The sequence below is a fragment of the Neltuma alba genome, unplaced genomic scaffold (genome assembly GCF_004799145.2).
Source record: "Neltuma alba isolate B1F8T4 unplaced genomic scaffold, ASM479914v2 tig00013207_pilon, whole genome shotgun sequence".
Lineage (NCBI taxonomy): Eukaryota > Viridiplantae > Streptophyta > Magnoliopsida > Fabales > Fabaceae > Neltuma > Neltuma alba.
This window is the reverse complement of record NW_021637512.1, coordinates 1-142,646: the sequence shown is the minus strand read 5'-3', so window position 1 is coordinate 142,646 and position 142,646 is coordinate 1. Positions and strand designations below refer to the sequence as shown.

Genomic DNA, 142,646 nt, shown 5'->3' with positions numbered 1-142,646 from the left:
GAAATGGTCTTTGATAGTTCTACTCAAAATGTCCAAGTTAAAAATGACTTTCTTTGATAGTTTGAGCTTTGCAGATGGGATGGTCTTTGGCATGGTATTAGAGTTTGCTTGGCCAAGTAATGAAGAGTTTAATACATATTTGGGTGAGAGTGAAATGAGAAAAAAATTACTCCTACAGTCCTAAATATAAAACCCATTTTGTAATGTAAAATTATATTACAAAATAGGTCTTATATTTGACACTGGAGGACTATGACGATAATGAACAAGGGCAATACATAAAACCAATTAACTTATTCATATTGAACTCCTATAGCTCTATTCCTCCCACTTCTACTTGTCCTTAGCATGAAGTTAATATTCACGTCTCATGCACTTACAGGCTGCCAAAAGCAAGTCATCATGTACACGAATGGTCCCAGACATTATTAAACCCAGACCAAATCCAGGAAATATGTATGCATTATTGGCCTGAAGGAAAAAGAAAGAAAACACACAATTAGTCTTAATTCCAAATGACAATGTTTAACATGTAAAATTTCCTTGAAGCTGGGACCTGGCCGGGCACAAGTACTTCCCCCTCATATTCAACTGGGGCAAACGGGCTCCCACTAGCAAAAATGGCGCGTCCCTGATAGTAATGCATGAGGATAAGGGCCAGATACAAATAGATATAGTCAGTGATATGTTTCAGACACACACATATATTGAGGGAAAAAAGACCATAGGGAAGTACTTATATAAAGTATATGAACAGCCTTGGAAAGAAAGGGCCAAAGAAGCTTGGATTATGGCATACAGATGCTGGTTGCATGTTCCTATTACCTTGCTCCATGTATAAGCTTCTTCAGCAGTACATTCTGCCTTTGATGTTGGGTTGGAAAGGGCAAGAATCATAGGTCTCTGCAACCATTGTTACATGACACATCACTTTGTTTTTGTAAGTGGGAATGAAAGTCCACATTAAGAAGATGCATCAATTGCTTGAACGTAGTACCTCGTTAATTTCAGTCATAGCCTCAATCACCTCTTGAGTAAAAGTTTTGCCTCGACCTGATGTTCCAATCAACACTGTGGGCTTAATTTTCTGGGAAAACAAGATTGAAAATGTAAGCAATTTAAAAGTTCTGTTCTCTTGTGTATGGGTGCAAGCATGTGTGTCTGGATATGAAGGGGACAGTTCATACTTTAACCGCATCTACAAGTTCTGTGATCGGTTCATGTTCATGAGCCCAGGGCTTCTTAAAATGTTGAAGTGATTCTTTACGGGAGCTGACGATCAATCCCTACAAAAGCAGTAGTAAAAGATACGAAGATTAATCTGGTGTATAACAAACATCTATTTTATAAACGAGAGAACTAAACTAGGTTATATACAACCTTTGAGTCCACCAACCAAATGTTTTTGCGCACTTCTTCTAGTGATGCCCCTGTCTGCTTCAACAGTTATAGTTTCTCATTCAATATAAATTTGTTCCCCACAAATAAACAACAAAAAAGAATCAAGGAGAGGAAGAATAAACAAAGTCAAACTAGTGACTCTTATGTGGCCAAAAAAATGTATTGACTCCTAAAGCAGATGGCAACCTGTTTTGAAGTTTCAAGTGCTATGAGCTCTGCTATTCCAGTGCCAGCCTGCAAGCCCCATTATAATTTAGCCATAAGAACATAATCGCATGACAGTGGGAGTAATTTGTATGTTTACGATAAGGGACCAAGTGAAAGATTCACTGTGATTAGATAATATCTCTGTAATGTACTTAGTTCAGGAGATATCTTTCTACATTCCGTTCTTTTTTTTTTTTTTTAATTGTACCGGTTGAGAAAGAGACATAATTTCAGGTTGCATGGACTTGCCTCTCCGGCTCCAAGGAATAAGAATTTGTGATCAGATAACTTCCCCCCAACAAATTTCAGGCCTGCAACAAGTCCAGCAAGGACTACCGATGCTGTTCCCTGGAATGAAGTAGATAGAATATCAGAGATAGATAAATGGGTTTTGATTTATTGTACTGGAGTTGTATATTGAGTGATCTGGGTTCAGATCCAATCTCAGCCAAATTAACAAAAAGAAAAGAATACTAGATATGCTTAGGGACTAAAGCACATGAATTCATAACTTGAAACAAAAATATTTACCTGAATATCGTCATTGAACACAAGATGTGTTGATCTGTATCTTTCAAGTAGATCAAAAGCATTGTGGTTTGCAAAGTCTTCGAACTACAAATATGGTACAACAGGTTCAGAAAAAAACTGAAAACCAAAAATTAGTGATTTCTGTGTATTGCAGTCCATCAAATCAAGAAATGATCATTCCTTTACATGCAGCTCAATACCTGAACAAGGATTTTTTCCCCATAATTTTGCTTGACTGCTGTCATAAATTCATGGACAAGTTCGGTATATTCCTGCAATAAGAATAAATGAAAATATTACAGAATAGCTCAACAATTTTAATGATAGAGATTAAGAACACTTAGTTCAACACTATTGAAGAGAAGAAAACAGATCATGAACCTGGCCGGTTGCTCGCCTTTGCCTGAGCCCTATATATAATTCATCGTTCAACAGTCCCTCATTATTCGTGCCAACATCAATGGTTATGGGCAAGCACTGAAACAATCAAATAATAAGATAACATTATAATAGGAAGAAAAAGAAAATGGAAATGACATTATGCCAATCCCCACTGGACAACTTCACCATTATAATAAACAATATGAAACTATGATTTGCCAAAACAGGTGTTTTTGTACCTCGATTGAAAAACTCAAGTTTCAGTAACATCAATAAAGTCAAAACTATGTAATTAATCCTTTCGATGTTATATGGGCATAATATATGACTTAGCAATGTGGATTGCTAACACTTACAGCAGAAGGGCGTACTCCTCCTAGTGCAGTATATAAAGAAAGTTTCCCCACTGGTATTCCCATCCCCTAAGAAACACAGCATAATTAACAAAGAAGGAGAGATAACAGTATTAAATCTTATGCTTCAAATTACCAGAAAACTTGTTTCCATAACAGTAACAGAAATACCTGACAGCCAAGATCCCCAAGACCAAGGATCCGCTCTCCATCAGTCACAACAATGACCTGAATGTCCTTCTCAGGCCAATTTTTTAGTACTTCAAGAACCCTCCCCCTTTCAATCCCATCCAAAAGAAAAGTTACAAAATTATTTTAACTAAAAATTAGAGAAAACACTGAATGAAGTGGAAAAGGCAACTGGAACAAAACTCACTTCTCCTTCAAACTTATATAAAGACCCTGAGGACGCATATAGATGCTCCCATATTTCTGGCAAGCTTCTCCAACAGTAGGAGTGTAGACAACTGGGAGTAACTCCTCAACATGATCAATAAGAAGTTTGTAGAACAGCCTTTCATTTGTCTCCTGCAAACCATTATGTACTCTGAAAGCATTAGAGTTCAAGTCCAAATTTCAAAATCAATATGTACCCTCAAGGAATGATTTTGCTGTAAACAAATTACGGATAAAATCGCAAAAATATAGGGAGTTTTAAAAACTTGACTGTCTGTGCAAAAGTGAACAAACAAAAGGAAACATAAAATCTTAGTAATTTAAAAATTCATTCCCCGCAAATCCAACAAAAGTTTGCTGCAATACGTAAAATAAAGGCTAAATTGAAGGCGACCAAAAGCTTCATTCTCTTTCTGTTGTTATTTTGTTAAGATGTGTGTATCTATAGATAATTTGTTTATAAGATGACCTGAAGATTCATCATTGCCATGTATTTCTGTAATGGAAGTTGATATTGACGTATATGCTGGAGCATTTTCTTCACCTGAACAAGAAATAAGCAACCCCTTTTTACTCAATGTCGTACAGGCACATTCTTTGACCAAATAAAAAAAGCGCATTTCCAATTTATTCGGTCATTACACATAATAATAAGAAAAATATTCACAATATTATTAAGTCAGAGTTATCTGACCTGAGTTTCTTGTGGAATGCTTGTTGGGGGAAGAAGACCTCGCAAGAAGTGAGCATCCCTTTCTTTATCGGTGAAGGCAAGCCCTTTGTTAAAGTGGGGATCTCGCAACAAGGTATACCCACTAAAAACGAAGAAGTCAAAACATGAGAATTCTATTCTCTTGCTATACAGAAAACAGGAGGTATCCCATTGAATAAATTATTGCCGTCATTTGGATTTGAACAAAGAGCAAAACATTCTGTCAATACAACCATTGAAGAACATCAAATATTCAGAAACATGCATATCAGACAAATAAACCAATTTTACAACAATGAAGCTGTTCAATTTGAATCAATTATATAAGGCACTTAAAATATCTGCCAATGAACGTATTCAACATCCTCATTCACACAAGCTTTATATGAACCCCATATTAGAATCACAAACTCACAATGTGGGACTGAAGTCCCACATTTTGCACTCAAGTCATGACAAGGTAGCACATAGTCTTTAACTATAGAACATTACTACTCCCACCTAGCAACAGAAACACTCCATGGAGTAACATATTGATCTTCTGTGGCCTTATCCTCGCCATAAACATCCCGAACACCGCCGGCTACTGTTGGATTATTGTCCACGTCAGCTATAGTCTCCATCACAGGGCTGTGCTTTCTGTCACCACCTGAACTACCGCTAGAAGCCGAACATGCCACCCTGAAAGGAACAAAACGCCTCCTCTGTAGACTAGAGGAACTGAAACATCCAGCTAACCCTGTGTTGCTCTGTGCACAAATTCAGAGTAATAAAACTTTATACCCAGGTAAGCAAATCATGCAATCTCGGGAACATAAAAAAATAGTAGATTTTTTTTAAAAAATAAAACTCTGATAGAGAACTCATAAGCATAATTTCCAATGAAAGGGTCTACATTCTTGTCATATCAAATTGTGAATAAAAACAACCAGACAAAGCCATTGTTCTGATTTACCAGGAGAAAAGTACTAAAGTAGTGCCTGAGTTTGAATTTGGTTTTTTGTTGAGGCAGAACAAGGAATATGGTAAAAATTTTATGGATTTGAATTTACCAGGAAGCTGCATCCATTGGATGAGATCATGATGCCGAAAGAAATGTGAGACAGAGAGAGTCTTGCGGTTGTTGTATAATCGTATTTCGGGGGGGAGAGAGAGAGAAATAGAAAGAGATAGAGAGAGTCTTCAGGGAAGGTGCCCTTGCTTTTCTCTTCAATTCTCTTCTGCCTGACTCTCTCTGTCTCTCCTCTCCCTCTTCGCCTGAATGCGTCACAGAAGATAGGAAAGAGGAGAGAGAGTGAGAGAGAGCAGAAATTGGAACAATATAGGACTCGGTCCCAAGGCTCTGTTTGTTAGCTGGAGGCGGGTAGGTGACAGTTGTGACGCTCCCAGGAACGTTATGTGTTTTGTGCAGCTGATTTTTATTTTATTTTATTTTTAAATGTCTGGTGGTGAATTTAAAAAGCGAGGCAAAACTGCATTTGAGTATTGGTTAGAAAGATTTATATTAGAAAAAGTTTTGAACTTGAGTCTTGAATTTCTTAAGAAGAATTTTATAATTAAATTATTTATCTTCAATTACCTTATCATTTTTTTCTCTGTGAAATTTTTGAATCACCTTATTTAGACATCACAAATAATATCTGGACATCATTATATTTTTCAATTACCTAAAATTTCATTATTGAATGAGATTTAAGTATTGTTAAAATCAATGATAATGTTTCTATGTATTTCTTTTATTTATAAGGTTTGAATTTTTAACTTTATATAGGATAATCAAGTAATACTTCTGGTCTTTAATATAAGACTGCATTTGACTTTTATTTTGATCTTAAATATAAGACCCTAATTTACTTTATTTCTAATATTTATGCTTTTTTTTTAAGGTAGTCCTTCTAATAATGGTAGTTCTAGCCAACACACTCGATTAGCAAGGATATTTTAGGCAAGATAACACATATTTATTATAAATAACTAATTTAACTTATTTTCTTAATTTTTTCAAATTAGTCAATTAGTCTTATAATTAGGACCGGACGTAGTATATTTTTCGCTAAATTTAACTATCACGTATCGATGATAAAATCTCTAGCTTTTACAATGTGGATCATAATACTCCTCCGGTCCTTATTATAAGACCCCATTTGACTTTTTATTTGATCCTAATTATAAGACCCCAATCCATTTTGTCTCTTATATTTATGCATTTTTTTCCAAGATAATCCTTCTAATAATGATAGTTTCAGCCAATATACTTAATTAGCAAGGATATTTTAGGAATGACAACACTTATTTATTATAAATAACCAACTTAACTTACTTCCTTAATCTTCTCAAATAAGTCAATTGGGTCTTATAATTAGGACCGGAGGAGTAGTATAATATCCAAAAAGAATCCGATGTTCCAATCGTTCCACAAGTTTTCTAGTTATTAAAACTTTGTGCGAAAAGTCATGAAATGGAGGTAGGTGCACGCTTGAGTGGCCAAGAAAAGCCAAGACGTTTCATTCTCAAGCAACCATCTCCAGTTTGAACTATGTCCACAAAGCCAAATTGTTCAATCAAAATCTCATCAATAAACGAAAAATAGAATTACATTGTAGCCCACATAATGAAATATTCCTCCGGTCCTTAATATAGGATCCAATTATTAAGTTAGTTTTGGTTTTAATATACGACCCATTTCTCATATTTATCAGTTTTCTTTAAATTACCCCTATGGATACTCCCTCAACCATAATCAAGTAGAAGAGGAAGATGGGGTATTAAGAAAGATAATTATGGTATTTTAGAAAAAACGTACCACATTTCTTATAATTAACTAACTTACCTAACTTTCTTAATCTAATCAAATTAGTTAAATGAATCTTATATTAAGGATCGGAGGAGCATCAATTAGATTGTGTTTAGCATAGGAAAAAAATAAGTGGCATAGGCTAAAATTTATAAACAATAACGTCTTGCTACGTATGTTACATATATATATACTCCCCCCATCTCTTTTTAGAAGAAACTTTGGACTCTATTACATAGATCATAAAGTTAGTTAAAAACAATAAATAAGTAGAAATTGAAAATCCTTTCTCCAAAATACCCTTATTTATGAAAAAGAGAGAATATGGATGGAAAGAGATGATAACTTGAGAAATAAGATAATAAATATACTAGGTATTTAAATAAGTAATTAATGGGGGCAAAATAGAAAATTTGCTATAAAAATTTAAGATAATTTTGCAAATGTTACTTATATTTAAAGATAAGAGGAGGATGGTAGTTGTCACTTGTAGAAAAAGACGGGAGTATATTTTAAGAAATTGATATAATGTTGGGACCTTGTAACCTAATAACATTAAGCACTTCTTTTGTCTTTATATGACAATTTTCACTGTCTAGGTACTCCAATAATTCTTTACATGTCAGCCCCCCCGTCCAAAGCCAATAATAACATCATCTAGGCCATTAGCTGCTACCTCATAGTCCAAATCCACATTACTATTGAGTGCATCCATCACACCACTTCATACAATATTTCTTTCTAAACTTAGTTCTCTACTTATCTCTGAATGACTCTCATGATGCTGTTGATCTATCTGGTCTGGAAATTTAGGAATTGAATGCAAAAAGCAAACATGAAAGCAAAGAAGACAGTGAAGCCGACCAAAACTGCAGCAATAGGTCCCATGAAGTTTGGATCATACCCAAAATAGCTTTGAATGAACTCCTTGATCGGTTGACCATTATCCATCCCAGGAACTTCAATCCTGTCTTCTACATCTCCATACTGTGACACAATCAATCCATAAATTGTCCATGCCACTGGGCAAATCCAGCAATACCAAGACCACCACTTAGGAATCCTCTGAAATATGCAAGACGTTGTAAGAGTTGTAATGTTTTCAATATATATATATATATATATATATATCAAAGCAAATGGGAAGGGTACTACTACTCACTGGTCTTGGGATCATAAAACCAGAAAAGATATTGAAGAGTCCATAGAATGCTGATGAGAAAATTGCTGCAAGTTGGGTGGTGGGAGTGACTGCCACAGACATCATACCATAATATGTGAAGTACAGGAAGGAGAAGAAGCAGATGAAGTAGAACCAGAAGAACTTTGCTGCAGTCCATTCAAATGCAATCATAGAGTATACTATGATCGAGTAATATGTACATTGAATAAATATATAAGGAATTTCAATCACAACCTGCAAATTAATGAAACAGTACAATCGTTCATTATAAGCATCATATAACACTCCTTTCTTCTTATCTATCTTCTCTTTATCTTTTTTTTTTTTTGTTTGTCTCTTTAGATCTAAATGCTCTATATACAGTTAATTTTCTGACCGTGTCGAACCTGGGCTATGGCATAAGGCAAGCCTGCGTACATTCCAGCAGCCTTTTCTCGATAAAATACTGTTCTCTCAACGCCTACTACTGGTTGTATAGTTGAGCAGTTGTTGACTCCAACAAATTGGACAGCAGAAAACATGGCTCCTATAACGACTCTGAGGTCATTCCAGCTTTTCCTGTACGTACCAACATGATAAGAAAAGCAAATAGATGAAGGAAATCCTCCAATTCAACTCATAGAATTGAAGTTACTAGTACTGGTACCAACCTTCTTTTTCCAAACCCCCAAAATATTGTCCCCATAAGGAGGCCAGTTACCAAAGTGAAGAAGAATCTGACAAGGTTATAAGCTGGATTCCTCCAGTAACTCCACCATTTCTTCCACAAACAGTATTTGAATTGTCCCCATGTTGATTCTGCATACTGACTCTCAAAGTAGAGATCGTTTGCCCCACCTGGTGGTATGCTTAACTCCTTCACAAGTTCTTTGTTTCGCCTACTCATAGCCGTACATATATTCATGTTAGCTCAAAAATTAATTGCTATTGATATGTTTTCTGGTTCTCTGTCAACTTACTGGTACAAAGATGATGACTTGTACTGTTCAGCAAAATCAATTCCAAGTCGAACTTCTGCTGCAATGGAAGTTACTTCTAGCATCCACGCGGCTGGATTGTATTTGTCCCTGATTTTTGGGACACCTTCGATTGCCTGTGACAAAGGAATGAACATATATAGAATCAAATGTTTAATGTTTGTTTGAGTAAAAGAAAATGTTTATAAATATGTTGAAATACCTCAAAGAATTCTATGATTTTTTGAGAATGACGACCTAGTGGACCTGAGTAGATTACTTGCCCTCCTCTCTTCATCAGCAAGAGCTGGCGCAAAAAGAAACAATTCACTACGAAGTATATAAATGCTAGGGAGACAGAAACAAATAGAGTCACAAATTACTATGAGTTTTTTCAGTACCTCATCAAAGGCTTCAAAGATATCAATACTAGGTTGGTGAATTGTGCAAACAACTGTTCTTCCAGTGTCAACTGTATTTCTCACAGTTCTCATTACAATGGCGGCTGCTCTTGCATCTAGACCTGAAGTGGGCTCATCCATAAAAATGATTGAAGGATTGGCAACAAGCTCAACTGCAATTGTCAGTCTCTTTCTTTGCTCTGTTGACAATCCTGTTACACCTGGAATGCCTACTATAGCATCCTTGAGATTGTTCAGCTCCACCAAATCCATTACTTCTTCCACAAATTTCTTAGAAGATAACACAACGGTAAAAATTAGTTTCATGTTGTTAAAAAGGCACGTTTATTAAGGAACCAATCAAAAGAAATCACATGCTTAACGCTTTACCTTCTTTTCTTTCTGACTGACTTCTTTAGGTATTCGGAGGAAAGCAGAGAAAATCAAAGATTCGTAAACAGTAACTTGAGGTGAGTGGACATCAGTTTGTTCACAGTAACCAGAAATCCTTGCAAAGGTTTCTTGCTTCTTGGGGAACCCGGAGATTCTGATATCACCTTCAATGTAGCCACCAGTCTTCCTTCCTGCTAAAACATCCATTAAGGTTGTCTTTCCTGCTCCACTGACTCCCATTAAAGCAGTCAGAACACCAGGTCTAAACGCTCCAGTCACGTCCTTAAGTAGTTGTAGCCTATCATCTGTCACTCCTTGCTCTTTCATTTCCTATCAAAGTTAATTTCGTTAAATTTCCTTCACATGTATAATTTATGGAGCATGGCCACTTCTTAAAAAAGTTGAAGCCTTCATTTCTGTCTTCTGCCCTTTTAAGAAATAATAAATATCTAACAGTATGGCTAAGTCCAAAAATAATATAGGACTCTCTAAGTCCAAAAATAGTATAGGACTCTTACCCTTGGCATGTCCACATAGTAATTAACATTATCAAAGGACATTGCAAGCGGTGTGAAAGGTAGAACCATTCCTCTGCTGGGGCCAACTCCAGTGGACGACTCTAGTGCTGAGTTAGTATTATTTCTGCTACTCAACTGCTGCATTTGCACTTGTCTTTTGTTTATTCTAGTCTCCACTTCACTTGCTTCCTCTTCAGATATAGTAGCTTGTTTTTGTCCAAGAGCTAGAGCATCAAATTACTTTTTAGACTCAATGAGGAACTAAATTAGCTAACTAAAAGGACTGATCAAAATCTGAGATGCTTACGGTTTAGGTACACAAGTGAAAGGGTGAAGAGAACATGGTACACAACTGCTAATCCCACAATAGCTGCTGTAGATATCCAATACCATTTCGCTTCAGGGTATATACCACTGGCTTTTAATATAGCTAGACCTAATGAAGTAGAACCATCCGAAGACTGCACGCAAGGTAGGAAAGTTCGACTCAAAACTTGAAGCCAAGTATTCAGAATCTTCATTTGCTAATAGAAGCCAATGCTAATATCTTACACTTTTGTTCATCCACCTTGGGGCAGTCATTTCATTCAAAACAAGGCCAATGTAGGAATATGACATTGGTGAAATCCACATGGTCCACGCCCACCAACTTGGAATCTCATCTATTACCAATAAGCATTAGTGTGAGTCCATCAGAACATTCATTAAACAGGTCATAAGTATCTCTTTAAATCTAAGCTCTAACAATTTGATTGTGTAACGTTTGTATTTCTCACTCACTTTTGGGAAGTATGAAACCAGCTAGTAGGAAAATGAGAAGAATCAAGAGGGATCCCCCTGTATTAGCAATAATCACCGACCTACAGACCGCAGCAAGTGTCTTGTACAATCCAGATGCCATTATTTGAGTAAGAAAGAGCAACAATAGGTGCTTAAAGAACCTGAAAATGGATTAGAGCATAGCATGCTCAATTACTCCCCACTAAGTATCATGATGTATGTAATATCATTCCTGAAATTTCTTTCAATTACTGGTTTATTTTCTGAATTTTGATTCGGAATAACTCAGTCTTTGTAGTTTATTGAATTAAAAAAATTATAGGGAATGAGTTGTTCCCAGCCGAGAAAATATGGGGATTGGACTGTTTTGAGTAAAAAACTCACAAGGAATGGGTTGTTTTATGTCAGCATTTAGGACTAAATTGAAGAGAAGTTCAGGAACCAAAAGTTATATTTTCCTGCTATAACACTCCCCGACGGTTGCATGAACATGAGACATAATACACAAACATTTGAAAGACATAGAAGACAGAAGCAAGCAATGAATAAACAGGTTGCTATTAAATACCTGCTAACTTCAGGTGCATACCCTATAGTGTAATAGGTAATAGCCACCCAAAGAATGGTCTCTGACACCATTCGAGGGAATGCAAGCAGAAAATTGGGAAGAGTGTAAGTCCAAACAGGATGGAAAAGCATGTCTCGTTGCCTGTAAAACACGGGAAGCCTTTGCATGATAAGACCAATCTCTCCGAAACCATTGAACATGTTGTTAAGCATAGAGAACACAATGGCCCCAACATAGACTGCCCCATCATTCTCGTTATTCTGGTGCATGGTCGTCCTGAAGAACACCGTCGCAGTTGTAACTGCGAGAAAGACGTTCTGACATGATCTGAATATGTAGACGAAGGAGTTTCTTCTGATGAGTAGCCATTCCTTGTCCCAACATGCTTTAAGAAGTTGCATTTTCGCCACTGAATGCTTCTGAAATACCAAAGCTGCTCTGTGCCCCTTTGACTTATCGAATGGCACAGAAAGATCTCTCTTGAGCTGAACCCCGACATGAAATTCCTTGAACCTATTCACAAACTCTGTAACTGTCATGTATCTGTATGGCTTGCTTCTGTCTGCCCAATATTGTTCCTGGTCTTTTCTTGAATTAACCTGTAAGAAATGAATAATGCCTCTCATATACTCCAACTGACATTTGTACATACACACACACACATATCTTTTCTTGAGTAGTAATCAATTCAGACCTCTAGTAAGAAATCGGCGGTTCCCTTTCGTTCAGGACAACGGAAGCCGCAATATTCGAAGAATTGGAGGATGAGATCACGTGGGCCTTGGTAGACGATCTGGCCTTCCGACAAGAGGACAACATCGTCGAAGAGGTCGAAGGTTTCAGGAGCAGGTTGGAGGAGAGACATAAAGATGGTGGCTTCTGTAAGGTGACAGATCTGCTGCAAGCATTTCACTATCTGGTACGTGGTGGAGCTGTCCAGACCTGTCGATATCTCGTCCATGAAAAGTGTCTTTGTGGGCCCCACTATCATCTCCCCTGTCGTCAGCCTCTTCCTTTGTCCTCCTGATATGCCTCTTCGCATCGCATCACCCACAATGGTGTCTTTGCATATGTCCAGCCCCAATATCTATATTTCATACGTAATTAAATCATTAACTATGAATTATACGTTAATCACAAATGTTAAGGTGATGATCTTTCTTGTATTATTGAACTAACGAGGTTGACAAGAAATCTCTTACTTTGAGAGTGTAGTCAGTCATGAGACTGCTTTCTGTTTCTGGGACAGCAGAAGCCTAAGGATTCATCAAGATAATGACATGATTAAGGAGTTAATTAGTGTTTTGCAATAGATAATTAATTGGGAAGGTTGTTAAATAAATTACTTTCATGAAGAGATCAACTTCTGCCTCTGGATATATGCCTGCTTCCTTCTCTCTTCTAGCAAGCTCAGTTAATAGATCTATGACAGGATCAGTGTGGGAAAACTTGTTATTTGATCTATTTGATTTAATATAAGAATCTAACTGATTTTTCAAATTGTTTAAAGAATCTTGATGGAGATACCATATCTTGATCCAACTCCTTGGCATCTTGATGAGAAATCCAGAGTTTCTCTGACAGTCATTTCTGCAATATGCTCATCGTTTTGACTTATGTAGGCTGATGTCTTCCTAGGAACAAACTCATTCAGCTTGTACCCATTGTAAGTGATCTCTCCTTTTACCTTAAGTTTCAAAGATAATAAAACATTCTCTGATCATTTTAATGATAACTTCTGGAGAAAATGAGGCGAAAGAAACAGCAGAAAAATCTACCTTTAAACCATGTTCTAATTTTTGAGCCAATGCCAACAAAAGGGTTGTCTTCCCAGAAGAAGGCGGACCGAACAACAGAGTCATCCTGTACAAATCCCATACAAGTATCAACCTGATGTTAATTATTTTGTTAAAGCAAATTATGCACAATATAACTTTTAATCCTTGAGCTTTCTCTTAATTATCCATTCAATCCCTGAACTTTGACTCAAACAACTGAATCTTTGTTCTGAGTCAATCAACTATAGAATTGAAATATTCTGAGTCAAAGTTTTCAAACAAGGAGAGAGGCATATATGGGGACGTGCCTGGAAGGTTTAATAATGCCAGAGACGTCATTAAGGATGGTGATTTTTCTTCTCTGAGCCATGTTAATGCCAAGAAAACCAAAAGCTGATTCGATGACGTTCAAGGAGACATTTGGGAGTGTTGGTAAAGCTCTTTTGCCAACGTAGGCGTTTGCCTCCACTGTCAAATTCTCAAACCTCACTTCCACTGTTGGAAGTGTGATCCCAACCCTGCAATTTTTATCATTAAATCTATTCACATAGTTGGATGAAGTGAATGTAACTTTATCAATGTTTTCTTTACTCACAAGATTTAAATATCATCATTAAGTGAAGTTAAAAATAAATAAATATATTAAAAGAAGGGTTAGGTGGACATGTATGCATATACATAGGCTCATTGTCTTGTTTCTCTTTGTACAAGATGAGGGGGAAGTCACTATAAACTCAGTGAAGAAAGAATATAATCACCAATAAATCGCAATAACAAATTAGTAACATGAGTTTTGTTGTCATTTCTTTTACGAGAACTTATCATTTACTTGTTATAAAAAAAAAATTTTATAATTACATTCTTTTTTGAGATCACAGAGTGATTTTTTCTAGGATAATCTTTGCTCATGAGAGAAATCAACCCCATGTTTTTCTTCTTTTTTTCCCTCATTTAAAAGTTCACTTCGAAATATGTGCTCCAAGTCTCACTGTCAATATTTTAAAAAAATATTAGTAGGTGATAAAAAATTAAAAATTAAAATAATATTGGTAGGACAGGATGCAAAATAATTTTTTAATATGAAAAATGATTTTAAAATATTAAAAACAAAAAAAGAAAAGTAATGAGAGCCCTCCTGTTGCAACTAAATTTCGGCACCGCATGGATCTTTTCATTGGAGAGGATTCGTGTCCAAAAAGAAAAGCCCCTTAATTCTTGTAATATATATAGCATCAGCATCTTTCATGGAACAAGAAACATATCACAGAGTCAAAAATATTTACACTTATAGTAAGCCTTGAATCTGTTACCCTTTAATCTAATTAACCCTATGCGTATACCATATCACCACGCACACATATGTATATATTCTTTTAATATTTTGCTAATAAGAGTTAATTATCTGTAATGAGTAGTCAGTGTAAATTTGTAAATAAAGAAAATAAATCATTATTAAAAGATAATTATTAAAACATAGAATAATGTTATTATCTTATAATTATTTAAAACATTCACTTACTCAACAATTTATAATTATATAAGAATAAATCCATCTCTCAGAAAATAAATATTTTTTTTTGCCATAGCTCATGCATCTATTATATTTTTTATAAGGGTTTAAACTTGCAACCTCAAACTTAAAAAAGCTTTGAAAGAGGCAGTGTCATTTGCAACCTTAAACTTAAAAAAGTTTATAATCGGATCTACGGTATTATTACTAGCAAATCCTTTTTCTTTTTTTTATGTGAAGATATAGTATACACGTACAGCTAAAATAGCTAGCTATAGGTAAGTCTTGTTTTATACTCACCGATCAATTCTGGCTCTGAACTTTCTGAGGAACTTTTCATTATCTTCCTCGGCGACCTTGAAAATCCTGTCAATGATTTCTTGTCTCTCCTTCATATTTAGCTTCCGGACATCAACTTCCTTCGATCCACGAGGTTCCCCTTGTTCCACAAAATTCTGTAATATGCTTGTTCTTAACCTGTCATAGGTTGGTAACTTCTCTATCGCCGCCCACCTCAGAGCCTCCTCGTCCTCGTCGGAGTTTGAAGTCCGCCGAGATCCTTGCCCGCTGTTCACCACTTCTGTTACCCGACCCGTCTTGCTCGTGCTCCTCCTCATGCTTCCTTCCATTTCTTTTCCTCTTGTTCCTGCCAAACATATATATGTATCCAAATCAATATCATCCATATTCAACAAATTAGAACGAGATTGATCACAGCCATTTCGTTGTTTGTTTGTTTGTAATTTATTAACATCATGGTTAATAAAATTATATGAATGTGAATCCAATATATTGAGAACAAACCCTATATGCTATCTCTGTTTGGTTATCGGGGAAAACTCAGGAGGAGAAGAAAGCCCAGAGAACAAGAAAAGAGGGAAACTATTTCTGCACTAAGATCAAAGAGAAAAGGTGTCTTTAAAAGACAGAAAAAATCAGCCTGCAGGTAGAGAGGAAAGAAAAGGAAAGAAGCTCAAAAATATAATTGATGTGTTGGGTTATATGCATGCAAAAGAACAAAACTAAAAGAACTATGATTAAGAGATTACTGTAGGTTGATGAAGATGAAGGAGTTTTAGAATCCTGACCTTCGTCCTCTCCTGCCTGATCTTACACTTGTGTAGATTATTGAGTCTTTTCTCTTAGAAGGCGAAGGAGCGTTTTTATAGAAACCAGTTTGTGTGAGTGTTTGATAGGAAAACCGAAGAAAGTAAGAAACTGATCGCACTGACTACAAGAAGATACAATGGATCTCTTTTATGACTTCTAATCTTCTTTTTAATGGTCATAGATTTTTGAATATATGTATACCGTGTATATATATTTATATTTATAAAAAGACAAAAAATGTTCATTACAAAAACTTTATTTTACAGTTAAGATTTTCGGTTCTAGAATATAATGTTTCGATGTAAATTCACATTTTTGCAAATACTTAATCATTATTATTAAATATGAAAAAGTTGAATTGTTTTCTTTGAATTAAAAAATATATACTTAGTTGGATTAATTAATAATGTTATTTTATATATCTCACAACTACTAGGCCAACTGGAAAAAAGCTTCTTTATCACATTTTCTGTATCATTATTCTTCTTTTCGAAAATTACTATTAAATTCATCAACTAGCTTATTGGCAATTTATGTAAACCTCCTTTCCTACTTCCTAGAAGTCAATGTGTATGTGTAATTAAAATAAATAAAATTAATTGATTAATTAAGCCTGTCTCTGGACCCTAAATAGGACTATGTTAATCAGATGATACGTTAATTGAATTGGAAATTGTTGTGCATCATTAATGATTTTGATCATGCATGTTGACTGATATGGGAATGATATGGTTCATTCAACTTTAAGATGTTCTCGAGTCAAAGCATTCTTTTCATAAGAATCAGATATTCTGTATATAAACTTAATTATATGGGTCCAGGAAATTCTTTGTTCAAAATGATGATTAAAAAGTAAATGAGATCCTTCAGTCTAGTATTATAAGAGAAAATTTATAATCTCATTCATTTAATAAGTAATGATAAATAATTTCTCTTTTGGGGTTGGAACTCGGAAGTGAGCTAAAAAGGGGAAAAAGAAAAATAAATCATAACAATATATAAGATAAAGTTTTAAATATTCTAAAAAGATCCTACGAATGAGCACTTAACACACCTAAATTTTATTTCTCAAGCTAACTTTATATATGGTATTTGACTAAGTTTTTGCTTATAAACTCTCAGAGCAAATAGGAAAAAATTTCAGGTATTGGGTCTCTGGATATTTTATCTAAGCACTTTGTCCTTATATATATATTAATATCTCTTTTAAAGACTTCTCATAAATATTTGGGCTTTTTTTTTCCAGATAATGGGTAAACATTAAAGCAAATGTGATGGCAGGGTAAATTAAAAGTTGGCAAGGCATATGCATTTATGTTGGTATTAATTATTTTGATTTAAATCCTATTTCATATATATGTTATATTTGGACTTGAACTAAAAAAAAAAAAAAAAATTTGCCGACGATTTGAACTTGGAAGGATGCAGGTGCTAAATTCATTAAAAAAAATTATTCGAACGAGAAAATTAAAAATTTTATTTTAATGAAAATTTAGCTTATATTAGTCAAATGAGAAGAGCTCATTTTAAAACAAAGCATATACGACAGTAAAATATATTCTCTTTATTAATTACATAATCTGCCGAAATGATAAGCACCGTGTTTTTTCAAAACATTTAAAATAAAAAATTAGAATTAAAATGTGAAAGCAAACATAATAGATATTTACTTTCTTTTTTTTTGGTTGAGCATATCCACTGGCTGAAGCAGTGATTAATCCCCTCACACCCATAGATATTTATTTTATTCATTTAAATCAAAGCCAATTCTAGACCATAAAAAAATTCTAGTCGTTTAATGAATAGTTGATTTATAATTAACTCTTTTTAGGAATCATTCTTCAAAACTAAAAAGATAAATAATCTCATACACAGAACTCAGAAGCTGATTTGAAAATTAAAACAACGTATCAAAATCAATCCTTTTTTCACGAGTCACTGTTAAAAATCAAATCAAATCCTTGTGAGTAAGAGATTATGGATCTTTTTTTTTTTTTTTTATAATGTTCGCTTAAACAGACTTTTTTCATAAAATGTTTGGTGGTTTTTATGTATTTTAATTAACTTACAAAAATATTACTTGTCGGAGACTTTATATTTTACATTGAAACATTAATATTAACATTAATTCATAAATTTTTGGAGTTCTTTTTTTTTGCTGGTAATTCTTTTTCAATTCAATCATCCTTTTCCTGACATTACAAAAAATGATATAGACAAAATAATTTAAAAAAACAAAGCCAAAAGAAATGGCCAAGAATAGGGTGAAATATTGCAGGCATATTGTGAAAAGTGTTGAATGAAGGCAGCAAAACGGGAGCACATTAATTCCATGCTCATAATAAAAATAAGCATGGAGTCCGAGTATTCATCTTAATAGGCCGTTCTGCCCATTCATATATATTCATTTGAGTGGTTCTGATTTAATTTAAATTTTTGATATATTTTAAATGATTTTTATTTTAATAGATATAGAGTTTAAAATAAAAAAATCTATTAAAAAAATTATCATTAAAAAAATTGTAGATTAAAAAGTTTTAAATCTTAGCCGTTCATATCAAATTTAGATGATCTAGATTGCATTACAAAGTTGTCATTGTTGTGATATCAAAACCCGGTGTTTATGATCGGTACGTATGTTTTGAAAATTTGCGTGCTTTTAAAAGTCAAATACTCCCTCCGGTCCTAATTATAATTAGGACTGGAGATAGAAGTGGGATTCGCTTTATATTGAGAACTAGTGTGGGATATCACAGTTGTAGTTACACTGTTACAGGGATATTGCAGAAAGGTACTGTAGAACGTAAGAAGGGTACCTTGAACTGATGAATGAAGAGAAGTCCGAGGAAGATGCTGGCGGGGAGGATGTGGCAGTGGGAGGAGGAGGAGGAAGACGGCGGTGCAGCAATGGCAGAAGAGGCAGAGAAGCAGAGAATCACATCCCCATCCCTGTCATTTTCTCTGCTACCGCCGATCGAGGCCATAGCTCAGCACAGCATAATATTAAAGCAGCAGAGCCCGCCATTACTACTGATCGATCGCCAATAACATATAGCTGAGGCCTCCTCTGACCCTATAGAGAGATAGAGAGTGATGATATCGATACAGCTAGTGAGCTCAGATTATGTGGGACACAATAAGACTGATATTAATAGAGGAGGAGGAGGAGGAAGCAGAAGAAGAAGAAGAAGAAGAAACGTGGTGGTGGTGATTGGGGTCCATGTTCACTCGATTCCATCCCCGATCACCTGTTCGGTCCAATGCAATGCTAGAAAAATACCATATGTAATTTTTCAATTTTATCTATCGTTGAAATTAATAATATTGACCCTAAGTATTACTATATTTTTTTTCCTTTTACCTAGGCATAGGTATCTTTCTTTTAAAAGCAATCTTATTCTAAATATTGTTAGGTACTAAATATAACACCTTTTCTGATTCCAGTAGGGATTCGGTCTTGGTTTACTGCGTTATAAAAAATTTAACATCTTTTGCTAGACCCAACTCTTTTTTTATTACTATATGATCCTATTTACAAGAATACAAGGTAACAAGTGAGCATTTTGTTGCCATTAATATAAGCCATTTTATTAAATTTATTATATGAATGTAGCATAATTTTACTCCTAATTTATTGTTGTGTAGATTATAGTATTATTTTTTTAGAAAAAGTGTGTGTATACATTAAATAAAAATAAAATTAAAAATTTATTAATTTTAAAATAGGTTTAAAAAGGTTTATTAAGGTTTTTCTGAGCTGCTAAAACATGTTAGGAATATTTTATAAATAGGATAAAGATAGTATTATATTAGAATTAGAAGCATGCCAAGTGCCAACAACTTGGTGCAATAAAGGATTATTCCGGTGAATCGAAAAAACTGAGTGCAATAAAGGGAGAGGTAATATTGGAAAATATATAAATAATTAATATACTACGTCATCTTTGCCAAATATTTTGAATTAAATAGGTCCTTTTAACTTTGCCCTATAATTAATTAGTATTGGAGGAAGTATATTTAAATATTTGAAGAAGATTTTGTTATGACTTTAATTAAAGTATTTTCTGTTTTTTATAAATGTAATTTTTTTTTAATAATCAATCGCTTAAGGTCAAGTTTTATTGAGATTTGTTTTAATTAGAGTCAAAGATTAGTTAGAGGGTCTGTAGATCTCGCATAACACCTTTTTCATTTTTGCCCTTGCTATTCATGGAGAGTTAGAGTTATCTTCACTCCTCGTTTATATTCCATTTTACATCTCAGCAATTAGATTAAGCAATTTTTTCAAATTTGAAATACAGTTTAAAATAGAAAATATGAGTATGAAATATGGCACCGCACATCAAGAGCCACCGCCACTTTAATTAGCTATATATATTGAGTATTAACCACTAAATATGACTACGTAAATTAAAGTGCTATATTACAATACATCCACTATAAATATAGTGCTACACAAGCAATAATATTAATTAACCAAAGATGGTTAAAAAAGTTAGCAGTTTGCTATCTTGCTTGTAATGTCTTTGCAATCTCAATTTCTCACTCAATCCTCTAATATACTACATATATGAACCGAATTTTCTAATTATTTGGTGCTAAATAAAATAGTCCTTCAATTCTTATCGTAAAAACTACTTAATTAATTTAGATAGATTAATAAAGTTAAATAAATTACTTAATTTTGATAAATGTGACATGATCTTTCTAATTGTTATATAATATTAGATTAATATTAATTTATAAATTAAGAAAATTTAGTATAGAAAGATAATAATAAATACAAGAGATAAAATAATTAATAAGATCTTACATTGACTAAAATTAACTTTCTAATTAGCTCGTATATTTAGTATTGATAGAGTATAAGGTTAGTACTCCTTCCGGTTCAAAATATAAATTAAACTTTTTTAAAAGGTTTGTTTTTTTATAAGATAACATTCACTTTTATCCAAGCATTTAATGAGTTTTTTTTTTCAATTTTACTCATATATTTTCTTTCCTTTTTAATTCATTTATTACATCTTTTACTTATTCTATTTATTAATAAGGGTATATTAGAAAACAAATATATGCTTTATACATTTATTGTTTTAAATTGATTTTAATTAGTTTTTCTTGATAAATGTAATGGATAAAATTGGAAGGAAGTTTTCTGTGAACAGAAAAGTTTCTGCAAATTTGCAGATTCTCGACTGACAACGCAGGCTATCACTGCATCTTTCCCAAAATTAATGTCGAGGATTTCAAGAGAACAAAATTTCAGATGCATTTGGCCACGTACGCCATCGAAATCTCCATTCATTCATATCCATATCAATATCATCGTAGCAATGCTCCTTCCTCGTTTTCCGAAAGAAAAAATTACTATGATTCAAAATATACTCCTCTTATCTTATTTATAAAGCAAAAAGAGAAGGTATTTTTTAGTCTTATTTATAGGTACTGAGAGAAATTTTTTGTATGGATGTATAATTTTACCTCTTATTTATTATTGTGTTGACTTTGTTTATATGAGATATAATGTATATTAAATATGAATAAAATTAGAAAGTCATTAAATTTTAAATGAGAGTTAATGAAATTTAAGACTTTACTTGGTCTGTGTGAAACATACTGGAAGTGCCTTATAAATAGGATCAGAGGAGTAATTACTTACAAAAGTTATGATATCTTATAAATCACTCCCTCATCCCCTATTATAAGATTCATTTTTTTAATATGTTTGTCTCTTTTTTACTCGTAGTTTAATGTATTTAATACATTCTCTTTCTTCATTTATCACTATTACTATCTATTAAGAAAAATTTATTCAGAAGGGCCAATTAATTTAATTTATAAACTATTCTTCCCAAAGTTATTTGTAAAGAGTATATTACAATTATAAAAAGGAAAATTGCATGTATTTTTTTTTTTTCAGTAGAACATTGCATATAAATTTGTCAGCTATATAAAGTCAATTACGGAGGTTACAGGTGTTTCAGACTGGAAAGTCTTCCTCGGATTCAACAATGAATCTTCAAACTGAGTAATTAAATTCCATCGGTTCCCTTTGTTTTGCGTTTTGCAGGCTTCCTTCAAATTGTTAAAATATGGAAACACAGTACTGTGGCCCCAAAATTGTCCCCCCGTACGATCATTTCAAATAGACTACCTCGGCCTTAATATAAGGACCCGTTTGACTTTTGTTCGGTCTAATTATAAGACCCCAATCCATTGTCTCTCATATTTATACATTTTTCAAGATAGTCCTTTTAATAATGACAGTTTTAGCCAATACACTTAATTAGCAAGGATATTTTAGGAATAACAACACTTATTTTACAAATAAATAATTTAACTTACTTCCTTAATCTCCTCAAATAAGTCAACTGGGTCTTATAATTAGGACCGGAGGTTAGTATTATGATATCCTTTAATATAAACGAAATTATTTTAAAAAATATCAATTTTAAAAGATTGAGTTCTTTAAGAAAACAATTTGTGTTAATACAATTTTTAATCCTTAAAATTTGACTTCTTTCTAATTTTGATTCATGAAATTTAAAACTAGTGGTTTTGTTGGTTTTGAAATTTTAATTTTATTTTATTTTATTTGTTTTGGTTCATGAAATTTGAAATCAATGATTTTGGTTCTTGAAATTTGACTCTATTTTTGTCCATCTACAGATCTATTATTGTCCTTGAAATAATGTTTTTGTCCTTAAAACAATGGCTAAAACTAAAATGAAGTAAAATTTTAAGGATCAAAACCAATTTGAGGTTAAATTTCAATGATAAAAGATAATATTAAACATAACCCAAATAATTTTAATTATTAGTAAATATATAACTCTGTTAGTATTTTTTTAACCTTACTCTGACACATATGTTGAGAAATGAGACACAATGTGCTAACACTTTAAGGTGTGGCAAACAACGTCCCCATATTTTTTTTTTATAAGCTATGATGGTTACTTTGATGGATTTACTTTTAGAGTGTGGCTTTGTTGACTCTTTTATACTACCTCTGGTACTTAATATAAAAAATAATTTGATTTTTAATTTAGTCTTAAATATAATATCTTAATTTATTTTGTCTCGCATATTTATCATTTTTTTTAAAGTAGTCTTTGTAATAGCTACACATATTAAAAGTTCTATCAAATGGTAATTCTAATTAATATATATGATTAGTAAGAGTATTTTAGGAAAGATAACATTTATTTATTACAAATAGCTAACTTAATAAAATTTTTTAATCTACTCAAATTAGTTAATTAGCTTTTATATTAAAAATCAAAGGCAATACTTGTTTTATAAAAAATTTCGGTAATTAACGTAGAAAGAAATTAGCTGGAAAATCAAATTTGATCATAAATATAATATAATAAAACATGATGGAGTAATACGCAACTCATAGGTTTTCCCTTCTCTGCCAGCGACGTAACTCATAGTTAGAAATTTTTAATAAACATTGAATTTTAAGCAATAAGACATAACCGGTGCTTTTTGACTCGAATTCATGAATTTGGTGCATCGATATGATTTTCGAAACTTGCTTACTACTCCCTCTGTTGCTTATTATAAGAGACATTTGATGTTTATAGCATGTTCTCATATATAAGAGATACTTAAAAGTCTGTCTCTATTTTTTTATATTGATTTCATATTTACCCCTATTTATTTTGTCTCAACTTATACTCTCTCTTCCTCCACTTCTCTTTATTTTATAATTAATTGTTCTTTCTCATACTCTCTCTCCTTATTAATGGGGGCATTGTTGGAAAAGTATATACTTTTACACATTATTGTCCTCAACTAATTTTAACTGTTTTTTTTATCAACGTAAATTGGTTATTTGCCTCTTATAATAAGGAATGGAGGAGTATTACTTAAACTACTTGGAAACACAGAAGAAAGAGGACACAGGAACAGTCTCTTCAATTTTTTTCACCCTCCAATTCTTTACTTTTTATCATTAGATCATCTTTAAATGGTTAAAATATAATATTGGTTAAAAACTAAAAAGAATATAAAATATTTTAGTAGAATTGTAAAGATGTGAATTATTAGATATTTTAATAATTAAAATTTGTTTATTGTTATTTGATATCATAATAATATTTTTATAAGATATTAAATCTCAACCGTTTAAAGATAATCTAATAATAAGGATAAATAAGCAGAGGGGAGTGGAAGGTAGAGAGAAATGCAGAGGGTTTTATTTTCCAAGGCAGACATATTTCACAAAAAAATTATTGATTTATTAGATGATTAGATCTTTGCCTATTAAAATTTAAGAGTATCATATTATTTTTATATAAATATATAAGAGTCACTTTTTCCTGATATGTTATCTTTAAATGCCTTTTTGTTATTTAGGTGAATGCAACTTCCATCATTGACCATTTTAATATGCTGTATCCCACCCTAAATATAAAATCTAATTTGTACTATAACTTAAACTATATATTTAGAACAAGACGTAGTAATATTTTGTGTAAGCACCCTACACACTTTTCATTGCGGTTTCATTTAGAAAGAAGTTCTTTTTTTCTTTTTTTTTTTTACTCTCCTTTTTCGTGGTGTTTGAATGGTTTGTGGTTAAATATGTGCTTGAATGAATTTGGAAATGATAGGATGACACGAAATTTGAAAAAAATAAATAAAGTAATTGAGTCATAATTATGATTTTGGAGATCCATTGATCCCTGGCAGCATGCAAGTGTACTGAAAAATATTGCAAACTTCCGGATAATTTTTTGTTCGAAAATTATTTCATAAGAGATTAATCACAGATCATTCAATTTATTTTTTTTTCCAATTTCCTATTTCCTAATAACAGTAGTAAAATGACTATTTTTTTCAGTACACTCTTTATTCTATATTGTGTTAAAGCCAACTACAATTTGGGCGAAATTTTATCAAAGTACAAATAATCTAACGATAATTATCTTGAAATGAAAATTGTTAAAATTACAATTTAAGTGAAGTTTTAAAGTCAGTTACCTGCAGTCATCTCAAATTTTAAAATTCAGATAGTACTATGTTTTTTTTTGGCCAACAAATTCAGATACTTGGCATATCGTTTCCTTCGCAAACAAAAAATAATAAATTTGAATCTACACACATATAAAGAACACATAATTTGTAAGTCATGAATCATATAACTCATCGCAAATTTAAAACAAAATATAGGCCAGAGTCTAATTTTCACAACAAATGAGGAAGTAAAAATAATTATGAAATTTTAATTCGCAACAAATGACAAAGTAAAAGTAATTATGAAATTTTAAAGGAAGACAAAAAATTTTTCCGACACATAAGTATTTTTCTATTAAAGGCAGTCTCGTTTAAAGAATTATCACACACTAAATATGTGCATCTTTTTCCATAATAATTTAAACTCTAATTTGTTACGTTATAGAGACTAGTTTTTTCTGCTAATTTCTTTTTTTTTTTGACTTCGCATATTTATCTTCATATTAGAAATAATATTATTTAAGAAACTATCAAATACTAAATATAAGTATATCTTTAAAAAAAAAATTAAATTTTGATTCGTCGTATAATAAGAAATTTGTTGGATTCAACCCAATTGGTTGCTAAACTCAATCTTCTTAGGTGGAAGACAAATTGTGTATCGAATTTGAGGTCCAAGTTCAATACAACTCTTATGGCCCAAGAAGGAAGCTCAATTAGGCCTCACCAACGGGATCGCATGAAACCTGTGAAAGCCATCACGATGACTCAGAGAAAATGATATTCAACAAATTTATATTCATAATCATCAGTTTCCATATGGAAAAAATATATATATATATATATATAATTGATATGAAGTTAATTTGTCAGAATAATAATAAGTTAAACTATTGGTACGGTAAAACTTAATTTTTTTAAATATTAAGTGTAAAGTGTAATATAGGGGCACACTTTGCAGCTTTAAAATTCTTCAATGCAACTTCTTTCTCAATTTTAAATAAAAGTTTTTTATGTTGTATTTATTATAATTAACTAATTCAATGACTTTTTTTACTATAATTGAATTAGGTAAATAAATATTTGATTAAAATTCAATTATTTGAAGGAGGATCGTCTTATAAATAATAATGTATCTATATTTTCTATGGTTTCTCACAAATTTATTTTTAGAATATTTTGCGAGTAGTTGCTATGATTTTTCTCCTGGTAAAAAATATAGTCACAGCTTTAGTTATAAATTTATGAGGATTCTTTTTAATTTTTTATTTCCTCAATTCATTCATTATGACTTTAGTAGTCTCCATATAAGTTTTCTTCCCATTCTTTTTACTCCCTCGCATCGTACTAGTATTTATTTCCGTTATTGGTATTAAGAAAGTACGTTTTTTTTTTTATTTTTATGTTTGTGCAGTGAAAAATAATGACCTGATATAGAAAATGAATCTCCGAATGCCAATAAAATAGAAAAATAAAGATTCAGTCAACCTTACTCAAAATTTACGATGACGTTAACAGTAAAAGATGAAAGTAAATCTCGTTCGCCTAAGAAGAAGAAGAAGAAAAAAAAAAAGACTCTTTTGGGTAAAAAAAATTAAACTCACTTCTTCTCAGAAGTACTTTTTGGTCTTGTCGGATTCCCTCGGGAAGTACTTTGAAAGCCCAACATTCAGTTCAGTCATTCCTTCGTCATCAAGGTCTCCGTCCAGAATCAGGTGATCTAGCAACCATAATTGGTCACTTTCTCTCTCCTTCCTCCTCCAAAGATCTTCGCTTCAACCAAAAAAATATATTGTGGTCTCTTTGCAGCGACGATGGAGGACCTTGGCTCGAAACATTCTTCCCACACTGAATTTTTCTTAGCTGAGGTAATTTCTGTTCACAGAGGGTGAATCAGTAAATAAGGGTTATTCAGAAGACCCATATTATCATGAAAATACATGTTCTATATACGGTCATTTTCTCTCTTTTACATTCACTGTACATTCTGGGTTTTGCCCTGCAATTTCTTTCTTGTTATTCTGACTCGTTAGCTACAATGAGAATGAGATGGTTTGTCTATTCTGTTAATTAAAAGCTTTTATCCCTTGAATTTCTCATGTGTATCAGAAAGGCTTGTACTTCATTGCATTTTGTATATATTGGTTGATCCATAGTGCCTTCCAATTCATAGATGGTGCAATTGGAAAATATCTACAAGGACATGGGAGAAAAATCTGTGTCTCTGGAATTTTGCCAAGGGCTTGCAAAAAGTTTTAGGTGAACTAAGTCATTTCTTAAGTTCAACTTAACTTTCCACAAAGATGATGATGTTGTTTAGTGCTCACCATCCTGTTTTATAATTTGGTTTGCATTTTTTGCAGTTCCTCATCAATCCGTGCTGGAAAAGATCCTATCTCTTGGGAACAGGTTGTCATTGTTTCTTCCTTTTTCTGACCTTCTGGGTTCTATTCATTTTTTTTTTTTTAATTCCCTCTCTGTTTTTCCCGAGTTTCAGGTGCAAGATTGGTTCCGTAACAAACAGAAACAGTCAGAAGCTGAAGTCCCTTCAGTAGCCAACTCGCCGAAAATTGTTGGCTCTTCTGATGCATCTACTATTACTGATGAACTTGGAACTTGTCCAAACCCAAAAGGTTATTTTTTTCCAATCTTTCTAGCATATTAAATGGCTCCAACACGGAAAAGGAAAAGAAACATGTAGATGGAAATTGTTTTTGCTTTGTTCAGATAAGTCAATGGGGCCCTAGAAATTACACTGAAATTAAATGAGTGATGGTAACCCTTATAGTGTCCCTAAAAGGTAAATCGCTTGAGCCTTGAAGAGGCTTGCACAAGAAGCAAAGACCCTAAACACTAAACCCTTTCTTTAGTTAGCGAACTACTCTGCACAGGCATTCCTGATGCTATATGTGTGAAAATTTTCAATTTGCCAGTCTGTACCAATATCTCTGTGGACATGGTTTAGTAATCTGTGCTGTATCTCACCATATGGTTGTGCTGCTAACATGAATATGACTGTTGTGGAGTTACTCTATATGACTATGTCCCTGTCTCATCTTCTTTATCCACTTGATCCCACAGGTACCCATAGTTCAGCTTCTATTACTGTGCAGAAACCCACATTTTTATAGAAACCTCCCAGTGATGGGGCCATTATCATCTCTAAGTACTCCATTGCACCTTGCTACACCAAGTTGCCCCTTAGAAGCTCCATTGAAGCTTGGTTTCATCCATCCATCTTGTTTCTCTTTATTGTGGCTCTGAAATCACATAGGAACTTTATCATTAGAATATGTGAGTATCAATTAAATCCACCTATCTCTTACTTAGATCATGTTTGGATTTATGAGGATGGGGGAAAGGAAAAGTTCGATTTAAATGTAACTCAAGGGGAATGCCTTAATGAAGTCTTTTCTTTAAATTCTCTTCAATGCAAATATGGGTGACCCTTAAATCTGTAAATGTGAAGTCCCATTGTGCCCTCTCATGGTGGTGTTTCCTTTAGGAATAATGGAATAATTAACAAGGGTTTTGAAATTTCAAATCGTACCCACAAACTCCAACTCACATTTATTTTCTGGTATTGAGGACTCAGAATTTTAGAATTATGAGCTTGCCTTTCTCACAAGGCATGCAGGTGCAAAATTTCTGATTGCAGCCTCTTCGTCTAAGTAATGTTGACAACCCATTTGTATTATGATGTATCTTCATTTCCCTTTCATACTAATAGGAGCATTTTAATTTCCATTTATATCATATTGAATTGATTTTTGCTTTCTAATGTAATCACTTCCATTCTAAATGCAGGGGCAAGTTGGGGAGTTGGTTTTGGTCCTAAATGTAAGTCCTTAGTCTCTTTTGTCTCTCATCTTTATTATTTTTTCCCCTAACTGCTGCTATAGTTAGCTTCTTGTATGGTATATATGCTATGTTGATAATACTCTAATGTAAATGATTAAAATGAGGAGTATTTTGGGAAAACTTGCACACTTTTTCTTTTTTAATATACAAATGACTAACTTAATTTCTTTGATGTGAATAAATTAGTTTACTAGCTCTCACAATTAGGATTGGGGGAATACCACTTAACAGAAAGAGCAAATATGTTACCTGGACAACTGTAATTATTAGGCGCCTTACTGTCAAATTGTGATCTTATGATTTCTGTAAATTTTAAATAAACTGAACTAGTGTCTGACATAGTGAGGCAAGTGAAATGACAAGCAATGTAAATTCTCATCTAATAATTATTTTCTAATTTTAATATCAGATGAAAAAGTTCCTGATATTTCAGAGTTAGCATTTGAAGCTAGATCATCAAAGGATGCAGCATGGTGAGAGATTTTCTCCTGGTCGAGTATTTTAGATGTCGAAAAGCCTTGCATTGCTGCATATCTATATTTGAGCTGTTCTGATTTCATTTTGGCTTAAATGAGACTTATATGTGAAAATCTTACCTTTCTTTGTGGCATTTCCAACTGTAATAAGATTCAAGAAAACCAGTTTTTACTTCTCAAGAGAACGGAATCTGTCTATGTTCATATCCTGTTCATGCACTCATCCCTTAGTAGAAAATCCTTCATTATCATTTCCATTGTATTCATAACTCCCATGTGTGGGAACTGTTTCAAGGAATCCTTCCATTGCTTTCCCTTCCCCTAATCCAAATGTACCAGAGTCTGCAAGCAACTTTATCTCATGTTTCTTTGAATTTCCGTTTACAGGTATGACGTTGAGTCATTTATTTCCTACAGAGTTGTCAGCAGCACTGGTGAACTTGTAAGATTTTCCCATATTATAATCTACTTGCTTGTGGATTTCCATTTACATGTATCATGTTGAGTCATAATTGAGTTCCACTGGAGCCTGAACTCAATTGTCTATCTTTCCTTAAACATAATTAAATTGTCATGATAGGCATTTTTTTGTTATTTCTAAAATCGTTTTTTTATTCCATTTTTCATTTCATTCCTTTCCATTCTGTACATCAACCAAGCTCATTAATGAGGCAAGAAACTAAATGCCACATTCTAAAAGTCTAAGGAGATGATACCATAGTATTTTGCTAAATACTAAACGCTGGAAGTTGCTATAGTTCGAAATTGCTCAAAGATGGTGTTGAAGATAGGTGAAATAATTATATTCCTCTCATAAAAAATTACATCAAACGGGCATACCTCTATCTATACAAAAAGATGATTTGCAAGATATAACAGATCAAACTAGAAGATGTTAAATACTCCACCTAAGATCCTTCTATATCTATTTCTCCCTACCAACGAGTGTTCGTGATAGAACCACTTTTGGTACAAAGACCTGTAAAAAGAAACTTGCGAAGATGCAAGAAAAGGGAAATCAACTTTACGATGATCAGAGCATTGACCTTGAGACTCCTAATGTTGAGGAGAAAGAAACAAAGAATTAGAGTTGCTAAAGGCCTGATCTAGGAGAGGGTAGTCTTGGGGACTGTGGATGTTGCTTTTTGATTTATTGTAGTAGTGGTTGGGGTCTCCTAAACAGAAACAGGTCATATTTTGCATTGTGAGTGTGGACTGTGGAGATCAGAGATCGGCCTCTCTAATGCCAGTGGCTTATGTTATGTTCTTGTGAGTTGTTCTGTGATTTGAGCACTAGTTTCTGTTGTTAGAGATATCTGGATGTAACAGGGGAATGGGGTTTTGTCAAACTGATTCGGTATTTTGAAGCATTGGATCAAAACCGAAGGATTTCCCTCATTTATTTCTTCTTCTGTCCTTGTATTATTTTTCTGTTTCTTATCACCAGGGCTACGATAGTTTCCGTTTAATTGTCATGTCATTTACAATTCTATGACAAATTTGAACATTACCCGGGAGTTCTTGTCAAAACACTAAAGTATTCCTTGCCTGCCAAATAGCATCGATCAGAGCGCAGAACATAGCCACCTTTGGTTTATACACCAACCCATGCTTTTGTCTAGTTTGTACAAACATATTCTGCCACACAGATATTCTATAAGAACCAATATCAAAATCAACATAACCCACCAGCTTTTTAAGAATAGCAGTGAATATAGAATACTTAGATAAATGATACAGTGTTTCTGGGTGATCTTGACAAAAGCTGTGAATACCATCTTGCGAAAGATTTAATCATTTTAACTGAATGTTTAGGCAATGTGTATCCACTCCAAACTAGCGACTCAAAGATAAGTGTTAAAAGTTGCCTTGAGGTTGATTTTTTTAATCATTAAACTTGCTTCACTATTGCAACTAACTTTTTAGCTTAAAAACCTCAGATAACTCATGTAAGAGGCTATACTCTTTCCCTTCTTTCTTTTCTCTCTGCAATTCTAGTTGTCCTCCATCTGCTTAAATCTACTAAAAATGATGTGAAGCATCGGGGAACCTCATATACCCACATGTTTGATCCTTCAAAAATCTAATATGATTCTCCCATCAGTTTTATTAGCGGAAGAAAGGAATCATAACCAAATATTTCAAAACATAAAATTGTCAATGGGAAGCTGATTGAAGTCCTTGGATCTTGTGATGCAATTTAAGGAAGTACGTGTACGATATGCTGGATTCAGTAAGAATCAGGATGAGTGGGTGAATGTGAAAGAGTCAGTGCGCGAGAGATCTATCCCATTAGTACCCACTGAGTGTGACAAGGTGAAGGAAGGAGATCTTATGCTATGCTTCCAGGTAACATTTTCCAGTGTCTTTCCTTTTTCTTTCTGATAGGAATTTACCTTAATAATTGTGGCAGCAGTAGATAGTGTCTCTTATTTTAGTGGTATCTTCAGTAGAGTCCTATCATAACCAAGACGGATTTTTGTTTTTTGTTTTTTTTTTCTTTTTTTATATTAGGATTCTCTAAAGACTTTCTGGTCATCAACAGGAAAGAGAAGATTATGCCGTATATTGTGATGCTTGTGTTGTTAAAGTCCAAAGAAGGCTTCATGATGAGACAGATTGTAGGTGCATCTTCCTCGTCCGATACAGCCATGATGACACTGAGGTGATATTTGATGAATATGTTTCCTGTCCTCAAATTGACATGACATCAATGTTCATTCATGCTATCAAACATTTTAGACAAACTTCCCAACCAAACTAACTAGTTTCCCTGTCTTTCACTACTGGTTTGATTCCCCCCCACCCCCTCCCCCATTTGGGGAAATTAATCTTTCGATCTTTATAGTTCTAACTCGATTATAACTCTATTCCTAGACTATAACTCAGCACAACTGAGTCCTTATAGTTTTGATTTGGCTGTGTCTCAGTCTTTGAACTTTGGCTGAATTCAACTTCGTCCCTATAGTTTAACCATCTGAAAAATTAGTCCCTATGTTTTGAAAAATAAAATTGTATATTTCATGGAGTTTATGGACTAAAATTTTAAATTGTTAAAACTATAGGGCTGATTTGCAGTGAATTGAAGTTTAGGGACCCAATTACAACTCAGTGAAAGTTATAGGACTGAGTTGCATCGAGTTAAACTCAGGAAATGAGTTACAATTGAGTAAAAAATACAAAGACCAAAAGATTCATTTTTCTTTTTAATTTTTATGTTGGTTCTCTTGGAATGTTTTTTGCCTCTGCCTTAAGTCTTGAGTCACATGCCTGTGGCAGGAGGTGGTTCAGTGGAACAGGCTTTGTCGTAGACCTACTCAAGAGCAGCCTGTACTCTCCATTAATCCCATTGCAGACTTGTGGGGATGATGATGAGCCAATTGATCAGTCTTATGAAGCCTAAGAGGGCCGATGCTAAGAAAAGAATTGGGAGCTAGCTGCTTTCTGAGAAAAGGGAAAAGGGCAATTAAAAGCCTTGTTAAACTATTAATTCCAATTACAGATATGTAATGATTGAAATTTCATTGAAGGGCTATCAAAAGACATCTCATTTTGTAATGTCTTATCTGGTTTTCCCAAGTGGTTTATCTAGAATTCACAACTGATTATATACAATTTCAGAATTTCATGTGGAATTGATTTGGACTTTTTTCCCTTATGAGCTGTTGAAATCATATAGAATCAGCTGTCAAATTTGGATAATTCACCTGTGAAAATCAGGTGACTACTTGGAAATGGGGATGTCTCCATGACTGGAGCAGTAATTGGAATTAATGATCTCACTGTCCTTAATTGTTAGTTTTTCTTAGCGAATGTCTTATTTATTCAGAGTTTTGCAAAAGAAAGTGTATTGTCAGTAATCTGGTTAAACTATTATTCTATTTGTTGTGGTTTTAGTCAACTTATGATTTTAACTTGACTTTTGCGCTCTAAAAATTGTAATAATAGTTTCAAAATTATTGATTTAGTCCACGGCCACTAGATCCTCTTTTTTCTTTTTTGGCAAAACATCGTGTTGATATGGTAACTATATATTATCATGAGATTAAATATACATTATTCTATGGGAATAAAATGTTTGTATGTACACCCACTCATCCATATGGATCAATAATGTGTTACAGTGAAGTTAACTTCTTGTAAGTAGGTGGTTTTATGCAACTTAAGATAAATAAATTCCCCATCCCTCCAACCCGAAAAAAAGAAATCGAGGAAATAATTTAGTTGAACTGACTGTTTGACTTGTCAAGATGACAAATGATGAATCAAGTCAGTAGCTCAAAAACTATTCATTTTGATTCCATGGTGCAAATGATCAAATTTAATATTTTATAAAATATTAAATCTAAACCATTTGTCTATTTCTCAATCTAAAGATGGAGATGAGATTTTTTTTTTTTTTTAAGAAAAGGAGAGAATGCGAATATGCGATTACAAATGATTCATATGGATCACTTTTGCTTGGTAGGCCGAAGATAAACCCAAAATTACCTGGTAAGGGCTGAAACCCTGTGAAGATCTAGGAAAACCAAGCATGCTGCAAAAACAGGAGCATCACACCGGCAAAACAAAAATTCCTGAACCGGCAACTTTTGGCATCTTTTACGAATCGTACAAATTTTGTTCTTTAGGTACTGTTTGGTCTAGGAAAATGTAAGGGAGGGAAGGAAAAAGAAAATTTAATAAGCTCTACTCAAAAAATTAAAAAAAAAAAAATTTATTCCTCCCCTCACTCTTCAATATAGTGCCTTTCTGGAATCATCCATTTCCCTCCTCCATTGGATTGATCTTCATCCTTGACTACGCGCCTTAGCGTTGAGTATTGTTTTTTAAATTTCGAATATTATCATTATTCCTTCCTGTGGCAATGCAAAAATACAACACCAATTTCAGGAAGAAATTCAATTTTGTACCTTTTTGCACTGGTTTAACTCCAAAAAATGGTGGAGCCATCAACCACACCCCTCACCAACTACCCCCGTTTTTTTCTCTCTCTAGTTTTTTTTTTTTTTTGAAAAGCTTGCCTGGCCACAATTTTAACACTCACAAATGGTGAAAGTCAAAAGTAACCTTACAGGCGTCTAATTGATACCCAGCGGTGGGTCAAATTGATTATGATAACATCTCTAAGATCGGGCTAGGATTTTCATCAAAGGTAATAAATCCTTGTCTGCCAAGCGTCAAAGTGATCAATGGTACAGGACCAGAATCTCCAAGCAATTGGCAACACAGATTTTCCCGTCAGATTTCTACATACAGATAATTAGAGCTAGTCATCAAAACTTCTTGGGCTCTGGACCATGCCATTTGACATACAATGAATGGGGCTTCTCAGGAGGGCAGCCAGAGTCAGCAAATAATAAAACCCAAGGATGCAGGTCAAGACACTGTTCTTCCATAGCAAATAGATGCAATATAGAGGTTCTTTGCCCACTTCTCCTGCAAAAAGCCATCATAAGAAGCTCAAACCAGAGACCCTAAATACCTTCATAATCAGAACCAAAGCAAAAACATCATAAGAATATTGAACTACCTTGACATGTACACTAGGAAAAGACGAAGTTCTAAGTGTTTCCTGTGTTTCATCCGCAGGTTTCCTCCTAGGCACACTCAGGACAAATGCTGCTTGATCCCAAGTTGCTGCGGTTGCTGTGATACGGTATCCATAATCCCAGCGTTTGTGAATCCCTTCACTGGGATAAAGAAAATCTAATTCAACCACCTGAAAGGACATAAATACTTGAAGAGTTGATTATTTATGCTACCAAGATGCATATTTTGGTTTGGGGGGGGGGGGACCCAATAGATGAAACTCTTGTCCAAAAGATAACCTGATCAGAAAAGCCTGCACCACGAGACATGACTACTGCCCATCTGCTGCCAGCAGTGGCCATTGCCGTGACATAAAAGCCCTCCCTCCATTTTTTGTTTATCCACTTGAATGGAAATGAATCACTCACTTTGTAGGACTGCTGTACAAACTGTGTGCCTGCATTCCACAAACGAAGTTAGGGACCAAGTCAAAATTGGTCAAAGCACACAAAAAAGTATGCCAGAACAACTAACCCTTAGACATCACAACTAACGAACTCCCATTTGTAGCTCCAGCTATGGCACTTATATAGTAATTTTTTTCCCACTGATCCATTATCCATTCCTTCAAATACATGAAAACAAAATTACTTTCCAATAAACAAGAAAGAGATAAAGAAAGTAACGTTTCTAGAGGCACAAAAACCTAGTGATAAATCATAAGCAGACTGAGATTACCTTGTGGAGAAAAAAGGGCGAGAGTTCATAGACTTGGGCAGAAAAGCCAGTTCCCGCATCCATGATTAGGGCCCACAGGTTCTGACATGAAGCCACGCTGCTAATATATAACCCATCCTCATTTCCTTTCTCAATGTGCTGGGACAGCCTTGCATCTGCCACATTGTAATGATATCTACAAAGGAAAAAGAAATGTTACATGGAAAAGAGTTCCCCAATATCAGACACAGTATAGGAACGGGAAATTCTAAGCATCTATTTCTAGATCAAATCTGATGGGGAAGTTGATGAACATAGAATGAAAAAACACAGGAGAGCAAGCAAATTCCCACAGATGCTAATATCCCTGTACACCGTCAACATTACAGGGGGGAAAGCTCAGTGTCTCACTGCATTTGTATAAGCTTTATATTCTTTGTTTGATGATCAGATCATTGCATGAACTTTCAAGGCACAAGTGCATTCTTAACCCAGAATATTTAATGGCTCGACAGCTTATATTACCTTTGTTTCATTGGTCTGCGAGCATTGTAAACACTTATCCATTGTGTTGCTGGCATACCCATGCGGATCTTCTTTTTAGGTTGTTCATCATCCTCTTCTTCCATGGCCAACCGACCTCTCTTATGACCAATTAGCTACAGCAGAATTGAAAAGAATATTACATTCACAAAGGACTGCAAACTTCAAATGCATATGACACGAGGAAGGTCATGGCAAGATCAATACCTTTTGTGCACCTTCCGTATTAATTGGCCTAATATCCGGATTTGGACCAACAATGCCATCAAACAGAGAAATATATTTTGCATAGTTAGGATCTTCATCGAACTTCAAGTTCACCACATGTTCAACAAACTGTCTAAAAGGCTGGGGGCAGAAGCAACATAGGCTCTCCGGAGAAGTTCCCATCTTCTTTTTGCAAACAAGGAACCCTTTGTTTTCTCCCTGAGAAAAACATGTTAACAACTGATATTCTGAACATATATTGATAGCAAAAGGATATTTCTCAGACATGTCCAACCTGATACCCCTGCCAAGGGAGACGACCTCGAAGAAGGAAAATCAGTGTGTAAGCAAGTGATTCTAGATCATCCCTTCTGCTGCCAGTTCTTCCCAAGTGTGCATGCACGCTTGCATATCGAACAGTACCCCTAATAAAAACAGAATATTATAATACAAGAAGCCATAAGTTTACAAAGAATTGAGCGAAGTAAACTGCATAAAAAAGATTGTCTGAACCAAATTAAATACCTGAAAACATCTGGGCGTTGGTCATATTCCACATGCATACCCGTTGTGCTATCCCTCCATCTAGTAGCTGTTGGCTCAAAATCAGCAAAGTTATGAAAAAGGTGTAATTAAATGCTCCCATAAAAATAAACATAAAAGATAGCTACTTAGATAATAATCGCACCTAACCCAAGATCAACAAGAAACAGCTTTTTTTCGTCAGGGGTCCCAGGTGGACCAAGCAGAAAATTTTCAGGCTTCACATCCCCATGCACATACCTGTCACAAGGTATAGTCATCAAGTTTCAGAATGATATTTTCCTCTACTAAGCAGAAAATATAAGAGGATGGCTCTATAAGAAGAGTTATTCCCAATATGATACGATAAAAGAAAAGAACAAAGTAATTTTAAAGCAACATGCAGTTGTAAAACTATGAGCGGACTACATAACCCCCTCATGTTTACTTCCAAAAATCCATAGGCCTACTTAATCCTGGTTCTATGGTTTGAAAGATATATAACCTCACTGCATCAAAAATTAGACAGATCTTCCTCCAAACTATAAACCAACATTCCTTTCTATCATACCATAAAGGAAGATCCATGTAGCTAATTCAAATCTCGGCAAAACTAATAAACAAAACTCGTTCTCACAATAACGGAGAAAACTCTAAATTGAATACCTCAACCAGCTTACAGAAAAAAGTTTCAGAAGGGAAAAGGAAAAATTTCACCCATCCCCATGCAAGAAACTATCACAGTTCCAACTCATTATCAGATAATAGAATTGGCTCGACAAGTAAACACACTATCAAGAAGACCCAACCCCCTCCCCTTCTCAATTTATTTAGGAAAAGAAAAAGTTACAAAAAGAAGACTGTTTGCAGAGAAAAGTCAGGGAATTACCCTCGAGAGTGCATCTTTTCCAATATAGATATTGCTTCAATGGCAATACAAGCAACCATTTCAGTGGACATTCTGGATTTGACAAAAGAATGTAAGCTGAGTAAGTAACCGTCAAAAGGCACACGTCTCAATAAATAATTGATTGATGACCGAGTTTTAGAAAACTCACGTGTGAGAGTTATTATTCCAAACATCCCATAAGCTAGGTCCCAACATATCCATAACCTGAAAGCATTAAGGTCTTGAGTTAGAAACCCAGTGCTCACATGGCAAAATCAGATACAAGGAACATTGGAATATTTTAAAATATTTACAACCAATCAACAAAGAATATGTCTAAGCAGCATACCATGACATAATAGTCACCTTGCCTTCCCTTGTGGTGTACTCGTGGCACACCATGACTTCCACCAAGAGTACTGTGCAAATAGAAAATTAGACATGGGATCAAAAAACACACACCCAAGACATGCTTTAAAAACCCCACACACCCAGACCACCATAAACATAATAAAGAAGTGAAACATAAAGGGAAAAGCCAAAAGGAGTAATAACAATACCCACTTGTACACTTGCCACTCATATGGCGGTCCATAGTTACATCCTTTACTACTTCTATGCTCAAATTTTAGGGCAACCTGAGAGAAAAAATAACGAACTGAGAACTTCCAAATCCAATGATTAAATTAAGGAATTTAAGAAACAGGAGATATAACTTATCACCCAATACTGTAAAAGAGCCTATACCTCTACAGCTCCAGGTCCGGTCCTCTCATTCATATTTACACCAGAAATTCGTCGACCAACATACACTTGTCCAAATCCACCCTTACCCAGTTTTCGCTCAATTTTATACATAGGGGAGCCACCAACCTGAACCTGTACCCAGAGAAGAACATTAGTTTAGCAATTAAAAAATTTACAAAACCTACACATGCTGCATCACCAAAGCTATTTAGGTATGTTAGAAGAATGTCAATATGTCATACATAAGTTATTAAATGGAAAGTAAATCTAACATGCTAAAGGGCAAACCAAAAATAAGTACTTTCCAAAATGACCAATCTCTAATTATTTTACTGACCATCCCAAACAACCAAGATATCCTCCCGGTTTGAATAATCAACTGCATGCAGGCGGCTAAACCCAAAGGTAAGGCCTGTTTACAGCCATCTCCTAATAACATCTATTTCTTTCATGCTACTTTAAAGAATTCATTTTTCACTCTCAAAATCATTTTTTTTCATTTAATCTTCTCTTCCATTCTATATATCAAATGGCTTAAGCTCAACATTACAGTATCCTACGAAGGAATAGACGATGTTGGCCATCTCGTCAAGAGACTTACGTTACTCTCAACACCTATCACATGTATGCAACAAGAATACCAACAAAGTTCAAAGAAAGTTAATATGCGTACGAATTTATTAATAATCAGAACGGCGGGAAAAGCCAAACCTTCTCAGGAAGGGGAGCGGTGCTCCCCTCATCTTCACCGGCATTGCCCTTATCATTGCTCCGGGCTCCACTATCGTAGTCATCCATCTGCTTCTCCCCAACCTCTTCTCTCTCCGCTCCACCAGCAGCAGCTTCACCAGCACGAACAGCTTCGTTCAAACCCTTGATCTCGTCCTCCTTCACCGGGACAGCTACCTTCTCATCGACCACCACCTGCTTATGTTGTTTGTTAGCCTTAGGCTCAGCTGCCGCCGCCGCCGCCGCCCGCCGTCCCCTTGTTCTTGTTGCAATTGCCTCCCCCTCCTCGATCAACGGATTAGGTTGCTGCTGTTGCTGTTTCTTTGCTGCTGCCCGGCCCCTGCGCACTCCACTACGCAGTACCGGCATCGTTCATCCTTCAAATCTCATCCTCCTCTCAGGAATACCCGGATGAATGTCAAAAATTAGAAATTTCTCGCCGTACAGACACAGTTCTCTTCCGATCACAACCCACCGAACCCAAAAAGCGCAAAACCGACATAAATCAAAGGAACGACTTCAGACAAAAGTTCATATCAGACCTTCACGAATTTGGCCGAAAATCGCAACAGAAAAGGAGGGAAATCAATATCAAAGCAACTAACAAAATCAGCAATCCAAATTGCGATCCTATCTTCCCGAATATCTAGAACACCGCGAATCTTTAAGCAGTTGATCGTGGAACTCGAGTTAGGGTTTGGAAAGAAATCGAACACTGTAGCAGAGGAGCAATCGACGGGAGAGAGCGAGTGGCGGAATGCTTGTGTACTTTGTGAGACATAGAACACAAAGTTCGATATTTTTTTCCTGTAAAAAATAATTGGAATTTACGAATTTTCGGTAAATTCAGAAGATATTGCTGTCACCTTTGGATCCGTCGATTGGGGGAAATTAGGCGGCCAGATTAGGGTCCAAAGAGAAATTGATATTTGGAGAGAAATATGAAAATACGAAAGAGGAACTGAAATTACGAAAAAGGGCTCGGGGATGTGATCTCCTGATGCACTACGAACCTAACGGGGCTACAACGCACAAGTGGAGATAAATCAGTGGTGTGATCGTTAATCCGCCAACGAGATGCTTTCCTTTCGTTCTAGACCCCGCCCCACCACGAACAGACGTAAATTATAAAAAATCAATTAGCTAATGCTAATTTGAAATTGTTTATAAACAGATTTTTAATCATGATAAGAAAATTTTTAATTATAATTTATGAACAATATGAGATAAATATATGAAAAAAATTTTATCTCACCTTATATAAAATATATTTATATGTAATTTTAAATGCTAATCTAAACATAGCCTTAAATTTAGTTTTTTAAGTTCGGCAAAAAATTTAGTTTTGGCCAGTAGTCTTTAGTCTTATTAATAAAAAGTGATGACTTCATAAAATTTATATCGTGGCTCTGTAATAAGCATGCATTATTAACATTTAATTGCAGATTAAAATTAAGATGTGATTAAATTAAAAGTTGATACAAATTGAGATGATGACACGTGTTTAACTATTTTAGCAGAAGATATTAACATATATGGCAATGGGCTTATTGAACCAAAAGCCCAACCCAAACACTTTGAATGCTTGGAACGGCCCAATAATAGACAATTGAACAGGCCCATTCTGCATGAGCGAAGAAACTTCTGCAACAATTGAAGTATTCACCTTTGTAACAAAAAAAAACCATTCGCCTTCCTTCCTTCCATTTTTCCTCTCTCATTCAAACGGCGACAGATTTCTTTCTCCCTCCATTTTATCACTGAAAAGGAAAAGTATTTCATGGACTATTTTTTTTTCCTACTAAGTATAAGTATCCTCTTATTAAAAGCAATATTGTCAAGACATTATCGAACACTGAATATTGGCACTTGTCCTAATAAAAGTAGGAATCTTGCTTTCTTGTATTTGGAGGAACTAACTTTTTAATAAACACAATCCCTCTTGGTGTTTCATGAACTATCTTTTTTAGAAATATATATATATATACACACTCACAAATCTCAAGTACGATATTTAAATAGAAAGAGGTTCCAAAAAAAATCACATTTACATGTTAAACTTGCATATTTATAAGTCAAATTTAACAATTCATGTTAATAAACTAAATTGACATTTTGACAAGTTAAGTTGTATTATTTACGAGTCAAAAAAGAATGAGACTTTTTTTAAAATTATGTTTGGTTTAATATACATAAAAAAATAAAATTAAAAAAAACAGAAGGAAAAAAAAAGACAACTAAGAATGGAAATAGTGTCATTTATACGGGTTCAGTTTTGTTCCCAACCTTCCATGTAGTTTTTTTTTTTTGTTGATAATCATTTGATATATATGAAACCTGAACTAAAATTGTTTCGACGAAAAAACAAACAAAATTTAAGTAGGGAAATGTTTTTTAAAAAAAAACTGCACTTGGCATGAAGAAAATGGAGGCGAAAATTTAATGAGTTTGATTTAAAAATTAAAAAATAGAATTATAAAATTTTAATTAAAAAAGTAACAAAACTTAATTAAAAGCTTTTTTTTTTTTCCTTCAAATTTTTAAATCAAAATCATGAAAATTTTCCTCCCTTACAAATCAAGCGCCAGGGTAACACGGAAGATATATGCAGCCACAGGTTACTTTAGGAAAGTGGGTAGATGATTGAGTATACCACAAGGCCTCCTCCAACCTCAGCTCCTAACCTTCCTTTTCCGCATTATATATACCCCCACCCTTCCCCCTCTCCTCTTCAATAATTCATCTCTTCCTCTATCTCTCACTTCCAAACACTCTCTCTCTCTCTTCAATAATACAGAGAAATGGAAAACAATCTGCCAGTGATATCAAAGAAAGTGGGCAGCATAATACATGTCCTCTTCTTCATGCTCCGAAAAGGCTTCACCAAACCAAAACTCTTGATGAACCTCAACCTCATCCTCAAACGTCCCCGCAAGCTCGCCGGAAAAGCCATCGCCAATCTCATCTCTCACCACCACCACCACCACCATGGCGCCGCCGCCGCCTCCCACGACGCCCAGTTGCAGCTCTCCACCCCCCGCGGTGATGAGTACGAGTTCAGCTGCAGCAACACTCCCAACTACAGCTTCTTCTCCAAACGTGATCCATGTCAGTTCTTCGCGTGTGCTCACGCGCCACTCACGCTGGATGACGACACGGCGGCGGTTAATGATGCTCTTAAGGTGGCGTTGGAGATGGTCGGTGACAAAAAAGGGAAGGATGTGGTGGTGGAGGCGTCGCCAGCACTTCATTGGTCTGGGCGGACCCGGGCGGTGAGAAAGGTGAGGATCACGGACTCTCCGTTCCCGGTGACGGACGGCGACGATGACGGGAAGCATCAGGTTGATGAGGCGGCGGAGGTGTTCATAAATATGTTCTACAAGGAGCTGAGGACGCAGGGTTGAGCAATTTTGGACACGCTGCTTTGTTAAATCTTAGTAAACTATGAGAAATTAATTAATAGTAAAATATGAAGCTTATTTGGATACGTTAGACGATAATTATCCCAGCTCAGTTTTCACCTTATGTACGTTGGGATTTTGATTTCAAGTTATTACTATTTCTGAAATATATATATGTATTTGTACTTTTAATTATTTTTCAGTCAATAAGTAAAAAAAATGAAATGCGTGCTTTGATACACTGTTGGCATCTCTCTGAACTTATTAGCTTGTTGAAGAATTGTCTGTGTTCACCAAATCATTCATCTTCGCCCTTCATCCATTTGGTCTTGATGGGATCGATTAAATTATTTAGGAACTTTTGGGTTCTTTAAGAATCACAGCCATCGTACCTTAAAGAAGACAACAAGATATATTAATTCCGCCATTGCCGATTTCATTGCCTTTTGAATAAGCACTTCGTAGCTCCGTATGCTTTTATTTAGTCTTCTAAGTTTAGAATACAAAACACAATTTGGCAAGTACATTTGCTAAAGTACTAGAGAAAGAGAGCAATCGCACTTTTCTAATTTCTAGCCGTTATATCTAAACTAAACAAACTACTTAGCCCCCAACAAAATAAATTATCCAATTATAAATTAAACAGGAGACCATGCCGTCTATTATTGTCAGTGATCGATCACACACTTTGAGCTTGCCCTAATTAAGGTTCGCTCTGTAATCAACATAATTAACTACCTCCAAATTTTATATACTTGACAATATATTAATTATGATTCAAATACAAATATAGCTAGATTTCCAAAGTTACGAGTATTTAGTATCAGTTGAAAAAAAGCTTACAAATAACCAGTGAGGATTAGGTTTAGTACAAATGGCTAGTTCCTCATAATATGATAAATAAATGTTCGAATTGAGTTACCTACATTTAGTGCCCGACAATACCTCGAATAAGATGATACTCATACGGAACCAAAAAAACAAAAAGCTTAATTACAAATATGTCGGAATAAAGCTATGTGTTTGGTATGCAAGAAATTTTTTTTCCAGCTACCATTACTATGAACCACATGCTGCCCATTCCACAGTTAGGTCAATGACACCATACATTAAGGAATAACATTCGAGAAGTCATATTTGCCCCTTATTTGCTTATAAAAAAGTTATACTCGGATAATTTGCTCAATCTAAACTTCAATTTCTTCATTTTCCTTATAGTTCTACTCTATCAAAGAATGCATTTCAAAATTACTCATATAATCAGCATGACATGAAATTATAAGTAATATTATTCCATTCTATTATTTTATATAACTCTTATCACTAAAAAAAACATTTTGCAGCAATTCAAAATAACCGCTACTAATTGATTCATTTGTAGTGATTTTGTAATAACCGTTACTAGCTTAACTCTTGAAGACTAGATGAATGTGTAGTGTGTTCGTGTGAAGTGATTATTCTAAGTATGATTTACATATGTGGTTTTCATAAGTCATACGATAAATGTGCTAAATTAATAGAGTATATGAGGCGTATGTTCTGAATATTCGAATGGGGGAAATTAAAACTTATATCAAAGATACTAGCTAGGCTTTGGCACATAATCAAACACGCACGGTTCGTTGGCGGGTTTTGAAAATAAAAATGAAACCAACGTTTGAATTATAATTGGACCCAACCTTTGCTTGTGGGCCTAACAGGAGAAAGCTTAGCATCAAAGAAAACGAGCTTTTTTTTCTACGTAATATCTTTTCTAAAAAGTCATCTTCTTCGCTCCTTCATTCATTAGCCATATGATGCTTTTAGCCTTTTAGAACCAGTCTTGCGAACGTCATATTAATTTAACAATTTATTCTCTTGGTGGCTAGAGATTGAAACTCTTTTAGCTATCACTCCGAGTATTATCAAATCATTTTGAACTTGATACCGCTTATTAGAGACCGAAACCCTTTTGATGCAACATAAAAGAGTTAATTAATATTGTATAATTTTTTTAAAAAAAAATTATACGCTGTTTGGCTTTGTAAGTTACTATTATTGTTGGAAAATGTATAATTTTGTAATTTCTTTGAAGAAAATATCTTGCAGCCAGCTTGTCCTTTTCACTTTCCTTAAGCATGCGCAGCTCGTGGACATTATATGTGTATGATGGAAGGTGCTCAAAATATCTTGCCTAATTGTGATTTTATGTCGATGAGTTTTATATTTTTTTTATTCAAAATCATGTATTATATATATGTATGTAGTTTAAGTTTTATCTTTTTCGTCAAACATTTTTTTTAAAAAAAGTGTAACTTGTCATTAAAACTCCAATAGAAGCAAAATAAACTTCCATGGAACGATTGATCAAATGCAAAATATAATACAAGTTCACAAGCCTTATCCTACTAAGTGGAAACCGTCATTTGGATCACCTAGTGTTATTATACTTTATCAACCCCTAAATTATATATATATTATTAAGGGTTAATATAACTTTAGTTCATGAAATTTGACTTTTTTTTTTTTAAATTTTAGTCCTTAAAATTTTGAAACCAATGTTTTGAAACCAATGGTTTTGATCTATAAAATTTGATTTTATTTTGGTTTTAGTCCCTGGAATTAAAAAAAAAAAATGGTTTTGATGGTCCTTGACATTTAACCTTATTTTAATTTTGATCCTTGCTTCAAAAACCAAAAATCTTAGGTCGAACTAAAATAAAGTCCAATTTTAGAAATTAAAATCACTAGTTTAAAATTTCAATGACCAAAAACAAAATAAGATCAAATTTCAAAGATCAAAACCACTTATTTTAAATTTCAGAGACTAAAAATCATATCAACCTATTATTAACTAAAAAATCTCATTCAATAACTATTTGATTCTTCTAACTAGGGATCAACGAATAAATGCAAGTTGATTGCAAGAATTGAATTATATATATTGACTATTTGCTTCCCTCCTTTTTTCCCTTTTATATATAACAGAGATTTATATTGTGGAAGCCATAATTCAGATACAAAGTATATAAGCGAAAAATTAGGGGAAATGGCTATATTAAAAGTGTGTGCTTTGATTTTCGTCATGTGGAATTTTGCAGTTAGGGTCAACTCACAACTTTATATGGTGTTTTTTCTTCATGTTCATTAATTAATTAATTAGTAATTAATTAAGGGTCTGTTCGCCAGTTAAGCCAATTACTAGTCCTACCTAGCTACAAAGTAAAATTTGTGTCTACCTTTTTTAATCCATTGGAATTGTAATCCACGACATTTGTTGGCTGACAGCTATAAACATTTACTATTTGTAATGGCCATCGATTAGTGCAATGCAAACAACCCACCCAAAAATAAAAAATAAAAAATAAAACAACAAACAGCACACTTAACTGCTAAGGGATGAGGAAAATTTTATTTTCACGTCAAATATTTTTTGCGTATTACTTATATCTATATATATATTGCAGAATAAAAATCATGATGTGTATAATTGATATTTACTATCTTCAAATGGAAGTTTTCTTCCCGTGCATTTGTGTGAAGGCTTTTCTAGCAATAGATATGAAATATTTCTTTAGTTCTTTTAAATTTTTTTATTGTTGAGAGTTAAAGTGTTCACGGGAGAAAAAGTTTTACGTTATATAAAATTGATCAATTAAAGAAGAGATATAGAAATAGAAATTAAGATACATAAACTCAATGTTTTGAATTTTTTTTTGGTTAAATAAACTCAATGTTTTGATTTTGTTTTTTGTTAAGATGTATACGAAAGGGAAAAATTAAGAAATTTTTTTATCAAAAAATAATGTCACACTTATATATATATCTTTGTGTGTGTGTATCCATAGAAGAAAAGACTTGGAAGAATCTCTCTCAAACTATAATAAGTGGTATTATAACCTGATTATGGTAAAGATTTATTAGGATTATAGTTACATTTTGATGATCTGGCATTTTTAATTACTTTTAAACAGCTGTATTAAACCAAAAGTAAAACGTGGCAAAAAAAAAAAAAAAGCAAAGCAACTCCATTTGTTTCCCGAGACAAAAAAAGTAAGAGAACATGTGAAAGTGTTTAATCTTCTTTTTGTTGCTGTAATAAGAAAAATAAAATGTCTTTTAAAAGTTTATGAATTACTGTTGCTGTCCTCCACATTATGGCTAAGTCCACAATAGAGCATACGTGCAATTAATTTTTCCCTTTTAGGATCGACTTTTGTAACAGGGTGAAGAAAATATCTTGGAGCCAGGCTGTGTTTTTACTTAAAACGTGCGCAGACTTATTCAAACCAGGGGCTCAAAATATCTCATTTTTTAAGAAGCAATAATATTCCGTGTGTACGTATTATGTAAAGCTTTTACTCTCTTTTTCCCAACTCGGTTAATTTTTAACCGTATCTTAATGTTTAAGAAATTTTAATTTTCATTCGTGACATGAAAATCGTGATATACTGTTCTTATGTTGTGCTTAATTGATTTTTTTCTTAATTATTTTCAAAAGCTTGTGTGTTGGAGTTTTGTTAGTTATATTCCAGTCCTAAATATAAGGGCTAATTGAAGGTCCTAAATATAAAATTACCAATTCATTTTGTCTCTTAAATTTATAATGCGTTCTTAAAAATATATATATTAATTATAAAGTATTTCTATCCAAGTGTAGTTCTAATATATATGATTAAATAAGCAAAATTTAGAAAAATCAAGACAAATTTATTACAAATAAATATATTTATTTAATTTCTCAAAACTAGTTATCTGATTCTTATATTAAGGATTGGAGATAGTATATATAAGTTTTGATAAAATTTCATGCGTAATTAATTTCTATAGATCTCATAAAATGTGATTTTTTTTAATTTTTGTTATTATTGAGAATGGGTTAATTGATATGACAAAAAAACCTACATTAGATGAAGCTGGGTAAAAAAAAAATGTATATAATTATGTGTAGGACATGTAGTACATATTTAAGATTTATAGATAGTCTATATTGAGCTTATATATACATATATATATTTATCTAAAGTCCAATGTATGATGCCCTAATTATGGAAGAGATTCATTAAGAATAATTGTCACTTTCAAAGGGGTAGGCGATTTTCATGTTTAAAAAGCTGTATTTACCCAAAAGCAAAGGGGTGGGCAAAAATAAATAAATAAATAAAACAGAAGGAAAGCAGGTCCATTTATTTATTTCTTTACACAAAAGAAGTAATGAAACATGTGAATACTTTAATCTTCTTTGTGGTTACATTAAAAAAAAAAGAAAGTAATATACTGTTTTAACTCTTTTAGTTACTGTTACTCTATTAATGCACTATTTTCCTCCTTATGGCTCAATCCACAGGGTAGGCCACCATACGCATAAATAATTTCCCCTTTTGAAATTTGATGAAAATTATTTAATATATATGCTGGAAGCCAGCCTGTCTTTTTACTTAATCATGCAGCTCGCAGACTTGCTATCAAACATGGTGTGCTCAAATAGATATTTTTTTCTGCCAACCACAAATATCTTATGTTAAAGGAGCAATAATATATTACTCCTCCAGTCTTTAATATAAGACTTATTTAACTAATTTGATTAGATTAAGATAGTTAAGTAAGTTAGTTAATTATAAGAAATATGACATGTTTTTTTTCTAAAACACCATAACCATCTTACTTAATATCCTCCCTCCGTCTTTTACTTAATTATGATTGAGGGAGTATCCATGAGGGTAATTTAGAAAAAATTAATAAATATCAAAAATTGATCTTATATTTAGGACCAAAATTAACTTAATAATTAGGTCCTATATTAAGAAGTAGAGGAGTATAGATGAAGTTTTATAAAAATGATTATTGGAAAAACTCATTGAAAATTTGGTTGCCCAAAAGATATATGAAATTTGTTTAAAAACTCACCTCCATATGTACTAGCGGTGCTTTATAGTGGATTATTTTAAAGAATTTATAGCAATTTAGGCTGCTAACAACAATGTGCTTAACGGTATTGCCACTAAATTAGTCGTGACAAATGGTTTTGTAGTGGTTATAAAAGCCACTACTCACGTTGGTTAATTCCACTATTATATTACTAGGAGTCTTAGTAAACACTGTCAATATGTAAAATTGAAACTTATTTTTAATTATATGTAAAATAAAAAAATATTTACACATAATTAAAGATACATCGCATATATATATATATATATATATATAGTTAAAGAGAAGTTGTAATCGGTTACATATGGATTTGATTCCTTAAATATCTTTGAGTAATATTTTCCTAAACTTTTTACTCTTCCCTTTCCAAGTGTGTTAATTTTTAAATAAAACAGCCTAAGAAATAAAAGTGTTCAAAATAGATTGAATTTATCGAGGCACTCTGAATAAATATTAGCATCTATATATAGATAACAGCCCCAAAATATAGTATGTTAAGTTGCCGTGATACAAAGTGTGTGTGTGAAGAAAAATTGAAATTGAAATTGAATAGAATAGCTCTCTTTAAAAAGGAAATTAAAGACGGGTGTACCAAAAAAACACAGGCGGGAAAAAGCATGCATGCATGGGTGTAATAGAAAGTTTTATTAAAAGAAGTTATTATTGGATTCATTTCGTAGTGTGTGTTTTGATTTTCGTCCAAAATTTGCGGTTCAGTGTCAACTCGAAACTTTTTATAATGCTTTTTTTTTTTTTTGCGTCAGTTGTGCTGCATTTTATGATATTTTATTCCAGCAGCCCTTAAAGAGAGTCTCATCACCTTCTGATTATAAGCTTATAATACTTTTTTTTGGGGAAAATAATATATTCATATTAAAAATTTTATCACGTGGCTTATGAATAAAAGAAAATAGTTTTATCTCCGACATATGGACAGTACTAGACAAATACTTAATATAATTGATCATTTCATTTTCGGGCATTATTATGTTTAAATAAGAAATATCTCTTTCTTATCTTTTGTTTCATTCGATAAAATTTTAAATCTCAGATTTATCTAAGGTGTATCAAGTTGGTTTCACTTCATTCAACTTCTGTATTGTGAGTAAAGTTGTAACCATCTCTTGAATGCATTATATTGCAGCCCAGATCTTTGTTTGGTTGACAGCTATACGCATAGTAGTTCCATATAATGGTGCAAAAATAGTCAAGGATTAATTATTAATGCAATAGGAAACAACCCGCTCAATTGAATTAAAATTATTAGTGTTTAATTTTCTCATGAAATGTTAACATTAATTGATCTCCCAACTAATATTTTTATTTTCTTTGTTTATTTCTTAATTTTAATTTCAAGATACTTGATTTTGGGATGTCTTAATTATTTCAGTGATCCATGCCATTTTAATATTGTTTTAATAAATAATCTTTTATCTCTCCGGGATCTATATATATATATATATATATATATAGGCAATAAATATCTATTACTAATGAAGTTGAATTTAGCAGAAATGGTCAATTTATTACGTGACTCATTAATTTTGAATCTCTACACTGCAATTATTACAGGGAGATATGGTTATACTACTCTCGGTCCTAATTATATGACCTCGTTTATAGACTATAAACGAGATCTTATAATTAGAACTGCAGGTAGTATTCAAATCCAATAATATCTTAAATAGACTTCTTCCAATATAAGGATACATATATTTAAAACAAACAATTCATAAAGTCATGTATGCAAAATATGAGCCCACACGTAATTACAGTTATAACTAAAGCTCCCCATCATAATCGAGAATTAATTCACTAAAACAAATAAAAATCATTGTGACAATAAAACTAATGTGAAATGTCAATTAGAGGGGAAACCTGTCAAGGGGGAAAGAGCCTAGGAAATTTTCAAAAAGCCACACAATTAATGGAGCCCCTCATTTTCAGAGTTTCACCGAACTTTCACCTAATCTTTTGGCTTTATAAGAATTTCTCCTGCTTTGTAAACTCAAAAGCTAAAACCCATGCACGCGCCCATCAACTCTTTATTATATTGATGATACAACTTTTACCCGCAAGAAACAGCAATTATTATTGTTGGCCATCTTACTCTCACAATTACTCGCTCCCGTCTTCTTCTTCTACTTCTTGATTATAATAAACAAATAAGAGTGTAACTTTGTTGTGTATTATAAAAAAAAAATTGGCTTTTATCTAAAGCATTATTTATTGATTTTTTTACTTATGTCCTTATATTAAAGTGAGAGAAATATTATTTCATATTTCCCATTCAATCTCCTTGAGGGTTTTACTAAATTTTTTTGTCTACCTACATATTTGAAGTTTCTAAGTAAATTATCACTTTATTTAATATTGAAAGTCTGCGATTTATTTTTTCATGAAAAGAAAAGGGGGCAGTCAAGTTAACAAACACCCTAATTTGACCCATCTTTCAAAATTTAAACCAGCCGCCATAATAATTCTCTTATCATTAGATTGCCTAAATCACTTCTTTCACTGTGCATTTCTCTTGACGTACCCGCCGATCATCAATGTACCACTACTTTTTTCGGTATTTTACTTATTTTGTGAATTATAAGTGGAGTACTGCCTTTCTTTTTAGATTTAAGGTTTACTATGTCAGCCAATTCAGGCAGACGACATTGTGAGATAAAGAGTTTGACCGGAGCGGTACATCTATTAAAAGATAACACATGTTCAAAGATGAGCTCAGCTCGTGTGAAACTATGTGCATGTATGTATATAATGGTCTTTCCCAAGTAGTAAAATTAATTGTTTATCAACATATACATAAATCTCAAAGTTTGCAATAAAACCAATATTCGGCCAGCATGAAGCTAGAAATGACTAGCTGTTTCTGAAATTATCCTTTGAAATGTTAGTATTTATATGCAACATGCTGTCTAATATTTTGACAGCTATTTATCTAATAAAAAACCAACCTAATCTCAAAAAACAAAGGGTGCAACATTTAAATTTAATTCGTTCGCCCATGTATAATTTTAAAATTAATCTCCCTTTTCAAACTTCACCTGCTCATAATTATGCAAATGATTAAATCAAATTAAATATGTGCTAATATTTATTTTAACCTCTTCTATGACAGCTGTAATCTTTGTATTTCAAGTTAAGTTGTCATGTAAACATATAAATATATATATATGGGTATTTGGTAAATGTAAACATCCCATTATTTAGCATTATTTATGTGGTACAAAGTGACAATGGGTACGTAACTTGTTACTTTGTATATGAACTCCCCGTGGATACTTTCCTTTGAGAACGTAGAACCAACAGGAAAAGGGTTAATTAAATAAGAAAAAGAAATAATTTAAAGCAAAAGTAAAAAAGTGGGAACAATAAAGCAACAATTAAAGTAAAGTTTGCGGAAAGTCCATGATATTTTGGAGGGGGCACAGCCTATAGTTTCCCTTTGACAAGTTAGTGGAGTCATATCAACACTACTTTAATCAAAACAGGGTGGCCTTGGCTGTGACAAGCCTATTTAATTAATTAGAATCACTACTTAAGATCACACTTTTAATTAATTAATTAGGTCCAAAGCTATAACTCTAAATCTTTTTCACTCTCACGAACTACAATATATATTATGGTTCTCCCTTTAGATCTCTAATTAAGCTGGCTGAAATTGAATTTCATCTTAAACATAATATTTCAATTCATTTCACTTACTATTATATTTAACATTTTTGCAAACTAATTTACTCATCTTATAAAATGATACATAGTCTAATAGTATACAGGAATATTTTAAAAAATTATGTCAAATTTATTATAAATTAATAATTTATTTGATTTTGTTAATATATTTAAATTAATTAAGTAGCTCTTATATGAAACAACTAGCTGGAAAATAATGATTTGTTTGAAGTTGAGATCCATAAATTTCCATCAAATTTTTCTTCTGTTTTTTCATATATTCCACCATTTTATGATTTTTTTAATAAAATATAAAATCTTCTCTCTTTCTCTTTTTTTGGGGGGGGGGGAGGGGTTAAACCTCTCAACTTCAAGGGATCGATTTTCAATTTAAGTTGTCGCCATACATGGGCTATATATATGCATGTGCCAGACACACACCCAAAGAAGAAGAGATGCTTGATTTGAAGTCTATGGAGCATAATAATATAATTAATTACTTTGTAGATGCAAAGATTCAAAATTATTCCAACATAAGGTGTGCTCAAGGATATCTCAGGGATATTCAATTATAATTGTTCCCCGCGTACGGTATGTAAGGACATATACACTAATTAATTTGTACATTCATAAACTTTATGATATATATTGTATATTCCAATTAAAATCCTTCATATTATCATATATATGGGCCTTTTAAAGTAAATATATATGTATATGAATTTTATATTATCTCCAATATTCTTGCACAGAATTACCACCATCATATATTTTCATTATTTTCAGTTCCAGAATAAGAGATACTCACGTGTGACATTGAAAGCAGGAGGAGAAAGAAACAATGGATAGCCAATTGCATCCTTTAATTTTTTTTTTATTGCAGTGATCATAGAAAAACAATAATAAACTTAATTACAAATTCATATAATGCACAAAGGAGCGAACTGATTATTATCAACATATCAATATCCAGTTTTTTTTTCTTTCCCCTTTTTGCCAAAACAGAGTCTACGAGCCATATCCAAAACTGCATAATTAGCACGGCGGAGATCATGAATAATTTTATGTTCAAGCTTCCTTCTTCAGATCCTTGTAAAACCTCATTATAAACTCCTCCGCCGCCTTGTCCACTTGGTGATCCCTGTCCTGGTCGCCGTCTTGCACTGGGAACGGCGAGTCTGTCACCCTCAGCTGCCTCACCGTTGGACTCCTTCCGAACCCCGGAAGCGCCGGCGAAGCCTCCACCATATCCTTGTTCCGGTTGTTGTTAGGACCATTGTCGTTATCTAGCATCTCCAACGACGCCTTGAGCGCATTACTGATGGCCACCATGTCGTCATCCTGAGTAAGCGGCACGTGAGCACATGCGAAGAAGAAGGGATTGTGGCTGTGGCGGCGATGGTGGCCGTGATGGCGCTTTGGGAAGAAGCTGTAGTTGGGAGTGTTGCTGCAGCTGAACTCGTACTCTCGTCCGGCAGAGAAACGGAGGTCAGGGTTGTCGGAGGAGGTGGGGCTGCCGTGGTGGTGGTGGAACATGAGGTTGGCGATGGCCTTTCCAGCGAGCTTGCCGCGGCGTTTGAGCATCATGTTGAGGTCCATCATGATTCTGCCCTTGGATATGCCTTTTCTGAGCATGAAGAAGGAAACGCAAACCATGTTCCACACTCTCTTAGCTATTTCTGGCATGTTGCTCTCCATTTCTATAACACTGTACTTTTCTTCACAACTTTAGAGAGAGAGAGATACTGGTTTTCTTTCCAATTCTTGAGAGAGAGAGGGAGAGGAAGAGATGTACTTCTGATTTCTGAACTCCGAATCTGAAGAGGCAGGGCCTATGGGATCTATATTTATAGCGGGGAAAAGTTAATTAGAGGGTAAGGAGGTAGAACTGTAGAAGAAAGAAAGACGAAAGGGAAAGGGGTGCTTTTGGGCACGCGTGGGTGCAGAGAAACTCGGTGTTACCATCTTTTTTATTATTTTATTTATTTTTATTTGACGCAGTTGCATTATCGGCGGGGTTCTGCCTGGCTAAGTTAAAGGTCACGTGACATTTTGCCGATTTCAGAAGAAACCTCACGTGAGCTTCAGTCTTCAAGTGTGGGCAACGGGGGCTAGCGGCTAAGGTACAATTTGGCATTGCTTCTTGGTCGGTTTGCGTTTTATGATTTATTATTCGGGTGAATTATATATTCAAAAAGTATCATTTCATCTATTTTTTAATCAATTTTTATAAAATCCATCCTTAATGTCTTTAGTTTAATAATTCTTTTAAATTTAATTAAACACAATATCCTTTAAATTAAATTTTCAATTTTATTTTTGAAATGTCTAATTTGTTCAAAGGGAGTTGGATAAATTTAGGAAATATTTTTTGTGATGATATTTTTAACCTGTACAGTGGAAAAAAGATAAAGAGAACTGAAGGCATGGTGAAGATTACACAATTTGGATCTTTTAGAAAGGAATAGAAGAAGATCGAAAAGGATGCTCAATAAGGTTATCAAACAGGGTATTTTGATTAAGAACATGTCTAAAGATTTAATTATTGATAGAGTATAATGGTATCATATAATTTATATAGCCGACTCCACCTAATTGGTGGGATAATGCTTGTTATTGTTGTTTGGAAAAAAAAAGAGGAAGCAAAGTACAGTGTAGTAAAATCTTATATCTAACAAATTCGTAAAAATTTGTAATTAAGACGCCATGTTTTTTTAAAGCACGTATAAATTTATTTTCGAACATGAAATGAAGATGCTTTTCCTAAAAAATGAAGCGTGCAACCTTGTTTCCCAGTAGCCTATGGCCATAGTCGTTCCGAGCAGGCATACTCACACATATGTTCTTTTGCAGAGTCTTGCATATGTTTACTTTACGATAGGAATTGTCGTTTTTAAGAATCACTTGAGGCCTTAACCTCATCCTTATCCGTGACCTTTGTCATAATTATATTCAAGGTTTCTTCTCCGTAACACCCAAGAAAAAAAAAAGCAACACTTAATATATAATTTTCAGGATCTCACAATTATTCATCACTGATATTATAACCTATCGCCTTTATATCCAAAGCTCAGTATTCTAAAATTTTATAATTCAAGTGGGATTTCCGTACTTGTCTTATATCCCCAAATGGATCTATATATGTGTGGCAAGTGAATTAATAATGAAGAGAGACGTGGATTTTTTTGAATTAAATTCCCTTCATAATTGATTTTTTTTCCCTAATTCATAGCTCAAATTAGTTCATTCAGAATATTCAGCCATATACATATTGCTCCAAACTAATACATGAGAATGTTACGTTAGAACTAAGAAGTTGCCACCTCGAGCTCCAGCAGGTTTCCTTTCGTTTACATATAAAAATACTTTCCCCGTATTATATTTCTCCCCACTTTACCTTAAAAGTTTATCTGAGCACTTTGTACGTGGCATTATATGAATTTGTGTGGTTTTTTTTTTGGTTGGGTAAAGGCTTAAAACTTGGCTGTGTTCAAAAGCACGCGAACCCAAAGCAGCTCTAAGTGCATTAATTTATTTTTGTTAAAGCTGGAAATAAAGAGAAAAACCAGCTCCACTTTTCCTTTTTTCTAGCCATTATATAGAGAGGGATTCTTATAATGCTTTCGTCTTTACCAAAGTTGCTTGCCAAATTGAAACAACAATCTAAGATTTACTTAGTGGATGAGGATCAATCTAATCTTGATGGAGCAGCTTCTTATATTACTACTAATTAATTATTATCATGATTTCACTTCAACATTGATTAGACTGTGAAAAGGTTTAATTCGCATTCATTTGATCACAATGCAACACGTTATATATATGGTCTTCTGGATGATCTAGGTTTATTAATTAATCAAAGACTCCTTAATTCACTAAATTAGACAGTGCTCCAAATCAACACAACTAATGTTATATATATTACAAACAAATAACAAATTCTGAAGAAATTAATTACTGCTAATTTAATCAACAAATTAAACTGAATTATTATCTACAAAATAATGCAGTCCCGTTTAAAAAAAAAAAACAGCCATATAAGTCCCAAGAATGGATAGCCATGAATTTGGAACGAAATTAATCCCACAGATCACACTCGTACACACAGACACGCGGGGACTAAAATAATATTAATATTTTCAAATTCTTTTCTTTTTTTTTGAGAACAATACTTTCAAATGCTTGTAATTATATTCTTGTTTTTTAACCTCTTCTAATAATTTAATCGATATTCGTGGATTGAGGTTTAAGCGATTACTTAGTACAAAATGTGAAGGGGTAACCTTTTACTTTGTATGGGGACGTTTCTTGTGGGTAGTTTCTTAACTTGACAGCTAGAAATCCAAAAAGCAAATGTAAAAGTAAGTTTAATATTCGAAGAGAAGGACCAGCCTCTCTGTGTGTGTGTGTGTGTAGTCCTAGGCTCCATTAGTTTCATTGGCATGCTTTGTATTTGACCTGTGCACTTTGTTTTGCGCTATATCTAATTTTATAAGCAATAAGATTGAAACCAAAAGGATCTAATTTTCTTGGGGAAAACACTAACAGCTTGGTCATATATATGCGTGTGTCTGTGTGTGTGTGTGTGTATTAGATTATTCAGCGGACAATGGAATTATATTTTATAATAAGAAAAAACGATTAAGAAACCTGCTCCACTAACAGATAACCCTTAACTTCATCCATTATCCTCTATCTTTAATGTCTCAAAAAGCAGCATTAAAATATTTAATACATTTTAGGATCTAACAATATTATTTAATTCAAACATTATCTTGGCCTTACATTACCTCCAACAACAAAAAAGAAAAAGAAAAAAAGCTCACTCTAAAATTTAAATTAATTTATACTACTCCTACATGCCTTGTCATTAAGCCTGAAGGATTATGTACACAAGAAACACAGACACACACAAAATTAAAGTCATAATAATTTTTGATTCTTGGATGAAAATACTTAATTATTAAAACGCTAATGTTATATCCAGTTATTCATGAATATGAATCAATGAGCGATGGGGAAAAAATGATGTTACCTTTAAATTTAAGAACATTAACTTTCTTATTGAGTAATTTCAAATTAATTTGAAATATTCAGTCATGCATATAACTTGAGATTAATAGACAAGACTGGAAGAAGCTGCCACCTTCTACTCCAGCAGCCTTTGTTTGGTCAAATGATTAAGATAATATATGAGGATCGTGAAGCTTCTACTTAAGTCTAATCATCATGATTTTACTTAAAGATCCCTTAAGATTATAAAGGTAATTACATAATGAAGACATTTGATTTCAGAATGCTACACGCGTATCAATTAGTAAGGTTGATTTTGATGTTCCATTTATCGTTATTTACAGTGATTATGGAAAGACCTTTGATATATTATTTGGATGCTATCCAAGTGCCATAAATCAAATGGTTTATTTAAAAAGATAACACAATTTGTAGTTTGTTTAACTTTGTGTGATTAATTATATATGATAATTAATGGAAAGAGATCTAGAAAATCTAAAGTTCCACTAAAAAGACAGCATGGGAGTTAAACGTTGTTGTTATAGCATAATTTAATAAAGAAAAAAAGTGGTTTAATTACGGGTAAACTTAAGTAAATATATTAGAAAACAAAAATCTTCAATTATTGAGCACTAAGTTGAACTCAAAGCCTTAAGTAAATATATTAGAAAACAAAATCTTCAATTATTGAGCACTAATTTGAACTCAAAGCCTTAAGTAAATATATTAGAAAACAAAAATCTTCAATTATTGAACACTAAGTTGAACTCAAAGCCTAAGTAAATATATTAGAAAACAAAAATCTTCAATTATTGAGCACTAAATTGAACTCAAAGCCTTCCAACCACTTCTCTTTGTTTCTTGTCATTTTCAAGGCTAGCTTTTTGCTACAATCTAAATCTAGAAGCAATTATATTTCATTTTTATCCTTAAAAACTAAATGTACGAAACTGAATTATTTGAAGGTGCCTTTTTTTGGGGTTTTGTTGTTCAGTCACAAATCCTATCCAAAAGAAAGTTGTAATGTCACCAAATAATTTTAAGCTTCATTCATCAGAGAATCTAACGGATAGCTGAGGATATCCAATAAATTATCTTTGCTCAAACATATAATACTTTATACTAAAAAAGAAAAAGAATGAATTAGCGATGAAATCTAGTGACCAAATTTCTGTCGATTATCAGTTTAATTAGTGACTAAATTCCATCACTAATTAATATGTTAGTCTTTTTGTGATAGAATTTACAAATTTCATTACTAACTATCAGTGTTAATTCATTGTTTCTTTAGTGTGCTAGTTTTTATACATCTAAATTATTAAATTAATTCATATACCACTGTTTAAAATAAAATAAAATAAATATTTAATTAGGAATCTTTCTAGCGGTTGAATAGAGAAAACTTTAACCAATTAGGGAAGAACAATGGAAGAGCACCGCACATATTAATATTTTAAGACTCGCGCCTTGTACCCTAGTAAAAACAAGTTGATGTGTCCTATAGTAATAATTTTTGTAAATATATATTAGATATTTTATATATGGGAAAACTAATTTAAAAGTCCTTATAGTTTACATTAGTTTTGAATCAAGTCCTCAAGCTTTTTTTCTTTTTTATTAGATCCTTTACCTTTCTACTGTTAAAATCGTTAGCCCTTACTGTTAAGTGATTTTTTTTTTAACCTGAAATTGTTAAGCAAAAATAAACACTGTTATCTCATCTCCTTACGCAACGTTCTCCCTTTCTCATCATCCTTCACATCTTGTCCTCTCCTTGAAATTTCTCCAATGCCGCAAGATTTCCTAAGAAATAGATTGTCAATCAATTGACCCATAAGATTCAGCATACATGCGACGAACTCCTCGGCGGAGCAAATAAATCAAATGTTCTACTAAAAAAAATCGAATGCATCTACCAATTAAAATTGCATCGAAGGAAAAAAGCTCATAGGATTTTCAAGAGCGAGAGGAGCATTCGATTTAACTCTTGAATCAAGAAAAACTCTTAGAAAAAAGAGAACCAGTCTTTAATTAGTAATAAGGTGGAGGACAGTGATAATAACACCTGAGAAAAAAATGGGAACAGAATCAAAGGGAGTGATTGAAGGAGCAAGAAACAAAGGGAGTGATTGAAGGAGCAAGAAACAAAGGGAGTGGAGAAGATAATAGAGAGATGGCTGTTAAGAAGCCTGGGGAACAGAGTAGGAGCTGTGCATGACCCTTCTAAAGTCATTTAGCAGTAGCGTGGGGGAGCAAAATAACACGGCAAAGTGATGATCTGGAGAAGCAAGACTACACGATCAGAGCAGTGGAGGAATGATAAAGGCCCTGGGTTCCTACAAGACAAATATATGAGATGAATAAGTGGAATAGGAGGTTTTCAAAAGTTTGATGAATGATTTTGTGCTTGGACTCGCATCGTCAGAGCCATGAGCCTTCTTCCTTACTAGGAGATAGGACTTGGTCAAAAAGGTGAGGAGGGACGGTGAGGTCAGGACTCAGGAGAACGCGGTAGGGAAGGAGATGTAATGAAATTTTTAACGGTGTTTGTTCACATTTAACGGTAAGGAGTACCGGTATTAATATCAGAAAGTTAAAGGATCTAATAAAAAGGAAAAAAAGTTTAAGGACCTGATTCAAAATTGATGCAAACTACAAGGACCTCCAAATTAATTTTCCCTTTATATATTTATGAAGAAAGTGTTCCATAAACCATATTATTAACTAGATTTATGAATAGGAAGGTAAGCTATATATTCATAAATATGAAAAGATAAATATGAATGGATGGAATGAGTGTAAGGGTTATTTTAATTTGCTCTTGGTTCCCCTTTAAACCGATCCCCAAATCTCATAATACATTTATTAATCACTGCCTGAGTGAAAAAAAACAGAGAGAGAGAGAGAAGATTAGGATCCGCTTCACATACTTTAGTTAACGTAACAAGCTCAATTTCACAACTAAAAGGTTTCCAGTTATTTATTTATTTATTTCGTGACATATTTTAGAAATTAGAAAATATAAAAAGTATTTTTAATCTATTATATAGGGTTTTGAAAATGAAAGCTGTCTTTGAATTTTATATATATATGCTACCTCTAGTTTTTAATATAAGAACTAATTGACTAATTGAGTATATTAAGAAAATTAGTTAAGTTAGTCATTTGTAATAAATAGATACTACCTCCGGTCCTAATTATAAGATCCAGTTGACTAATTTGAGAAGATTAAGGAAGTAAGTTAAGTTAGTTATTTGTAATAAATAAGTGTTGTCATTCCTAAAATATCCTTGCTAATTAAGTGCATTGGCTAGAACTATCATTATTAGAAGGGCTATCTTGGAAAAGAATGCATAAATATGAGAGACAAAATGGATTGGGGTCTTATAATTAGGACCAAACAAAAAGTCAAATGAGGTCTTATATTAAGGACCGGAAGTAGTATTATTTTTCTTAAAATACCTTTGCTAATCTAGCGTACTAACTACAACTATCATTTGATTACACTTTTAATATGTGCAATTACTACAAAAGCTATTTTAATAAATAAATAAATATAAAAAACAAAATAAATTAGAGTTTTATATTTAAAATCAAAATAAAAATTAAATTAACTCTGATATTAAAGATAAGAAATACTACTATGGGACCATCTTGTTTGCGCGGCGAGGAGGAGAATGCTTAGTAGGAAAGAAATGAGCTTTTCTTTCTTTTCTTCTTTTTTTCGGCTCTGGGCGCGTAGGGCCCACCCTTTCCTTTCGAACGTTGCATTTTTGCCGTCCTGCAGTTCCCATTTATAACTTTATAGAATGATCAATCTTTCAAACAGCCATGACATAATACATTTTGTTGTATTGATTAATTCAATAAGATTACTTAATTAAACCTTATTAATGATAATAGTAGTTCGGACAATAAAATCGCTGACCAACGGTCTTAAGAATTAATTTACTTTGAATCTCTTAAACTTTTCAATTATTTGCTGAACATATGAATTTAAAGTTTTAAACTATCGGTTAAAGGCAATTCCATATCCCTCTTTTATTACGCCCAAAAAAAAAGTGAGCGAGTAAAACGGAATCTTGATTGTTAAAATTAGTAAAATCATATGCCAAACATAGAGCTGCTTAGCATTAATATATTTGCTATTATTAGTCCTATACGGCTACACTATAGTATTTAATTTTTCATTAATAAGTTGCGCTATTTAAATTAATTATAAGAAGAAGAAGAGCCTGGTCAAAAAATGGAGAAGAGGAAGAGCAAGTAATGCAGACCAATTAAACAATATTAGAAACATGGTATTGGTAATACTACCTCCGATCCTAATTATAAGAGTTAGTTGACTAATTTAAGGAGATTAAGGAAAGAAGTTAAGTTAGTTATTTGTCATCAATAGGTGTTATTTTTCCTAAAATATCCTTGCTAATCAAGTGTATTAGCTAGAACTATCATTGTTAGAAGAATTAGCTTGAAAAAAATATATAAATATTAGAGACAAAATAGATTAGGGATTTAGGACAAAAATAAAAGTCAAATAAGATTTTATATTAATGACCGGAGGTAGTAGTACTGTATTAATTGAGATGAATCATGAATAGATTTAATTTCACATGAAGGATGACGAAATAATAAATTTTAAAAAAAAACACACAGAGGCCTCATTTTTCAGAGTGCAAGTAACTAAAGTTATGGCTTTATACGAATTTCATTGCCGCTCCTTTTTACTGTGCATCATAAAAGTCAAAAACACACGACTACCAAGCAAGCATATTTAGCATGCAAATTAAATTCATAATATTAATTAATTAATTAAGTGTTACAGCTTTAATTTGCCTGCAAGTAACCAACAATCCAGCTATCCGACATTCACAATTATTGTTGGCTATCCAAATCAACATTTTTTTTTCACATGAAAAGTCCCAGCTGACTCATATTTTTACCTTCATTTAAATCAGCTGGCTGCAATTAATAATTGTCTTATGAGACCACCAAATCCCATCACTCTTTCACTGCTTTTCCCGAACGATCTCTTTGTATATATAAGCACACACACCAATCCATTTCCATTCATATATAGCTACTGTTTACCATTAGTGAATCAATAATTAAAATATACTGTAGCTACTAATATGCTTAGCTTTGCAAGCACATAAATATACTTACAATAGCTATTATATACATACCTAGCTAAATGTTAACACTAATTAAACTACTAACTCAATGTGTTTTTCAAAATTTCCGAGAACTACTAAAAGAAATTGAGATTTAATTATTGTACTTATTCATGGTCGGAAAAAAGTGACCATTGTTTGCACAACCTTTTCTTCTACAGAGTAGTAAGATTTATCGTGACAGCTAACTAAAAAAGTTGATTTTATAAGATTTATCGTGACAGCTAACTAGAAAAGTTGATTTTATAGCCAAACATTAATTCATCCAACCAATCTCGGCAATTCGGTAAAGCTATTCTTCATTCGTCACGACTGAGAATTAATAACCTTTTCAAACTTCAACAGCTTAATCACGACTAATAATTTGCTTTCTCTACTAATCTTTTGTTTCGCAACACACACACATTAGTATTATTAGCAGCTAGGTAAAAAAATGTGATCACCTGTTTTCTTCGTAAGTGGATTTGGGAGACTTTGTTTGATAGGAGGAAGTGGTTGTTATGTAAAGACTTGGAAAGGTCAAAAGAATGAAAAGAATGGCAATAAAGCAAAAGCAATGGACGGTAGAATATGGAAACCAAATGAGAAAGGCTACACTATGTTCAAGAGAAAAAAGCAGCCAATGATTTCTCTTTGAGATGTTAGTGCGATCATGTAGGGACACATGACACTAGGGGAAATAGTGCTGCCCCTTGGCTGTGAAATCCAATTTTACTATAAACCAAAATAATGTTTTAAGAAAATTTTTACACATTCATAAACAACAATTAGTGTATCTAATTAATCACTAAATGTGCCGTCATTATAAATCGACATATGATATAAAGCTCCAAGTTAGGAAGTTGCATTGATATTTAACCAGAGAATAGTTACCTTTGGATCACTTCGTACGATACAAGCCTCATAGTCTAGCTTCATTTTCATGTGTGTGTGTGTATTTTGTTCAATTGTGCAAATATGAGTAGACTAAAGTTAATATGGGAAGTCTTCATATTGAATAAAATTAGACTTAGTAAGCAACGCATAATGCAATAAAATGATTCATGAACTCTCGCTTTAAGATTTTGAGTTAAAATGAGGAATCCTCCTTTACTTATTACCCATTTCTCTTCTGTCCCGTTTTTGGCTTCACTCCTCGTTCCTAACAAATTTATAACTTAGATATGGACAATTTATTATGAATATAATTTCATATTTTATATTGATAAAAAGTGCGCAATTATATTTTCGGTGTTGCGAAACAAAATGCTCTTGCTGGAAGTTGGAACAGAACAAGAAAAGAGCTGAAGAGATGACATAAATTGTAGCCGAAATGTTCAGTCAAAATAAGAATATTGATATAAATTTCAGATTATTTTTTCTTTATTTATTGAGCATAAAACAATTAAAAGTACAAATATCTGTCAGAAACAACAACTTCGAAATCAAAATCCCCAACCCACAAAAGGTGAAAATTGAGGTTGGGATGATTATCATCAACATATATCCAAATTTGCTTTGATGTTAATTTTACGGTTAATTAATCAAAATTAACATTTAAGCCCGAGTAACAAATCCAAAGTTGCTCATTAACCCTGCTGCTTCCTTAACTCCTTGAAGACCCTCTCTATGTACTCCTCCGCCGCATTGTCAACCCGGTGGTCCCCGTCATCGCTGCCGTCTTGCACCGGGAACGGAGAGTCCGTCACCCTCAACTGTCTCACCGTCGGGGTCCGTCCAAACCCGGGAAGTGCCGGCGACGCGTCCACCGCATGTTTGCATTTTTGGTCATCGAGCTTGTCCAACGCCACCTGAAGAGCATTATTAACCGTCACCACATCATCGTCCAGCGTGAGCGGCGCGTGAGCACAGGTGAAGAAGCGACGGGGATGACGTTTGGAGAAGAAGCTGTAGTTGGGTTTGTTGCTGCAGCTGAACTCGTACTCGCGGGCGGTGGAGAACCGCAAATGGGTGTCGTCGGAGGCTGTGGAGCTCCCATGGTGGCAATGATGGTGGTGGGTGATGAGATCGGCAATGGCTTTTCCGGCGAGCTTGCCGGGGCGTTTGAGCATGAGGCTGAGGTCCATCAAGAGTTTTGGTTTGTTGAAGCCTTTTCGGAGCATGAAGAAGACAAGGCGTACCATGTTCCACACTCTCTTGGATAGTACTGGCAAATTGCTTTCCATCTCTCTGTATTATATATTGAATAAGACTTTGTCTACAGGTTTAGAGAGAGAAAGAGAGAGAGGGTTAGGAGGATTCTTCTGTTGTGTTGTCTAGAGAGAGAGAGAGAGACTAAGAGAGGAAGCGATGAATTGAAGAATGAAGAGGGGAGGGCAAGAGTATGTGTATATATATAGAGGGCAAAAAGAGGGTTTATTGTATCCCTATGATAACCAGTGGGTGCATCCACATTCAGTGTTACCTGCTTTTTTTAATAAAGAGATTTCTGTTTTTTGTTTTTTGAAAATAAACCTTTCATTATTAGAACGTGTTTTAATTAAACAGGTTTAAACCAGACGGAAAGCAATTCATGTATCTCCCTTTTATCACGCCAAAAAAAGTGTGCGAGTGGAAGAATCTTCTTGATTGTTAAAATTAGAAAATTCATATGGTGGCTGCTTTAGTTAGCTTTAATATTTGCCATTATTAGTACTTCTATGTTATATCTTCATCCATATATATATATATATATGGATAAAATTCACCGTACGTTAAAAAGTTAAAAATTTTCTTTAACTTCCCGTATTTTTTAGAAGAAAGAGAGAAATTTTTAAGCGGTCAGCATACCCAATATTCAATAATTCACTGAATTAAATAATTAATATTTATAAACCATCTGTATTGGTGCCTTTGTCCTTAAGAACACGGCTATCGCACGCATGTTCAATTTAAATTGTTCTCTTTATATATTAAAAAGATATAGTATCATAAGTTATACTCCTCCGATCCTTAATATAAGACCCATTTAACTAATTTGATTAGATTAAGAAAGTTAGATAAGGTAGTTAATTATAAAAAATATGACACGTTTTTCCTAAAACACCATAATTATCTTTCTTAATACCCTCACTCCCTCTTCTACACTTGATTATGATTGAGGGAGTATCTATAGGGGTAATTTAGAGAAAATTGATAAATATGATAAATGGGTCTTATATTTAGGACCAAAACCAACTTACCAATTGGGTCCTATATTAAGGACAGGAGGAGTATATAATATATTGTACTATTTAGAAATTACTTCTCCAATCCTAAAGTAAAACACATCTTGATCCTAAATATTTGTCATCCATTTTATAGTGCATAATATAAATTATATTATAAAATAAGTTTTATAGGAAAAAAAAATATAAATTTTGTAATATTTCTTGAACTCGGTGTATTTCATGAGGCCTACACCTAGGCCTAGCTTTAATAAAGACGCGCGCGCAAAAAGGATGGTGAATTAGGAAAGGCTTGAGAAGTGTGTGGAAAATAGTGAAGTGGTGGGCTTAATTAGAAAAATCATATATATATATATATATATATATGCATGCTATACAGCTGCTTAGCATTAATATAATATATTTGCTATTATTAATTAGTCCTATACTCTATTATTTCTTCATCACCATACATATATTAATTCACCAATATACACGTATAACCTTCTTTGTTGATAAATTAGCTTTTAATTTGCGTTTGTGGAGAAGGAGTATATATATATTTTGGAGTCAAACGGAAGAAGAATATTCACTTTATAATGAGTAAATAACGTTAACGCGTAAGCCGTGTTTGTCTTTCCCCTTAAGAATGCCGCTCCCTCAGACGGGTTCCATTTAAATTGTTCTGTTTTGCAGGGAAAAAAACACTATGATATATATAATTTATATGTAATAAATTGCACTATTCATAAATTATAAACTCGTAAAATAAAGTAAGTTACTCCTCTCTCCTTAATATAAATTCTACTTAATTAATTTAGATAGATTAATAAAATAAAACAAATTAGTTAATTATAATAAATATGATATTATCTTTCTAAAATACTCCGAGTAATATTGAATTATATATTACTACATCCGATCCTTAATATAAGAGCTTATCTGACTTTTATTTTGGTCTTAAATATAATATTCCAATCCATTTTGTCTCTCATATTTATCTATTTTTTTAAGATAGTTTTTGTAATAATGGTAGTTTTAACCTAAGGATGAAAACAAGCCAGGCTAGGCTAGACCAGGCTTTGTCCTTAACAGGCCAAGCCTATTTAGTAATATGCTGGCTTGAGCTTAGCATGTGGCCTGTAATAGGCTTTTTTTTCCATCTGAGCCTGGCCTATATAAAAGTCTGGCTTAGCCTGAGTCTGTTAAAGAAACCTGTAATTTTAAAATTTTCAAAATGCATAGTAAAAAATACATAGACTAATAAAAATGTAAAATATACATACTATATAATAATTATTTTTTATTATTCATAAGTAATATTTTGAATCTTGATTACAGTGAATATTATTAAAAACAAGTTATAATCAAAATTTAAAATAAGACTAGATATAAGTACAAAATAAAAATTAAAAATAAGATAAAAACAAGCAAGGCTAGGCTTAACAGGCTTTCCAAAAAGCCTAGGCCTGGCCCATTAGGCCATTAGGCTAAACAGATCATCAAAGAGGCTTGAGTTTTTTTCTATTTTGAAACAGGTCAGGCCAAACCAAGCCAAATACAAGCCAGCTGGTTGTAGGCCCTTGTGACAAACTCAATTATTTTTATATATTTTGATATCTTTTATATGGGTTTTGTCAACTTAATTAGTCCCTTTTGACCTTAATTAATTGATTAATTGATTTAATATGTTTTATTTTGAATTATTATTTTATAGGGGCAAAATTGTCATATTTTGGTTTAATTGTGAGTAATTGGTTTTTTTTAGGACAATTAATGCTACCTTATTTTTAAATTTTGTTTGCAGGTTTTTAGAAGATTTAAAAATAAAAATAAAAAATATAAAAAAAAATATAATAATAAAAGGGGGAGCAAAACGCAACGTTTTGCCCCCCAACCTAATATCTAATAATTGAATCTTCTTCACGGGGGAGAGACGCAAGCGGCGGCAACAAAAAGAAAAACACGAGCTGAAAGAGGAGGCGAGCTGGGCGGCAGAAAGAAAATAACGAAACAGAACAAAACCGGAGAGCAAGCTGGGCGCGGCTGGAGAAAAACAAAAACAAGACGCCGAACGAAAACTCACACACACACAGACGGCGCGGGGACGAGCTGGGCGCGGGGAAGCTGAACACCAGAACACCAGCGAGCACGAGTCGACGGCGCCTGCGTTCTTCCATGGGATCCTGTAGCAAAATACTGATTGTGGCATTTCTTATGGCAACCCATGGCTAGAGCTTAATAATCCTCTAATTCAACAACAATGGCAGGAGCTTAGATCATCAATGGGGAGTTTTAGTTGCTTTAATTTCCTGTCTAATAATTGTTTAACAATTCCTAGGTCTTAAGATAGTTATTCTGATTATTAGAAAAATTTTGTATTGTTAAATCTGATTATCTATGGAGATTTTTGTGGCTGGATTACTGTTTAGCATTTGACATTGGGTTGCTTATAGCTTTGATTTCAATTATGATGTTGTGGTTATGACATTTATATTGATTTTGGAGTTAATATATTGTGATTTTCTAAGGTGGCTTAGAATTTTGGATCATATTGTCTCTTGCTAGCTTTAATTCTGATATTTTGGATTTAAGAGTTCTAACTAAGCATTGGTTTTTGGCATCCTTAATCCCATTTTACTATTCTGGTTGCAGTTAGTAAGCTGGGATTTTAGGAAAATATTTTGTGGCAACTCGAGGTGGCTCGGTTGTTGGATTAAAAGCTTAATTATAATTCTTAATTCATTGTTTTTAACTCCCACATCTTTTAGAGTGATGATTGCCTATATTGTTGAATTAGAGGATTGATTATCATCAGTGTTATTTGTGTGTCTCATTTTCATTCCTTTCATCTTCAGTTATTTCAATAATCTTTTATATAAAAGAAAATAACAAAAAAAAAGTATTTTAATTTCAATTTAATTCAAGGCATTTAGTTATCAATTTTTCAAACTCAAATCAAAAATCCTTTTTATAGTTTAGGTTACTTGCATTTATTTACTAGGATTTAATTTCGTTTTCGGCTCCTCAAAGTGAATACGACCCAGATCGTGCACTATATTGCATTAATTCGGTTAATTTTTGGAGTAACCCCAAAGCGACAATTAAGGGCAGTTCAACTTCACCTTGACAAGCCGCTTGGCTTATTTTCATTCCTATTTTAACTAATACACTTGATTAACAAGAATATTTTACAAAAAAAACAACACCTATTTATTACAAATAACAAACATAACTAATTTTTTTAATCTACTTAAATTAGTCAACTAGCTTTTATATTATAAGGATCGGAGGTAGTAATTTATAATTTATGTAAATTAATTAGTTTTAAAAAAAATAAATACTGTAAGAGAAAAAATTGATTAATGTTATCAAATATAATTGTTGATGATATATGGGAGGAGTCGTAAATTTGAATTGTCTGGATTTTACGTTTGTTTTTTATATATTAATTTTTATCTTAGATGAGGACAAACTCATTCAATAACCAGCCAGAAGAAGAAGTAAGGCAGACAAATTAAAGAATATTTTAATATGTTGATAGCTGTACCAATTGAGATGAAAATTTCACGAGAAGCACGACGAAATAAGAAAGAAAGAAAAAAGGCCAAAGAAGAATTCAAAAAAAAAAAAAAAACGCAGATGACAGAGCCCTCATTTTTCATAGTGTCATCAGTACCAAACCTTTACGAGTTTCTTTGCTGCTCCTCTTCACTCTGCACCATAAGTGAACGTTACGTTTATAATAATTAATAGTTACCTTTGGAGTAATTAATTAGTGCTACAACTTTAATTTACATGACATTCACAATTATTGTTGGCTCCAAATCAACGTGTTTTTTTAACCTTCATTTAAATCAGCTGGATCCAATATTAATTAATTGTCTTATAGTAGACCACCAAATCCACCTCTCTTTCACTGTTCTTTTTTTTCAGAACGTCCTAATTTTAACTGTTTTCTTAAATCACATGATTTAGTTACAGGCTCTTTAAAAAAAAGAAAAAACTAGAAGGAATACTACTTTTCATTAGTTAAACAATAATTAAACTGCAATTAATTAGTAGATCTTCTTAATCACTAAATGTGCTGTCAACATTAGTGGAATTTTTGTGCATTCATAAGCTGCAATTAGTACATCTAAATAATCACTAAATGTGTTGTCCTCGTAGTAAATCAGTATATGTATAATACAAAACTTCAAATGTCGCATATAGATTTGCGAGATTAATTCTTTTTAAACTTACCTGAAGGTAAAAAGTCCCTATAAATTATTTAGTTCCTTAGAGCCAGCGATCTGTTATAAATTCTTCGTAGAGTTAGAATTAAAAAAAAACAGAGCGCATATGTATACAGGCACACTAATGCATTTATGAATTCATATTTTTTTTTTTGATATTTGGGAAAATGAAAAATACGAATAACAAGAGAAAAGCAAACACCAACTATCCTATTCCCTCATGAGAGAGCAAGGTGAGCACAGAATCAGGTCCCAAAACTTGGAAACCTGGTCCGTCATTGAGGGCTCTCTTGGCAAGAGAATCTGCAAAGACATTGTCTTCTCTAGCGATGGAGCAGCATAGAACCTTCCAGTTCCTTTCAAGCATCGACTTGATCTCCATAACGATGTTCCATTCTTCGTGCATATCAGAAACATCCCCCAGGATTAACTCTAGCGCTTCTTGCGAGTCTGATCTAAGGATAACGTTCCGGTGACCTCCATCCCAGGCTCTTCTTAACCCAAGCAGGCAACCCCAAAGTTCTGCTGACAGAGAGTCACCCTCTTGGAGTCTCGAAGTGAAACCTTCTACAATCCGTCGCGTTCCATCCATCAGGATACCTCCACACGCAGCTTTATGAGATGTGTATGAATAAGCTCCATCCACTTCGACGATGAGGCTTGCAGGTGAGGCTTCTGTCACAGGAGCAAGTCTCATTCTTTGGTGGGTGTTTACACTAGTGGACTGCAACTTGTTAGCTGCATGGTTCATGCTACTAAGGATAGCCGAGGCATGCTCGTAGATTCTGTCAGTCTTCGCTGCATTATCGCCGTGAATTGCTTCATTTCTGTTCCTCCATAAGAGCCAGCACATAATCACAAACAATCCTTTCCAGTAACAATAGGCAAATCCAGCTTTGAAGGGAGCCGGAGAAAAAACAGTCTTGATAGGCGGGGCAGATGACCGAAGACCACAAATTTTTTACATGCTTGCAGTCTTGGAGGGCATGAAGAATATCCTCGGTGCCTTCATTGCATCTATCACAGGTATCATTAGCATGAAGATGGCGCTTGAGCTTATGTTCGTTTGTTATGAGCCGTTCATATGACATGAGCCAAGCAAAAGTTTTGCATCTTTGAGGAATTTTGAGCTTCCAAATGGTTGCCCAGTCCCCTAATCTGTTATTTTGTACAGGCGATAAGCTCTCATAGGCTGAGCGAACAGTGAAGGAACCACTTTTGTTCCATCTCCAGCAGGCACAATCAGTACCAAATCTGTTCTTAGTTATTTGAATTCCTTCCTTTACCTTCTTCCAGCTCTGTTTTATGCCACTCCAAGTATTAGACCCTATCTTCTTGAAGTTAATATTTGGAAGAAGATCATTGCCACATCCATATTTGGCTCTAATCACCTTTGCCCAAAGAGAATCACGGTCGTTGACTAGACCCCAGCCTAATTTCATCATAAAAGCCCGATTCTGCTGTTTATTAATATGCTTCATGCCAAGCCCTCCAAGAGACTTTTTATTGCACACTGTTTGCCAAGAAATATTGTGCATTTTATATAAATTTCATATTTCATATTGATGTTTTATATATCTCCCTTGTTGCAAAATAAAATGCTCTTGTTGGAAAAGAAAAAGAAGAGAGCTGAAGAGATTATATAAATTGTAGCCGAAATGTTCAGTCAGACCAGGAAGTTCTTTTTTTTTTCCCTTTATTTATTGAGTTTAAAACAATTAAAAGTACAAATATACGTCTGAAATAACAACTTTGAAAGAAAAATCCCCAACCCACAAAAGGTGAAAACTGAGGTTGGGATGATTATCAACAACATATATCCAAAATGGCTTTGATGTTATAATTTTATGGTTAATTAATCATAATTAATGTTGAACACATCCAAAGTTGCTCAGCCCTGCTGCTTCCTTAACTCCCTGAAGAACCTCTCTATGAACTGCTCCGCCGCCTTGTCAACCCGGTGGTCCCCGTCGTCGTTGCCGTCTTGCACTGGAAACGGAGAGTCCGTGACCATCACCGGCCTCGCCGTCTGGGTCGGGCCAGACCTAGGTAGTGCCGGCGACGCCTCCGCCACATCCTTGCATTTTTTGTCATCTATAATCTCCAACGCGACCTTAAGAGCATTGTTAACCACCACCGCGTCATCGTCCAGCGTTAGTGGTGCATGAGCGCAAGCAAGGAAGTGACGGGAAAAATGGCGTTTGGAGAAGAAGCTGTAGCTGGGACTGTTGCTGCAGCTGAACTCGTACTCGCTTGCGGTGGAGAACTGTAAATGGACGTCGTGGGATGCTGCGGAGCCGCCGTGGTGGCAGTGATGGTGGTGGGAGATGAGATTGGCGATGGCTTTCCCGGCGAGCTTGCCGGGGCGTTTGAGCATGAGGTTGAGGTCCATCAAGAGCTTTGGTTTTGTGAGGCCTTTCCGGAGCATGAAGAAGACGACGCGCACTATGCTCCACACTTTCTTTGATATTACCGGCAAATTGCTTTCCATTTCTCTGTATTATTGAATATATATATATATATATAGAGAGAGAGAGAGAGAGAGAGAGGCTGAGAGAGGAAGAGATGAACTGAAGAGGAGAGGGGAAGGGTACGTGTATATATAGGAGGCAGGAGGAGGCCTTTTTGTATACTCATAATCATCTACCCTTCCCTATTATAACCTCTGGTTGCATACACGTTCGGTGCTACCTTGTTTTTAAGAATTAGAGAGATTTCTGGTTCTGTAATTTCATGGGACAGAATAAATTAAGAATATATAATTTGAAGGTCTTTAACCTTTTCATTATTTGAACGAACGTGTTTTAATTAAACAGGTGTATGTCAAACGAGACTGAAAGCAATTCCATATATATCTCCCTTTTAGCACGCCAAAAAAGTAAAGCGCGAGCGAAAGAATCTTGATTGTTAAAATTAAAAAAAGAGTACTGAAGACTCACGAATTCACTGAATAAGTAATTAATATTTATAAAGAATTTGTTGTCTTTGTGCTTGAGAATGCAGCTCTCGCACACATGTTCAATTTGAATTTATCAAAAGAAAAAAAAAACTACTCCTCCGGTCCTTATTATAAGACCCAATTTGACTTTTTATTTGGTCCTAATTATAAGACCCAATCCATTTTGTCTCTTATATTTATGCATTTTTCCCAAGATAATCCTTCTAATAATGATAGTTTTAGCCAATATACTTAATTAGCAAGGATATTTTAGGAATGACAACACTTATTTATTATAAATAACCAACTTAACTTACTTCCTTAATCTCCTCAAATAAGTCAATTGGGTCTTATAATTAGGACCGGAGGAGTATAACATAACATTATATACAACAAATTGCACTGTGTATAAATGATAAATTATGCTATGTATCTCAAACTTCGAGCATTTCATGAGGCCCACACCTAGCTAGCTTTAATAAAGATGATGGTACCAAAAAAAAAGGATGATCAATTGGCAAAGCCTTAAGAGATTAATTAGTGATGGTGGTTGGACTCTGATTTTCGTCATGTGGAATTTGAAGGTTAACTGATTAACTTTGTTGAATGCTTTAGCGTTATTGATGACCACACAAGATTCACTCCCCTTCTTGGAAAATCATTGTCGCCTCATAATTACTAGCTCCTATTCTAAATATAAGATCTAATTTAGTTTATAGTGTAATTTATGCTGTAAATTAAATCTTATGTTTATGACTGGATGTAGTATTTATTAACTGATGTCATCTGTGTGTTGCATACAGTCTTCTAAATTATTTATAACTTATGAATAATACTACACTTTATTATTGTCTATGCTCTTTGATATAAAATCTAAATAACTAATTTAAAAAGATTAAACAATTAACCGATTGAATTATTTGTAGAAAAATGTATTATTTACGCTATTTAATCATGATTATTTGCATTGAAAGTACTATATATATATATATGATGAGAATCCTTTGCCATGTGTATTTAATATAGTTTGAGAAATTATAAATTTGAAAGATATGAATTGGAGTTTTATATTTGGCACTAAAGTGAATTCTCTAACTCTTATAATTAGATCGAAGGAAATATGAATTGGATTTATAAGTTTCGTTGCTGCTCCTTTTCACTGTGCATCATACAAGTTAGAAGGACTGGCAAGCATTTAGCATCCAAATTGAGTTTATAATAATAATTAATTATTAATTATTAATTAATTAGTGTTACAGCTTTAATTTCCCCACAAGAAATAAGTACCCAACATTCACAATTATTGTTGGCTCCCAAACAACATTTCTCTTTGAAAAAACTTTTACTCTTTAAATTTACATGAAAAGTTCTGAAGTTTCCTTGACTCTAATTTTTATTCTTTCATTTAAATCAGCTGGCTGGCTACAATTAATAATTCTTATATAGATCCCCAAATCCACCTTTCTCTTAAGACTGCTTTTCCCTAGCAACAATGAATTTCCATTAGTAACAACTGTTTACCACTAGTTAAACAATAATTAAACTGGCTACCACCCAGCTTTTGCAAGTAATCTGTGCACAACACCTAAACATACCTAGCATAAAATTAAATTAACACTAAGCGCTACTCAATTTCAATGCATCAGAAATTTTTTAAAATAAACTTTGATGAGATTTAATTAATGAACTTGTGGTCGGAATAACGTGATTCTTTCATCAACTTGATTTTAATTCCTCTTCGTGACAGCTAACTAACGAAGTTGATTTCATAGTCAAACACTGATCCAACCAATCCCAATAAGCCCGTTGAATTATTCATTCGTTACGACTGTAATAAATTAACGTCTTTCAAACTTGAACAGCTTAATCATGATTAATTAAAACAAATCCATTTTGGCCCTTTCCTCCTTCATCTGCAATATTTTTTTTCGAGGTATTACACACACACACACATGTAATGGTAGTTGGGAATGCGAATGTGAATGCGATCGCCTGTTTTCTTTGTAAGTGGATCTTCAATATTTGGGAGATTTTTGTTTGATAGTTACTTTAATTTGCAAGGAAGGAGTGGCCCTTATAAAGACTTGGAAAATTCATTAAAAAATTAAAATAGTAATAAAGCAAAAGCTAATGAGAGAAAAATATAGAAGGCTAAGCAAATGAGAAAGGCAACAACATTTTGAAGAGAGAGCAGCCAATGGTTTCTCTTTGAGATACGTTAGTGGAATCATATGGGGCCAAGTCAGTGCAAAATGCAAATAGTGGTCTGCTCTTGGCTGTGAAATCCAATTTATAATTAACTTTGAACCATAATACTATTTTAGCATTCATAAACCACAATTAATACACATAATTAGTCACTAAATCTGGTCATTGTGCGCATCCATACACGATATAAAACTTTTAGGATGTTATATTATTGATAAACTATAAATAGTATAGCTCAGCATTACACTTTGTACAAAGCAAGAGCTTTGTTGTCTAATTTCATATTTATGTGTATATAACTGACAATGGCCAGCTGTCCCAGTGACAACGTTTCTTGTCTTCTTTAACTGAGGTTTTCAATTCGAGTTAGATATTGATATGTTTGCGTAAGGTGTGTATTTACATTAATTGTTATAAAAAATAGTTAATTTGTCAATGCAGAGATTCAAAATCCTTTTCCATAAGAAAGTGTGCAGCACCTCTAAATGTAAATTTCTTGGTCAAAAAAATATAATTTTAAATTTTAAATAGTATTAAAATATAAAACTTATCAAGTCATTTATAATTTAAGAAGGATTTATTGTCAATTTTATATATTGCATCACAATATGCTGTACACCAACCCCCCAACTTCAAAAATTAATTATTCATGATGTAAACAATTAAATTTTTCGTGTATTCATAAACTCATATAAATTACATATGAGATACACAAAAAATATTATTAGTAAGAGATTTCTTATTTGGCAGTTTCAAGGTACAGAGGAAAAAAATAATTTGAAGTTCTTTAACTTTTAATTTGTTTGGCCATAATAAACTTTAACATTTCATCATTATTACATATACGTGCATAATGTTTTAAACAGGTATATACCAACTCAGATGGAAAGCAATTCCGTATCTCCCTTTATCACGAAAATGTAAGGAATCGAGTGAAGAATCTTGATTGCTAAAATTAGAAAAATCATGTGCTCAACAATAGGAGGTTTTTATAATAATTAAGGATTGCACTAAGCAATAAAACATATGAAAGGAATTCCTTGCCTTTCTCCTTAAGAAGGCAGCTCTGATTATTCTCACATATGTTCAAGCTGCCCTTATACTTGTTCTGTTTGTTTTTCAAGAAAAATAAAACAATAATATAATATAATCATCAAAGATAACAAAAAAACTTTTGAAATATAACACAAAATTCATATATAAGAAATAATATTCATAAATTATAAACAATAACAATAAACCCATCCGGTCCTAAATGTAAAACTTATTTTATAGTGTAATTTATACTACAAAGTGGTTTTTACATTTAGGATAGGGGGAATATTTAACAAGTTGGCATTTAGCTTACAGCAGGTGATAATTGTAATTGAGATGAATATTTCACGTGAAGCATGTGGAAATAAAAAGTCCCAATGATCGATTCAAAAGAAATAATGCAGTGCTTTCTTTTTTCAGAGTACCGAACCTTTAACCGAAACTTGCCACTTTTAAAATTTACATGGAAAGTTCTGAAACAATTAGATCCCCAAATCCATCTTTTTCTCACAGCTTTTGCTTAACAGTCTATTTTGTAAAATGACTACCATTCAACATTAGTTAAACAAAAATTAAACTACTAATTAATCTGCTTAACTTGCAAGTAAGTCTATGTACAATACACCCAAACTTCGCAAAACACCAACGTTAAACTAGTACTTGTCTTTCCCAGGCTAAAAACACACCTCTTTATGAGCTTTTGAGAAAATTGCATTTTGAGGGCTTGAGAAGATTTTCCAAACACACCATAAACTAGCTGATTAAGTTCATTAACTTTTTTCAAAATGTAAAAAAAAAAAAGTTCAGGTTCTATTAATATCAATGTCATGAGAATTGAATTGAACCAGCCGGTTCAACAAACTGGACCAGGCTGGTCCAATATCTGTTCGGTCTTAAAAGAAAATCGGAGGGCCAGAAAATCAGTTAAGAATCAATTAATAAACTCATCGCCGGTTAGACCAATCGAATTTATCATATTTTTAATTTTAATCCATATTGCTAAGCTACAATTTATACATGCAAACATATATATGTAAGTTTATATATGTATATGTGCTCAAATAAGCACTGAAAAAGGAAGAAAATGAACAACTATGCTTGGAATATGTATGCATGCATGCATTCTAAAATTACAAGTCATAAAATAAGTATGTACATTATAAATCTTAATATATTCAAATTAGTTAAGCAATTAGGAACCTGAGGACTATTTTTATGATTATATGTATGATCATTTCTTTTTGCCACACACACACAGATATATATATATATATATATATATATATATTGGTTTTCTTACCATCAATAGTACGCAGGGTCAAATAAAGTCATTGTTTCTGCAAATGATTGTCTCCTACAGAGTAAGGTTTCGTGACAACCAACCAAAGAAGTTGATTTTATAGCCAAACATTAATCCAACCAATCTGGGTAATAGTAAGTTCGTAAAATATACTTATTGAAAATGTGTTCAAACTTGAAGGGTTTAATTATGACAAATTAAAAATAGATTTGTTTTGACCCTTCCCACTTCGTCTACTAATTTGGTAAAATGTGAAACACCATCCCAAGCTCGCATTATAATACTATTATTTGTAAGTGGATCTTCATACATGGAGAGACTTTTGTCTGATAGCTAGCCAATTGCAATGAAAAAGTGGTGCTTGAAAAAGTCATAAAATTAAAATAAAGAAAGAACAGTAATAAAAGCAAAAACGGAGTAAAGCAGAGGCAAATGAGTGGGCAACAATAATTTTGAAGAGAGATCAGCCAATGGTTTCTCTGTGAGATGTTAGTGCCCAAGTTAGTGCAAATAGTGGTCCTCTTGCCTTTCAAATAACCAAAATACTATTTCAAGAAATTCTTTCTTTTTTCTGCGCATTGATAAAACGCAATTAATATAAACATATAGAAAATTATTCTTATTATCACTCAAATTAACCTCAGATGACTTGCTAGATTAATTCTGTTTAAACTTATTACAGGAGGGCAATATAGTTTCTGTAACATCAGAAGCTTAAAATACTAAGAACTAAAAGCTCATGTGTTCGTGTGCGTATCCTTTCCACTTATTTAGGCTCTATTATTCATGTGGTGTGACATAGGAATTAAAAAGAGTTGAATATTGAGTTCATATATAGAGTGAGCCAAAGAACTGACATTAACCACGAGAATGATTTTTTTTGTTTTGCAAAAAATAAACCTTACAGCCCATTATTATGTAACTATTAATTTATTGAAAATTCATATTTATATCGTAAAACATAACAATTGAAAGTACAAATGATATATGTCTGAAATAACAACTTCGAAACCAAAATCCCCAACCCACAAAAGGTGAAAACTGAGGTTGGGATGATTATCAACATCATATATCCAAATTGGCTTTGATGTGATAATTTTACGGTTAACTAATTATAATTAACGATTAACACAGAATAACACATCCAAAATTGCTCAGCCCTGCTGCTTCCTTAAATCCCTGAAGAACCTCTCTATGAACTTCTCCGCCGCCTTGTCAACCTGGTGGTCCCCGAAGTCGTTGCCGTCTTGCACCCGAAATGGAGAGTCTGTCACCCTCACCTGTCTCGCCACCGGGGTGCGACCAAACCCAGGAAGTGCCGGCGACGCCTCCACCCCATCCATACGTTTTTCGTCATCGACCATCTCCAACGCCGCCTTAAGCGCATTATTAACCGCCACCATATCATCGTCGTCCAGCGTGAGCGGCGCGTGAGCACAGGCGAAGAAGCGACGGGGATGACGTCTGGAGAAGAAGCCGTAGTTGGGAGTGTTGCTGCAGCTGAACTCGTACTCGCGTGCGGTGGAGAATCGCAAATGGGCGTCGTGGGAGGCGGCGGAGGTGCCATGGTGGTGGGAGATGAAGTTGGCGATGGCTTTTCCGGCCAGCTTGCCGGGGCGTTTGAGCATGAGGTTGAGTTCCATGAGGAGTTTTCCTTTGATGAAGCCTTTTCGGAGCATGAAGTAGAGGACGCGTACTGTGCTCCACACTCTCTTTGATATTGCAGGCAAATTGCTTTCCATTTCTCTGTGTACAGGTTTAGAGAGAGAGAGGGTATGGATGATTCTTGTGCAGAGAGAGAAAGTGTGACAGGGGAAGAGATGAATTGAAGAGGATAGCGGAAGGGCATGCGTATATATAATGCAGAAAAGGAGGCTTATTAGAAGGTGGGTGAAGAAAGAAAGCTTAGCGGTGTAGGTTTTGTTGTACCCTTCAACCTACCCTTCCTTTCAGCACAATAGCATGTGGGTTCATAAGTGTTTTCCAGCGGGCCAGTTTCGGTGCTCATGATAAGTAAACATAAACTGGCCCTCATGATAAGTAAACATAAACTTATTAGATCTGGTCCGTTCATATCTGATTTGAATGATCTAAATTTGATTTTTTTATTTTTTATTTAAAATAATTATTTAATATGTATAAAATTTAAAATAGGGATAATCTCTTAACTATTAGTCTTTTCAAAAGTATTTTTTTCTATTTAAAAATAATTAATTAAAAATTTTAAATCTAACCGTTCAAATAAGATATAGACGGTCCGGATATAATGGTACTCATCAAAGTAATGAGTACACCAAAACTGGTTCCATGTTGCTACCTTCAGTTAGTACCTTCTTTCAATTTAGTGCCATTATTAATTTAAAAATTTATAATGTTTTAAAATATTCATGTTGAGTGTAAAAAAACTCCCACTAAGAGGTAATTCCAATAAACATGATATAAAAAAACAGTTTAGAAAAGCCAACAAATACATATTTATTATAAATAACTAATTTAACTAAATTCACTTATTGTTTTTAAAAATATTGACTTAATTAATTTTTCTTAAATATTCACATTAGTTATATGTTCTTTCAATTAAACAGAAAGTTATAGTACCTCCAGTTCTTAATATAAGAACTAGTTTACTAATTTGAGTAAATTAAGAAAATAAGTTAAGTTAGTTATTTATAATAAATATGTATTGTTTTTTTAAAATATCCTTGCTAATTAAATGTATTGGCTAGAGCCACCATTATTACAAGAACTATCCTAGGAAAAATAGATAAATATGAGAAATAAAGTGGATTGGTGTATATTTAGAATCAAAATAAAAGTCAAATGAGTTCGAGAGGTAGTATTATTTATTACACCCAAAAAGTTATATTATTTATAAATTAGGAACAATAAATGACTTTACATAATTATTTGGTCCATAAGTGCTGTTCTAGCCTCTAATCACAATTCTCACCTGACCTTGGCAGTGGCCTTAGCATTAGCCAATATATAAGTTGAGTTCTTGTTTGTCTTTTCAGTTTTTGCCAATAAAATAACGGTAAGAGCTTGCATGATAATCAATGTTAATATTTTTAATTATAAAGATGCAAACCCCACCATCCTTTTTTTCCTTTAACCAACGTACTTTAACTCACATCAGGTCAATATATTTAGTAAAAATATTTTCCACTATTAATATCACGACATCAATAAATTCCACGTGTTAATCGTTAACAATAAGTGACTTTATAAACTTACTTATAAATTGATATATGATTTAATATTACATATGAATATTTTAGGAAGATCATATTATATTTGTTATAATTAAATAATTTATTTAGTTTCTTAATATATTCAAATTAGTAGCTAAGTAATTAGGAACCTGAGGAGTATTTTTATGATCATATGTACGATCGTGTCTTTTTGTTGTTGTTGTTGTTGTGTGTGTGTGTGTAATATAGAGGTTTTCTTACCATCGATGGTACGTAGGGTCAAAATAAAGTCATTGTTTCTGCAAATGATTGTCTTCCTGTAGAGTAAGATTTCGTGACAAAACTAAAGAAGTTGATTTTACAACGAAGCATTGACCCAACCAGTCAATCTGGGTAATTGTAAGTTGGTAAAATATATTTATTGAAAATGTTTTCAAACTTGAAGAGTTTAATTATGACAAATTAAAAATAAATTCGTTTTGACCCTTCCCACTTCGTCTACTAATTTGGTACATCATCCCAAGCACGTATTATGCTACTAGTACTTGTAAGTGGATCTTCATATATGGAGAGACTTTTGTCTGATAGCTAGCTAATTGCAAGGAGAAAGTGGTGCTTGAAAAAAGTCATAAAATTAAAATGAAGAAAGAAGAGTAATAAAAGCAAAAACAGAGTAAAGCAGAGGCAAATGCAGAAAGCAAATGACGGGGCAACAATAATTTTGAAGAGAGAGCAGCCAATGGTTTCTCTTTGAGATGTTAGTGCCCAAGTTAGTGCAAATAGTGGTCCTCTTGCCTGTCAAATTACCAAAATACTATTTCAAGAAATTCTTTTTGGTTTTTGCACATTCATAAAATGGAATTAATATATATAATTAGTCTTATTATCACTCAAATTAACCTCAGATGACTTGCTGGGTTAATTCTATTTAAACTTATTACATGAGGGCAATATAGTTTCGTAAATCCTTAGAGCCTTTTGTTATAAGACTTCTGTAACGTTAGAAGAATGGAAAATATAATAACCAAAGAACTAAAAGCTCGTGTGTGTGTGTGTATCCTTTCCACTTATTAAGGCTCTATTATTCATGCAGTGTGACATAAGAATTAAAAAGAGTTGAATATTGAGTTCATATATTCGAAAAAGTGAGAAAAAGAATTGTGGCATTAACAACGAGAATGATTTTTTTCCCAAAAAAAGATTATAGCCCATTATTATGTAATTACTACCTTCGATTCTTAATATAAAATCTTGTTTGATTTTTATTTTGGTTCTAAATATTAAACTCTAATCCATTTTCTCTCTTATATTTATCTATTTTTTCCAAGATAGTTCTTCTAATAATGATAGGTATAGAAATAAACTTGATTAGTAAAGATATTTTAGAAAAATAAAGTTTATTTACTACAAATAACTAACTTAAGTTATTTTTTACTCTACTTAAATTATTAATTAGGTTTTATATTTAGAGGTGGAGGTAGTATTAATTTATTATCGTAAACCATAACAATTGAAAGTACAAATGATATATGTCTGAAATAACAAGTTCGAAACCAAAATCCCCAACCCACAAAAGCTGAAAACTGAGGTTGGGATGATTATCAGAAACATATACCCAAATTGGCTTTGATGTTATAATCTTACGGTTAATTAATCATAATTAACGTTTAACACATCCAAAATTGCTCAGCCCCGCTGCTTCCTTAACTCCCCGAGGAACCTCTCTATGAACTCATCCGCCGCCTTGTCAACCTGGTGGTCCCCGATGTCGTTGCCGTCTTGCAGCGGAAATGGAGAGTCTGTCACCCTCAGCTGTCTCGCTGCCGGGGTGCAGCCAAACCCAGGAAGTGCCAGCGCGCCTCCACCCCATCCATACGTTTTTTGTCACTGACCATCTCCAGCGCCACCTTAAGCGCATTATTAACAGCCGCCGCATCATCGTCGTCTAGTGTGAGTGGCACGTGAGCACAGGCGAAGAAGCGACGGAGATGATGTTTGGAGAAGAAGCCGTAGTTGGGAGTCTTGCGGCAGCTGAACTCGTACTCGAGTGCCGTGGAGAATCTCAAATGGGCGTCGTGGGAGGCGGCGGAGGTGCCATGGTGGCAGTGACGATGGTGGTGGGAGATGAAGTTGGCGATGGCTTTTCCGGCCAGCTTGCCGGGGCGTTTGAGCATGAGGTTGAGTTCCATCAGGAGTTTTCCTTTGGCGAAGCATTTTGGGAGCATGAAGAAAAGGATGCGCACTGTGCTCCACACTCTCTTTGATATTGCAGGAAAATTGCTTTCCATTTCTCTGTGTACAGGTCTAGAGAGAGAGAGAGGAAGAGATGAATTGAAGAGGATAGCGGAAGGGCGCATATGTATTTGTAATGCAGAAAAGGAGGCTTATTAGAAGGTGGGTGAAGAAAGAAAGCTTAGTGGTATAGGTTTTGTTGCATCCTTCTTTTGGAAATTGTGCCCTAGGGACCAATCATTGTGTTATGAACATTGTTGATCTATGAATTTCTTAATTATGTTATCATATTATTTGCATGTTTATTGTGATGACTATCCTTGGATAACTCATGATTTTATCCTAAATGTCCCTGGTCGGTCATCTATGTGGGAGCAGAGATGAAATAAGACCAGTATGACTTTGAAGATGTATGAGATATAAATCAAAGTCATAGGCACATGTAAGAGTACAACGTGTTGGACCGACCCGCTATGAGAGAGCTGTATGGGTTAAGTCATAAGCTTATCTCATATACAAACCATGTCACTATGCCCTTTGACCTGAGATCATCATAGATTCCTACATGAGAAACGCTCAGCTTTGACCTAGTTAAAAGTCACTTTTGACCGAGTGATCATAAAGACTATGTTCAGGCTTAGTGGTTTTTCATATGGAGGAATGTGAATGGTCAAGATGGAATTTGTCCCTCACATTCATAGAGAGATATTACTGGGCCCCTCGATAAGTGAGTTTGAGAAATGTATGGCCATACTATAATGGAAAGGTAGTTCCATTTCTATACTCAGACTACTCAGGGATCGAGAAAGTAACGGTCAAGAATAGGAGGATGATGTTCTCCATGCCTCATCCATGACCAAAATGTCGTGTGACAAAAGGACGTGATATGGTTGTATGAAAGGTTACATCATTTATCGATCCTCATATGATTTGGGTAGTCGTGATGTCTTGCTAGAGACCGCTTACGACTTGTGAGTCATTATAGTAAATGGCCCATTGCCAACTTCATATGGGCCTACAGGGTCGCACACAAAATAGCCCAACACGAGCTATGATATCCAGATTCATTGAATCTAAGATATGTCCAGATTCAATGAATAATCTAGGGTGGACGTGTATATATATATAAATCCGTGTATATATATTATATGATATAAGAGATATTTATAAGATTTGATTTATAAGGATAAATTAAATCTATATCATTTTTTTAAAATTGATAAGGTATAATATCTCAAATTTGATTTATTAGAATAAATCAAATATAATTCCATCATATCTTTATTTTGAATTAAATGAATAGGTGAATTAAATCTGTAGGACGGATTTAATATACAAACCGTATTTATTTAATTGATTTCTTATCAAATTACGCAATATATGATATTGTATTAATTTTGGAATTAATTTAGGATTAATTCCAAAATCCAATGTCCTTCATAATACAGATGACATCCTATATATTTGATATTAGGAGCTAGGGTTTTGTGCGGATGAGAGTGCAAAAGGTTTGTAGATAAGAAACGGCCAAAAGAGAGGCGATGAGGACGGATTCTAAAAAAAAAAACCCTAGAAGGACAAGAGGCGCTAGCACGTCGTTCGTGATTGAAAGTTGTTCGTGTGGATACCGGTAGAGGAAGCCGATCTGAGTTGTCGACTTCTCACAAACAAAAGGAGAGCATAGGCATCCCGAACGTCGGAATCCTCGAGCCACCAACGATTCGAATACCGCAGGTAACACCTCTTACCACTTGACTTAAACACAATCAGTAAATCCAGGCAAGGAATTGGAAAATTTTAAATTTATTTTCCGCTACGTGTCTTTCAATTCCTTACACCTTCAACCTACCCTTCCCTACAGTACAATAACCTGCGGGTCCATAACCTCCGGTTAGTACCTTCTTTTAATTTTTTAAACCCTTTAGTGCCATTATAAATTTAAAATTTTGTAATTTTTTTAAAAATTATTCATATTGATAGTAAAAATTTTCTATTAAGAGATAATTTCAATACATATAATTAAAAAAATCAACTCATATTTATTATTATAAATAACTAACTTAACTAAATTAGGCTTATAACCCTGTATTTTTTTTAAAAAAAAAAACTAACTTAACTATTTTTTAAATATATCCAAATTAGTTACACCTTCTTTGTTTTTTTTTTTTGAGCCGAATAGTTATACCTTCTTTCAATTAAAAAAATTTATATTATTTATTTACACCGAAAAAGTTATAGTAGTATTAGTTATAAATTAGGAGCAATAAATGACTTTATATAATTATTTGTGTCCCATAACTCTCACATGGCTGGGTGTTGTTCTTTTTTATATCAAAGGAAGCCTCAATTAAACATCATCCTGCCCATAAATAGCGGTATTAACGCATTAGAGTCTCAGGAGGTTGAGAAATAGCATGGAAGCCATGCAAAGAGTCCAGACCACTCCAAGCAAGGAAGTCGGCAGGGGAATTGTTGCTACACTGCACGTAGCAAATGGTAGTCTCCCAATTTCTGCTTAGCACCGATCTAATCTCACACAGCAGATCATAATCGGCATGGCTTTCCCCCTCCATATCCACAATCAATTCAATGGCCTTGGTCGAGTCCGTCTCTAGAGTCACTCTTCTGTACGTTACGTATCCTGCATCCCAGGCCATCCTAAGCCCATGTAGGCACCCCCAAAGCTCCGCCGTTAGCGCATCACCATCTGCTAGTCAGTAGATCAATACCTGTGAGAACTGCCCATCCTTGTCTTGGAGGAGGCCACCACAAGCGCTCGAGCTGCTCGTATAAGAGAAGGCCCCATCCGTATTTATCTTGATCCATCCATCTGGCGGCGATCTCCAGGTAGCCGAGGTACATGCAGGGGTGGCTCCTTATAAGGTAGTGCCAGCTATGTCCCTCCGAGTCTGCTGCATAATATCTGTCAAAGCCTTGGCACTAGAAATCACCGCTCCGTTTGCGATATGTTTGTCTTCAAAAGTATAAAGGTTCCTCCTCCGCCGCAACCAATAACAGATGATGTTTAAGAAACTAGTCCAATTATCTGGAAAGTTGCCACTAAGTTCCACCATAGCCACTCCTGGAGGTTCATAGTTGCAAAGCGTCTCCACTATGCTGGATGAACCAGCTTACGCCACAAGGCTTTTGTATAACTGCAGTCACGTAACACATAGGACAGCTCTTCCTGTCCTCGGCCACATATGTGACATAGCACGGATTCACTAAGTCCTAGTTTGTGAGGTGCGAAGTTAGTGAGTAAGCTTTGGCGTGCAACTAGCCAAATGAAAGTCCGGCACCGTTACGGAACACAGATTCTCCAAAGCTTTTCCTAGTCAGCATTATACTCTGTGTCCCTGCTGGACAGCATCGTGTAGGCCGATTTGACTGAGAAGTTTCCATGTCATTCCTGTATCCAATGCAGTCTACTACCATCTGTGCTGCATTCTATCCTGGAGCTCACCTTTGCCCAAGTCTCTCTCTGATACCTTTCCATACGTTTGACCCTTGTCTTGCCGTATCTATTCTTGGCAAAAGTTCATCACCACATTTGTACTTATCCCCCATTACTTTAGCCCAGAAATCGTCTCGGTTTTTCACCAATTTCTATCCCAACTTCATAAGCAGCAATTGGTTTTGTAGCCGTGCATGCCGCATGCCAAGTCCCCCTCTATTCTTGTCTTTACAAACCACCTCCCAAGCAGCTAGAGGAATCTTTCTTTGGTTATATAGAAACCCCCCCCAAAAAAAAAAAAAGAAGGTCCGATTACATTTATCCAATACCTCACAAGAATGAACAGGAAGGGAAGAAGTTTGCATCACATAACAGGTAACCGAGGCAATAAGTGTAGCTCTCCCAGCCAGTGACATCGAGGTAGTCTTCCATCGTGTGAGGCGACTCTTGATATTAGCAGTGCTATCATTGAAACTTTCTTGTTAATATGCTAGTTATGTAGAGGGACCCCAAGATACTTTTCCAAATCAGCAGTAGTCGTGAAACCCAAGATAGAGCTCAGCTCTTCACGTCGTGTATGATTGACATTGGTGGGGAATAGAACTATTGTCTGTGTCACTAACTTTGAGACCATAACTGTGGCAAAATGTGTCTAAACAGTCTTTCATGAGTGCAGCCTGCCTTATTGAAGCCTTTGCAAAAAGCAAAATGTCATCTGCGAAGAATAAGTGAGAAATAGGCGCTCCTGTTCAGGTGAGACGGATCGGGTGCCATTCACTAGTAGCCATTTTCTCTTGAATGAGGCGAGCTAGTTTTTTTATACAAATAACAAAGGTCCTGTTTGTTAAGAAGTATTGAAAATTAGGGATAGAAATTGAGATTAAAATTGAAAATAATTTATTTAAAGAGTTTTTAGTATAAGAGATTACTTGATATATAGGATTAACCAAATCTGTGTGTGTGGCATTGGGGAACACCATGGAGGAAATGATATTTCCCAAGCCCACCTCTAAGAGTTTATCTAATCCCATATAATAAGAAATTACTCATATGAAAAATTATTATAATGATTTTTTTCAATTACTCCTCCGGTCCTTAATATAAGACCCATTTAACAATTTGATTAGATTAAGGAAGTTAGGTAAGTTAGTTAATTACAAGAAAAGTGACACATTTTTCCTAAAACACCATAATCATCTTTTTTAATACCCCTCTCCCTCTTCTACTTGATTATGATTGAGGGAGTATCCATAGGGGTAATTTAGAGAAAATTGATAAATATGAGAAATGGGTCTTACATTTAAGACCAAAACCAACTTAAAAATTGGGTCCTATATTAAGGACCGGAGGAGTACAATCTTAATTCCTATCTCTTATTTTTAATGCTTCATACCGGACGGAACCAAAGAGATAAGGCCACATGGGATCACTTTGCTGCACCCCTCGCGAAGATGAAAGATGTCCGCTTTGCATCAGTTCCAAAGTAATTGCAAGTGCCGTTCTGATGCAATTGTCAACAACTTTAATAAGAGTGTCAGGGATGTTAAGTTCTGCCGAGCAGCTTCTCGCAAAGTTCCAATTTACTCTATCACACGCCTTCTCTATATCTGTCTTTATTACTATATACCCCTTTTTCCCTCCATTGTGCACATGAAGTGCATCACTTCGTGTGCCACAACTATATCATCAGAGCTGTGTCTTCCTGAAACGAAACCACACTGATTAGGAGACTGGGTGCTTTTCTAACCTCTAATCACAACTCTCATGTGATCTTGGTATTGGCCTTGGCATTCCATTAGCCAATAAGTGGAGTTTTTGTTTTTGTTTTTAGTTTTTACGGATAAAATAATGTTTATATTTTTAATTATAAAGTACTTTAACTCACATCAGCTCAATATATTTAGTAAAAATATTTTTCACTGTTAATCACATGATATCAATAAAATTCACGTGTTAATCGTGTCCATAGATCTGCTAGGATTCACACGGTTGGGTAATTAATTGCACAGCGACGTGTGGAAAAAGCTACTCCTCCGGTCCTAAATATAAGACCCTTATAGTAGACCGGAGGAGTAATTAAAAAGAACTTCTTTTTTTTTTTTTTACAGCTATCTAATCAAAATCGCTGAAGTGAGATAAACTTTCCCTTCATTTTCAGTTGTACAATTCCTCACTTTTAGGCCATATTCATTTCCTTGTTTTAGAACAATTTTTTTGTTTTTAAAAATAAAAAATACTTGTTTGATTATTAATTTTTAATTAAGTATTTAAAAAAAAATATAAATATGCTTTTAAAAATAAAAAAATCAAAACAGTTTTTACATGTTTTTCTTTTTACTTTTTTTTTTGGTGTTGTTATCTTTTCTAATCCCCTACTCGCTCGCGGTTGCCTCTTTACTTTGGCTCTTGTGCCCACTTTATTCCTCTTATTCCCTCCGCTCCTCATCGTCGCCCTCTACACTCTGTCTTTCACCTTCTCTTAATTCTTCAATTGTAGGTTTTAGAACCATTATCCAAACAGAAATTTTTTTTAAATTTTTTTTCTTTTCAAAGCTTATTTTAGAAAACAATTTGATAAAGGTATTCTAAGGATATAAAAAACAGAAAATAGAATCAAACGACGCCTTAATTACGGACTTGCACTCATTTCTTATGAATTTTTTTAACTTTAACTTCTACTACTTGTATTGCCAATCGATAAGCAACACAGATATATATTACAACATGCAAATATCAAAAACCAACCTTATTTTATTCAGCAAAAGACAAAGCTACTAAATAAAGCCATATATATCTGACCAAAAACATCAGAAGAGAGATAAATAAGAACGAGAAAAAGAATTTCTTCTTCTCCAAAGGGGAAAAAAAAACTCCAAGATGATTATGTAATAGGTTATAATACTCAGGAGAAACCTATATATGAGAAAAAAAACCTCACAAAGGTACAACTCATCAGGCCTCTCCCGTGACAAATACAAGCTGCTTCTCCGAAAAAAATAGAGGTCATAAGCAGCAGTTCAAGACACAAATAACGAGATTATATATACATACAATTGTGTCTGTATGTATATATTTCAACGAAAAACTGCCATGTCACCTTTGGGCAGTTCCAGTGATAATACGAGAATTTTTTCATCTAACACAGAGTCAGAGAGATGAAGTTCATTGCCCTAGTTCTCAAATACCATATATAATACAAGTCCATGCAATAATCAGAACTTAGTTTTGATTGTATCTGACATGTGAGTTTCAGATGCGGATCAAAAATTCTGATTGTACACGCACACATATATATAGCATGTAAGAATTTGAGCAGAATAATTAGCGCCAGAAGAAGATATAAATATATATATATATATATATATATATCAGCAGCAGAAGAAGAGAATCATTATCCCTCAAGAGAAATTAAGCTGAGGGATGCAACTTGAACTCCTTGCAAGGCTTCCTTTCTTGTTATCATTATTGCTGTCTCTGGGGTTAAAGGACCTGACTCTTCTTCCATCAAGCTTATTGCTCTTCTTCAGCATCTCCTTCATGGCTTGAGCTTGAACCAGAACAGGAAAAGCCCGTCCATACTTGTTGAACTTAACACACGCGCTTATGTGTGCGTTTAGGGCTTCCTCTTTCCTCCCTCCATTCTTCTCCAGCTCTTCCTTCACTGCCTCAGCACACAGCCCACACACCCACTTCCCCAAGTACTTGTCCCTCACGCGCTCTATGTACTCCGTCGTGAACTCCTCGCTCATCCCACAGCACTCACACTTGGCGTCTTCAACCTCTGATATTGGTGGCAGTGCCTTCTGATCTTGGATTTCTTCCTTGCAGATCTCGTAGGATATGTCCGACACCGTTCTTTGAAGGTTGTTGCTGGACTTGGACATGTTGCAGGGTGCCATATAGTAGTTCTGCAGACAAACGAAGTACGAGGTAATAAAGACTAAATTTTTTGATGATCTGCTGAACGGGTTTTCGAGGATAATGTAGATGACAAGTTACAGTCTGAATCGTACAATATTTATAGGAGATTGTATGGATGATGGGAGCTGAGATGTCAGTTTTCTCAAGTCGTGAACTTGATAGAACTTTTGAGAAGCCATTTATGAAGAAGCAGCAACATGGGGTTCAGCTTTTTAACTTTATATTTGTGGCTGATGAACATTAAATAAGTAAGTTGCATTATTTGTGTTTAACGTGCAAGTTTTGGAGCCGTTACTAAGAAAAGGCAGTGTCATCACTTTACCACCTTAGCAGTAATACAAGTTGATAAGGGTATTCACATGCTGGAAGGCCTGGTGGGTTGGTGGTAAAGGTAATTAATTATTAGAAGATAAGGGCTTAAATATAATGAGGGTCCGGGGTTTCGTCCACAAACGAAAAGTTGAAGATCACGAGCAAGTGAACGAGCAACAGTGAATGAATGAAAAAGCGGATGGAGTTAGTTGGAATGAGGAAAAGATATTAGGAGGAAGACGAAGGAGTAGTCTCAATCTGATATAGCTGGGTTCATCATGTAGTAGTTGTGGATATGGATGATTGATCGTGTAAGCAATACATAAGCAATGAAATATAATAACCAATCTACGTATTCTGAGGAATATTCTAGAATTTGTAGAGTTTTTTGTTTGGTAAGCACCAGTATCCATCTATTGGAGGCATTCCCGTCTGAGAAATTATTGGGCACGAAATGTGAACGCTTCTTCTAATAGAAATTCAAACCTGAGTTTGTTATGTTGTGAGGAACTAGCCATGATATTTGTGAGCTCTCTGTCTTAAAAAAAATAAAAGGTTTCATTTGTTTTGAGAGCTGACTAATACTCCTCTAATCGTTAATATAAAACCTAATTGTTAAGTTAATTTTTGGTCTTAAATATAAGACTTATTTATCATATTTATCAGTTTTTCTTAATTTATCCCTATGGATATTCTTTCAACTATAATCAAGTAAGTGAGGGAGGAAGGATATTAAGAAAGATGATTATGGTGTTTTAAAAAAACATGTCATATTTCTTATAATTAACTAACTTACCTAACTTTCTTAATTTAATCAAATTAGTTAAATATGTCTTATATTAAGGACTAGAGGAGTATTATATTAAAGGAGATTGCCAGGTAATAAGATCCTTTTTTTTTTTTTTAGTTTAAGGCAATAAGATCCTTATGTTAATATTTGGAGAAGAAGGGTGTCCTAATAATAATGCGTCCTTATCATAAGAAAAATGCATAGTCCACTGATAAGTTATCAAAATACACGAGAACCGAGAGGATAGAGGAAACAAGCAAATATAGCATAGCAGTCTTCTGTTTGCAATCCAAGTGTTGATATAAATTCCAGTGGATACGGAGCAAATCAAACGACCAAACAAGATTCAAGTCTTAATGCACACTACTTCAACTCTAACATTTTTAATTTACTGCCATCAAACAAAAGATCAGTTCATGAACATAAAGCAGATGCAATGAGCATTCTGCTCTTCATTCAGCTCTTTTCGGCAGCCCCATGCTTTGAGAGACAGATTCCACCTTGAAGGCAAGCAAAGCCCTAAAATGAAAGAATGAGGAGAAATCAATGGAAAAACTTGGAAACATTGAATTCGAACCACCAGTTCAGCCAGTCCAGTAGAGGCAAAACCAAAATAATGATTATTATCTTAAAAACATACAAGCAGACCTGTCCTCCATGATCTCATTTAATATGAGTAAAGTTATATAGAATTAACAATTTAAGACAAACTTAATGAGTTAGCTACCATGTCTTAGTTCTTATGAATTTGTTAAAATGACTTATACTAATCTGGTTGTTAATACAAATCACTTATAACATATTTTCGCATGCCAATGAATGCATTAAATGGACAAAATTTTTCAATTTTACCCTTATTCTCTCTCTACAATTACAAATCATGCTCATATTTCTCTGTTTGTTTTTGTCTTTCCAATGAGAATTGAGTAAGGGTAAAATTGGAAAATAAATATTAAATATACTATAATTATGAGTGACTTATATTTAGGACTAAAAATTTTCCCTACAAATGACTTGCATTTACGATTGTGGTGGTACTGTGGACAAAAAGGGAGTAAATGTAACTTTCATTTAGGATCAAAACTGATCTCTTGAGGAGTTAGGTAAATGTGACCTTCATTCAACTGTATCTAACACATTTTTAGTTATACATAAATGTCTTTTATTTTATCAATGGGAGTTGTGAGAGTTAATGAATATAGGTTATGGTTTAGGTTGAAAACATAAGAACAAGGGCTACGGTTCAAGACTTGGGGGTGTTTGGATGAAACCAAACCATGGTTTGAACAATAGCTTCTGGAGAATAGATTTTAGAGAGAATAGGTTCTGTGAAAAAGTGATTCTAAGAAGTGAGAGTGTTTGGATAATTGTTACCAGAAGCACTTTTTACATGTGCAAATTATTAAAAAGGGCATAAGTTAATATGATAATTATATAAGGGATAGATTTTATAATATATTTTGATTTGAAAAAATAAAATTGTTAATGAAATAATTTTTACTAACATAATTAATAATATATAAGATAATATAATTAATGTGTATATATATATATTTATAAAACATAATATTAAATATATTTATAGAAAAATGATTTTTTTTGCTAACAAAAAAATATTAAGAGGCGAGCTTATGAATAATATATAAGAGGTGAGCTGACAAAGAAAGGGCGAAGAGGCGAGCTGAATATTGGTCAGATTCGAGCTGGGTGAGATAGAAAATAATCACTCCAAAGTGTCAGCTAGTGAAGCAAAGGAAGAAGGGTATTTTCGGTCAATGACTATTGCCTCCAATTATTACTCCGCTTCACTCAAATTTTTTTGCCTAGAAGCGACAAATTTCTGCTTCTAATAAAACCATGGTTTCACCAATGGAAACCATGGTTTTACCTGGAACCACGGTTTGAGAATTTTTAAACCTGTTTGGATGACATTTTGTGCAAACCATAGCTTTGCCTTCCAAACCATGGTTTGCTTTGTCATCCAAACAGGTCCTTGAAGAAGTGGAAAGGCTTGCTATTGACTTGTGTTTGGTGACAAGTTTGTTTAACCTTCTGCATCGTACTGGGGGTAGTGCAGACCCTACGTTATTGGACCACTTGAACCTACGATTCTCTTTATAAAAGGGCAGCCCAAGCCGTACTTTCTTATTGGGCGTATTGATGTGGGCTACCTTAAACACAAGGCCCATCACGGCCATTACCGCCACTCAAACCTGTAAAAACAAAACTAAAAAAGAACAGAGAGAGAATACCAAACACTAATTTCAAAGATATGTCGGCCTTCCAGTCTTCCCACCAAAAAAGTCACGTGCAATGCGTGTGGTGCACGTGCTGCGCCGCGTAATATTATTCACTGCTGAGACATGGGCGGCACTACGCACGTGCGGAGGAAGCAGCGAAGAAAGCTGGGGCCTCCCCAATTTCCCGGCCACTAGAGGCCCAATTTGATTATTCCTTTCTATCTCAACTTATTTGAACTTTAATTTATAATCTTATTACTTTTAATCACATGATAGGGAATAGGGTCAGGTGGGATGTGACTATAGCATCTACAAATAGAATTCAAACTACTCCCAAAAAAAATAAAATAAAAAATATTACCATTTCCTTCTTCCAATGATATTTTATTTATAATTATAATATCAATCCCAAATTGTTTTATATTTGAAACAAAATAATAAAAATACTATTATAAAAATAAATAAAACTGTATTGTAATGTAAGACATCAAAGAAAAGTTAATATATATATATAAGAGGATTAATTTAAGAATGTGTAAATGTTGAAAAAAAAAAGACAAATTCTATTAAAAAAAAAAATGCTTGATGGTGTGAGTGGTTTAACGTTGAAGTTAAGGCTGTTGTATTGTGGTTTTGGTCAACTTTGCCATGGGCTCACATGATGGCTGACAAGTGACAACCCTCACTGCCTTTCTCACGTGCTCCGTGGGCCCCACTAATCCTAACATCTATTCCAAAACTTTTTTAAAAAATGAAGTTTTGTTTTTTGGGGGGGTCCAAGAAAAGGAAGAGGTTAAAAATGGAATGGGAATGGTTAACTGTAAACACCTTATCCGCTTTACCGGAATGCATTAACATGGGGATTAGAGTCCCATGAGCCCTGCCCAATCCACTTGCCTCCTCTTTCATGCCCCCATTTCTTACCAACATCAACCAATTAACATCATTTGAAACTACCAATAAGGGTTGGGTCTAACAAAAGACTAGTCCCTCACAACGTGACAAATTAAGGTTTGAATCTCCACTGGAGAGGTGTCCACATTTAGTACTTGACAGTGTCTTGAATAGGATTGCCTCCAATAGGAGGATACCTATGCTTAACCAAAAAAAAAAACATCATTCGAAACTTTCATTCTAAAATCATAAATAATTATATAGCTCACATATATATAAATGTTGCATCTTCGTAGACCCTTTTTGACTTTAGAGACGTATATTGATCTTGATGAATTTGTTTAAGGGTTGTGAAATAATTAAGCTTGTCATTATATGATTAAAAAATTTATAAAAGCTTGTTGGCAAAAGAAATAAATTTATGAAAGGATATAGCTTTAGCCGAACTATGTGTTTCTATCCATTGCATATAGTCTAACTACTTTTTTTGTGTGTGTAAACTATCTTTTTATTTACCTATTTATTCAAAATGCTCAATTTGCCTCTCATCCAAGTTGCAATTACTTAATTAGTCCTTAGATTCTAAGACATTCTCCTAAAAATGATTCTCACAAAATGCTTAATAAAAAGCAAATTATATCAAAAAGTAAAGGATAAAATGTTCTAAAATAAGTTCAATGGGAGAGACTTGTAAAAAAAAAACCCTAAAAAAATTATTAAAAAAAAAGAAACCTTTATATAAGAATTAGATGGCAAATTAGAATGTGATAATTTCAAGGGGAGAAAGGTTGAATGCAAATTATGATATAAGCACACATAACAATGTGTATCCGTTTAAGAGTCAACATCTCGGTGAATGCACTTGCGTTAATTTGACCCTGTATTGATCAAAACACTCAATAAATAGTCATAATGTGAGGTTAACATTTCAATAAAAGCATTTGCAATGAGTATAATTTCAAAAATAAGAAAGTATAATTAAAAAGCTTAATAACCTCCTTTAATTTATAAACTCCACTTCTAAAATAAAGTACTTTGTAATATGAGACTTATAACACATCAATGAGGTGAGCTGGAAATTTTCTCTCAGATCATGGTCAAGACCATTTGTGTCAACTTAGAAATGACAAGAGTTATATATAAGATATACATGTTATGATGTTTTCATCAATTTAATGTTAATTTCTATTTTCATCATAAGAAATCTGTGCCTATAAAAATGAGCACAAAGGGAGAAAGAAGCAAGAGAGAATAGTAAGGAAGGAGGAGGGGTTGGAGTAGGAGTAGTGAGGTTGAGCTGTAAGCATCGTGCAAAAACGTGAAAGGAGGAATTAATAACAAGTCATGATAGGGGGAAGAAGGGTTAGAAAGTACAAATGATAATTCCACTAAAATATTGTGATTAAGTCAGAATGAAACCCTTCATTAATTCTTAATTAATTTCTTTAAGCACAATTCCCTAAGCATTAAACATTATTAGCTTCCCCCCTTCTCTGTAAACTTGGACACTATTGGATGAGTGACAGCGACAAAACCTGCCACTGTTTGATTCTTTTTTTTTTTTTTTTTGCTTTTCCTTTTTGTGCAGAGATTGATTCTTCTGGGGTTGAATTATTTTTTCCTCTTCACGTTAGTTTACCTTTAATCATTGTTAATTCATGCGTTAATAATGCACCCACCCATTCCTTAAATTAGTGGTTGTCTTCTTGCTTTGATTTGGTCTAATTAATGTGTAAGGTTATATTTGGTAAAAATTAAAAATTGTGAATTTTTATGGTTAATTAATAAAATTTTATGAGAATTCATATATAATTTGGTCATATTTTTGCCACAAAGTAAATGAATGTTTTTGTTTTTGTTTTTTCTGAGATGGTGTTTATTTTTTTTATTAATTAATTGTGCTGCAGCTTGCAGTTGATTCCTTTATAGGCCACATGATTACTATTCATTTCATCAACCAAAAACACCTGTTTATGCCCATTCTTTTATTTTTCGATGTCATGTGAATTCTTAGTAATTTTTTGGACTCATTATTGTGTCTCAATTTATTAATTAAATTAACAACCTTCAGCACAAATAATTAATATATAATAAGTGTGTTTTTTAAGAAGGTAGATTTGATCAGTTCTTGCATTACAATATCCAATATATCAACTTGCAGCTCAAATAGTGGCATCAATTTTTTTATTTTACGCGTTAATTAAAAGTCATCAAGCCCCTTCTTTTGGAACTATTATCATAAAAGTTATTTGCAATAAAAGAGTAAAATGTAAATAACTAATGCCAAATTTATAAAGTAACAATAATTGACCACAATCCCATTTTTGTTATCTATGAACCCTTAAAAATGGATAAAAATAAAACACAGTTTTTGTTTATGGTCAATTTCTATCACAAAGGATGATTGTATTTGTATGTGGTATGTTGATGATACCAAAAATATATAACTCATTTTGTTACATTTCTATTTTACATGTTATATGAGATTTTTTATATTTAGTATCATAACTAAAAATTATTACGAATATATAAAACCAACATTGCCCCGGCTTACATGAATTTTCAAATGGATAACAGCATATATGAGAGGAAAAAAATATAATTATATAAAACACACACTCAACATGATTTTATTTACAGATTTTGTGGTTCTTTATATAATTATATACTACCTCCGATCCTTAATATAAGACATTGTTTGTATTTTATTTTGATCCTAAATATAAGATCCTAATCCACTTTGTCTCTAATATTTATATATTTTTTTCAAGGTAATCATTCTAATAATGATAATTCTAGCCAATACACTTGATTAGCAAGGATATTTTGGGAAAGACAACACCAATTTATTACAAATAACTAACTTAACTTATTTTTTTAATCTCTTCAAATTAGTCAACTAATTTTTATAATCAGGACCGAAGGTAGTACAATATTTAGCTAATAGTAATTAATATATATGAGTGTGTTATACACCAGTGTACCAAATGAGCACCATTGTTACCCAAATTGGCCAAGTTGGCCTTTTGACTGACAAAGTTATTCATTAATTTACCTAAATACAGTATAGCGTAAAGGGGAAAAACTGAAAGCAATTCAAAGAGTAAAGAAAAACTGACATTAATTAAATTGAATGAAAGGGATTTAATGTTAATGAAGCAAAAATCAAAATTTCAAATACTGTGAATGAGAAAAATTATATTGAATGAGTTACATTGTATTTAGACTTAATAGTAATAATAATGCTGAAATATAAATAAATTAGCTAATAGTAGTAAATAGTAATAATATCTTGTTGAATAAATAACTTACCATACCAAATAAAAGAGAAAATAAAATAAAATAAAATAAAACTGCAGCGGCAATAACTTTACAGAACTTGCAAGTCACTTAGTATTATTATATCCATATATCTCTGCATGGAAAAGATGCTCCAATGTTGCTTAAATTACAATTTTGCCACAGCTTTACTCCTCAAAACCCCACCTCTCCCTCCTTCACTTTCGCACAAACACCCACCCACACACGGAGAGACCCCAATCCTTTCTTTCTCTTTAATTACAGCAAGCTTTCATTTTCTCACTCCTTCTCTCTACAATCATACACATTATTCGTTCATGGAAGTGCCTGAATACTTTGTCGGTGCCTACTTCGCCTCCGGAGGGGACCATTTCTCTCCGGAAAAGCGCCATTCTGACCAGAAGCCTGCCGAGCCTTTTGCCGTCGACGACCTCCTTGACTTCTCCCATGCCGACGCTATCATGTCCGATGCTTTCCTTGATAATGTCGCCGGCAACTCTACCGACTCATCTACCGGCACTGCTATTGACAGCTGCAACTCCTCAGTTTCTCGTGTCGACAACCGTTTCTCCGCCAACTTTGGCCCTCGTCCCTTCGGCGATCATCAGCTGTCTGGCGAACTCTGTGTGCCGGTGAGTCTTTGTTTTATCGCTAACCTGAAGCTGCTATTGGTCAAGTTTAAATGATAAGCTCTCTGATAATTACTGGAGTTTTTTTTCCTCAGCTTTCTTTTGTCGGTTTGTGAATTTTTTACTCTCAGGTTGAATTTGTTCTTTTACGTGAAAATGTGATATGAAATGCTTTGAATTCGCAATGGAAATTTGTCTTGATTGATGGATTTATTGCAGTATGATGACATGGCGGAACTGGAATGGCTATCGAACTTCGTGGAAGACTCGTTCACCGCACAAGACGAGCTGAAAACACTCCACCTTTTATCCGGCACCACCACCGCTTCCGCATTTGGCGCCAAACCTCAGACTCCAGAATCTTCCTCCTCTTCCGAAACCCTCCCGCCTTTCGCTCCCGATGCAGCTCGGAACGCACCGTTTTTCCGTCCGGAAACTCCATTGCCAGGCAAAGCACGGAGCAAGCGCTCACGCGCCGCTCCTGGAGATTGGTCCACGCGCTTCCTCCATCTCGTAACGCCAGGACCGCACGACCAGACAACCACAACGGAAGCCAAACCGGTGCAAGCTAAGGCGACGGCAGTTAAGAAGAGGGAGAGCTCAAATTCCGATTCCTCAGGGAGGAAATGCCTGCACTGTGCCGCCGAGAAGACTCCGCAATGGCGGACAGGCCCGATGGGTCCGAAGACGCTGTGCAATGCTTGTGGAGTCCGGTACAAGTCCGGCAGGCTGGTGGCCGAGTATCGACCGGCGGCTAGCCCGACGTTCGTGTCGACGAGGCACTCGAATTCTCATCGGAAGGTCTTGGAGCTGAGGAGGCAGAAGGAGCTGCAAAGGCAGCAGCACCAACAACTGATGAGCCAAGCATCCATTTTCGGCGTATCCAACGGCGGAGACGAGTTCTTGATCCAGCATCACGGTGGGCCCGACTATAGGCATATCATCTAGGGACTGCGAACGCAGTAACAGTAAATTAGGGTGGAGCTCCAAGCCGAACGGGCAAACTTCTACTAGTCTGGGGGGAAAACTTTTGTGTTAAAAATTTTGAATTTTTTTTAGGTCCTTCATAATTTAGCATAAGTCAGATAATTGGGGAAAAAATTGTAGAATTAATCAAGGGGAGGGCGGGGGGAGATAGGTGAAGAAGAAGAAGCTTCATTTATTCGGTTTGTAGAATGCAGTCTTTAATAATTTTTTGGCCTAATTTGGCAAAAATCGCAGCTTTTTTTTTTCTTTTTAAATCTATTTCGTGGGATAAAATTGGGGGCAGCCGACCTCATTCTCAAAATCAATGGGCCTGGCCATGAAAATTAGTGGTAAAGGATTAAGCAGAATACTCCCTCCGTTCCTTATTATAAGAGACAAATAACTAAATTACGTTGATCAAAAAAACAGTTAAAATTAGTTGAGGACAATTAATATGTAAAAAGTATAATATTTTTTCCAACAATACCCCCATTAATAAGGGGAGAGAGTATGAGAGAGAATAATTAAATTATTAAAAGAAAGAGAAGTGGGAGGGAGAGAGAGTATGAGTGGGAGACAAAATAAATAGGGGTGAAATAGAAAATCAATACAAAAAAAATAGAGACAACTTTTAAGTGTCTCTTATATATTGGAACATGCCATAAGCATCAAATGTCTCTTATAATAAGTAACGGAGGGAGTAATATATAATTGTCTTGAAGGACGCAAGTGTATGGTAGAATAAACATCGGAACTCAAAATCGCTGGGGGATTGCTTCATATCTTATGGATCTTATTAAAAAGACTGCCATATATATACACACACATAAGAATTATTCCAGAAGAAAGGCAACTTTTTTTAAAAAAAAAAAATAATCATAGTCATCATTTGAGGTTTCAAGATAGGATATCATGAAAAAAACGGTAATTATGCAAAATAGTGGGGGTGGAGAATAAAAGCCTCATTTCTAAATACAACATATAAATTTTAAAATTATGCAAATTAAGGACTTGGTTTGTATATTTGAATAATGACATATTTTACTCTTTTTATAATTTGTCTCTAATTAAAATGATCTTTTTTTTTTAATAGAAAAAAAGTAACATGTGGGAGAAAGGGTGAAAAGAACGAGGGGTGGTGGAAGCCGAGGGAGGGGCATGGGTTTCAGTGAAATGAAGAAATGATGATGAGGGAGAGGGGGGGAGTGGCCAGAGAGTCATCGTTGTGTGTACGTAGTACCATCCTCACATTGAAATGCGTTAGTATTAAATAGAAAGGAATTATTCAACCCTTCGTAATAGGAGAGCTGCACGCTCGCTCCCACCCAGCTGGCTAGCTAACTCCCAATTAAAAAAAAAAAAAAAAGAATTTTTCTTGAGCTAAGCCAAGCTTGCACAAATGGAGGAGGGGCAGAGTCATGTGAGAGTTTTAGAGTCCTTGTGGGAGGATTGAGACCCTCCGCCTTCTGTCCACCCGATCCTCGACACTTCCTCTTCTCCTTGGGCCCCACCTATCCTTCTTTCCTTTCATTTTTGTTTAAAATTTTTTTTAGATATGTCTCCACATTCAAAGAGCGTGTAAAAATATATTTATGGATCGTTCATCAACAATATTCTTGCATCAATTGCAAGATTTAAATTCATAACTCTGTAGATTGCAAACTAATTTCTCCTTGCTATGTTATTCATTTGTTTGATTAAATTAAAAATGAGCGGTTAAGTACATATAGATTCAGAAGATGTTCGGATAGAAAATAAATCATGATTTTAAAAGTATTTTTATAGTATACGAAATAAATATATAAAAGAATTTATCTCATTTTAAATAATTTTTAACAGTATTTTTTTCATATTACCAAACACCTCCTTGGCCTTGGCAGCCCATTGAAGAGGTGACGTACGGTCTTATTACTATAGTGCATGCGGTGCCATACATTATTAATTCGTAATCGCTGTGCTATGTCCCAAAATTATAACCCAACTACTTTACTTCGTCTAGTAAGACAAAAAATACAACTACACAATAACAACTATTTACTACCATAGTCAGTCAAAAGAGTTATATATATATATTTGTATGTATGAGGTGCTAGCTCTCTTTCTGTGCAACTTGTTAGTACTTTTAGAACATCATGTGACTCTGCCAAATGAGAAGAAGAGGAAAAACAAATAAAGTTAAAGCGGCAAAAGTAAAGAAAAGCAAAAACAGGGGGAGCTTTCATTTAAATTAAATCATGGATTTGCATGGCAAAAGGATAGGTATGGCTAACGGACTCATACATATATGTAAGTTTTAGAGAGAGAGAGAGAAAGAGAGAGAGATGAAAGGAAAGGGTACGCACAAAGTACAGTGTATGTACATATATATTCAGGGTGGGTTGTGTGGCTATTGTCGGCATTTTAATTTTCCTCCATATAATAATAAATAATAAATAATAATAATAAAGGAATATATATATATATATTTATATATATATGATAAAGGATATGCATGTGGGTGATGAAACCAAGCACATGCGCTACGTGACGTGCATGCCTGCTACCTTCCTTATCACACTCTCCACTGTTCCCTTCATTAATATATATATATATATATATATATATTTCAACAATATCTATTTTTCAATCACACGATATTATTCTTATTCAAAAAAGACATAATACGATCAAGTATATGAGTCTCTTCCTTCATTAATTTTATTCTCTCCATCTATACGTATATATTGGTTTAATTTCTGTCTACTAGCAAGATAAGGACCAACACATCAACTGTATAAAATTAATTATTTTTCAGTTAGATTTTTTTTGGTATGCAAGATTGGTAATTAACCTAAGTTGGTTATGTATTAATCATTTTTTATGTCTGTTTAATGAATTCAAACATGCCATGTAGTTTTTTCAATGTCAACAACAATAATTTGGTTTGTTGTCATAAAAATTTCTAGGTTGATATCATATTTAATCCCTAAAATTCGTTTTGATTTTGGTTCTTGAAATTTGATTTCATTTTGGTTTGGCTAAACATTTTTGTTTTAGGAGCTAAAATTGGTGATTTCAAATTTCAAAAACAAAACCGAAATGAGGTCAAATTTCAAAAACTAAACTAATACTAATCCCAAAACTTCTCTATAAATCAGAGGTTGCAAATTTTATTCTGTTTGTGACATCAGTTACTTAATGTCCACCCCTTTCAATAAAACAAAATAATTTGGTTTGTTGATTTGATTCAAAGTTTAATAGATTATGGGAAACAAAATCCAACGTAAAATGAAAAGGGAAGTGCCGTGAATAGGACTATGTGGACTTGTGTGTTAGCAATATATATCGGATTCAATATTAATAAATTAGATAACAGACAAGAGGAGATTGTATGAATATTTTTCGACAGATATACGAATATTTTAAGTTAATTTAATTTCTCTTTAACTCTATTATTGTGATCAGTTTATAACTAATGAAGTTTTAAATATACTATGCCCATTCTGAAGGCATCTTTTCACGTTCTGTTATTCTAAATTAATTACTTTATACCTGGAATGCTTCTTTTGGTATCATTTCGTCCATTTGCTCTTATTTCTTTTGAACCCTTCAATTTTCTAACCACATCAGAGTTCTCCTATGTTACTTTTCTTTTCTTTTCTTTTTTTCTTTTTACAGTTATTATATATATATATACTCGCATTCAAGCCTTTTGCATTGGACTTTAATTTTTATGGTTTACATATATGTATGTAATCTTCTATACATATCAACCATATGCTAGATATAATCAAATTAATTTATATTGTAAAGAAAATAAATACATAGCGCTAGTTAGTCATTTATTAGTGCCGTAATCAATTAATGATAAATGTTGAAGTAATTAGAGTATTCTGATAATAATAAGACGACTTTGTCTGATTAAGGGAAAAAATAGAGGTTTAAGTGGTTGTTTATGCGTTAATAGGAGCAAAAGTGTTGTAAAAAGTAGAGGCATTACAATGGGGCAAAGAGGTACGGTCAAATTGAGATGTTCCTAGAGATTCTACACGTAATTTATAAAGCACGTACCGTAAAAATATATATTTAATTTGTTTGATTAAACTTTGGATTAAGGATATACCAATTGGACTTCGTGCAAATAAAGTTTAATTTGGAATCATCTCACCAATCGAGGCTTCTTTTTTATACTGCTCTAGTCCTTAATACCAGTCGCTTGCAACTTCTTTTTGCATACTAAGAAGGGTTAACATTAGTCTCTTAAATTTATTTTTATTTTGGTTTTGGTCCCTCTAAGAGCAAAATAGCCTATGTTTTTATTAAATTATAGAGATTAATATTCTAAATAAAAAGAAACTTGAGAGACGAAAACCAAAATAAGGATAAATTTGAAGGAACAAAGTTTGTATTAACCCTATTAAGAAATGTATTAAATTGACAAGATTTTTCAATTTTATCCCTATTAAGATTTTTCTCTCTTTACATTTACAAATCATTATCATATGTCTCCATTCTTTTTCTTTTTCAAATAAGAATTAAATAAGGTTAAATTAAAAAATAAGTATTAAATATACTACAAATGACTTATTACATTTAGAACCAAAACTTTGCCCTATAAGTGACTTATATTAAGGAGAAAAGTGGTACCTTAATGAAACTAACTAATAACCAATTATTTTCATCGACACCTAATCTGAAGCCTTGAACAGAGTGGGAGAAGGTCAAAACCTTGTAACGTAATTACTGATTATATTAGTTTAATTGCTTGTGTAGGTCATTTAAATGGGGTTAGTTGAAAGTTTAAGATTCATTATTTATTATTGAATCAAGTACTAATTTAATTAGCATCATATATACTTTTTTAATCTGAATAAGTGACAATTAAAAATTACTATATGTTCTGATTACAATTTACATGTCAAGTATATTAAAAGTTTCAACTTCTGTACGTAATAGACTTATCATATATGAAAAATTGAAGTCTAACTATTAGACGTTAATAGAAATATAGACTTAAGAGTTTCATTCTCTTTTATAACAATGCAGAGATGATGAAAATTGAAAGGGTGATATTTCAAATTTTTTGACAAAATATTTCAAAATTCATTACCAAAAATCTTCAAAAATATTTCAAAATTCATTACCAAAAATCTTAGGGAAAATATAAATTGGGTAAAAGAGATTATGACAGATAATCCCAAGTTGTTGTTATTATTATTGTTATTGTTATTATTATTCATCCAACGAAAACGCGCGAGGTTGGTGACCTTTAATTAGTAGAAAAATTGCGTTTGTTTTATCGTAGTAACAAAACCAATTAAAAAAAAATTGAATGTATTGCTGTAATTTAGATTCAACTAAAATCCTCAATTCGCAAACAGTTTAAATATACTAAAAATTTGGATATATTAGTTAACTTGATCATGATGGGCCTACGATCTACTTGAATGACAATCGCTTCACGTGGGTAAAGATAATAAACTGTGTAATTGTATTCAAATAGCATCACCTTCTGATTCGAAGTGGGTGAACATGATATATAGATCTGGCACACACTCGTTAATTAATTATAAACAAGTTATACAGATAATAATAAATAATAATAACCATAATAACATTGGACAATAGAGCCAAGTAATACAAGAAGGATAGCTCCAAATTCAGAAATAAATAGAATCGACTAGGATCATGAGGCTTAATTTTCAACTGCAGATATGTATATATGTAGTTAATTATATTGTAGCATCTACCAGTCTACATATATAAACTGAAAAAGCTGTGTGTTTGAATCACTTTGGCAATTGCCAAGAAAGCAAATGGCTTCCTGGTCTCTGTGAGATTATTTTAGCTTTTATATCTGTGTGTGTGTACAAGTATAAATAAGTTAAATGTCCATGCCCTAGCTGTAACGTCATTTGACTATAGTTCCCTATAGCTAGCTGATAGGTATAGACGTATAGTATATATTTCATATGACCACAAGAAACTTAATTATTATATTGTTGTGATTCACTGTCATGACTTAAGCAATAATAATCATAATTAAATAGCCGAATCTTTGTGATATATAGTGTCGACATGACAATAATTAAGTCTGAATTTTGGTGATCAAAATGATTAAATTATAAAGACAAGTGTTTTGAATTAGCATATATTTGTCTTGTGCGTGCGTGCATGTGTAAGAGACCAAGGGAATTGCTTTCAAACATTTCTATTTTTTTTTTCCAATTCCTATAATGTTGTAACATGCATAGGCACTAATCAAAGTCTTCACATTTTCGTGGAGAGATTTTTCTAAACCTTTTTTTAATTATTATTTAAGATTGTATGATGAGAGGTTTTCTTTTGGTCAAATGTATGATGAGATGATTACAAGGTTGACTAATTCAAGTGATAAGAATGCGATGGATGGATATAGAGAGGTTTAATATTTATTCAAACCCTCATACACAGAATTGTGCATTTTCCCCTCTTTCTTCGTTTAGAAATGAAAGGGGTATGTAAGAGTGATAAAGTCAATTTGCAGTAATTCCTAAATCTTCTGGTTCTTGGTCACAAGCACAGTGAGTTTGCTTACTAAAAAAAAAAACAAAGAAAGAAAATCCTCCAGTTTAGAAATTGCCACCAGGCATGGTGTTTGGGGGAACTAGTTTTGATACTTATTACAGATATGAGTATTATAATACTCATCGCTACAGTAAAATCTAACATATATAGAATCAGTTTTAATGGTTGATTTCAACTAGTAATTTTCAAATAAAAAATTATTTTTTAAAAAACTTACAATTAAGAGATTATATTTATTTTGGATTATATGCCTATTTAAAGAATTTTTTTTTTCAAAAATAAAAAATATTAAATAGTAAATCTCAACCATCTATATATTAAATTTGAATGGTCGAGATTCGATGAGTATCATGTTGCTTATCACTACAAGGAGCATTGAAACTGGTTCCATGTTTGGCTGGGCATTTTTTCCATGCTTAAGGCCTTCTTATGGTTCATTTGGTATAAGGAAAATGAAAAAAAAAAGGGAGAAATTTTTTTAATGGCATCGCATTTAAAAAAATTTTAAATTAAAGAAGTGAAGTTAAAAGGCTTTAATTAATTTTTAAGATTAGTATAATCTTTAGTCCTTTAAATTTACCCTCATTTTTAGTTTTGGTCTCTCAAGTTTCAAACAATAAGTTTTAATCCTTCAAATTTCTTTTTATTTAAAACATTTATCCTTGTGATTCAATAAAAAAAACTAAACCATTTTACTTGGACCAAAACCTATGACTTTAAATTTGAAGAACCAAAACCAAAATGAAAACAAATTTAAAAGACCAAAACTTATATTGACCCTAATTTTTTATTATTCTTTTATCTTACCTCTTCTGTTTATTAAAATTTTAAATCCTTACTTCTCCAATCTTTTAAATCGAACTCATTCAAAATTTTTATTCTCTCCATTTTCTCAATCTAATTAAACATAGGTTAAGTGTTTCTTTACGTTTAGCGCAAAATCTTTTTTTTTTCCCCTCTCGGCTCACTGAATTGTATTCTTATCTCTCTCTCTCTCTCTCTCTCTCTCTCTCTCTCACACACACACACACACACACACACACACACAAAGAGATCGGAAAATAGAAGCTGGCAAAAAATTTTCCTAATTGGACGAGAGAGTTGGGCTTTGTAGGTGTACCCATTTTGAGAAGATAAAAGTTTCTCGGCGGATGAGATTGTTATGCTCTACCTCATCTGCAAATAAGAGAGTCCAAATAGAAAAGGGGCTCTTATGAGTGGGTTATCATCTACGGAAGAACGGGAAAATATGTTTGCTAGGCTAATGATAAAGTCGCACATTAAGTGTAGATTATTCGCAGTTAATTATTACGAGCAGCAGTTTATATTAGATGAAAGAGGTGACATATCTATATCTATATACACACACACATAAGAAGAAGTTGTATAAACTTAATAGCTCAAGGTTTTGGGTTAAAAGAAAATCATGTACCGCCGACTTACGCATACAATTGACTTTTTCTCAATCTAATGAATCGAAGCAGAAGGCCTAGAAAGATCTTTTAAGTGTATAGCGTCCTCCTTGGCCAACGTGAGAGTACATAAAAGAGAGATAAATCCACAGGCACATCTACACCTATACATGAACTGGAAATTAATGAAATTAAGCTGGCGAAATCGGAAAGACAAGCATGAATGGTGGAAGCCAAAGTAAAGAGATCGATCTGGTGAGTGAGTGAATGAAAATGAAAGGCCCCCTTTTTGTTAATGGCCACAATTAGTTAGTATGGATCTCCAATCCTAAAGCAAAGTTTGATGAACAATTCCACACAACATTGACTCTACGTGATCCCAACCTCATGTTTACCTTTGCCTTTTGCTTTTGCTTTTGCTTTTTGTGTTTTGCTTCTCATCAGTCCACACACTCCGTGACCCTATTTAATTCAATATCCAACCTCCATCCTCTATTTTCCTCTTTCAATTAATATAGCACGTATGGATGTCAATGTACAGTGTAATCAGCTAGCTCTATAAATAGGGATTGGATTGAACTGATGATAACATCATAAGTTTTGGATATGGGCTGCAATTTATGTGTTACATATGGCAAACAGGAATACTACTCGTTGCTCCATTGAACTTGAGCCTAGGACCTTAAATGAAGGCCAGCTCTCTCAAGCCAGAGTACTTACCACTTACTTTCCCTCTTAATTTTCGTTGTTTAATTTCTTCTTTCACCTTTCACTTCTTCCCCCACAATATTCCCACTTTTTGTGCATGATATGGTATATGGACTACTGACAGAAAGCCTATCAGATATATAATGCATGCATGTGTGCTTAGTTTTACATCAGAGGAATGGTTTTTGATTTCTTATGTGAAGCTAAACATGCTTACAAAGAGAGTAACCTGTCTTTTCTTGATGCAGAAAGTAGCTGAAGATGTGATGCAGAAGATGGAACCAATGGAAGCCTCTTGTCTTTTTACAGAGGTAATTAGTCCACTCTGTATTTACTTCAAGAACCAGCTACACACACACACACTACATTTATTCCTTAATATTAGAGCCAGTTTGACTTTTAATTTGGTCCTAAATATAAGATCCCAATTTACTTTGTCTCTCTTATTTATTTTCAAAGTAGTCATTGTAATAGTTTTATATGTTAAAGATTCCGTCAAGTGGTAGTTCTAGTTAATATACATAATTAGTAAAGATATTCTAGGAAAAATAATACCAATTCATGACAAATAACTAACTTAACAAACTTCTTTGATCTACTCAAATTAGTCAACTAGGTTTATATTAAGAACCAGAGGTAGTATATATATACATATATACTGTCTCTCTTACATTAACTTGAAGAATGATCAAAGCGATGAATATGTGGATGAAGGGACTGGAGAATTCAGAAGAAGAGGTGATCACGGTGTTGGATGAAGGAGAGGAAGTAGTTGAGAAGCCAGTCGGCTGCCTAGAGAAGATTGAAGACATCATAGAAGAGAAAGCTTGCAATATCAGTCTGTACCCCTCAGTCGTCGTGGTTGATTCTCCATCAGATGATCAACTACTTCATATTCACCAACACGAACCTCTTTCTGCTCCTTTTTGATTGTCTCTGCATATCATATATTTGTAATAAAGCCCCCCTTGTTTTCCCGGCTCTCTTGTAATAAATTTATGAGCAAGCAGAAACTTTAATGTGATTATTTCTGGAGTAGCAGTACTTGTAAAAACTAATATGTGATGATGAGCTCTAACAAAGAAAGGAAATAGTTACTTTGGTAGAGATTGATGCCTAACTTTTACAGACTCTTAAAAAAGATAATGACAAGAGATTGATGGGATTCACATGTTATGTTGGTAATTGACTTTGAATTGGGGGTCACAGGCAGAGGCAGCAGAGAAGCTTCTAGCTAGCTAGTTGGATGTATCATTGATAGTCTATAAAAATTACTGCTCTAAGTATGTATGTTACAGGTCTAATCCACAGGAGTCATTAGTCTTTCAAGTGATTCCGGGCCAGCCCGAACTTTTTTGCATAATAAAAATTTATCCAGTTAGTTAGATATTTGAATAGTGAATTTTAAGTTATACTCTTCCGGTCCTAATTATAAGACCCAATTGACTTATTTGAGGAGATTAAGGAAGTAAGTTAAGTTGGTTATTTATAATAAATAAGTGTTGTCATTCCTAAAATATCCTTGCTAATTAAGTATATTGACTAAAACTATCATTATTAGAAGGATTATCTTGAAAAAAAATTGCATAAATATAAGAGATAAAATGGATTGGGGTCTTATAATTAGGACCAAATAAAAAGTCAAATTGGGTCTTATAATAAGGACCGGAGGAGTATTTAATAATATTTGAAAGTGGAAATATCAAATATGTATTGTGAACATGCAAATCTATCATTTGTATTTCTTTTGCAATTGATAACTCCTTTCAAATCATTTATAAGTTAACGTCTGATGTTTTATTAAAATCATTCTCCGATTGTTATTGGTAATTACAAATGAAGCGGAAGCTTTGTCATGGAGGGATAAAATTTTAAAATGACGCACGTATATTGAGAGAATATGAAAATTGCAGTGCGAGATATTTTAATTTTAATTTTATAGATGTATAGTGATATTTTTTATTCTTAGGATTTAATTTTTGGGAGAATTACTATAAAGTTTTAAAAACAAGATTGAATCATCCTAAAAAATTCGATAATAATTGAGGAGCATGTAATGATAAATTTTAATAAAAAGTGACAATAAATTTACATGTTATTACTATTTTTGATAAGTAATCCCACCTTGGTTTATTGGGGTCAACTGTTTTGTGTCTGAATTCGAAAACGACAACTGCGATGGAAGTTGCTCCGGACACATCCGTGTCGTTTCAAGCTGAAGCCCACCCCATTCTGGGACATATAAATAACGGAGCGGGCCTTAGGGTTTTCAAACGGTCTAATTGAAAGGAACGTTGGGAGGGAAGGTTCTTGGAAGGTACATACAGAACATATTCAAGCAAAGAACCCCTCCCAATTTCATAACCACAATCGATCACATCGACCTCTTCCGCCAATTCCACAAGGTACTCTCTTCTTCTCTCCAATTCGATATGTCTGAGTGCTTGTCTATGCTGTTTGCTTCCTTAGAAAACCCCGTAAACCATTGAAAAATTAGAATACCATGTTTGCTCAGAGATTTTCGCGAACTAGTGGTTTTAATTATATGAGGATGCCGGCGCTGCATTCGAAAGCACAGCTTGTCCTTACTTATAGACTTGGGTGGATTCTTAATGGAATTGGAGTTTTTTAATTTACTGTTTCCCGAAGAACCATGTAGGGGATTATAGCTCGTGGTTTTAAATTGCTAATACCTTCTTTACCTACGAGTCTTGTTGTTCTCTTTTATTTGTAATTGATGACTTTTACCCTCCACCTGGATTGTTCAATACGTGTTACTAACTTTTGCACTTTGTATGTGCTATTTATGGTTCCTATGCTTGATGAAATAGAATATGGCTAACGCATTAGCTGCTCAGGTTGTTTTATATGCTTTTATTACCCAGTCTGAGCAATAACTTTGTAATTTTGTTGAGTTTAGCTCATCTCCATTAGTCTATTTAATATTTATCACCGAATTCTGAGTGTCCTGTTCTAAGCTACGCTTTTTCAGCCTAATTGATGATAAGACATCTATTTGGTTAGATTAAACTAATTTGCCCGCGGGGCCACCCTCTCTCTCTCTCTCTCACACACAATCCATTTTTGTTAGTTCTCTGTGACAGTTTGCTGTACAATCTAAATTGACTTGTTGAGGTTAAGTATCTGATAACTGGTATGCAGCCATCACTTCCTTTCCGTGTAAAGAACACAATATGAGCACTGTTGTGCAAAGAACCCCAAGATCAGGCAGGCAGTCATTATTCTTCCAAGATTTGGCTTCACCTGTTTCAGCTCGGAGAGGAAAATTTTCAAGTCCAGGTCAGGCAGCTGCAGCATCTTCTCTATGGCGTGAGAGCACTAGCGTTTCAGACCTCCCACCACCTCCTATTTACACCTTAGAAGATAGATCAGATATTTCTCCTGAATCAGGCATACCAGATTACCAAATATCTCCTGAAACTAAGTCTGATCCTAGAAGTCCAATCCAAACTGTGAATAGGGAATTTTCAACTCCAGCCAAAAGCAAATCAGAGGCCAGTACATCTTATGCTTTAAAGGGTGTTCAGCAGAACCAGCAGAGCTCACCAGGCTTGAGTTGGTGGTCACCTACGTCTGCAAAGAGTGGCGGTGAACAAGATGAGAAGGGAAGGAGTTCACCAGTTGAGGGTGTAGTCCAGTCGGGTGCTCTTGTCACTGTTCCTCCTCCAAGGGAAGTTGCAAGGACAGATGTTCAGCGAAATTCCTTGCCTGCAGGGAATCATAATGAAGGGGAGTGGATAACTGTTTATGGGTAATGTCTTGACTTTTAACTTTGGTGCTAGAATTTTACCAATTGCTGCTATTTTTTATTTATCTTTTTTGATTTTATTGAAAGCATTACTGGACTGGTAGAAATGCTGAATTGGTTTAGTTTTGATAGTTGCTAAGGTTAAAACAAAATTCCAGTCATTGACCAAAAAAAAAAAAAACCCAGTCAAGAGAGATTTATTGGCATATTGGTTGTAGATTCTATCTTAAACTAAGTTCAGAAGATTTTAAAACTTGTGCATAGCTGGTGCTTTAAATAATTTAACTGAAACGATAGTTGTCAATATTTTTTCAACAAAAAACTTGTCTTCATTCGTTTTCTATTCCTTATGTGGCCTTTGGGAGTGAAGGTGTCGAATCATTTTGCCTGAATGCGATTCATGGGCTGATGGAACCCAGAAACAATTTTTTAAGATCTTTACGGCCATGATATTCTTGTTATTAAATCATTTTAGACAAAAACAGGTATTAGATTAGGAAATGAAGGAGTTGCAATAGCAGAAATGAGATATTCTCCTGATAGAAACCAAAGATTACAGAAGCCAGAACGAATAAGAAAAGCATAACATCTGATTTTTCTTGGTTTATAGACGCACAAGCATAATGAATCATGCTTGTGGATACTAAATAACTTAGGTAAACAAAATATTGCTATGCTAATTGGGGCATCTTTCTTGCCTAGCTGGCAGACAGTTAATCTGGGGTATGCCCAATTGTTTAATTAATAGCATTTACTTTCTTTATCATATCCCATGGACGTATTTGTTACAAAGCTTTTTCTCTGCACCTGGCAGGTTTTCTCCTGGGGACACTAATTTAGTTTTAAGAGAGTTCGAAAAATGTGGTAGAATTTTGAGACATGTTCCTGGTCCCAGGGATTCTAACTGGATGCACATCTTATATCAGGTTGGTCTTCTTTTCTCAATTAAACATCATAAATAGATTTTTATTCCAAAGCATTAGTTGCATGCTGCATTTTTTTTCCACTTTTGGTCACCATCAACATAGTTTCATCAAGCGGCAGCCCCGTTGCATGTCATGAAGATGTTTTTCAAATAGGAATGCTTATCTATGACATTCTTCACCGGGGGTAAAATCTGATGGACGGCCATAAGAATTTTTTTTAAATAAATAATTTTATTAATAGTTAAGAGATCCAAGCTATAACTGCATGGGAGTCATCAGTTTATCTATTATTATTTTATGAGCTATGTGCAGACCAACTGTCACCTGTCCAAACACTGCATTTTGTACTTCCATGAACTATGATTATGAAACAATCATCTTGGATGAGTAGTATACCTGTGTGATCCTCCACTACTTATGTAGTGCTTCACAACTATAATATTAATTTTAAACTTCATTTACTAATGCAGAACCAATCTGATGCTCAAAGGGCTCTAAACAAGAATGGGATGCAAATTAATGGAGCCCTGATAGTGGGTGTGAAACCTTTGGATCCCTTGCAACGTCAAGCTTTAAATGAAAGACTTGCCAATCAGGAATTTATGCCCTTACCTCCACTGTCTGCTAGAGCAACCGAAGGGAACACATTCAGATCTCCTCCTTATATTCAGAATGGCAGTACAAGCACTCGGCAAGCAGGTGCAATTGCTTCCCCGGCAAAATCCGTGGTTTCAAAAATAATGGATTTGATGTTTGGTGTCTAGAATAGTTGTTCTTGTGAACCAGGCTATATCAAGTGTTTTATTGTAACCAAGTAAATAGGCTTTACAGCTCATCGTGTGTCATTCAAGTGTTTTGTCATGTCTTGTGCATCAGAGTTAAGTTGGGGAATTTTTATGACAAGGATCTGAGCTATGAGGAATTCTGATATCTTACTATTGCATTAGTGGCTACCTAGATCAACTTTGGGAACATAACCTACATACTTGTAATATTCCAGGTGATGTGATCTTGCTCATAGTCAATACATGAAACGAAACAATTGGAACTGTATTTTCTTATAAATTGGCCAGAAGATTTCTTGCTGGCGTTATATAGAACTCAGAAACTTTCCATATTTTCCATGCATGAACCGTTGACGGCGGATCCATTTTTATTTTTATTTTTTGTTTCAAGTACCATCATGTTGTATGTATCTTGCCAACTAAAATAGAAGCCACTTTGATGTCATGCTTCAAGGTATGTCACATATACAGGGCGATGTTTAGTACAGATATCATTTTAAAATAAAGTCTCATATTACATTGTTTTTATTTTTGGCAAAATTTTATCAAACGTGACCGACCACTTTTAAGTGATACTACCAAACATTTAGAGTCGGGAATATGGATTAGGGCTTGTGGGTCAGTCTGCCAACCCGCCATAAAAGAGTGGGTTAGGGTTGGCATTTTGCCAGCCCGTCAAGATGCGGGTTGCTCTAGCCCACACCGCATAATCCATGGGTTGTGATGGGTTAGCCTGCAGGTTGGCGGGTTGGTCCGCTTAACCCTCCACTTTTTTTTTTTTTTTAATTTTTCATATAAATAATATGTTATTATATTTGAAAATTTTCTTCTTATTTACATTTCAATTTTCATGTTACATAATACATATATATATGTAAACAAAAAATATTTTTTTAAAAATAAGCATACTATATTTATAGCAAAACTTTAATAACTACAATCAAATATAAGACAATATTTATTACGGAAAAAAAGTGTTTTAAAAAAACATGGTAAATGAACTTTTAAAAAAATTAAATAAATGCACTTCTAATTTATTAAGAGATAGTGTTTTGTATCAAACATGGCGTTTGTATGAAAAAAATTATAAAATTTATCACTTGATGAGTTGATGTTGAATGTTAATCATGTAAAATATTTATAATGTATTATTTTATATTTATATTGACTATTTTAAAAGTGGTTAAACATCATTTATACTTGTGATTGCTTTAAAATTTTTAGATCACCATTTATTATTTTTAAAAATAAATAAAAATAAGATTTGAAAATTGAGAATTTTAATAATAATAAAAAAGCCAGCCCGCCAACCCACTGTGGCGGGTTAGGGTTGGGGTTTTTTCAACCTGCCAAAATGCGAGCTGCTCCAACCCACACCGCATAACCCGTGAGTTGTGACGGACTGGCCTGTATTCCCAGCTATACAAAGATTTATGTTTTAAATATCATAATATCTGTTGGTCAAAAGGTCACATTATCCGACAACAAATTTAAGAATTTCAATAAAATCACACTACTAATAACCTGTAAGCAGGATCGTTTTCTATAGATTTATTTCTTTTTTTTTTTGGTGACATATAGATTTATAATTTAACATTGTATCATTGCATCTCTTAAAATTTACTAATCATTTTTTTTGGGTCAAAAAATGTACTAATCATTTAATAACTTCAACATAATTTGAATTCAATTGGCTTACTAACAAATGTTTGATTGGTTCCAGAGCAATCAATCTTCCTTGCTTCCGAGGAGGAAATAACCTCACTTTCTATATTACCTTTTTATTTTTCGGCAAAAATTTGGAGATAGCTCCTCTCCAATCAGTGGACACATGACTTCGACAGCAAAGCGTCGAATTGAATTTGATATTTGGTTTTTATGTTTTTTAAAATTTAAAAGTATATGTTAAAATTTGATTTGAATTAGTTTATCATTCCAGTGGAGCGAAGAAAAAACATAACGGAGAAAAACAAGTCCAACAATATATTTTATGATTTACCTGAATCTTTACCAGACTAGAAAAAAGGGTAAAAATTTTAAGGACCGGATGTAATATTATTAATAGTTTCTTTGAAATACACTGCCTCTCCGGTCATAAATATAAAACTTTTTTTGTAGTATAATTTATACTATAAAATGAATCTTACGTTTAGAACCGAAGAGTAATTAACAATGTTTTGGAGCCACCAGCACTAGGAAAGAAGGGGAGGATAACATTTTGAATAAATGTCAGTAATACAAATTATACTATAGTGATTAAAATATGGTGCTTTCACCGGTTATTTAAAAAGAAAGCATTGGTGATGATAAATCTGCCACTCTCCGATAAATGTAATAACCGCAGGGGCAGGTTACCGGAGAGAAGTGGGGGAATTTGGTCACGAATATTTCCCCTTCCTCTCTTGTGCCGCGAAGCTCCATTCATACAGCTATATATATGTAGTCGTTGCCATTTTCGCAGAGCTCGTTCACAACTATACACATATTTCTCCGCAAGAAGAGCACATTCAAGAAGCTCCTTCTTCTAGCTCAAAGAAAGCCGCGACGCAGAGATGGTCACTGGACAAAAACCACCGGAGGAGGAGAAGGTGGTGGTCGTGGTGGGGAATGGCACAATGAACGGCTCACTCGTCGGACCTTCCGCCGGGATCCGCTGGAAACCTGATGCGATGCACTTGATTCTGAGGCTCTTATGCGTGGTTAGTTCAGTGATCGCGCTTTCGTTCATGGTGACTGCCAAGCAAGCTAGCTCTGTCTCCATTTATGGCTTTCACTTTCCGGTTTACTCCAAGTGGTCCTACTCTGAGTCTTTCGAGTAAGCTTCTTCGACTTCTTTTAATGTTCCAGGATCCGATCCTCTCTGAGTTCCTCAATTATTGGTAGCTCGCGATTTTATGTCATCGCGTGTTTTTTCTTCACTTAATGCGCTTCGCTATTTTCTTGAGTTGTTCCCGTGAAAGTGAACATTGATTTGGTTCCCAAATATGGCTTCCTTTCTTTTAAACTGTTTTGTAGAAGAAAGAACGAATGGAAAAGCGAAATTACGACTGTTTTAAGCAACTACAGTTGCTAATATTCATTAACGAGAACTTGAAAGAAACTAGAACCTTTTGTTCATAGATGGAGTTCTTTCACTGAATTCAATTTGTAATCAAGGGTAATTTTTATTTTGTCATGTTTCCTGTTTTGTTCACTGCAATTTCTTTGCTACCTTTCCAAGCAAACTGTGCCATGATTTGAGTTCATATTCATGCTTTCGAACTTTATTTTCCTTTTCTATAGTTTGTTTACTGGCGTGATTCGGATCCACCTGAGAATTGCGAGATAGTTGTTAAGAGTGGGGCCTTGGCCTAATTTGTAATTTTGTGTCATGTGAATGTGAACTTAACCTCGTTTTGACGAAACTGCCATTGGATTTGGCGCATCGAAGTAACGACGAAATTGGGGGAATGGTCTTTAGCCTCTACTTTCGACTGTCAGTGGTATTTGAATAAACAGAAACAGGCCCGTGATGGAATTTTTCTTTTTCTTTCTTTAACACTTTTCTTTTCTTTTTTTTTTTTTTGTCTCCTTTCATATCCTGAGGTCAAGGTTTAAGAAAATTTTGAACATCCCTCGTCGTTTACTTCGAAACACAACCATGAAGCAACCAAGACGTTTTTTAATAATATCTTTTACGGCATGGAGTGCTTTCTTTTCTTTGGAAATGCATTTAGTGTTATTAAAATCAACCAAAGACTTTAGCCTTTTCTATAATTCTTGTAATATATTGTAACAAAGGGTTGTAGCCGGCCTGGCTATTGTTAGCTAGCCTTAGTTTAGGCGGTCCCCCCCCCCCCCCAAGTACAAAGGATAAGTGGAAATTAGATTAAAATGAGATTAAGCTCCTGACCTCGTATCAGTCCTATGTTAAAGAATGGCTAATGCCATAGGCATTGGTTTAGACTAATATATATGGTACTGAAGTATGTAAAATACCATCGAATTTTTTTGACTTTTAGTTCTAAATTTATATTTTTTTCCAAGATGTGAAGCTTAAAATATTTTAAGATGAGATTTTTTTTTCCTTTTTGACAAGAGGAGAGTGTGTATAAAAATTAAAGTAAAATTGATATAAATTTTCACCTTTTGGCATCACTCCTTCTCATTTTAAAGGCAACTTACAGAATTCATATTTTGGAGGATCTAAACTCCCTTTTACATGCAACTCAGAAATTTAATGACGCATGATTTTGACTCATTAAGGGTGTTTGCTAACATTTCAACCTAAAAAACTTATATTGACATTATTATAATATTAGTCATACTTTTTTAATTAAAAATGGTGACATGATTTATAAATAATATATTGTTATAAATTTTATTGCATATATCAATATATCGATTCGAATAAGAGGAAATCTTCTTGATTGACGTGTGTGGGTGTATTGTTTGTGCGTCTGAATAGTTGAGGACGGACCGTGATGTGCACAGTTCAGAAGCGCGGTTAAAATGTTTTGAAGCACGTTCATTAATTTTCTGTTGCACAGATATCTTGTTGGTGTTTCTGCTGCCGTTTCGGCTCACTCCTTGCTGCAGCTACTTATTGGCACATCACGGTTGCTTAAGAAATCTCCTGTGATTCCCTCAAGAAATTTCGCATGGCTTATATTCGCTGGGGATCAGGTATAGTTACACAATTGTAAGGTTCTTTTTTATACGAGGATAGGAACATGGGGCAAAAAGCGATGCAGAAAGTGGGATCACATTTGCTGTATTTCCCGCTTGTTTAATTCGTTTTTCTCCTTAGTAATTGGGCAAAGGTTCAACTAGCTCGTCCTTAATTACTAAGATTTTTTTGGTCATTTACTTGATAAAGATATTGGACGCTGAATTGTTGGTTCAACTTAGTTCTGTCCTAGTTGGACTTCCTGTGCTCTTAACTGCTTCTCAGTATGTGTTCGACTGTGCTCATAATTTTCAGGCATTTGCTTATGCACTGATAAGTGCTGGGTCTGCTGGATCTGGAGGGACCAATCTGAATCACAATGGAATTAGACATCCAGCTCTGCCAAGTTTTTGTAAGCCCCTGCATAAATTCTGTGATCACGTAGGCATCTCCATAGCCTTCACTTTCGTAGGCTGTTTGCTGCTGGCTGCTTCTGCTATCCTGGATGTAATATGGCTCTCTAACCACTAGAAATTGCCTCATATTTACACATACGTTATGTAACATATCATCTGAATATATATGTTTTCTATAAAAATCATCAGCCATCACTTCCCTTTTTCAGCCGCACCTTATGGTCAGTAGCATTGTTTGTGACTCCTATAGGTTGGTTTTGGTTCTGCAGAACTGTTTCTGCAGAATTTTCCACTTCCAATTAGGTGATAAATCTGCAGACAGAGTGTAGTATACATAATACATGGGCGCCTGAAGGTGTTTTTAAGATGATCCAACTCGTGTCAAATCGGGAAAAGTTACTAATCATATGTAATGTCCAATCCATCCATTGTGTTACTTTGAACTCCTCATTGAAACGGAGGACATATTACGTATTACTGCGTGCTTTCTTGAGTGATATAGGAAGTTAATAACTACAGTTCTGCGGGATAATTGTGGTGACCTTTTAATATTAATATTAGAAAGTACTAGATTCTATGAAATGAATATCACAAGAATGACATCCTTATTTTTCCTATAAATCTCTTTCTTTGAACACTTCAACATTTTTGTTTCACTTATTTTTTGGCTGGAGACATATGGGCATTTTTAACCAAGGTAGGTGGTGTTTCCGCCTCTTTATATATGAGTGAGTACTGAGTTGGATGTTTGCCCTTGACAAAATGTAATGAACATGTTATGAAATCAAATACAGAATTATGACCAAAAAAGAAGTGATGATTGGATTGGGAAAAATTATGGGAACAACAGAGTTAGATACTTATTACCAAAAAAAAAAAAACCTATCTAGTCCTTAATATACGATCTAATTGTTAAATTAATTTTGATCGTAAATATAAGACATATTTTTCTTATTTATTAATTTTTTCTAAATTATTCATATGAATATTTCTTCAACTATAATCAAATAGGAGAGAGAAAATATTAAAAAAGATAATTACGATGTTTTAGGAAAAACATGTTATATTTCTTACAATTAACTAACTTACCTATCTTTCTTAATCTAACTAAATTAGTTAAATGGGTTTTACATTAAAAAATAAAGAGTATTGGTTTTCATTTGATTTTTTTCATTTAAAAATTTGGTATTTAGATATTTTATTCAAATCCAAAACAAACAGAATTCCCAAGCAAATTCAAGGCCTTATTCCTTGCCCGTTGTTGCATCACAAGAAATCCATTCAAGTTTCTTTCGAGTTATACTATTATCTTTGATGTTTAATATAAAAAAAATATAAGAGTAATTGACTATTTTAAATAGATTAAGAAAGTTTATTAAGTTAGTTATTTGTAATAATTAGGTGTTGTCTTCTCTAAAATACCCTTAGTGATTATGTATTAGTTAAAATCACTATTTGATTGTTCTTTTAACATGTGTAATTACTATAAAAATTATTTTAAAAAAATAATAAATATAAGAGATAAAATGGATTAAGATCTTATATTTATATTTATGATCAAATTAAAAGTCAAACTATATCAAGTTTCGGACTAGTAGCGTTTATTTCTCATATCATGTCGTTCAGCAAAATGACGTCGCCATTTATCAACAAAATGATTGTCGTTTAAGAATAAGAGTGCCGGCGAGGCTGGATTTTGCTTTTGGCCGGTTGGGGAAGGATACCCAGGATCAATTCTGTCGCTTGAAGCTTTGGGAGCTCATCAGCTTCAGAGCGCGCTCAATGGCGAAGCTTTTGCTTTCGTATTCGGCATGTAACCCCGGCCATCAATGGCTTCAGTAATTCCCTTTATTATAATAACAGAATTTAGAATTTTCCCATTTTGACTCAGGATACTCCATGGCTTGCCATTGCCTTCTTCAACATTCTCCTTTGTCATCTTCCTTCCTGCACTCCCTGCACCCAAAACACAAAACCCTGCCGAGGCTACCCAAAATCCCCTCTTTTCGATCGATTTCCTCGCAACTTCAAACGCCGGGACTTGAGAATGAAGCCAAGGAGAAAAGGCGGAACACTCATTTCGATTTCCTCAAGCTTTCAGTCACTCTTACTGTTATCTCTGCTTCCTTATCTCAACCTTCAGCTCTCGCCGCTGCCGCCACTACTGTCAAGGAAAAGAAACGAGCACCCAAAAAGCCTTCTGCCAAAAAGGTCGAAGCGATGTCGCCGGAGGAGCTTCAATCTTGGACTCAAGGTCTTCCTCTGGTCTCTGATCGCATTCCGTACACTGAAGTATTGGAATTGAAGAAGGAAGGTAAGCTCAAGCACATAATTAAGACCAGTGCTGTGAATTTGAGGCAGCGGGCAGTGCCAATTTTAGTAGTTTTGGATGATTCTAGAGTTTTAAGAACAGTTTTACCATCCTTCGAGAGTCACAAGAAGTTTTGGGAGTCGTGGGATGAGTTGAAGATTGATTCTTTGTGTGTGAATGCATATACACCGCCTCTGAAGAGGCCGGATTTACCTCCCCCAATTTTGAAACTTCCCTTGCCTCCTAAGGTCGAGTCTTTTTTGTCTTCGCTTCTTGATGTTAAACCGAAGAAGGAATCAAAGAAAGCCGCAGAGCTAAGACGAGTTAGGATGGAATTGCAGAGAGAGAAGAAAGACGAGCTAAAGAAGGTAAGGGAGGAGAGAGAAATGATGGAGAAGAGTATAAAGATGCAGAAGAAAGAGGAAGAGAGAAGGAGAAAGAGAGAAATAAGGAAGAGGAAATATGAGGAGTCATTACGTGTGGCAAGGACAAAATACGTCCGAACAGCAGGTTTTTGGTATGATTTGGCGAGGGACCAAAATGTGACTAGTGCTCTTGGACTGTTTTTCTTCATCATATTTTATAGGACTGTGGTGCTTAGTTATAGAAAGCAGAAGAAAGATTATGAAGATAGGCTGAAGATTGAGAAAGCAGAGGCTGAAGAGAGGAAGAAAATGAGGGCCTTAGAGAGGGAAATGGACGGCCTTGAGGTGATGATGATGATGAGGGTGAGCCAGGGAAAGAGGAGGAGAATGCTTATTTGAAAATGGCAAAGCAGTTTATGAAATCAGGGGCTCGGGTTCGAAGAGCACAAAATAAAAAACTTCCTCAGTATTTGGAGAGAGGCGTGGATGTAAAGTTCACAGATGTTGCTGGGCTGGGTAAAATACGCCTTGAACTTGAAGAGATTGTGAAGTTTTTTACTCATGGAGAAATGTACCGGAGGAGAGGAGTGAAAATACCAGGTCACATTCCCCTGACCCTTGCTAAGCATTCAATAGCATCATCTGAACTGCCCCTGAAAAATTAATTGATTAAAATTAAAGCAAGCTAGTCTAGGCTCTTTGTCTTGCCGCTTTCGTTGACAATCTATTTCTTGTGGCAATCTGCTTCCCTCCTTTTGTTAACATTATTGAGGGATTTTTTTTTTAATGCCGAACTTACTCTTTTCTAAGCAAATTTTGAGGGAAAACATAGATAGATATCAGGTTTCAAACCCTTCAGCTGACTTCAAAAGCCAGGGTTATATTAACATATACATCTTTGCAGTGCTTTGCACTGGACTTACTAAGGGTTAACCTGGTCTTTCAATCAGGTGGCATACTTCTATGTGGCCCTCCTGGGGTTGGAAAGACTTTGCTAGCAAAAGCAGTGGCTGGAGAGGCAGGGGTTAATTTCTTCTCTATATCTGCTTCGCAGTTTGTGGAAATATATGTTGGTGTTGGGGCTTCTCGTGTCCGAGCGCTTTATGAAGAGGCCAGGGATATGGTACAAGATGTTTTCAATTTTTATGTTGCTTTACAATTTTCCGTATTTGATTCAAGTATGTTGTTTGTTTGTTTGGTTTTCATCTAATTTCCTCTGATGTCTTTTTGGTTGCAATTATCATCTTTGCTTGAACCCATTATTTTGCTTTTTGCTTTTGTGCTAACTTGCCTCATTCTTAATCTAACTGACCTCCTTTTCTTTCTAATTCTCAGGCTCCATCTGTTGTTTTCATTGATGAGCTGGATGCAGTAGGAAGGGAGCGTGGCCTGATAAAGGGTTCAGGTGGACAGGAACGTGATGCTACTCTTAATCAGGTTCATCATGGCACAACTGAAGTTCCCAACTGGAGCTATGATTTTTGTGTGTGTGTGTGTGTGTTTATTGGTTGATGTTTATTACCTATTGAATGCTTCAGCTACTAGTCTGCTTAGATGGGTTTGAAGGAAGAGGAGAAGTGATTACCATTGCTTCCACAAACCGACCTGACATTCTGGATCCAGCACTAGTAAGACCTGGGCGTTTTGATCGGAAAATATTTATCCCCAAGCCTGGACTCATTGGTCGCGTAGAAATTCTAAAGGTAGCAGCTCCAATATGTATTCCATATTATGTTTGCATTAAAGATTCAGTTAAACCTTAGAACTTTGTAAGGCAGTTGTTTTGCTTCTAATTTCAGAACTAGCAATTGTAAATATGTGTTTAATGGAAGTTTGCAATTGTTCTATTTTTTGTGCGGCAATAGGTCCATGCCCGTAAAAAGCCAATGGCTGAAGATGTAGACTACATGGCTGTTGCTGGTATGACTGATGGAATGGTTGGTGCCGAGTTAGCAAACATAGTTGAGGTTGCTGCCATCAATATGATGCGAGATGGAAGGACTGAGGTGGGTTTGTCTTAGCTTTTTCCTTTGTCTTTGCCTTTATGAAAGGTAGCGGATGACAGAAGTTTCTATTTCTCCTCCCAAAGAAGCCACTTACTTTGGAGGCATAAAAATTACATGCGTACTCAGAAAGTGGGGGAAAGAGGTCAAGGAATAAACAAGAGATTTCTAAGTTATGCTGACATGGAGACTTTTCTACTTGATACTTTTTCAGATTACAACTGATGACTTGTTACAAGCTGCACAAATGGAAGAAAGGGGGATGCTTGATAGAAAGGAGAGAAGCTTTGAGGCTTGGAAACAAATAGCTATAAATGAAGCTGCCATGGCTGTTGTGGCTGTGAACTTCCCCGATCTTAAAAATATTGAATTTGTATGATCATTACACTGTTTATTGCATTATTTTGGTTATGCATATTCTCATACCTAAAATGGGGAATTTGACTAAAATTGTATTCTACATCACTTGCAGAGGAACTTATAAATGCTTACTTCTAAATAGTTTTAGAGAATAATATCGTCTGTGAATTCAGAATCCATGATGGTAATCATATGCATCATTCTGTCAGCTGATTATTTTTATGCACATCAGATGTTAGAATAACGAATCATCTATTATGGTAAATAACAAATTTTGGAGGCAAGAACAAATCTTCCGCGCTTCTTCATTCCGCATCTGGGGTACCGTCTTTGTGCCATGTCATTTACTATTGAATGATAGACGATAGATGTACCACTGTTGGACAAGACCTGAAATTGCTATTGTTGCCACATAAATGCGATGCAATAAAGAATGCATAGTCCAAAATGCTGACAGCTTTGTTCTCATAATGAACCTGACCTGCATCTAAAGACTGGCATACAAGAACTTAAGGTCGTCTTTATGGTGGTATCTGTATGTTTCCACAATTTACACTAGATATCCGTTGTTGTGATTCTGCAGAACTTAACCTGGTAGCTTGGTGTTTGTTTCTTTTATGTTTTTGGAACCTGAATTGTCATGGCCTCTGTCACACGTAAATGATTAGTTCTTTATTTTCTACCATTCCCCATGTTTATACTCCTGGTAAACATTGTGCGTCTCATCATTTTTTTGGCTTCATGTAGGTCACAATTGCTCCTAGGGCTGGTAGGGAGCTGGGTTATGTTCGAATGAAGATGGATTCAGTCAAATTTAGGGAAGGAATGCTTACGTATGGATTTTCTCTTGTACCCTTAGCTCCCTTTTGTTATGATTATATTTTGCTTTAGCTGATGCTTTCCAAATAAAACATCTGTCTCTTTGTTACTGGGAAAGGTCAATGGTAATGTTGCAGGGCTATGTTTATAATTTATTTTTTGTCAAATTAATGCTCGTTAAGATTGCCTTGCAAAACTCCTTATTGGTATCGTTGCGTCTCTTGTAATGATATATATGCAGCCGACAATCTCTCCTTGATCATATCACTGTTCAATTAGCACCACGGGCAGCTGATGAAATTTGGTATGGGAATGGTCAGGTAAAGTTAGGCTTACTTTCTTTCAACTAATTTATGATATGAGAGCTCACAGATTAAAGAATAATATTTTATCTGTTATAAAACTTTCAACCTCTGAATTTATATGATTTTGTATATCTTGACTTGGATTGTGGATTAATAGCAGGTAATGATAAATACGTTAAAATAAAAGTTTTACAAATGTATTATAACAAGTTTTGTTTTTAATGGAATGCTTTAATTTGTATTATTCCTGAGGGTGTTTTGGTCATTATCACTCACAGATTTGTGTATATTTCATAATAAAGGAGAGGATTGTGTATTTTAGACTTTGCTTTGTTGGGACAGGAGAGTACTTTACGCTTCATCTTTTAATAGTTTATCCGGAATTGGAGTTTTTCTTCTGACATGCATATATTTACTTTTGCCTCTTTGTCCTCTGGAGTCCTAGTTTTTCCATCTCGTTATAGATGTGAATTTGATTTGGCTGTACAACTAGTTAACATGCTTGGTAATATTTCAGTTGAGCACGATATGGGCTGAAACAGCAGACAATGCTAGGTCTGCGGCAAGGACTTTTGTTCTTGGTGGGCTTTCTGAGAAGTATCATGGGATATCCAACTTCTGGGTTGCAGATCGAATTAATGTATGCATTCTCTGTTTCAATTTCGCAAGATTCTTGCGTTGTGGTTATTAGTTCCAGTTTTGGTCTCAGATGAGCAAAGAGAAAAATAGGTCAACAGGGGGAAAAAAACAAGCGAATTCTGTTGCCTCAAACTTTTTTGTAATGATATATGTTGGCCAACGAACTGATTCTCTTATATAATTCAATTACCAGGAAATTGATCTGGAAGCCATGCGGATCGTCAACTCATGCTATGAACAAGCAAAAGAGGTATGTTAGAATGGAAAAAAATGGATCAAAGAACGTTTTCTATTCACGAGTCAAAGTGATCCCCTTGTTTTCCTAACAGATCTTGGAGCGAAATAGAACTCTAATGGATGCCGTAGTGAGTAAACTTGTTGAGAAAAAAAGCATAACAAAACAAGAGTTCTTTCACCTAGTAGAAATGCATGGCTCCATAAAACCAATGCCTCCTAGCATACTTGACATTCGGGCTTCCAAGCTCCAACAATCTCAAGAGGTATTGAAGAATCAAAAGGAAGCCGCAGTGAGGAGCCGCGAATGAAGAAGGCACTCAGTCTAAGTAAATCAATCACTAAGATGCTCAATGTTTCTTAAGTTTGTCATACCATGAGGAACTTGCAGCCGGCGATCAACCAGTGCTCTGAGAAATTAGCTTTTGGTGTTTCTTTTTGGCCGTCCTACTGACACCTTCTTTGGGGACTGGACATTTTGAGCTAGAACCAAATGACTGCCATACAAAGCGGTGAAGTTCCTTTTTTTCCCGTTCTGCTTTTGCTTGCAAAGTGGTAGGGTTCAAAAGCTGATCACAAGCAATACTTAGTGTGAGCTGCTATAGAATACCTACTTTTTGAGTTTATGTATATTATTTATGGTCATAGAGATAAATGTTACAAATCAGGCTTTGTTTGAGGTTTCTTGGCCATTTTAAACGGGATGGAGAGATTCTTTTCTGGAATCGAAGATTGATCTTGTTCAGTTTATTGTGCCCCATGCAACAATAGCACCCTGTTCAAATTACAATCGATTATTGAGGATTGATATTCATTCATTTGAGGAGTCACATTTTCTCAGGTGGTTTTAATAACCAATTAGATGATGAGTTTCTCCATACAATAAAATATACTCCTCCAGTTTTTGATATAAGACATATTTTATAGTATAATTTGTATTACAATTCTACAAAATGGGTAAGAACCGAAGGGAGTATTATTTATGTTATGTGAATAATACGGTGTTCATAAATCTTCTCGCCACTTTCTCATTTGTGCAAGTATTAAAAAAAAAAACAGTAAAAATGTTCAGGTATCAATTTGTGGAGTGTTTGTACTAGTTTATACTTCATGGTATTGGGCGCCTTAATGTTATGTGCTTAAATTAAACATGTATTAGAAAATTAAAAATCAGAACCTTTTTTTAAGAGACATGCAGGAAGTTGAGACAGTTATATGGCTTTGAAAATATCTGATATATTTTAGAAAAAAACTACCAAGTCCGAAAGCGTAGCTCGATGATACTGAAAAACAATATAAACTAAAGTAATATACGAATAGTTGCATACAATTTTCCTTTTAAAAAATTTTTTTGGACCAAGAATAATTAACAATCAGTGAACATATGATTATTTTCCCCAAAAAAAAGGAACAAAAATTTGCTCTTGGCATAAAAGAAAATTTAACCCCCACGATGCCCAGTAATGGCCACACCCTCCTGCACGTTCAACGTTGAACAGGTTTTGCATCGTGCCTCACTATTCTCTGCAAATACCTTCCACGTCCTTATATATACATAATGTGTCTGTGCATTTATGTATACACTCATACTCGTATCTCTACCATCTATTAGTGGAAAAGAGAGGACTCAAACAGAGATATGGCTTCTCTTGTTGTGCTCATTTTCATGGCTGCCACCTTCATCACTGCTTCTCCATCACTCACCGAAGCTTCGAGGCAATTCAAGGTTGGTGATGACTTGGGTTGGCACCAACCTGACCCTCATAACTCTGCCTTTTATATCCACTGGGCTGAAACAAACCGATTCCAAATCGGTGACTCTCTTGGTCAGTTCTTCTCTCTCTTCTTCACTTCTCACCTCTCGTACGTCCCACATAATTTTTTTGCTGCTCTCAGGTTTTGTTTAATCTTTTCAGATGCAACACCGTAACACTGATGAGCGACCTGTTACTTAGCATTTGTCACTTGTTGCATGTCGTGTCGTCTTATATATATAGTCGTGCGCGTTGGCAGAATCTGCTTCACATTTCTCGTCAGAAGAAATCAATGGAAAAAGTTGAGATTTCGAAGGCTCAGCCTGAGAGATTAGAGAGAGAGAGAGAGAGAGTCCTGTAAAACCAACCATTTCTTTGACACATGCCGCTTCATATAATCTATCATGTGACAGTGTCTGTGTTCTTCTATTTCTATTTCTGCTTTCCTTCGACATGACAAGACACATCATATATAACCACGTGACACTAACGTCTGTGTTGTTTTACCGGCATTAAAGTTGTTCTTAATTAATGTTGTGGGTTCTGGTTGTGAGTGCAGAATTTGAGTACCAGAACGACTCAGTACTAACAGTGGAAAAATGGGATTATTATCACTGTGATGCGAGCGACCCCATCACTGCGTTTGACAATGGCAAGAGTATAATCAATCTGGACAGAGCTGGGCCTTTCTACTTCATCAGTGGCGTTCATGACCACTGCATCAACGGCCAGAAGTTGATCGTCGATGTCATGTCCCCACACCCCCTCCCTCCTGCATCTCCACCGTCCATTTCTCCCGCTGCTCCTCCACAGCCTCCAGTGGGCCCCTCGCCTTCTTCTTCTTCACCTTCATCTTCTCCTTCATCTTCCCCTAGTAGTTCTGCTTCTGAGCCTGAGGTTTCATCTTCATCAGTGGTTCTGGGATCAGATTTCATGGCTATTCTGCTCGGCCTTCTTGTGATCATCCTGCAATATTAATTTCCTGATCAAACTCTTTCTGATTTAATTTTTTTTTAGGCTTTAGGGTTTTAAACTATATTTTGTTCCTTAATTATCTCCCAGGCCACTAGGTAGCTTGGCATTATTAGGATAATTATGATGGTTTTTCTTGTGTTTATGATAATGGGTTCACTCTATTTCCAGTGTACCTTTGATTGTTATATCTGAGGCCTTTTTAGTTATTCAGTATCTTAGACCATTTATTTTTCTGCTTCTATAATTAATTATAATTGGAGCAACATGAAAGATGAGGTATCTTATATTTATCTATTTTTATTATTTTCGTTATTTTTTCCCAAAACAAATTCGTTTTACTCTATTATATTCCGAGACTTTTCGTTTGACTTGCCTCCGTGGAATAAAAAGGATAAATATTTCCAATTGAACAAGTGATAAAATATTATTCTTAAGCGTAGAAAGAGAGAAAGAGCGACAAAATATTAATTTTTCGAAAGAAATTCAAATTGAGGAAGATCCTAAAACTCAGATTTTGGTCTCTCAAATAAGTCTGCCACAGAAGATGGAGGAAAATCCCAACAAATATTGGCCGTAGAACGTCCTACCATTTATAGTTAATAATAAAACTCAATTTTTTTTTTTTGGATTTTAGGAATATGAATGCGAAATTGCAAATTCTGTGTTTAATTGATTGAAAAAGAAATTAACGACAGAGACATTCACAGTTGGCATCCTTTATTTTCTCTTTTTCCTAACTCAATCACGTGCTTAATGTCTTCACTCTTAATTCGTCTTCTTCCAATTAACCTCTCATCATCTGTCTTCTTCCTTTAATTTCCCTTGCGTGAATTATTTAATTTATTATACTTCAACCTAAATAACTTGTCAATTCTTATTATTTTTGTCACAACTTTATTATTATCCAGTAAATTATTTTTTTATGATTTTTTTTCTTGAATTTTTACACAAAACACGTGCGTGCGTGTGTTTTTATGTATATATTGATAATTAAGTAGGTGATTCCCCTGTACATTGCAAAAAGTCTTTAGAGAAAATGACAATATCTATAATTTAGTAATAATTATGCTTCATTTTATACCTAATATTGACATTGATATGCCTCATACATAAATAATATAATAGCTAAAAGGGTATTATTATATAACTATTCCTTTTTTTTTTTGGAAGAACATGTGGGTTGCTATTATATTATTAAGCAAATGAAATTAAAAATAGTTTTAGCATTTTCTTTTTGAGTTCATCTTAATTAGAAAGATCCAAGAATCTGAAAAAAAAAAAAAAAGTTTTTTAACCTGCCCGAAATGACTAAATTTCCATCCAAATTGAAAAGTATGAATTTTGATCATATTGTGACACAATTATGGTCAGTAAACATGAGAGTTTTATTCCAAACTGAAGTACAGTGTATATATACACAATGCATTAACAGTTATCAAGTCCTCCTCCGTGCTTATTATAGGACCTAATTATTAAGTTAATTTTAGTTTTAAATATAAGACCTATTTCTCATATTTATCAATTTTTCTAAATTACCCCTATGGATACTTATTCAACCATAATCAAGTGAGGGAGGGAGGGAGGATATTAAAAAAGATGATTATAGTGTTTCAGGAAAAACATCTCATATTTCTTATAATTAACTAACTTACCTAACTTTCTTAATCCAATCAAATTAGTTAAATAAGTCTCATATTAAGGACCGGAAGAGTAAAATGTAACAACTCAACTAACTTAACTATATATATCTTGCTAGCTTACTAAGTGCACAACAAGTATATATACACGACCAGAGTTAGAAAAATATTCTAACCAACATTATACACACACACATATATATATGCATGGTCTATTATTCCAGTACATATATATATGGTCTATTATTCCAGTACATATATATGGTGTTGATATTAATTATCTATCTGTCTTTTGTTTGTGGCAGCATTACGAAGCCAGATAGATTTTCTTGTAATACAGCAGCTAATGATTTGATTAATTATTCTAATTTTTCATGTCATCCCAAAACCATGAGGACCATGAATATCCTAATTAAGCATAGCTAGTATATTAATCAATCAATTAATTATGAATACCTAAATAATGACAGGAATTGAATTCCTCTTTTTAACTCATCAGGTGCAGAAACAGACATAAAGTTGTGTTTGGCAACTGAAATTATTAAAATTAATCCAAAAACATATGTATACAAGGATAACGTGCTTAAATATTCTGATAGTATTCACAAACGAGCACCCAATACCTAAAAAAAAATTTTGGCTCTTATATATCTTGAAAGTTTTTTTTTAGCAAAAATAGATTGACAATTAACTGCCGTTAAATTTGACCGTTAGGTTATGCAGTTTCACCGGTGTCTTTAACAGTAAAATTTAACAGTAGATGACGGTTCAGATCAGAAATGTTATGAAATAAAACTTCAGGATATATAAGCTAAAAAAAATTTCAAATATTGGGTGTTCCTTTGTGTATGCTTCCAATATATTTAAGTATTTTATCCCTATTTACATAATATCCAATTTTCGTACTTGGTATGTAGGAATACATGAAAGCGATTAAATTTAATTTACCAACAGGTGGGAAATTTTTTAATAAAAAAGGATTTTTTTTTTTGTGAATTATTGTGTCATTCCTAATATTGAAACCATGAATAGCTATAATTGATAGCGAATTATTTATCATCTAAAGTCCATGCCAAACATAGAGGAAAAGCTGCAAAATTATTGTATGTTGTTGATCAATATTATAATATTTTAATTTAGTTTATATTTTTTTCAACAAAATAAATACTTTTGGATCCCTCTTTATGTTTCTTTCCTGATTTCCTCAAGTACTGTATATTCGAAATTGATAGTTTTTATAAATAAATTAAAATATAAAAATATTTTATCTTTTACATTGTATTTGAGTATAATTATAGGAAATGGCTATAATAAAAATTTTAAAGTCCAACAGACGTGTGGAAGTGATATCAGTATGAGGGAAAACATAGCATTTTATTCCTTGAGTTTTGACTGGGGGTGTTTTGAAGAAAAACTAAGGAAGTGTTTGGCAACATTAAAAAGTGCTTCTTCGAAGCACTTTTTCACAAAATGAGGTAAACTCCTCTACATATTTATTTCGTAAACCGTAAAAGTACTTTTGAAACCATGGTTTGGTTTCCATTCAAACACCCCCTAAATTATTATTTTAAAAGTGATTTTATAATATATAAGTAAGTATGCGAGAAAAATTTTGTCTCATAAAAACACTTTTAAAAAGTAGTTTTTTTGAACCATGTAATTAATTTTGGTTTATTGAAATCTTTAATTACCCTTATGAAAGTAAGTCACATCAGCAATCTATGTTTGCCAGTTATTTGGCATATCAGCAAGTCAGTAACTTATTATCTCTGAGGATGTTGATTAAAATTAATCATAATATTGTAAGTAATTTCTTAATAAATAAAAAAACTAGAGACCTTGATCTTAATTGGCTATGACTTTAAGAAAAAAATATATGTTTTCTTTTAAATAATTGTAATTTGAGGGAGATAATCAAACTCTCACATAACATAGGTAATTAATACGTAAAAATAAAAAGAGAAAACAATGTGGAGATGCGGGGAATCGAACCCCGTAGTTTAAGTAAACTCAACCATTTGAGCTACATCCCCTTTTGATGTTTGAATTGGTGATTACATTTTAAATAGGTTAGTCATTATTGTACATATGTTCTTATACATATGTTGTTGCCTGTTGGTCAATATTATAATACTATAATTTAATTTATATTTTATTTCATTAAAATAAATATATTTGGATCCCTTATTACGCTTCTTCCCTGATTTGTTAAATATAAATAATCTATTAGAAATTGATAATATTTTATAAATAAACTAAAATATAAAAATATCTTAACTTTTACATTGTACGTATTTGAGTAATTGAAGGAGATGGCTGCGATACAAATTTTAAAGTCCGAAAGATGCGTGGAGCTGATATTAATATGAGGGAAAATATAGGTTTTAAGGAATCTGATGTTGATTAAATTTAATCACAATCTTGTATGTGATTTCTTAATAAAAAAGACTACAATCCTTGATCCTAATTGTCCACGGCTTTAGGAAAAAAGAAATATTTTCTCTTAAATAAGTGTAATTTGAGGGAGATAGATAGTTAAACTCTCAAAAATGAGAACAGGAAGAAAAAATAAAAATGTGGATATATAAGAAATCGAACCCCGTAATTTAGTATAACTCAACTATTTGACCTACATTCCCATTTGATGAGATTTAAACTTTTACTTTCCTCTTTAAAGAGGTCTTCAACCAACAACTTACTAGTTGATTCTTGGAAGAGAAAAAAAAGACTGGAAATACTTCATTATATTAGCTTTAGTCTTTAGCATGAATAACTTTTAATTATGTTATGAAAACCACTATTTTTTTTTTTAAATCTTCCTAACTCTTTACACTGATTGTAATATATATCGGTGCAAAAAATCATTTAGAAAACCAATTTCATACCAGTAATTCTAGAACTAATTGTACAATTAAAGTCCTTCCTCTTCTTGTGTCGCAACGGGGGAAGTTAAATTCGGCTATAGGTGAGACGCATATTTGTTGTGCCTAAGAAAATTGAAAAGAAAACAAAATACAATAAAATTAAGAAGGAACGAAACAAAGCAAGAAAAGACATCAAAAGCAGCAAAGTTGAAGCTCAAGGGGCACATCTTTTGAAGAGTAACTAATTCTATACGTGTACACACAATAAAAAAAAATTAAAATTTACAAATATCAAATAAGAAATGTCAATAAAATTTTTTTATTATTTGTAATTCAGTATTATCAATATCAAATAAAATGTTGTTATCAAATTTAATTTGAAATTTAATAATTTTTAGCTTTTTTTTTTTTTAATCTTTCTCCCAAGACTCAACCCCTATTTTACTGTTTCCTATATCAAAAGATGGAGCGGAAAAAAACTTTAAAAAAGAAAAAAGGGAGAGATGCACGCCCAGTGGGACTCGAACCCACAATCGCTTGATTAGAAGTCAAGCGCCTTATCCATTAGGCCATGGGCGCCTGGTTGACGGTGGCTTCTGATAACATCTCATGTTTTGTGTCTCAGAATAGGTGGAGTTGCACACTTCTCAAAAAACTCTTTGGTCCCATTTGATATGATACAAATATTAAAAATAAGGGATAAGGATTATGATTTTAATATGAATAATTACTTGTTATATGTGATTGGACAAACTTATAAAAGTGGTATTGGAGAATACTATCTCCTCATGATATTTCTCAATCCCACGTACATGAGTTTGTTCAATCCCATATAACAAATAATCTCTTATATTAAATACTTTTTAAATACATTTTTTTTACTTTCACTCTTAATTTATATCCTTTATTTTTAATATTTTGTATCAAACAGGACTTTATCATGCTAGTGACCTCCTAACAATACGGGTTTGGTGTCTCTAATCTGTTCCCTCAACCTACATGCAGTTTCTGTTCACGTATTGGTGAATAGTGTCCTTTTTAAAAAAGAATATTATAAATTTGGGCATAAATCTTTTTCATGTTATAATGTTTGTTTTTCGTTTGGTTTTTAAAGATAAAAATATTATGTAAAAAATTCAATTATATAATGTAAAAAAATGGTTAAAAAAAAACTATATAATGACTTTATGAATTATTTTATTAAGAAGAAAGATTTTTTTAAAATAACATTACAATTTAAAACTGAAAATCACTATAAAAATTATCATCATCATTATTAGCAAGTGAATTGAATAATATTATAATAATTATTAATAAATGATTTTAAAAAAACCTTGGGACCGGATGACCCTGTCCTGAGTCCCATCCCGGTTACTGTTTTGTCCCATCTCAAAATTTTTTTTATCCCATCTCGTCCTATCCCAAATTCATTAGAATCGAGACATGACAAATGGAACACTAGTACATAACTGCATATTTTTTAAAAGAATAATTTCTAATATGTATTCTTACCTTTTAGGATCTCATAATTATGAAGCCCTGAAGAATCAGATTTGATAGGGACTCTTAAATAATTTGTCGTCCTATGGTTCCAATGATGATCATAATAATAATAGTAATAATAATATATCAAATGAAAGCTATGCGTGTCACAAACAGTTTCAATATGGCTTGGTTTCTTCTCATTTTAAAATGTTGGCAGTTACAGGTTTTTAATTCTTCTTCTTCCTTTCCTTCGGCTCCTGGATGTTACTGCATTTTTATTTTGCCTGATGAAGATGTTGCAACTCAAACATTAATTTAATGTTAATTCGCGTCTTATTCTTCCTCAAAATTAAAATTTAAGGCCTATATATAGCCTCTTAGTCACTTAGTTTATTGAGTATTTAAATTTAAATGTTCTTCTTAATATAATTTATGACAATTATTTTATAATTATATTGTAGAGTTTGTTTCTAGTTTTTCTAAGTTACTCTCTTTTAGTATTATTATTATTATTATCATCATCATCATCATCTCCATCTTTTAAATTTAATTATTTCATAGTAAATTTTGAATTTACTATTCAAATCAATATATGTGTGTGCGCGCCCAACCGTAAAATAAAGAAATTTCTATCAAATTAATATATTTATTTTGGATAGAAAAAGAAATAAAATTTGGAGCAAATCACAATCATAACCATTCACACACATACACGACAGACACATACTTAATCTTGCCTTTAAGTAGACTAATAAAGTTGAGTAAATTAATTAATTATAACAACGTGACATAACCTTCTAAAAAAATCATTATAAAAAAAATTAATCTCTTAATCTTTCAAATTTTAATTTAGTTATGTCTCTAGCAAACTAGCTAGTGTCTTCGCAACTTGCGGCAAAAAAAAATTATTTGGAATTCCGTTCAAAACGAACTTTTAAATAAGTTTATGTAAGTCGAGAAAAAACTCTCCTCACATACTTATCTCGTATTTTATAAATCATGTTTGAAAAGCTACTTATAAATCAATCCAAACAAACTCCATAAACAGCATGACTGAAGCATCTTAACCACCACACACAACGTATGTATTTACATTATTATTATTATTATTATTATTATTATTATTATGATTATTATGTGTTTATTTGTGTTTTGACATTTAATGTGAAACTTTCAAGCCCCACGAGGCTAGTAATTAATTCATTCCTTAATAACGACTATTCTTAGTCACATAATTATATTAGTGGCTTAACTACCTTCATTATTTAATGCTAATACTAATTAATTTAGTGTTTCTTAATTTGGACATTATATGGTGTGGGGCGCCAGTCGCTACCTTGTTTTCTTTCCCTTTCATGGTTACATAATCCCTGGCCTACCCAACTGTTATTATTATTATTATTATTATTGTTGTTGTTGTTGTTGTTATTATATATTAATAATTAATCCTCCTTTTATTTATTTATGTACTACTGTGTTCGCTCCCACTCTTGATTCGTCCTTGTTTCGATTATTAAGGCATAGGTGGAATATGCTTGCAAAATTATAGCATTAGTCGAAACAATGATTCGCTATAATATTCCTATTGCTTCTTTTATTTCCAAGCATCATCCCTTTTCAATTATTCACGATATTTTAGTCTTTTAATGTCAGCACATGCTTCATGGTCCTTTCCCCCTGTTTGGAAAGTATTGTTATTTACTCCTCTAATTTTATTTATAAGTCATTTTTAACATATTTCATCAGAAAAAATAACAGTTTATGTAATAATAAATGAAGAATAAAATAGTATATCTACATGAAAAAAATGAATAATGTAACTTTTAAATAGCATAGAAGAACCTTTGTTATAATCATTTGGATTACATTATATTTTCTATTGTACTACCGCTAATTATTAATATAAGCGCTAAATAACTAATTTATAAATATTAAAAAATAGTTAAGTGAATTATTTATTAAGATAGGAGTAATCGCAATAGGGGTATTTTTTAAAAAAATAAAATAAATTAAAATATTATATTTAAAAGAAAATAAAATTTTTAATTTATTTTAATATTTAAGACCGGAGATAATATTATACGTTCCACTAGCACATGCTGAGAAGTAACAGCCATCGGCGAATATCAATGGCTTGTCCTTTTTAAAACGCGTGATTACGATTTTTGTTACTGTATAATTGAAGCACGGCTGACCCACGTTTCGTACCTCTTGTCCACATAAAGAAGTCTCACGTGTTTGCTGGGTCAGAGTCATAAGCCCCCATCATTATTATTATTTTTTAGTATTTTTAAGTTAAATTATACTATGAATATTATTATAAATTTTAAATAATTAATTTATTAATAATAAATAAATAGTTAAAATTAATTAAAAAATATGTTAGAAATATATTTTTATTTTTAAATGTGTCCTTATAATAACTGAAAATAATAAAAAAAGAGAATGTGTGAGAAAAATATGATAAAAGAAAGTACAACAAAAGAGATATGATAAATAATTAAAAATAAAGTTAAAAAATATATTAAATGTTAAGATAAATCTAAATTAAAATTTATAAAATGAAATGCATATTTTCTCAAATTTAAAGTTTATAAATAGAATTGAGATGGTATAAAAACAAAACCCATCAATCACTATAAAAAGTTTGTTGCAATTTCAATCATTATAAAATAAAACTGATATAAACATCACTTCAGGTATTACTTCTCGCCAAACGTAATGAATTATATGAGAGTAAAATACTCTACTCTTTTTTTTTTATTTTTTGTCCTAATTACATAAATATCTCATATATTTTTAAAAACATGCACTTAAGCTTGAACCGTTAATACTGTTAAGACTATTCTAAAAAGATATTTTTGAAATAAAATTAATATTGAAATACTTTTTATTTACTAATTTATTCTTCGTAGTACTCCTCCGGTCCTTAATATAAGACTCAATTTTTGAGTTATTTTTTGTTCTAAATATAAGGCTCATTTTTCATATTTATCAATTTTCTCTAAATTATCTCTATAAATACTCCCTCAACCATAATCAAGTAGCAGAGAAAGGGGGTATTAAGAAAGATGATTATAGTGTTTTAGAAAAAATGTGTCACTTTTCTTATAATTAACTAGCTTATCTAACTTCCTTAATCTAATCAAATTAGTTAAATGGATCTTATATTAAGGACCAGAGGAGTACTAAATACCTAAATTTTGGCTCAACCTATTTTGAAGAATTTAAGATATTTTTTTATATTAGTTTTATTCTTCATTTTCGCAAATAGTTATCTGTTTAAAGTTTTTATCATATTGGAACAGAAAATTAAGTAACTAGTTAATGTAAACATAAAAAAAATTGATTGAAAATTTGAATAATTCTTTAAATAAATGTATAATCCCTCAAATAAGTTATAAATGTCTGCAGCAAAATTTTGTTTAAAAACTTTAAATTATAAGTTTAAATGATTTATATAATATCTCAACCTCACATAATTTATATTATATGATCAAAAATATGCGCTTAAAATATTTGCCAGCTATTTAAAAGAAACATAAATAAATAAGTTTCAATACATCATAAAGAATTAAAATTATATAATTCTATAATATAATCAAAATTAATAAATTTTATAACATATTAAAAAATTTTAAAATACATGTATTATAATTATTTTTTGTTGTATCAAAAATTTCTTTTTATATAGATATAAATGTTTAAATAAATTTTATGTTAAGAAAGAATATTTTTATCCAAATAAAAGTTTGAAAGTCAAACTAACTGGTCAACTAACAGTTTGATAGATAAAAATAGAATTTTAACCATATAAGAAAGGTTTGTGCAATAGTCATTTTGATTTCAAGGGAGATTTATACATTTTCAAAATAGATAAAATATTTCTGTAATTTAGATAAAACAGAATGATAGTCAATATATTTTACTCATTATATAATTATGGTACATTGTGATGAATCAAATGAATCAATATCAAACTACAAATTTATTTATCATGTAGTTATGGTGCACCATCCACATGACATTTCTATTTTAGAAAAATACGATAGAAGTAGAACTGTTGAAATATATTAAATTTTTGTTGGTAAATCAGATATACTCTTCCGGTCCTTAATATAAGACCCATTTAACTAATTTGATTAGATTAAGGAAGTTAGGTAAGTTAGTTAATTATAAAAAATGTGACACGTTTTTCCTAAAACACCATAATCATCTTTCTTAATACCTCTTCTCCCTCTTCTACTTGATTATGGCTAAGAGAGTATCCATATGGGTAGTTTAGAGAAAATTGATAAATATGAGAAAAATGTCTTATATTTAGGACCAAAACCAACTCAAGAATTGGGTCCTATATTAAGAACCGGAGGAGTATTTAATTTTGATTAGATACAAGTGACTTTATATACGCCAGTAGGAATTAATTAATCTTTGATGTCGATCTTATTTATTTATTTAACGAACTAATTATGAGTGACTGTGTAACTGAATGACGCAACCTCTTCAACGATTCTTTAATTTGTAACGACAAAACATCTGAAAAATAATTAAATTAACATGTTAATCTTGCAATGGACCAAGACTTGACCAAAATGGCACAATAAGTTATTAAAAATAATAATCAAAAGGGTACAATAATTCATTATATAAGTATAAGATTGAATGAACTAAGAATAAGAGTTAAAATCTCATAAATAAAAAAGTGCATATTAAAAGAGCTATGCAATACTCAAATTTAATTTCATATATTCATATATGTACTTCATATGTATGCATGTTTGTATAAAGACACACGCTATAAAGAAATTAGCTGGATCCAAAAATAACAGGAAAAAAAACCAACAATGATGATGCTATAATTTGACGGCCTAACGATCCATATTGTTCCTTTATGCCTTTTTCTTCTTGGAAATTAAATTAAGAGAGTATGTCGATACTTTATTTTTCTAATGAAAATAAATTTATGAGTGACTCCACAGTAAAAAAAAAAAATCAGTGAATCAATTTGATTATTTCATTTTATAAAAAGTCGAAGAAAAGCTGTGACGTGATATAAACTGTCTCCCCCTTTTGATTGCCGCGCTTTATTTTTTATTTTTTTCCCCTTAAAGGATATGGCGTATTTAGTTAATTATTAACTTGAGAAATAAAGATCTGAGAATATATAAATCAATTCGATTTTTTTTCAAATTTTTTCAGAAGAAGAAGAAGTGATGGGAGTTCTTTTTTATACAAAAAAGTTTACATATGAGTTGAGTCTCAAAAACTTATCATAGTCAAGACATACCGAACCTTTAGACTTAAAGAATACCTGCAAAGATATTTACAAATTATCTACTAATAAGGTCTTCATATTAATAACAACTGAACTCATAATTTTATAGGCTATGAACTCACTCCTTACCAACTGAACTAATTCTTATGAGAAAATGACCAAAAGTAACCGCCAAAATAAAAAAGATTACAAATAAAGACCCATGACAATATTAGTATAGAGGTTTTGATAATAATTTTTAGGAACAGGTCCTTGTAGGTAATTTTTTAATTTTTAAGATTTTTTTTGGGTTGATTTTCCCAATTCTTATTGCCATTAGTACAGAAAAGTGGAGCACGCCGATGCGATGAAATGTTGAGAAAAAGGAAAACAGAATAAGGTAAGAAGCAAAAGAGTCCAAATAAGAAAATTTAAAAAGCGACAAAAACAAAGCCAATTCAGATGGCGATTCTTTTGGCCTGAAGCCTATCATCATCATCATAATAATAACAATAATGTACAGTAGTACCTGCAACCTCCTATGCCTTGAACCATTTGGTGGGGGCAAAATGTCTATTCAAACAGTTCTAATATACGTGGTCTTTATATATTATTATATTATTATTATTATTATTATTATTAATTAACCATAAATATTTATTTTCATCATCTAATAATTAAAATTATTAAAAAAACAATATTTCATGCAATGCTTGATATAGAAACTAATTAAGAGTTTAGTGTTTGTTATAAATACAATATCTTGATGCACTATATTTATCATTTTATTTAACTTATAAACTAATATAGAACATTTTAGAGAGATGATGTTATATTTGTCATAATTAATATTTCTTTAGTTCTAAATATAAGAACTAGTTAGGAATTACCTCCAATCCTTAATGTAAGACCCAATGACTAATTTGGAGAAATTAAAGAAGTTACTAAATTACTTTAAAGTATTTATATTTATTATTTTTCTCCAAACTAATTTGACTCATTTATAAATCAATATATAATATGATGATACTCCTCCGGTCCTTATTATAAAACCCAATTTGACTTTTTATTTGGTCCTAATTATAAGACCCAATCCATTTTGTCTCTTATATTTATGCATTTTTTTCCAAGATAATCCTTCTAATAATGATAGTTTTAGCCAATATACTTAATTAGCAAGGATATTTTAGGAATGACAACACTTATTTATTATAAATAACCAACTTAACTTACTTCCTTAATTTCCTCAAATAAGTCAATTGGGTCTTATAATTAGGACCGGAGGAGTACATATATAAATATTTTAGAGATATTATGTCATATATGCTATAGCTAAGTAATTTAATAATTTTTTAATCTCTTCAAATTAGTCAACTGAAACTTATATTAAAAAACAAAGATAGTACAAGCTAATGTTACAAAAGAGAATTTTAAAGAGATCATGTTTCTTTTTGTTAGAATTAAGTAATTTATTTAGTTTTCTTAATGTATCTAAATTAATTATACTAGCTTTTATATCAATGAATACAAATTATTTAAGTAGTAATTCTTACTATTAAGAATGGGAAGAAATATATAATTGGAGAATTTTTATTATATTTTGGAAAATATAAAGACTATATTTGCACGTTTTAATTTTGATTCATATTTGTAATTATTACTACTTGAGAATTTCAATGAAGCATTGATTGTTTTTGGACTTTTTTTTGTTGGCCTTTCCGTAAATAAAAATATTTACTGAGCATTATGCCCAATATGATTATGTATTCTAGATAGCGAGATTTTTGTTTGGGGCCAATGGAAAGCAAGAATTACTTTTACCAACGGATAAGATTGCAAAAGGTTGGAAAACCACAATCTGAGCAATAAAGTTTAATTTGGTTCAATGAGATTAATAATAATGCAATTTATATTATATAAAATTATGGGTTTTTAATCCTTTTGTAAATGCGAGAATATCATATGTGAGTAATTGATAAATTGTCCTATGACTACTAATTTTTTTGACCATTATAGCTACTAATTGAGCCTCGAAACCCACTCAACTTTAATAGACTCTTAAAATTCAACTTACCTGAACTTTTATATAAAAAGGAAAATGTAAAAAGGAAAAAAAAAAAAAACAACATGTGTTAAGCACATAATGGCAAATGAGAAAATTTAAAGAAGAAAAAAAGATAAAAATGAAGCCATAGTTAATGGTGTAAAAATGGAATTGGCTTCTAACAACTTAAGGTTTTACTTTTCTGACGTACCATATTGACTAAATGTTCGCCCTTTATTATATTTTGAATGATATTTAAGATACATATAAACCACAATTTCCATTCGCCGATATAATTAATATATGTTTTTTTAACTAATTGTAGATTTCATAATAATTAATAATTATTTTTTTCTTTACCATTCCTACCTAACTGCGTCGTGCTGTAAGAAAATTCGACATTCCTTTTTACTTTTATGCTGTCTCTAGTCTCTCCATGTTATTCCTTACCCCTTTTTTTTTTAATTGTTTTGCCAACTTCCTTTTGGGATTCTTAGGCAGAAAGAATTATTGTTGGCTTTCAAGTTTCAACCACTCATAACCTGTTCACTTGTTGGACGACCACGAGATTCAACAAATTTACCCATTCAAATTTACAAAAAATTTTAAAAAATCAAGTTTAAAAAAAAATCAGAATTCTTAATGATTTAATATTTATAAATTTTATTTTTAAATGGTTATATATATGTTTAAGTGATTTAAAACTTGATCCTCAAATGTATTTTAGTTCATTTTTCAAAAGAGAGAAGGGCTACACTAATTTAAATATCAATATATATATATATATGACCCCAAATTATCACTCCTATAAGTTTGTACAAAACTAATTTAATTTTTTTTTTTATTTTCAAAAGGTGAAGGTTAAAAAACTCGACATAGAATTCTTATGGTGTTCCCATTTGGCGAGGAGTATTTAATTATTGACTTGACTTTAATATACCTAATTCGTTTGATTTTTTTTTTTGAATTGAACAAAACCATGGCATGAATCACCTTAGTTTACCTAACCAATCACTTCTCCTTCCACGAAATTTCTCTTGCTCTCACAAAATCCAATTTGACAACATTTAAATAATTTAAAATGCACTCACGTTTATTGTTTTAAAATATATAATAGAATATAATATATATTCATTTGTCTGGCAAATAGAATTTTCCATTATATATATTGGAATATTCTTGTCAGCACATAGTATATTAGTATCTACTTTTTTTTTTTTAGCATCAGAAAATACATATATGTTTATTATGATTATTTATTATAATGTGACAAATCTAT

General features: G+C 33.3%; 17 protein-coding genes, 1 long non-coding RNA gene and 1 other non-coding gene across 24 annotated transcripts in view; 8 read left to right on the top strand and 11 right to left on the bottom strand.

The window, feature by feature from the left end:
• Positions 1-5,300, bottom strand: part of LOC114735432 (NADP-dependent malic enzyme) — a 6,596-nt gene extending 1,296 nt beyond the window's left edge. The window contains exons 1-18 of the mRNA XM_028923128.1: positions 5,034-5,300; positions 4,483-4,730; positions 3,964-4,084; positions 3,739-3,813; positions 3,250-3,401; positions 3,045-3,150; positions 2,877-2,942; positions 2,521-2,616; positions 2,340-2,411; positions 2,140-2,223; positions 1,858-1,956; positions 1,588-1,635; positions 1,381-1,434; positions 1,188-1,286; positions 998-1,087; positions 826-903; positions 557-631; positions 381-471 (exon numbers count right to left, since the gene is read on the bottom strand). Coding sequence (XP_028778961.1) covers positions 381-471; positions 557-631; positions 826-903; positions 998-1,087; positions 1,188-1,286; positions 1,381-1,434; positions 1,588-1,635; positions 1,858-1,956; positions 2,140-2,223; positions 2,340-2,411; positions 2,521-2,616; positions 2,877-2,942; positions 3,045-3,150; positions 3,250-3,401; positions 3,739-3,813; positions 3,964-4,084; positions 4,483-4,730; positions 5,034-5,063 — 1,684 coding nt within the window. The 5' untranslated portion in view covers positions 5,064-5,300. The remainder of the gene's footprint in view (positions 1-380; positions 472-556; positions 632-825; positions 904-997; positions 1,088-1,187; positions 1,287-1,380; positions 1,435-1,587; positions 1,636-1,857; positions 1,957-2,139; positions 2,224-2,339; positions 2,412-2,520; positions 2,617-2,876; positions 2,943-3,044; positions 3,151-3,249; positions 3,402-3,738; positions 3,814-3,963; positions 4,085-4,482; positions 4,731-5,033) is intronic.
• Positions 5,301-7,404: 2,104 nt separating this feature from the next.
• LOC114735430 (ABC transporter G family member 29-like) lies at positions 7,405-15,491 on the bottom strand. Of its 2 annotated transcripts, XM_028923127.1 has the most exons (21): positions 15,163-15,491; positions 13,661-13,870; positions 13,353-13,437; positions 13,102-13,261; positions 12,921-12,997; positions 12,777-12,830; positions 12,269-12,661; positions 11,575-12,173; positions 11,007-11,167; positions 10,779-10,888; positions 10,534-10,687; positions 10,404-10,450; positions 10,227-10,361; positions 9,706-10,038; positions 9,316-9,606; positions 9,138-9,221; positions 8,918-9,051; positions 8,609-8,836; positions 8,345-8,516; positions 7,938-8,192; positions 7,405-7,840 (listed from the first exon to the last, which is right to left on the bottom strand). In XM_028923127.1, exons 1-21 carry the CDS (start codon positions 15,489-15,491, stop codon positions 7,568-7,570), a joined length of 4,284 nt encoding a protein of 1,427 aa, XP_028778960.1. In that variant the 3' UTR covers positions 7,405-7,567. The 2 variants fall into 2 exon arrangements, with proteins under 2 accessions (XP_028778960.1, XP_028778959.1); XM_028923126.1 differs by having other exon boundaries at positions 10,227-10,450.
• Positions 15,492-19,054: 3,563 nt separating this feature from the next.
• Positions 19,055-42,725, top strand: LOC114735413 (uncharacterized). 2 transcript variants are annotated; one of them, XM_028923103.1, is made up of 3 exons: positions 19,055-19,062; positions 24,143-24,153; positions 41,980-42,725. In XM_028923103.1, exon 3 carries the CDS (start codon positions 42,024-42,026, stop codon positions 42,561-42,563), a length of 540 nt encoding a protein of 179 aa, XP_028778936.1. In that variant the 5' UTR covers positions 19,055-19,062; positions 24,143-24,153; positions 41,980-42,023; the 3' UTR covers positions 42,564-42,725. The 2 variants fall into 2 exon arrangements, with proteins under 2 accessions (XP_028778936.1, XP_028778935.1); XM_028923102.1 differs by lacking the exons at positions 19,055-19,062; positions 24,143-24,153 and having other exon boundaries at positions 41,912-42,725.
• On the top strand, positions 26,558-32,923 carry LOC114735412 (protein SAWADEE HOMEODOMAIN HOMOLOG 1). Of its 3 annotated transcripts, XM_028923100.1 has the most exons (11): positions 26,558-26,651; positions 26,746-26,804; positions 27,110-27,195; positions 27,300-27,345; positions 27,434-27,569; positions 28,744-28,776; positions 29,207-29,270; positions 29,661-29,715; positions 31,479-31,622; positions 31,819-31,938; positions 32,553-32,923. In XM_028923100.1, the coding sequence occupies exons 2-11, from the start codon at positions 26,751-26,753 to the stop codon at positions 32,640-32,642; spliced, it is 828 nt and encodes a 275-aa protein (XP_028778933.1). In that variant the 5' UTR covers positions 26,558-26,651; positions 26,746-26,750; the 3' UTR covers positions 32,643-32,923. The 3 variants fall into 3 exon arrangements, 2 of the variants coding, with proteins under 2 accessions (XP_028778933.1, XP_028778934.1); XR_003739265.1 differs by lacking the exon at positions 26,558-26,651 and having other exon boundaries at positions 26,667-26,804; positions 31,788-31,938; XM_028923101.1 differs by lacking the exons at positions 26,558-26,651; positions 28,744-28,776 and having other exon boundaries at positions 26,667-26,804.
• LOC114735411 (casein kinase 1-like protein HD16) lies at positions 34,324-39,917 on the bottom strand. The gene is made up of 16 exons (XM_028923099.1): positions 39,142-39,917; positions 38,431-38,562; positions 38,248-38,321; positions 38,033-38,102; positions 37,853-37,908; positions 37,684-37,755; positions 36,961-37,055; positions 36,798-36,864; positions 36,568-36,697; positions 36,273-36,491; positions 36,048-36,181; positions 35,544-35,718; positions 35,340-35,430; positions 35,105-35,262; positions 34,807-34,995; positions 34,324-34,712 (listed from the first exon to the last, which is right to left on the bottom strand). The coding sequence occupies exons 1-16, from the start codon at positions 39,526-39,528 to the stop codon at positions 34,653-34,655; spliced, it is 2,109 nt and encodes a 702-aa protein (XP_028778932.1). The 5' UTR covers positions 39,529-39,917; the 3' UTR covers positions 34,324-34,652.
• Positions 42,726-52,942: 10,217 nt separating the features above from the next.
• Positions 52,943-53,944, bottom strand: LOC114735436 (uncharacterized). Its single transcript, XM_028923133.1, has one exon. The coding sequence runs from the start codon at positions 53,844-53,846 to the stop codon at positions 53,217-53,219; it is 630 nt and encodes a 209-aa protein (XP_028778966.1). The 5' UTR covers positions 53,847-53,944; the 3' UTR covers positions 52,943-53,216.
• A 9,725-nt stretch (positions 53,945-63,669) lies between these two features.
• Positions 63,670-64,598, bottom strand: LOC114735437 (uncharacterized). Its single transcript, XM_028923134.1, has one exon. The coding sequence runs from the start codon at positions 64,498-64,500 to the stop codon at positions 63,904-63,906; it is 597 nt and encodes a 198-aa protein (XP_028778967.1). The 5' UTR covers positions 64,501-64,598; the 3' UTR covers positions 63,670-63,903.
• A 6,980-nt stretch (positions 64,599-71,578) lies between these two features.
• LOC114735401 (uncharacterized) lies at positions 71,579-72,202 on the bottom strand. Its single transcript, XM_028923087.1, has one exon. The coding sequence runs from the start codon at positions 72,187-72,189 to the stop codon at positions 71,590-71,592; it is 600 nt and encodes a 199-aa protein (XP_028778920.1). The 5' UTR covers positions 72,190-72,202; the 3' UTR covers positions 71,579-71,589.
• A 5,920-nt stretch (positions 72,203-78,122) lies between these two features.
• On the bottom strand, positions 78,123-78,987 carry LOC114735400 (uncharacterized). Its single transcript, XM_028923085.1, has one exon. The coding sequence runs from the start codon at positions 78,919-78,921 to the stop codon at positions 78,334-78,336; it is 588 nt and encodes a 195-aa protein (XP_028778918.1). The 5' UTR covers positions 78,922-78,987; the 3' UTR covers positions 78,123-78,333.
• A 3,191-nt stretch (positions 78,988-82,178) lies between these two features.
• Positions 82,179-82,658, bottom strand: LOC114735439 (uncharacterized). Its single transcript, XM_028923136.1, has one exon. The coding sequence runs from the start codon at positions 82,656-82,658 to the stop codon at positions 82,179-82,181; it is 480 nt and encodes a 159-aa protein (XP_028778969.1).
• Positions 82,659-89,454: 6,796 nt separating this feature from the next.
• On the bottom strand, positions 89,455-90,024 carry LOC114735438 (uncharacterized). Its single transcript, XM_028923135.1, has one exon. It carries the CDS (start codon positions 89,953-89,955, stop codon positions 89,455-89,457), a length of 501 nt encoding a protein of 166 aa, XP_028778968.1. The 5' UTR covers positions 89,956-90,024.
• Positions 90,025-93,530: 3,506 nt separating this feature from the next.
• Positions 93,531-110,146, bottom strand: LOC114735429 (uncharacterized). Its single transcript, XR_003739269.1, has 3 exons — positions 110,068-110,146; positions 94,304-94,309; positions 93,531-93,541 (listed from the first exon to the last, which is right to left on the bottom strand). It is a non-coding gene; the product is annotated as an uncharacterized LOC114735429 (long non-coding RNA).
• LOC114735425 (GATA transcription factor 9-like) lies at positions 97,733-99,266 on the top strand. Its single transcript, XM_028923121.1, has 2 exons — positions 97,733-98,145; positions 98,362-99,266. The coding sequence occupies exons 1-2, from the start codon at positions 97,831-97,833 to the stop codon at positions 99,088-99,090; spliced, it is 1,044 nt and encodes a 347-aa protein (XP_028778954.1). The 5' UTR covers positions 97,733-97,830; the 3' UTR covers positions 99,091-99,266.
• Positions 107,671-108,834, top strand: LOC114735428 (uncharacterized). Its single transcript, XM_028923125.1, has 3 exons — positions 107,671-107,778; positions 108,023-108,085; positions 108,489-108,834. The coding sequence occupies exons 1-3, from the start codon at positions 107,698-107,700 to the stop codon at positions 108,702-108,704; spliced, it is 360 nt and encodes a 119-aa protein (XP_028778958.1). The 5' UTR covers positions 107,671-107,697; the 3' UTR covers positions 108,705-108,834.
• LOC114735426 (nuclear pore complex protein NUP35-like) lies at positions 110,091-113,441 on the top strand. 2 transcript variants are annotated; one of them, XM_028923123.1, is made up of 4 exons: positions 110,091-110,179; positions 110,916-111,546; positions 112,358-112,469; positions 112,940-113,441. In XM_028923123.1, the coding sequence occupies exons 2-4, from the start codon at positions 110,969-110,971 to the stop codon at positions 113,231-113,233; spliced, it is 984 nt and encodes a 327-aa protein (XP_028778956.1). In that variant the 5' UTR covers positions 110,091-110,179; positions 110,916-110,968; the 3' UTR covers positions 113,234-113,441. The 2 variants fall into 2 exon arrangements, with proteins under 2 accessions (XP_028778956.1, XP_028778955.1); XM_028923122.1 differs by having other exon boundaries at positions 110,092-110,179; positions 110,937-111,546.
• LOC114735427 (CASP-like protein 3A1) lies at positions 113,095-118,685 on the top strand. Its single transcript, XM_028923124.1, has 4 exons — positions 113,095-113,168; positions 115,751-116,069; positions 117,784-117,919; positions 118,218-118,685. The coding sequence occupies exons 2-4, from the start codon at positions 115,807-115,809 to the stop codon at positions 118,431-118,433; spliced, it is 615 nt and encodes a 204-aa protein (XP_028778957.1). The 5' UTR covers positions 113,095-113,168; positions 115,751-115,806; the 3' UTR covers positions 118,434-118,685.
• A 1,365-nt stretch (positions 118,686-120,050) lies between these two features.
• Positions 120,051-126,144, top strand: LOC114735433 (probable inactive ATP-dependent zinc metalloprotease FTSHI 2, chloroplastic). Its single transcript, XM_028923129.1, is given in 12 exon segments — positions 120,051-121,339; positions 121,342-121,594; positions 121,945-122,117; positions 122,330-122,431; positions 122,533-122,697; positions 122,860-123,000; positions 123,212-123,370; positions 124,105-124,190; positions 124,418-124,496; positions 124,999-125,121; positions 125,314-125,370; positions 125,450-126,144. Coding segments are annotated over 12 exon segments (2,676 nt in total). The 5' UTR covers positions 120,051-120,217; the 3' UTR covers positions 125,666-126,144.
• Positions 126,145-126,993: 849 nt separating this feature from the next.
• LOC114735418 (early nodulin-like protein 1) lies at positions 126,994-128,086 on the top strand. Its single transcript, XM_028923114.1, has 2 exons — positions 126,994-127,217; positions 127,663-128,086. Exons 1-2 carry the CDS (start codon positions 126,994-126,996, stop codon positions 128,084-128,086), a joined length of 648 nt encoding a protein of 215 aa, XP_028778947.1.
• Positions 128,087-133,090: 5,004 nt separating this feature from the next.
• On the bottom strand, positions 133,091-133,163 carry TRNAR-UCU (transfer RNA arginine (anticodon UCU)). Its single transcript has one exon. It is a non-coding gene; the product is annotated as a tRNA-Arg (tRNA).
• Positions 133,164-142,646: the final 9,483 nt, after the last annotated feature.

Bases quoted from the DNA above. Each gene is read 5' to 3' on its own strand.
- LOC114735430 (XM_028923126.1), bottom strand. From the start codon at position 15,491: ATGGAAGGAAGCATGAGGAGGAGCACGAGCAAGACGGGTCGGGTAACA. The intron at 12,831-12,920 runs GTAATTTATTTA...ATGAATCCTTAG, and splicing joins AAGTTGATCTCTTCATGAAA to GCTTCTGCTGTCCCAGAAAC. The intron at 9,222-9,315 runs GTACTGAAAAAA...TTTTTGCGCCAG, and splicing joins TCTTTGAAGCCTTTGATGAG to CTCTTGCTGATGAAGAGAGG.
- LOC114735412 (XM_028923100.1), top strand. From the start codon at position 26,751: ATGGAGGACCTTGGCTCGAAACATTCTTCCCACACTGAATTTTTCTTA. The intron at 31,623-31,818 runs GTAACATTTTCC...GGTCATCAACAG, and splicing joins ATCTTATGCTATGCTTCCAG to GAAAGAGAAGATTATGCCGT. The intron at 31,939-32,552 runs GTGATATTTGAT...TGCCTGTGGCAG, and splicing joins ACAGCCATGATGACACTGAG to GAGGTGGTTCAGTGGAACAG.
- LOC114735411 (XM_028923099.1), bottom strand. From the start codon at position 39,528: ATGCCGGTACTGCGTAGTGGAGTGCGCAGGGGCCGGGCAGCAGCAAAG. The intron at 36,698-36,797 runs GTATTTAATTTG...TGTTTTTATTAG, and splicing joins CAACGCCCAGATGTTTTCAG to GGGTACTGTTCGATATGCAA. The intron at 36,182-36,272 runs GTATTGATCTTG...ATTCTGCTGTAG, and splicing joins ATACGGAAGGTGCACAAAAG to CTAATTGGTCATAAGAGAGG.
- LOC114735413 (XM_028923102.1), top strand. From the start codon at position 41,961: ATGGAAAACAATCTGCCAGTGATATCAAAGAAAGTGGGCAGCATAATA.
- LOC114735436 (XM_028923133.1), bottom strand. From the start codon at position 53,846: ATGGAGAGCAACATGCCAGAAATAGCTAAGAGAGTGTGGAACATGGTT.
- LOC114735437 (XM_028923134.1), bottom strand. From the start codon at position 64,500: ATGGAAAGCAATTTGCCAGTACTATCCAAGAGAGTGTGGAACATGGTA.
- LOC114735401 (XM_028923087.1), bottom strand. From the start codon at position 72,189: ATGGAAAGCAATTTGCCGGTAATATCAAAGAAAGTGTGGAGCATAGTG.
- LOC114735400 (XM_028923085.1), bottom strand. From the start codon at position 78,921: ATGGAAAGCAATTTGCCTGCAATATCAAAGAGAGTGTGGAGCACAGTA.
- LOC114735439 (XM_028923136.1), bottom strand. From the start codon at position 82,658: ATGGAAAGCAATTTTCCTGCAATATCAAAGAGAGTGTGGAGCACAGTG.
- LOC114735438 (XM_028923135.1), bottom strand. From the start codon at position 89,955: ATGGCACCCTGCAACATGTCCAAGTCCAGCAACAACCTTCAAAGAACG.
- LOC114735425 (XM_028923121.1), top strand. From the start codon at position 97,831: ATGGAAGTGCCTGAATACTTTGTCGGTGCCTACTTCGCCTCCGGAGGG. The intron at 98,146-98,361 runs GTGAGTCTTTGT...GATTTATTGCAG, and splicing joins CTGGCGAACTCTGTGTGCCG to TATGATGACATGGCGGAACT.
- LOC114735428 (XM_028923125.1), top strand. From the start codon at position 107,698: ATGGCAAACAGGAATACTACTCGTTGCTCCATTGAACTTGAGCCTAGG. The intron at 107,779-108,022 runs GTACTTACCACT...TTCTTGATGCAG, and splicing joins GCCAGCTCTCTCAAGCCAGA to AAAGTAGCTGAAGATGTGAT. The intron at 108,086-108,488 runs GTAATTAGTCCA...ATGTGGATGAAG, and splicing joins CCTCTTGTCTTTTTACAGAG to GGACTGGAGAATTCAGAAGA.
- LOC114735426 (XM_028923123.1), top strand. From the start codon at position 110,969: ATGAGCACTGTTGTGCAAAGAACCCCAAGATCAGGCAGGCAGTCATTA. The intron at 111,547-112,357 runs GTAATGTCTTGA...TGCACCTGGCAG, and splicing joins GAGTGGATAACTGTTTATGG to GTTTTCTCCTGGGGACACTA. The intron at 112,470-112,939 runs GTTGGTCTTCTT...TTACTAATGCAG, and splicing joins GGATGCACATCTTATATCAG to AACCAATCTGATGCTCAAAG.
- LOC114735427 (XM_028923124.1), top strand. From the start codon at position 115,807: ATGGTCACTGGACAAAAACCACCGGAGGAGGAGAAGGTGGTGGTCGTG. The intron at 116,070-117,783 runs GTAAGCTTCTTC...TCTGTTGCACAG, and splicing joins TCCTACTCTGAGTCTTTCGA to ATATCTTGTTGGTGTTTCTG. The intron at 117,920-118,217 runs GTATAGTTACAC...CATAATTTTCAG, and splicing joins TTATATTCGCTGGGGATCAG to GCATTTGCTTATGCACTGAT.
- LOC114735418 (XM_028923114.1), top strand. From the start codon at position 126,994: ATGGCTTCTCTTGTTGTGCTCATTTTCATGGCTGCCACCTTCATCACT. The intron at 127,218-127,662 runs GTACGTCCCACA...TCTGGTTGTGAG, and splicing joins TTCTTCACTTCTCACCTCTC to TGCAGAATTTGAGTACCAGA.